The sequence below is a fragment of the Rhinopithecus roxellana genome, chromosome 7 (assembly GCF_007565055.1).
Source record: "Rhinopithecus roxellana isolate Shanxi Qingling chromosome 7, ASM756505v1, whole genome shotgun sequence".
Classification (NCBI taxonomy): Eukaryota; Metazoa; Chordata; class Mammalia; order Primates; family Cercopithecidae; genus Rhinopithecus; species Rhinopithecus roxellana.
The window spans coordinates 102,425,746-102,569,924 of record NC_044555.1 but is presented as its reverse complement, the minus strand read 5'-3'; the positions used below and the strand labels follow the sequence as shown (position 1 = coordinate 102,569,924).

The following is a 144,179-nucleotide window of genomic DNA, read 5'->3' as shown; positions in this document are numbered from 1 at the left end:
TGCTGTATCCAGAGCAAGTCATTGGCAATGTTCAAAACAGCACACTAAGTAGCATAATTCCATGTAATGAATTCAACTACAGTCATAATGTCTAGAGAGTTGGGACTATGGGAACAAAAACTGAATCTGATGGGTAATAATTCACTGTAAGCTTCCTGCTCCTGTTAGTCTTTTTCACTTGCCATACAAGACTGTTGTGTTGAAATGTTGTATCTTTTACTACCTCTGCTGCCTTTAGGTATTAGTCAAGACAATTTCTCTTCTTCCAGGGATTCTATACTGTCTCTGTTGGACTGTACAGTAGGGGAAGAAAGCAATTAAAGTGTCTCACTACCACTTCTCTACATGTAGCTCTTTACAATTTAGAGAATCCCCACTTATGAGACAAAGAAGTACAAGAATATAGTTCATTAATTCCTACTATACATTCAGATGCAGAAACAACATCATAGTATATTGAATTGGTCTAAAGGGTCCCACCTAGAAGCTGATATTGCTTTTCTGGCCCCAATGCAAACCCTGCTTAAACCCTATTACCTGAATCTGGGCACATTTTCCTTCCACAGGTTCAGGTTGAATAGTGACTTCAGCACCCATATCCAGTAAAACCATTGAAGTTCGAGTTCTTCCTCTCCCCCAAATTCCCCAGAATATTCAGATGAGTGTCTATGGCCTTTTATCCCCCTTGGAATCAGTCACATTTCTGTTTTTATTTTTAAAACAGTTGAGATTGGGGTGCATGGGGAGGGCATGTAAGGAAAGAGAAGCTGTGTGTCATTCAACAAGGCTTTGCATTAACTTTTAGTTTTTATTGGCATGGCAGCAACTCATGACTCAACCAAATGAATTTCCAATGTTTTCAATTTGTCTAATGCTTTATATTGAGTAGCAAGTCCCTCATAACTGACACCATTTATTTTAGCCTCAAGAACAGCAGCCACAGACATAGCAACAGACACGTTACTTTCTGGTTTGGACTGTGAGGTTTACATCCTCTGGCTGACCTAGGCTTCACTTCAACAACAGCAAATTGCCTTAAAGTCAGCTTTAATCCAGGACATCTAGAGCACCATTGCCATAACATCTTCTAAGTTTGGGGCCAATTTCAATATTAGAGTGAAGAGAGTTTTCTAAAACAGCAGGACTGGTCACCAGAATTTATCTAGATTTATCTGGATCAATTTTTCATTCTCCAGTGGATCACCTTCATCAGCATCATGAACCAAATCCAGGCCAATAAGAACCTGACTACTAGTAAATACCTCATCTATGGTTTTCCATGGGAGTTTAGTTGTCTCAAGGAAATCTCTCAGAGAGTACCTAAACGTTCTTATAAGCAAACAGGTTATAAGGTTGAATTGATAGGCTGAAGGAGCGGTTGACCTGTAAGATGGCCCAGCTATTGCTTTTCTTCTTTAACAAGCTTTACATTCCCCACAAACCCAATCTCCTAAGTGAAGCAGTCAACATTTTAAAAAATCACCTGGTTTTGTAGCAGGACAAGCCGCAGACAAAAACCCCTCAGACACCGAGTTAAAGAAGGAAGGGCTTTATTCAGCTGGGAGCTTCGGCAAGACTCACATCTCCAATAACCAAGCTCCTCAAGTAAGCAATTCCTGTCCCTTTTAAGGGCTCACAACTCTAAGGGGGTCCACGTGAGAGGGTCGTGATCGACTGAGCAAGCAGGGGGTAAGTGACTGGGGCTGCATGCACCGGTAATTAGAATGGAACAGAACAGGACAGGGATTTTCACAGTGCTTTTCTATATAATATCTTTAATCCATAGCTAACATAATCAATTAGGTTGGGGTCAATCTTTAACTACCAGGCCCAGGGTGTGGCGCCGGGCTGTCTGCTTGTGGATTTCATTTCTGCCTTTTGGTTTTTACTTCTTCTTTCTTTGGAGGCAGAAACTGGGCATAAGACAATATGGGGGTGGTCTCCTCCCTTAGTTTAGTTTGTACCCACAGTGGTTTTCTAACTGTTGTCTAAAAAGGGCGAGAACTTATGCCTATCCAGGTTGCATTTTAGTGCTGATGGTTATAGAGGAGTGGGCCTTAGGGTAACCACCAGATTAATGAAGACATCTCTTTTGCCTAGGAGAGTTAGTAACAACCAGACCACTATTCACGCACAGGTCTTTAAACTCACTTTCCAATTATCAGCCTATAATCACCTCCCCAATGTCTCACTAACAGGAAATAAAGTAAAGAACCATTTATTGCATGATTGACTATACAATTTGGTCAACCAGTTGCTACTGATTCACATAGATTTGCCCCCAAATCCCATTTATTAGCCTATAAGGCCCTCATTCTTCCTCTTATAGAAAATCTTGTCTCTATCAGCATCATTGCCAACTCATCACCACCTCATCATCAAAACTATTAAGAACTGTGAATAACTATGAAACTTAGTTTGCCACAGTTTTATAGATGCTGGTAAACTATGTAGTACTCCTAGGGTAGAGACAAAGGACTGTTTATTACTAAGGCAATAGCAGTAGTCAGAGTATCAGCATTTCATGTTGGTTTTTCAAGCCTCTGTTCCTACAGGGTAACAGGAAGAGGGAAAAATGACACTTTCACACTCACTGGGTCGCATTAAAAGGAAAAAAATCTAAGCTTAGGGAACACAAAATTTTTATGCCTGTGTTTTGCTTCAGAGGGAATCACTATTTCTGTATTCTAAGGCTATAAGCAAATTGGCCTTTCTTCCTTTGGAAGATACCTTCCCTATCTTGCAAGGTTGTTTCCTATACAAATATTAAAGGAGTTATTAAGAAATTATTTTAGGCAGATAGAGAGGATAAGGGATCATTGGTAAGGTGTTCTTTTTTTTTCCTTTTAAACCAGCTCCAGAAGCATTTCTTGTCTAGCAGAAAAACTGCTTGATGGGCCAGGCCCGCAAGCTTTGATATGCAAATACAGGACATTAGAAACTGAGTCCATCCAATATGGCGATTCCCACCTTCTTCTTCTTGTCACCACTTGTGCCTAGCATCACAGCCACCCCAGATATCCCCACATATGTAGAAAGAACATCATGGCACCCTGCATTGGCATATTAAAAGGCTAGGGTGGGAGGGACAGTTTTTTCACGGGCTACGTGAATGACTACCTAGTCAAACCAATCCCCTGGGCCCTATGTAAATCAGACACCGCCTCCTCCAGCCTCCTAATATAACCGTTTTCTGCCACACTCTGGCTTTCCTCTCTCTGCTTGGAGCCCCCCTCCCTCTGTCTCTGTACAGGGAGCCTCTTTCTTCTTTCTTGCCTATTAAACTCTCCACTCCTTAAAAGCACTCCACGTGTATCCGTGTCATTTTATTTAAATCAGCGTGAGACAAAGGACCCTGGTGTTCCTCCAGCCATCTGAGCCCTATAATAAAAATCCTTGAAAAGATAGTCCAGAACATAGGGCAATCAGTGTTTTGTTTGTAAGACATGCAGGAACAAGAAAAACTCATGGAGAACTGTCTCCCAACATGATATTTTCAGGGTCAAACAATAAAATGTAGATTATAAATGCTATACATGTTGTAGTTGCTTGATATATAACATCTAAATCTTAGATAAATTTGCATCTACAAATGTTTCAAATGGGTATGAGAGAAAGAGGAGTTCTTTTGAATCTGCAGAAAATCCATTCTATTTCTGATAGTTAAAATGTTTTCTTAAAAGAAAAATAGGCAAATTGAACAATTTAGTGTGGTTTTTGCAAAACGTATTTCTAAGAGGTCTGTGTTATAGAATAGGTTATAATATTGCAAATAATAAAATAAAACAACTTTTTGGTGCCTGTTTCTTGGGACAGGGAGTTGAATGACGAAGCTGTTGACACCTAAGGACAATTCCTCTTATCTTATTGAACAGGTGATAAACAAGGATAAAATACTTGTGATGTACATGCATGCATTTGGTGTAAATAAAGGTTTATATCGGCCGGGCGCGGTGGCTCAAGCCTGTAATCCCAGCACTTTGGGAGGCCGAGACGGGCGGATCACGAGGTCAGGAGATCGAGACCATCCTGGCTAACATGGTGAAACCCCGTCTCTACTAAAAAATACAAAAAAACTAGCCGGGCGAGGTGGCGGGCGCCTATAGTCCCAGCTACTCGGGAGGCTGAGGCAGGAGAATGGCGTGAACCCGGGAGGCGGAGCTTGCAGTGAGCTGAGATCCGGCCACTGCACTCCAGCCTGGGTGACAGAGCGAGACTCCGTCTCAAAAAAAAAAAAAAAAAAAAAAAGTTTATATCAATCCTTTCCCTGCTACTCTAAAGTCACTAAACCTAGGTAATGAGGCTGATTACTTAGGGAAAGGAAAAATGGCATCACAGATCATAAAGTAGAAAAAAGTAACATATGTCCCAAATAAATTTTCATCTGACAGGAAGAGGAAATAGAAAGCTCTTCCACTGCTGCAAATTACTTAAAAGTTAACCTAACATCCCAGTAGCAATGAGCATGCCTAGTGCCTAGATCATGGTTTCCAAAACCATTCTCCAACGAAAGGAATGAAGGCTCCTTGGATAAAGGGCTGATTCTATGATTGAGGCAGGAAATATACAAAATGAGCCTGAAGCATCTCAGAGTGTCAAAAAGTAACAAAGCGCTAAAAAAAAATCCCACAATGATGGGGGTATCTCAAGGAGATATAAAGGCCAACTGAAAGAGTTCCCCATAACCAAAGCTGGAGCAATTTAAGCAACAGAATAAAAAGTATTATTGGATTATAACTCTAAGTATAAAGTAAGTAGGTGTTCATACTGCCATAAATAAATGGATGAATAAATAAATAGTCTCCATGCAGAAGAATGCAAATATTTTATGTAGATACTCTCAAGGAGGTGAAGCATAGCTCCCAATTGTCTAAATATGGGCTGTGCATAGTGACTTCCTTCCAAACAGTAGAGTATGAAAAGGGGGTAAAACAGTATTCCTTTATAGTGAAGAAACTTGACACATACTACCTCAACCTGGTGATCAAGGTTGACATCAACAGAATAAGTCATGTTGATAGTATGTACCTTTAATATAATGTAATGAAAATGGTATTTACCACTGTGACCTTCTCCCCAAAACATGTAACCCCAATCTAATCATGAGAAAGACATTGGACACGTCCCACTTGAAAGACATTCTAAAAAATCCCTTACCAGTACTCCATTAAGCTGTCAACTTCATAAAGAACAGGGAAAATTTGAGAAATATCACAGACAAGAGAAGCCCAACATTTAGACTTGACAACTCAATGTATTGTGGTATCTTGAATGAGGTCCTGGAACAGAAAAACAATATTAGATAAAAACTATGAAAATATGAATAAAGTAAAGGATTTTATTTCATAATAATGTATCAATATTGGTTCATTAATTGTGACAAATATAACATACTAATGTAAGATGTTAAAATAGGGAAAACTGGGTGCAGAGTATACAGGAACTCTGTGCTAGCTTTGCAATTTTTCTGAAAATATAAAACTTTTAAAATAAAAAGCTTATATTTTATAATAACACACTTCATAGTCTTGGCTAACAGCGCTCCCTCTGCCTGAAATGTCCTTCCTATTATATTTGTCTATTAAAAATTCTACTTATCTTTCAGGGTCTCTCCATGAAGCTTTCTTTGACCTACACAGTCAGACATTCAGACATTTTCATTTCCCTCTTCTCAGCCTCCAAAGCACTTTGCTTGTACCTTTCACATGCTAGTCATTATATTCTGCCTTCTACTATAGTTATTTATGTGAATCTCTTAGCTTGCCTATTGGCTTGTAAGTTTCTGGACAGAAGGGAGTGGATCTTTAATTCTGCAAACATTTATTTAAATTTCAGTACATTCCAGGCACTCTGTTAGGGTCTGAAGGCTACAAAGGTGAGTGGGATTCCCCCTCCTCTTAAGGAACTCACGATCTGAAGGGGGAGGCAGAATGCATACTATTATAATATAAATCACACTCTGATAAGTGCTGTAGGGAACTAAGGTATTATGTGCCTTTCATGTACTGGGCACTTTACATGCTTTCCTTTCTTTAATCCTCACAACAACCTGCATGATAAGCATTACAATTCTGTTTTGTAAATGAGGAAGTTAAGACTATGAAAGGCCAAATAACTTGCAGAATATCAGGGATTCAAACCCAGATGTACTGATGTCCAAAGCCTATACTCTTTTCATTTTACCATTATTTAACACAATGCCTGGTATCTAGGTGTTCAATAAGTATCTGTTGAAAAATGACTAGAGCACTGTTGGTATTCACTAGCCTCAAATTATATATATGAAATATACACATTATATGGAATAATTTAAAGAGATACAAACAAGAAGTTTACATTTTAGTCCCCACTTGTTAATTCTCCACTGTAATTCTCAACTGATCCTTCACTACCCAATCTGGCCTTTTAATTATTGATAACTTACCTTGCAGTCTTCTAGGCTCCTTCATGTAAATAACTCTGAATTGCTGAACAGCTGTGATCCTTTACATCATTAAATAATGGTTTTCCACAGCTCTTCCCTTCAACAAAGCTCTGAAGGCTTGGTGAAGTCAACTGAAGAGTTATAAGCAACAGTTAAGCATCCTTTCCTTTATTTTACTCACTGGACACTCATCCAACAAGCATTTATTTAACACCTCAAGTGTGGCATATACTCTACTAAGAGCCATCAGGAAAACAAAATTTGATTAATGGCGTGCTTATCAAGCTGTTATTTTGGCTAGTTTTATTTTTTTATTTTTTTTATTATACTTTAAGTTCTAGGGTACATGTGCACAATGTGCAGGTTTGTTACATATGTATACATGTGCCATGTTGGTGTGCTGCACCCGTTAACTCGTCATTTACATTAGGTATATTTCCTAAGGCTATCCCCCCTCCCCCCACCCCACGACAGGCCCCGGTGTGTGATGTTCCCCATCCTGTGTCCAAGTGTTCTCATTGTTCAGTTCCCACCTATGAGTGAGAACATGTGGTATTTGGTTTTCTGTCCTTGTGATAGTTTGCTCAGAATGATGGCTTCTAGCTTCATCCATGTCCCTGTCCCTACAAAGGACATGAACTCATCCTTTTTTATGACTACATAGTATTCCATGGTGTATATGTGCCACATTTTCTTAATCAGTCTATCATTGATGGACATTTGGATTGGTTCCAAGTCTTTGCTATTGTGAATAGTGCTGCAATAAACATATGTGTGCATGTGTCTTTATAGCATCATGATTTATAATTCTTTGGGTATATGCCCAGTAATGGGATGGCTGGATCAAATGGTATTTCTAGTTTTAGATCCTTGAGGAATCGCCACACTGTCTTCCACAATGGTTGAACTAGTTTACAGTTCCACCAATAGTGTAAAAGCCTTCCTATTTCTCCACATCCTCTCCAGCACCTGTTGTTTCCTGACTTTTTAATGATTGCCATTCTAACTGGTGTGAGATGGTATCTCATTGTGGTTTTGATATACATTTCTCTGATGACCAGTGATGATGAGCATTTTTTCATGTGTCTGTTGGCTGCATAAATGTATTCTTTTGAAAAGTGTCTGTTCATATCCTTTGCGCACTTTTTGATGGAGTTGTTTGTTTTTTTTCTTGTAAATTTGTTTAAGTTATTTGTAGATTCTGGATATTAACCCTTTGTCAGATGGGTAGATTGTAAAAATTTTCTCCCATTCTGTAGGTTGCCTGTTGACTCTGATGGTAGTTTCTTTTGCTGTGCAGAAGCTCTTTAGTTTAATTAGATCCCATTTGTCTATTTTGGCTTTTGTTGCCATTGCTTTCGGTGTTTTAGTCAAGAAGTCCTTGCCCATGCCTATGACCTGAATGGTATTGCTTAGGTTTTCTTCTAAGGTTTTTATGGTTTTAGGTCTAACATTTAAGTCTTTAATCCATCTTGAATTAAGTTTTGTGTAAGGAAGGGATCCAGTTTCAGCTTTCTACTTACGGCTAGCCAATTTTCCCAGCACCATTTGTTAAATAGGGAATCCTTTCCCCATTTCTTGTTTCTCTCAGGTTTGTCAAAGATCAGATGTCTGTAGATGTGTGGTATTATTTCTGAGGACTCTGTTCTGTTCCATTGGTCTATATCTCTGTTTTGGTACCAGTACCATGCTGTTTTGGTTACTGTAGCCTTGTATAGTTTGAAGTCAGGTAGCGTGATGCCTCCAGCTTTGTTCTTTTGACTTAGGATTGTCTTGGCAATGCAGGGTCTTTTTTGGTTCCATATGAACTTTAAAGTAGTTTTTTCCAATTCTGTGAAGAAACTCATTGGTAGCTTGATGGAAATGGCACTGAATCTATAAATTACCATGGGCAGTATGGCCATTTTCACAATATTGGTTCTTCCTATCCATGAGCATGGAATTTTCTTCCATTTGTTTGTGTCCTCTTTTACTTCGTTGAGCAGTGGTTCTCTTTGAAAAGGTCCTTCACATCCCTTGTAAGTTGGATTCCTAAGTATTTTATTCTCTTTGAAGCAACTGTGAATGGCAGTTCATTCATGATTTGGCTCTCTGTTTGTCTATTGTTGGTGTATAGGAATGCTTGTGATTTTTGCACATTGATTTTGTATCCTGAGACTTTGCTGAAGTTGCTTATCAGCTTAAGGAGATTTTGGGCTGAGACAATGGGGTTTTCTAAATATACAATCATGTCATCTGCAAACAGGGACAATTTGACTTCCTCTCTTCCTATTGGAATACCCTATATTGCTTTCTCTTGCTTTATTGCCCTAGCCAGAACTTCCAACACTATGTTGAATAGGAGTGGTGAGAGAGGGCATCTTTGTCTTGTGCCAGTTTTCAAAGGGAATGCTTCCAGCTTTTGCCCATTCAGTATGACATTGGCTGTGGGTTTGTCATAAATAGCTCTTATTATTTTTAGATACGTCCCATCAATACCTAGTTTATTGAGAGTTTTTAGCATGAAGGGCTGTTGAATTTTGTCTAAGACCTTTTCTGCATCTATTGAGATAATCATGTGGTTTTTGTCTTTGATTCTGTTTATGTGATGGATTACATTTAATGATTTGCGTATGTTGAACCAGCCTTGCATCCCAGGGATGAAGCCAACTTGATCGTGGTGGATAAGCTTTTCGATATGCTGCTGGATTCGATTTGCCAGTATTTTATTGAGGATTTTTGCATCGATATTCATCAGGGATATTGATCTAAAATTCTCTTTTTTGTTGTGTCTCTGGCAGGCTTTGGTATCAGGATGATGTTGGCCTCATAAAATGAATTAGGGAGGATTCCCTCTTTTTATATTGATTGGAATAGTTTCAGAAGGAATGGTACCAGCTCCTCTTTGTACCTCTGGTAGAATTCGGCTGTGAATCCGTCTGGCCCTGGACTTTTTTTGGTTGGTAGGCTATTAATTACTGCCTCAAATTCAGAACCTGTTATAGGTCTATTCAGGGATTCCACTTCTTGCTGGTTTAGTCTTGGGAGGGTGTATGTGTCCAGGAATTTATCCATTTCTTCTAGATTTTCTAGTTGATTTGTGTAGAAGTGTGTATAGTATTCTCTGATGATAGTTTGTATTTCTGCGGAATTGGTGGTGATATCACCTTTATCACTTTTTATTGTGTCTATTTGATTCTTCTCTCTTTTCTTCTTTATTAGTCTTGCTAGCGGTCTATCAATTTTGTTGATCTTTTCAAAAAACCAGCTCCTGGATTCACTGATGTTTTGAAGGGTTTTTTGTGTCTCTATCTCCTTCAGTTCTGCTCTGATCTTAGTTATTTCTTGCCTCTGCTAGCTTTTGAATATGTTTGCTCTTGCTTCTCTAGTTCTTTTAATTGTGGTGTTAGGGCATCAATTTTATATCTTTCCTGCTTTCTCTTGTGGGCATTAAGTGCTATAAATTTCCCTCTATACACTGCTTTATATTTGTCCCAGAGATTCTGGTGTTGTGTCTTTGTTCTCATCAGTTTCAGAGAACATGCTAGTTTTCTTCAGACCTCAAAACCCTGCAGTAACAACTTCATTAGTCATCAGGGAAATGCACATTAAATCTACGACTAGCTAGCACTGCACACTCAATAAAATGCCTAAAATCAAAAACTGACAAAACCATGTGTTGGCAAGGAAGTGGAAAAACTGGAACTCTCATACACTGCACAAGGGAGTGAAAATTTGAACAACCACTTTGGAGAACTGTTTGGCAGTATCTATTAAAGCTAAGAATACACATATCCAGTGACCCAGCAATTCCATTCCTGAGTATATACCTAAAAGAAATGAGTGTATTTGTGCACCAGAAGACATGTACAAGAAAGTTTGTAGTCATACTGTTCATGGTAGCCCAAAAATTGAAACAATTCAGCAATAGAATGGATAAATAAATAGTAGTATATTCATGCAATAGAATGGCAATAAGAATAACTAACTGTCATTCAGGGAACAATGCAAATCTCACAAAAATAACAGTAAGAGAAAGAAATCAAACACAGAAGAGTACATGGTATTTTATTCCATTCACACAAAGTCCAAAAACAGCCAAAACCAATCACTGGTGTTAGAAATGAGGATTGTGCTGTCTATGGCCATACCACTCTGAACACACCCTGTCTCATCTGATCTCGGAAGCTAAGCAGCGTCAGACCTGGTTAGTACTTGGATGGGAGAGATGAGGATTGTGGCAACTATTAGATGAAGTAGTTAAGGAGAATGGGCACACTGGGGAGCTTCTAGGGTGCTGGTAATGTTCTTTTTCTTGATTTGGTGTGGATTACACAGGTGTGTTCACTTTGTAAAAATGCAATTTGTATGTATGTTATACTTCAATAAAAAATAAAGCTTACAAACAGAACTCTGCATCATATTCCATTCTTTTAGTAGTGTCTCCTAAGCTTACCTGATTATAAGAATTGCTTGGGGCCCTTGTTTAAAAATGTTAATTTCCAGTCCTGATCCCAGACCTGCTGAATCGGAATCTATGGGCATGGGAGAGTGCAGAGAATCATCATTTAAAAAACAATCTTCTGAGTGTATTCTTGGTACGAGGCAAGTTTTATAAACCTTGCTCTATAACGTTCAAGAATGCTTTGACTTACTGAAACTTTCATATTTGCTTCCCAGTGCTGAGTTCTGATTTCTAACTTTCCAGTGCTTTGTAGGCATAAACTATCTAGAAGGTCCTTTAGAGAGTCTTAATTTCAATCTTCTTCTTTTAGAGTAGGAACAGAGACCCATGTTAATTTTTAACTTACCCAAGATTATAATAAAAATGTCAAAAAGACAAGAGGTGTGGCAAGAAGGCTGATTATGGTTTTGTATTCAAAGTAATAAAAGATCCAATTTATGAAGAATGCACGTGCCCCTGAAAAAATCTATGGCAGAGAAAGTAATGTCTTCCTCCAATATGTAAAGAAAGATCAGGGACTGGGGAGAGATTTTCAAATGTCTTGGGAAAGAGAAGTAATCAGAATGACCTATGAAACCAAGTGGTTAATATTAGTATGATAAAGGATTGGAAACACTGTTTGAGATAAATTCATACCATCAATCCAGTTTACACTAAACCAAAAACTTAAAGATGCCCATAAAATCGATAGGATTTATGTGAAAGAAATAACAAAAGTCTTGCAAAGTGCACTGAAAGGTGTCATCATTTCCAACCATGCTGTGTCAAGAATGTAAATTAAATTCTTAAAAGACTGGGAACTTAGAAGAGGTTTATGTAAGCTGAGCAAATTCCTGCTCTTAGAAGAATTAGAAATAAGAGGAATGATTGATGGCATATAAGCCCTGTTTATGTCTCAACATGTCAGAGCAGGATGTGTGTGTGGGGGGGGGGGGGGTATTTAATGGACGTTGGGTAGTGGTTATGTAAGGAGTATTCTTAGGGAAAAAATAAAGCAAAAGACTCTGAAGAGAAAATAAATCTAGTCTTCTGTAGAGCCAAATAATGAGAGACACTGTACAGCTACCGGTAAATAAGGAAAGAATGAATAAGGCCCGAATAACATATTATACATATTATCTACAGCTCTCCTAGAGCTGCGGTTTTCAAACTTTAATGGGTATCAGCACCATCAAGGCCCTTAGGAGTTTGTGAAAAATAAAGATTTTTGTGCCCATCTCCCAGGGATCCTGATTTAGCAGGTCAATGTAGAGCACCAGAACCTGTATTTTAACAAAAACACTTCCCCGCCCCCCCACCCCCACATACGTATATCATGCCAAGAAGTTTCTGTTGCACACTGAAGTTCTCAAACTATTAATATTAAACCATGCTATAGCCTGTGGAGGATGGTGAAACTATGGCTAGAGAGAAATTTCCAATTGTCCCTGTATCCACTTCCTCCACATTCAAAGTGCTGGGAAGGAGCTAAACATCTAAGTCGTGTGGCTGAACCTAGGTCATGTGCCTGTAGTTGGGAGAAGGGAGTAGGAATGTTTGGCTCCTCTTGGTCTCTGTAGTGACAGGCAGGGCCTTTTCTTCCATCACAATGTATGCAATGGGCTGGGTATGGTGGCTCATGCTTGTAATCCCAGCACTTTGGGAGGCCAAGGCAGGCAGATCACCTGAGGCTGGGAGTTCAAGACCAGCCTGACCAACATGGAGAAACCCTGTCTCTATTAAAAATACAAAATTAGCCAGGCGTGGTGGCACATACCTGTAATCCCAGCTACTCGGAAGGCCGAGTGAGGCAGGAGAATTGCTTGAACCCAGGAGGTGGAGGTTGCAGTGAACCAAGATCATGCCATTGTACTTCAGCCTGGGCAACAAGAGCAAAACTCTGTCTCAAAAAAAGAAAAAATGCAATGGACAAGTCCTCCAAATTGGAAAGGGGCTCACATACTATGCAACCATTTTAAAAAGGCAGATATTTAACACAAGACAACACTGTGAAAACTTGATCAAGTTGTTGAAGAGAAGAAGAGTCCCTAGGCTAGGTGGCCATTTTGAGAACAGTAAATATTAGTATTTTGGGATAGGTGGACCAATAATCGAAAAAATTGATTAGCTCAGTTTAGCTTGACTGGAATACTTGTACAGTGAAGAAGCAAGGGGAGATAAAAAATAGACAGAAGCCAGATCCTAGAGGGCCTTGGATGAATACTTCGGGAAGAATAAACTGGTCAGAGTGTATCAGATTGCTTGGATCTGGATGCAGGGATACCACCGGAGTTGAAAAAAAAAGGAAACAAATCCATACAGTGTATTGAAGCCACAGTCCTAGAGTCAGAAGGTCCTTGGGCATGTTACTTAAACTCTGTTAGCCTCATATTTGCAAATCTGTAAGACAGGGTTAATAGTAATATCTACCTCATAACGTTGTGGTGAGAATTAACTGAGGTAATGGATGTGAAGGCTAATGAGTGTATTATTCAGAGTGGTAGCAAAAAAACAGATAGCACATTCATATGAGACAATTTAGGAAAATTTAATAAAAGGACTATTATGAAATACATGGGTAGGGTGTAGGAAAATCACGAGGGATAGTAGAGGACCCCAGATGAATAATGGTGAGGTTATTACTACTGCTAGTCCTGTAGGAGGGAGGAGAGGACGTGGGCAAAGTTAGTATGAGAGGTGGAGATATTGAAAGAGTCATCTACTAAGTATCGTGAATTTAGCCATCCCACAGAGACCCTGCAGGGAGTGAGCTGAGTGACTAAACACCCTGACCTCATTTGCCTTCCTTTCACAGATCTCCTGCCAGGACTTCTCAAAGATGGAACCCGACAGAAAGCCAGGTTATAAGAAAGACCCCCCAAAAGCCAGAGAAGGGGGTCTGAGCCAGAGTCACAGCTGCTTTAACCCACATCCATTCACCTAAAAATCACCCACACTGAACCATATTTCCTTAGTGTCATAAAACTATTTTTTTTGCCATTGATCCTGACACACTGCAAGGGACTAACATCTCATTCCCTTTTTAAACAATAACTGTATGTGAATAACTGTATTCACATACCATAAAATTCACTCTTTAAAAGTGTATAATTCAGTTGCTTTTAGTATGTTCGCTGAGTCTAATTTCAGAATATTTTTGCACCTCTCCTGGGGAAAAATAAATATCCATTAGGGTCACTCCAATTTCTTCTTGCAGCCCCTGGCAACCACTAATCTAGTTTTTGTCTCCGTATAATTACCTATTTTGAACATTTCACATAAATAGAACTATTTTGTGACTGGCTTCTTTTACTTAGCTTAATGTTTTCAAAGTTGATCCATGTTGTAGCATGTATCAGTATTTCATTCTTTTTCTGGCTGAATAATACCTGTTGTATGGATATACAGTAGACTTCCCTTGTCTGGAGGGGATATGTTTCAAGCCTCCCAGTGGATGCCTGAAACCTAGATGGTACCGAAATCAATTGCCATCAGTCAGAACATGTTTCTATTGATGTCTTCCACCCACAAATTTAATGAATTTTCCACCTTAACTAAGCACTTAACAGGCATTGTGGCCATAACTTTTGCAGTTTGAGGTGTGACAGCAAAACTAGCATAAATTTCTTTTTCCTTCTTCACAATTTCACAGATAGAAGATTCATTCCTACCATAGATTTTAGCAATCTCAGCATACAATCTTTTTTCTTTCTGTATTAAGACAAGAACTTTTACCTTTTGAGTCAAAAGAGGCACTTGATGGCTTCTCTTTAGCATATCTGAATCAGCATTACTACTCTTGCATTTTGGAGCCATTATTAAGTAAAATAAGGATGACTTGAACATAAGCTCTATGATGCCTGAGATGACTAAGTGACTAGCAGTCAGGTAACATATAGTGTGGAGACGCTAGAGAAAGGAATGATTCATGTCCCAGGCAGGACAGAGTGGGATGATGCCAGATTTCATCACACTCAGAATGGTATGCAATTTAAAACATATGAATTGCTTATTTCTAGAATTTTCCATTTAATATTTTCAGACTGAAGTTTACCACAGATAACTGCAGCCACAGAAAGCAAGAGCACAGAGAAGGGGGCACTGCTTACCACATTTTGTTTATCCATTCACCAATTGATAGACATGTTGTTTTCATCTTTTGGCTATTAACAAATGCTGCTATTTATCTCCATGTACAACTCTTGCGTGTACATGTTTTCATTTCTCTTGGCTGTATATCAAGGAATGGAATTGCCGGGTCACATTTTGAGAAATTGCCAAACTGTTTTCCAAAACAGTTGCTCCATTTACAATCTCATCAGCAGTTATGAAGGTTCTCATTTCTTCACATCAGTGTCAGCACTTGTTATTGTCTGTATCTTAGCCATCCTAAGTAGCCATCCTTAACCATGAGGAGTGAAGTGGTATCTCATTATTGTTTGATTTACATTTCTCTGTTGACAAATGATGTTGAACATCTTTTTATATGCTTATTAACTTTTGTATACTTTGGAGAAATGTCTATTCAGATATTTTAACCATTTTTAATTGGGTCAGTCTTCTTTTTATTGAACTGTTACAAGAGTTCTTTATATATTTTGTATACAAGTCCTTTATGAGATCGATGATTCACAAACGTTTTCTCCTATTCTGGAGGCTGTCTCTTTTCTTGATGATGTACCTTGAAACACAAAAGTCTTATATTTTGATGTCTCATTTTTCTATTTTTTTCTTTTGTTGCTTGTGCTTTTGTGTTATGTCTAAAAAACTATTTCTTAATCCAAGGTCACAAACGTTTACTCCTATGGTTTTATTTTCCTAAGGGTTTTAAAGTTTTAGCTCTTACATTTAGGCCTATGACTCATTTGAGTTAATTTTCATTATGTGGTGTGAGAAAGAGATTCCTCAACTAGTGGCTGCAAGTCAGCTTACCCTGTCTCTCAGCTTCAGGACTTTTCTTCCTGGTAGCCAGCCAGCTTTTTTTCCTGGTAGATTCCTATTGCACACAATGGGCTTTTTCTCACTACTAACACTAAATCTCTTTTTCATAACTTACTTTGTCAAAATATGACTCAACTAAAACCTGATGACCTTGGGTTTTCGTTTTGTTTTTTCAGAGGAATGAAAGAAAAATCCCTGAAGCCGATTGGGGCTGCAGTACATCCTTCCAACTTGGAGGAGAAACGGTAATAAAACAGCTTACTGCTGCCACCTGCCGTCAAGCATGGTTCAGACAACAACTGTGGCCCCAGAAGTTAGTTGCCAGACTTAGCAAACTTAATTACTTTGGGAATAGGGTAAGCAGTAGGAGTGAGTAAAAGGTGCTGGTTAGGAACTATGTTGAATTGGCTAGCACCAGCCCAAGTAAAGTAGGCAATAGTGCCTTACCTCCAAAGAATTATCACAGCAAGGGAACACTGGTCCAGTAAGAAGAGATCTTGAGGTGTTTTTGTTTTTGTTTTCTTTTTTCAATATAATCCAGAAGTCTATATTTTTTAAATGTGAACTTTCCCAATTTTTAATTGACAATATAAATATATGTAAGGGTCATCAGACCAAGCAAAGCAAGTCTCTAGGATAACACTCTGCAACATCTCTTTCTTCTGAAACAGTCCCAAGGACTGTTTTAATAAATATGGGAGTCAAAATTAAAAGCTACTTGCTCTGATGAAGTTCAAGTGACATTAGTGTTGGCCCAGCATCTTCAGGCTGTCTAACTTATTTTGCAACTGAAGACCCGGGCTTCCTTTGGGGTAGAGACCAAGTATTCTGCACCTTTGTATCCCCATCAGTGAGTGTATTTCCCAGGGGGAGCAGATGCTCAGTCAACACAACATAGATGAACAGGTTTGTGCTTTGGCCCTGCCACAGTACAGCTATATGACCTTGGCTGAATCAGTTAGCTTCTCTGAGTGCCCATTTCATCATCTGTAAAATGTGAGTTATGAGGCTCTTTTTTGGTGAAAGTGGTCTTTTTTCGAAGGTGACTGGATAATGGAATGTTTACATTCTCCAAGAAGAGATTATTGAGCATACACTGGGTTAACGGCAACCAATAGGTCTTCAGATTTCAAGAAACCAAATGCCATGCTAAAAAGAACCCTTATGAAAATCAGCCTCACAATAATTTGACACGGACTGAAAGTTGAAGTGCTTCAACTTGAACATAAATTAGGGTAAATTGGATGATTAAGGTTAAGTCCACAACTTTGCCTTCATTCACTATTCAAAACCCTCTGCCTAATTAATTTTATAAAATGTGAGCGTTTTAGTCTTTAAAATGCCATAAATTGTGGCAATTATGAAGGGCAAGTGTCAAGATGGAAAGATGAGTGAGTTGCAAACCAGATGCAATGTCCCCCAAAATTACCTGATCATAATGCACTCATGTTGCTGTGGGGACTTGTTAAAATACAAATTCCCAGACACCATGCCTCAAGATTATGATTTAGTAGGTCAGAGTGGATAGAATTTGTTTTATCCGTATTTCACAAGGCCTCCAGTGATTCATATGATCAGGCAAATTTGGAGAACTCTGAAGAGGACTTGATTTCTCATCTTGAGTCTAGACTAGTAACATAAATTTGTAGAAGTTCTCTGAGTTTCCTTGTCTGTGATAAAATGAGAATCTGAATAACCAAATTTAGCTTTGATTATCAGGTTTTAAGGATCCTTTAAGATCTAAAAATCTATATGCTGGCCGGGTGTGGTGGTTCACGCCTGTAATCCCAGCACTTTGGGAGGCCGAGGTGGGCAGATCACAAGGTCAGGCGATTGAGACCATCCTGGCCAACATTGTGAAACCCCGTCTCTACTAAAAACACAAAAATTAGCCGGGTGTGGTGGCGCGCACCTGTAGTCACAGCTACTCCGGAGGCTGAGGCAGGCAAATCGCTTGAACCTGGGAGGCAGAGGTTGCAGTGAGCCGAGATCACGCCACTGCACTCCAGTTTGAAGACAGAGCAAGACTCTGTCTCAAAAAAGAAAGAAAGAAAGAAAGAAAGATATACTGTGTTCATAAATCATATATCAGAAAAAAGACTAGCATACTCATTCCCTCATCCCTTTTATTCCTACAGTTTCAGAAGCCTCACATCTCTAAAAAAGGAAAAACCATTTTGACCAGTCTCATATTATTGAAGGCTTCTATTTAGACTTTTAATGTTTTTTTAGAAAGATTATAAATTCAGAAAGTCTAGTCCTAATTCCCGACATAAACTGACAATATTAAAGAAAATGAAATTTATTAGACAACTTTAAACTTGTGTCTTATTACTAAACCATAGACAGTAAAGAATGTTACTGGTTACATTTTACATCTTTTATTTCATAAATATATTATATTACATTATGTGGAACTTTTGGTGGTGATAGAAGTGTCAGTATGTTAAGTATAAACATTTTAAACATCTCACAATGTTTAGACCCTGTATTGACATGTCTTTATTATTTTCTTTTAATATACCACGAACCTAGAAAATGACAGTGATGGGCTAGGTGTCTTCGGAACTCCAAGAGTCTCTGTCCCTAATTAGACACTGGAAACTTTCTTCCTTTTATCCAAAGCGAATTGTTTCACTCATGCTCTTCTAGAACCCTTATCCAAGATTTATTGCAGTGTCTCCTTCTTTAGGATCTCACCTGTATAACTTTTTCTTCTTGATCTTGTCAAACAATCTTCTTTCTCTTTCAGTCCCCTAACTGGGATTTTCCCAAGGATTCAGTTATAGCCAGTGCTCACAAACTCAGGTTCTCACAGGGGCTAGGCAATAGACACAAATGACTCAGCATCAGCTGGTGGTTTCTAATCATATGTCCCACTATCATTTAAAGTGTACAAAGAAACTCAGCAACTTCTTTTGAAGCAGTTCTCCCTCCACTCCTGCTTTGTAAATTTTTTTGTCAATGGCATAATAATTTTCCTAATTCATCAATCTAGGATGACTGAAGTGTCCTGACAGAATAGTCAGAAAAAGGTTGTGCTTGTGACATCAGCATGATAGTGATACTACCACAGATCTAGTCAGGATTCAAGATGAGGCAGGAAATGACCATCACAGTAATGGGCAATATCAGCTCTGCATAAGTCATGGCAGCAGAACAAGACCAGGTAGGATTTAGGTACATTATATAATACTAAAAAGGTGCCCCAAAGCCACTCTCAAGCAGGTCTGTTCATAGCACCAAGAAAAGCTCTAAGGAAATAGTTGCTTCAAGTAAGTTACCCAGTTACATTTCAATTAGGGCAGTTCAGTACTGGTGACTGGCCTAAATCCCAGAGAAGGACCATTCAGTGAGTGATTCTTAACCTTTTCTGGTCATGAACCCCTTTGAGAATCTGATGAAAGCTGTAGAAATTTTCCCTAGAAAAAATGCAGAGATTAACATATTCATAAATTATTATTTAGAATTTTAGAGGTTTTATGAGCCACTTGTTCCCATTTGTAGACCCTAGGCCAAAAACCTCTGCCACAGGCCTTAAAAGACCTTGGCTAAATAGAGCAATGCTGAATCTTCTTAGGAGTGGGGAGGGTCAAGGAAGGAATACTCTTTGCTTAGATAACTGAGCTTACCATCTGAAGTTCCTATGTCTTCCATGTTCTCTCTCTTGATAGATTCTGTTAATCTGGACTGCCAAAATATATTAAAGGAAGCCCTCATGCCTGGTATTTTTAAGTTTTCTGTATCACAAATATTATTAATTGACCATAAATCTTATGATTTATGTATGAACACTCAATTCTACTTCATTTGGTCTATATGTCTATTGTTATGTCAGTACCATGCTATCTTGATTACTGTAGCTTTGTAGTAAGCCTTGAAATCAAGAAGTGTGAGTCCTACAATTTTGTTTTTCTTTCTTAAGAGTGTTTTACAGGTGCTGGAGAGGATGTGGAGAAATAGGAACACTTTTACACTGTTGGTGGGACTGTAAACTAGTTCAACCATTGTGGAAGACACTGTGGCCATTCCTCAACGATCTAGAACTAGAAATACCATTTGGCCCAACAATCTCATTACTGGGTATATACTGAAAGGATTATAAATCATTCTACTATAAAGACATGTACACACGTATGTTTATTGTGGCACTATTCAAGATAGCAAAGACTTGGAACCAACCCAAATGTCCATCAATGATAAACTAGATAAAGAAAATGTGGCACATATACACCATGGAATACTATGCAGCCATAAAAAAGGATGTGTTCCTGTCCTTTCCAAGGACATGGATGAAGCTGGAAACCATCATTCTCAGCAAACTATCACAAGGACAGAAGACCAAACACCACATGTTCTCACTCATAGGTGGGAATTGAACAATAAGAACACTTGAACACAGGATGGGGAACATCACACACCGGGGACTGTTGTGGGGTCGGGGGAGAGGGGAGGGATGGCATTAGGAGATATGCCTAATGTAAATGACGAGTTAATGGGTGCAGCACACCAACATGGCACACGTGTACATATGTAACAAACCTGCACGTTGTGCACATGTACCCTAGAACTTAGAGTATAACAATTTAAAAAAAAAAACCAACAACAGACATTATTCCAGTACATGAAAAAAAAAAAAAAAGAATGTTTTAACTAATTTGGTCCCTTATATTTCCACATAAATTTTAGCATCAGCTTGTCGATTTCTGTAAAAAAAAAAAAAAAAAAAAAAAAAAGGCAGATGTAATTTTCATAGGGAATGTGTACAATCCATAGCTTAGTTGGGGGAGTATTATCATCTTAGCAATATTAAATCTCCCAATCCATAAACATGGGGTGTCTTTCCATTTATTTAGGTATTCTCTAATTTCTTTCAGTGATGTGTTGTTGCTTTCTGTGTACACATCCTGAACTTCTGTTAAATTTATTTCTAAGTGTTTCATTCCTTTTGATGCTGTTATAAATGGAATTGTTTTCTTAATTTTCCTTTTGGATTGTTCATTGCTAGTCTATGCAAACACAATTTATTTTTATATATTGGCTTTTATTCTGAAACCTTTCTGAACACACTTACTATCTTTAATCGTTTTTAAAATAAATTTTGTTGCTTATATTTGAGGTATAAAACATGATGTTATGGGATATGTATAGATAGAAAAACACTTACTATAGTGAAGCAAATTAACATACCTATTATCTCACATAGTTACTCTTATGTGTGTGTGACAAGAGCAGCTAAAATCTATTTATTAAAAATCTCTAATACAATTTTACTAAATATAGTCTTTATGGTGTAATTCACTCTCTAGAGTTGTTCATCCTACATGTCTGCTACTTTGTATCCTTTGAATTATATCTCCCCACCCCTGGTAACCACTGTTTTATTCTCTCTATATATATATTTGACCTTTTTAAAAAAAGATTTCACATATAAGTGAGGTCATGCAATATCTTTCTTTCTATATCTGGCTTCTTTCACTTAGCATAATGTACTCCAGTACCATCCATATTGTGGCAAATGGCAGAGTCTCCTTTTTATAGCTGAATAGTACTCCATTGTGTGTAGGTACCACATTTTCTTTATTCATTTATCTATTGACGGACACTTAGGTTGTTTCCATATCTTGGCTATTACAAATGATGCTACAATGAACAAGAGAGTGCAGATATCTTTCTAATGTGGTGATTTCATCTCCCTTGAGTTTATACCTAGGAGTAGGATTGCTAGGTCATATGGTAGTTCTGTTTTTAATTTTTTAGGACTCTCCATACTGATTCTCATAATGGTTGCACCAACCTATATTCTCACCAACAGTACACAAGGGTTCTCCTTTCTTCACACTCTCACCAAGATTTGTTATTGCTTGTCTTTTTTATTATAGCCATCCTAGTGAGTATGAGGTGATATCTCATAGTGGTTTGGATTTGCAGTTCCCTGATGATTAGTGAGGTTGAGCAATTTTTCGTATTTGATGGCCATTTTTATGTTTTCTTATGAGAAATGTCTATTCTTCTCTGGAGAAATGTCTGTTCAGGTTCTTTGCAAGCTTTAGTAGTTTTTTAGTAGATTCCTTAGGATTTTTTTGTATTTACAAACATGTAATCTGTAAATAAAAATACTTTTACTTCTTCCTTTCCAATCTGAATGCCTTTTACTTCATTTTCTTTCCTAATGGCCCTGGCTACAACCTCCAATACAAAGTTAAATTGGAGATGAGGGTGAGCATCCTTGTCTTGTTCCTGACCTCAGATGAAAAGCATCTTGTCTTTTATCCTTAAGTGTGATGCTAACTGGCTAACTGTGGGTTTTTCATATATGTCCTTTATAAGATTGAGGAATTTTTTTTATTCTTCTAGTTTGTTGATTTTTTAATCAAGGAAAGGGTGTTGGATTTTGTCAGCTACTTTTCCTGTGTCTATTGAAATGATTAATGCCATCTGTAGACATCTCACTCCTCAGATTTTCCTTCTATGTTTTTATGTCAATTTCTTGTTTTCTCCCATTGTTATCATTACCACAGGCAACTGCAGTGTTAAACAATTGCTACTGGTTGTTTTAGACAAATGCTCTGAGGAAAAGAGTATTCTGCTGTGAGCAAACTCTGAGTCAGGTGAATTACAGAGAAACTCTGTGAGTGGGGGTTTCCAGGAAACTGCCAGACCGGTCAAATAATGACAGTTCTCTGGGAATGAGGCTTTGGAAGTGTTCCAGTCCCGTTCCGACCCCTCCAGTGACTGTAAGACTGCTGGTTTTCAGTGTGATTGTGAGTTGTTGGTTTTCAAGGTTACCATAGAAGTGAGGAGAGAGGATGGGAATAGGATGAATTAAAATGCCAGAAAGCTCCTTGGTCTTACTGAGATTCAGATGATTTTTTTAATAAATGCGCTGTGAATTGATGCAAGTCCTTGATCAATTTCTAAGTGAGGCTGATGTTGACCACTGGCTGAGATTATAGCTATCATTTTTTAAAATCTGCATTGCTTGTTCTAGTGTGCTAGTTCTTCTATCTTGTGGTAGCAGTTGGGAGTAAAAGAGAGAAGGGGACAGTGGGTGCACCTGAAGTGTATTTTAAACTGTTGGCATCATCACCGGTACTAATACCATATAATGCACAAGTTCAAAGTAATGTCATATTTCCCGGTATTTGCTGTCTGATACCTTGCAAATGACCAAGAAGGCATTGAGCTCATAACTCAGAATGCTAAAGACAGATAATCTCGAAAGAGGGATGTATTTGAAGGCCACTGGTTATATCTTCCAAACCCTGAAGCTTTTCATTATTTTTGAAGACTGAGTTTTTCCATGAACTTACTCATCCTCAGTAATTTCGGTGCCAACAGTTGTCCTCCCATAATCAGTGATATTATGTTAAATTTTGCTTTTATTTCAAAAAATACTTCTGTGACATTTCTGCTCATGTTGGCCCTAGAAAAACTTCAAACAAATGTATCAAAAGTGTATAGACAACGTAGAATACTAACAAAAAGATCTTGACATACACTTTTCCTACAAACTGGAATAATTATGCAGTAAGAGGTATTTCAAAAGATGAAGTATATTATTACTTTATTTTACCTTTGACTGAAATTTATCAGAAAAATAACTATTTCTACTTGATCTTCATTTGGTCATGTATTGGCATGATTTTGGGGAGAGAGGGTCACGATATTTTTCAAAAATAGCTTTCGAAACTTTAAAGCATTATGCAAATTGTAAAATTCCCTTATGGAAGAAGTACAGAACTCTTTAATGAAGATGGCATCTTTCTACCCTGTCTAGAATTAAAACACAATGACTAATTAATGTAAGAAATTTATATTTGTACTGCTTTTCATTTTCCAAGGTACTTAGTGGACTTTGTCTCAGTTGGCTGGTCCCAGTAACATAATAATGATGTCAGGGTAGGTAATATTAGTCTCATCTTATAAATGAAGAAATTGTGGCCAAGAAGTCAAGTGATTTAGCAGAGTTCTCATATATCCTATATGGCAAAGTTAGCCAGCACCAATACCCAGGCATGCTGACAACTAGATCCATGCATTTTCCATGAGGTCAATTGCCTCTTCCAAGTAGCAATAGAAACAAATTTCACCCATATTCTATCCTAGCCCCCTTAATAAATTTAATTAACAGTAACTATGAATCCCTCAGCATCCCTTCCAGTCTGTGGCTTAGTGTACTGTACGTTTGCTGTTAATCTACAGTATAGAATTTATACATAGTATTTCCTACTCTAGGAACTGAATGCTTAAGTGTTTGGGTTATTGCACTGACAGAAGATTGAATGTATTTTCTTTGATAGGGAAGTAAAACTTTATTTTTTTCAGCAAGTGTTAAATTTTACAGTGAATTACAGGTCAATGAAAACATCTCCCACCTAAACAGAGCTGCTTCTCCTCTAAAGCATCCTTATGGTTTTCCAAGACAGCACTGCCCCAGCTTCCTCGTTGTAATAACTGATGTTATTTGATGTTGTTGATGTCTGATACACATTATGGCATTTAGATTTCTATCCACTAGCTTGTAAACTCAAGAGCTCAGGTGCCATGCTTGTTTTTGCTCACCATCATACCCCTAGATTCTAGAGCAGAGTCAGCCACAGAATAGGCACTCAAATTTGTTGATTAGATGGATGAATTAATTAATTAAATGATGGGGAAAAAAAACAAACATGCTCAACTGGGTGCAGTGGCTTACACCTGTAATCCCAGCACTTTGGGAGGCCGAGGCGGGTGGATCACCTGACCTCAGGAGTTCGAGACCAGCCTGGCTAACATGGTGAAATCCCGTCTCTACTAAAAATACAAAAATCAGCCAGGCATGGTGGTGCACGCCTGTAATTCCAGCTACTTGGGAGGCTGAGGCAGGAGAATCGCTTGAACCCAGGAGGCGGAGGTTGCAGTGAGCCGAGATAGCACCATTGCACTCCAGCCTGGGCAACAGAGCAAAACACCGTCTCAAAAAAAAAAAAAAAAAAAAAAAAAAAATATATATATATATATATATATATATATATACTCACTAAATTTGTAAATGAAACCAAACTGGGATAGAAGGCTGGCATCTTAAAATACATAATAATAATTTTATATGACCGTGACAAATGGGAGAAATGACCAGAAATGAAACAAAACAAGTATTGACAAGGCAAGACAAGTAACTTGTCAGAAATGATTGTTAATATTATATGTGTGGTAGAAACATATTGTATTGACCTCATGCTTAGGCACCATATTTCCAGAGGAAGAGTGACAAAATTGTGGGTGTTTGGTGGGGAAGAGAAAAATGAACTATCTAAAAACCAGGTCCACGTGAAGACTGGTTAGTGTCTTCTCACAGATGCTTAACCTAGGGAAAAGAAAACTTAGAGGGCGTATGAGAGCGGCCCAGATATTTGGAGGTCTGTTATGTTGAAGAGGGATTGCACTGGTTAGTAGATGGTGTGCAGATTGCCACCATCCCACTCCTACCCCCACAGCAGATATCACAACATTTTTCCCATTGTAATCTAGGCAGTACATATCAATTGATCTAAATTGGCAAATTAGGTGGAGCTGTCAAAGATAATTAAGCAACAAACTTTATACTGTATATAAAATTTAGGAAAACCATTTTTATTTCCAAGGCAATAGGAAGATGAAATTTTATCTTAACTACAACTTTAGTATCTAGATAAACTGACATTTTATAGGCTTCGAAGACAATGCTTTCTTTAATAAAACTCGCACAGGCTTACTTTGGATGTTTTACATTAGCCAACACAATTTTTAAAACATTAATTTTCACACAAAACATCATATTATGACTTAAATATTCGTCTGAACAATGTTTTGCAGCATTTGGAAAAACTATAAAACAATAGATCTGTAACGTTCTCAAAAGGAAAAGAAAGTAAAATACTGAATGTTTCATCCCTAAAAATTATTATCTTTTAAAAGAAAAATGTATTTCTATGGACTCATGGCAACAAAAAAAGGAGGAAAAAAAGAGAAATTGTTAGTGTCTTAGTGAACAATGACTTCTTGCACAATGCACTAAGCTTTGTATTTTCTTTGATTTTTTTCTATTTAACCTGCATTCTTGCTGACAAGCAACCTACTTTTAGAAGCTACTCACCATCCTCAAAGAAGAAACTTGTATTTCTGACTTTATTTTTCCTTAAGAGAGACTTCTACAAAACCTCTCTGCCATCTCTGAGTTCAGAACTAGTACCAAAATGAATGGGAGTTAGAGGTTGCAGATTTCATCACTTTATAAGGAAGAACTTCTTAACAAAGCAAGCTGTCTAAATAATGGAATGGGCTACTCGTGAGGTCATTTTTCAAACAGAAGCTAAGCCCACAAGTAAAGGAGTTGTAGAAGGGATTCCTGCAATCCATGAGAAGCTAGAAAAAAATCCATGGTTCCTAAATGCTTGAATATGGGCCAGCTTATTAGAACCCCCTAAAAATTTTGTTAAAAATATAGATTCCTGCCGGGCGCGGTGGCTCAAGCCTGTAATCCCAGCACTTTGGGAGGCCGAGACGGGCGGATCACGAGGTCAGGAGATCGAGACCATCCTGGCTAACACGGTGAAACCCCGTCTCTACTAAAAACTACAAAAAACTAGCCGGGCGACGTGGCGGCGCCTGTAGTCCCAGCTACCCCGGAGGCTGAGACAGGAGAATGGCGTGAACCTGGGAGGCGGAGCTTGCAGTGAGCTGAGATCCGGCCACAGCACTCCAGCCTGGGTGACAGAGCGAGACTCCGTCTCAAAAAAAAAAAAAAAAATATATATATATATATATATATATATATATAGATTCCTGGGCCCCACTGCAGATATTTCAAGAGCAGGGATCTGGAATCTGCACTTTTGGTAAATCCTCTATGTGATTTTGACGTGCAGCTATGTTTGGGAATCACTGGATTAGATGATCTCTAATATCCCTGCAAAACCAAGAATCTATATAGTGAATTGTGAAGATACCAGATTGTGGCAGGTTTTCTATTAAAGGGGGACTTCAAACGATGGGAAAACTGGTGAACTGCCAAAATATTAGCCTTAGTTTTGCAAGTTTCAAAAGCTTAAAGAAGACTGATACATGTTAATCAAGCTCATGGTGGTCATGTGCCCAATTTATCCACATGTACAATGGGGAATCATCTTTTACAGAGACTTGGATTCTCATGTCCACTCTCTAGATAACCCATTCCAGAATCAATGCACCAAAGTAACAATAGTCAGAGGAGATCTTGCAAGCATAGGCTGAAGCAAATAGAATCAAATCATCCGTTTTCATATTTCTTTTATTATGAACATTTCAAATATATGCAAAAATAAAGAGTATACTATAATCGTGTATACACCCATCACACAGTTTCAACACCTGTCCAGCCTCACTTTATCTAAACCTCTACCACCGACCACTAGTCACCAGACTATTTTAACCAAATCCAAGATATCACATCACTTAAGCCACAAGCATTTCAATATGTATCTCTGAAAAATAAGAATTTTTTCTAAAGCATAACCACAATACCTTTATCACAACTGAACGAAAATGAACAATTACTTAATATCATAAAATATACAGCCAGTGTTCAAATTTTCCTGACTATCTTTTTTCTAAGCTTGTTTGATCCATACATAAATAAGGATTAGAACTCTCGAGGAAAGGAAATAACATTCAATTGGTTAATATGTCTCTTAGTTTGTTGCTAGAGTTGTTGTTGTTGTTGTTGTTGTTGTTTTAATGATTTATAGAGTTTAATGGAGAGGCAATGTTCAGGCTAGCTTTAAAAGAGAACCCTAAGGAATTATTTAGGTTTATTTTAATCTATAGATTTGTCTATAGGCTCCACTTCCAGATCTCTTATTTTCCCCCTTACAGTTCTTTTAGTATAACTTTATTGAGATAGAATTCACATACTGTGCCACTGATCCTTTTAAATGTATAATTAAATGGGTTTTGGTATGCTTACAAAGTTGTGCAACCATCACAGCAATCAATTTTAGAACATTTTCATTACCTCAGAAAGAAACTCCTTACTCTTTAGCTATCAGTCCCCCAACATCCCCGTCTAACCTGTCTTCTAGTCCTAAGTAATCACTAATCTATTTCTCTTTCTATACATTTGCCAGTTTTGTACATTTCATATACATGGAATCATATAAGATGCAGTCTTTTATGACTGGCTTCTTTCACTTAGCATAATGTTTTGAAGATACATACGTGTTATAGTCCGTATCAGTACTTCATCTCTTTTTAAAGTTGAATAATATTTCATTGTATGGATATATTACACTTTATTTAGACATTCATCAGTTGATGTACATTTGGGATTTTTCCAACTTTTGGCCATTGTGAATGATGTTGCAATAAACTATCATGTAGAAGTGTTTGTGTAGATGTTTGTTTTTACTTCTCTTGGGTATATAACTGGAAGTGGAATTACTAGATCTTATGGTATCTCTATGCTTAACTTTTTAAGACACTGTCAGACTGTTTTCCAAAGTGGCTGCAGCGATTTTACAGTCCATCAGCAGTGTATGAATGTTATGCTCCTCATTTCTTCCACATCCTCATCAACACTTGATATTATCTAACTTTTTATAGCCATCCTAATAAGTGTGATGTGGCATCTCATTGTGGTTTTGATTTGCATTTCCCTTATAATTAGTGATGCTGAGCATCTTTTTATGTGCTTGTTGATCACTTGTACATCTGTGGGGAAAAGTCTTTTCAGATCCTTTGCTCATTTTTAAATTGGGTTATCTTTTTATCTTTGAGTTGTAAGATTTTTAAAAATATGTTCTAGGTAACTTCCTTATCACATATATTATTTGTAAATATTTTCCCTTATTCTGTGAGTTGTCTTTTTACATTTCTGATAGTGTCCTTTGAAGCACAAACGTTTTGCATTTTCATGAAGTCCTATTTTTTTATTTTTTCTTTTGTTGCCCTTGCTTTTGGTGTCATATCTAAGAACTCATTGCCTAACTCAAGACCAGACTTACTACTGCTTTCTTCTAACAATTTTATAGTATAATCCATTTTTAGTTAATTTCGTATATGCTGTGAAGTGAGGGTCCAACTTCATTCTTCTGCATGTGGCTATCCTGTTATTCCAGCACACTTTGTTGAAAAAAGTCTATTCTTTCCCCATTAAATGGCCTTGGCAGCTTTATTGAAAATCAATTGACCACAGACACATGTGTTCATTTATGGATTCTCAATTCTATTCTACTAATCTACACGTTAGCGTTATGCCAGTACCACACTATTTTGGTAACTGTAGCTTTGTAGTAAGTTTTGAAATTGAAAAGCCGGAGTCCTAAAACTTTGTTCTCTTGCAGGATTGTGTTGGCTATTCTGGGTTCCTTGAGTTTCCATAAGAATATTAGGATCAGCTTGTAAATTTCTACAAAGAAGCCAGCTGGAGTTCTGATAGGAATTGTGTTGAATCTGTAGATCAATTTGAAGAGTATTTCTACCTTATAAACATTGTCTTTCAACCCACAAACATGTGATGTCTTTCCATTTATTTAGATCTTTTTTAATTTCTTTCAACAAAGTTTTGTGTTTTTAAGAGTGTTACTTTTGCACTTATTTTTATTCTGCACTTCTTTTTTAAAATTTACTTCTGAATATTTCATTCTCTTTGATGTCATTGTAAATGCATTCTTTTGAACTTTCATTTTTGGATTATCTCTTAAAATGTATTTGTTGAAGAAACCATGTTGTTTTTCTGCAGAGTTTCTCCCCCTCAACACACAGACACACACACACACACCTGCACTCTAAACCTAAGTCTGGATGTTGTTGCTTACATCACTACAATGTTAACATATTTTTCCTTGTATTTTTCTAAAAATTCATAGTTATATCTAGGAGCTTGACAGGATTCAAATTGCATTTTTTGACAAAAAGTACTTTCTACGTGCTGCTGTTTTTCCATCAACAGGTTTATGATATATGGTTAATACTCTTTTTGTAATGTTAGAAGACATTAATTATTATTACCTAGATCCAATAATTCATTAAAGGTTGTAATTTTATCATTCCTTCGTAATTTATTAGCTGAGAATCTTTTTTATTTTATTTTATTTTATTTTATTTTATTATTTTTTTTTTTTTTGAGACGGAGTCTCGCTCTGTCGCCCAGGCTGGAGTGCAGTGGCCGGATCTCAGCTCACTGCAAGCTCCGCCTCCCGGGTTCACGCCATTCTCCTGGCTCAGCCTCCCGAGTAGCTGGGACTACAGGCGCCCGCCAGGTCGCCCGGCTAGTTTTTTGTATTTTTAGTAGAGACGGGATTTCACCGTGTTAGCCAGGAGGGTCTCGATCTCCTGACCTCGTGATCCGCCCGTCTCGGCCTCCCAAAGTGCTGGGATTACAGGCTTGAGCCACCGCGCCCAGCCGAGAATCTTTTTAAAACACTTTCCTCGCCAACTCCTTCATTACACCAAGGAAGAATTTGTATTAAAAAAAGCAGGTTAAATGTTCGAGTCATTCTCTTTATTTACCAGTTTTAAAATAATGAGCGGCCGGGCGCGGTGGCTCACGCCTGTAATCCCAGCACTTTGGGAGGCCGAGACGGGCGGATCACGAGGTCAGGAGATCGAGACCCTCCTGGCTAACACGGTGAAATCCCGTCTCTACTAAAAATACAAAAAACTAGCCGGGCGACCTGGCGGGCGCCTGTAGTCCCAGCTACTCGGAGGCTGAGGCGGGAGAATGGCAGGAACCCGGGAGGCGGAGCTTGCAGTGAGCCGAGATGGCGCCACTGCACTCCAGCCTGGGCGACACAGCGAGACTCCGCTCTCAAAAAAAAAAAATAATAATAATGAGCTAGCTTTCTAGGTTTGGCCAAATTGAGCAATTATGTTTTTAAGTGTTTTTATGAATTTGTGTATTTAAACATATTTGTTATATTTCAATTCATTATAGTTATTATCTTTACTGATGCTCAAATTGCCCCATGTTTGACTGATGACAGCCTCTTCAAGTCCTTTTGACTCAACTCTAATAGCGTTTTTAGCTTCCTTGCTATCTGGTGTGACAAGAGATTTTATGTTCATCTTGGACATTTCTTGCCACATATCTGAAGTCAGCCATTTATTTAAGTAATCCTGGGTCCTTTTATTAGGAAATAGCATTTAGAACCATTCTATGGGCACTACAGGTGAATTTGGACACTGAGATGTTCATTGTTTCTAAGTATTTTTAGTGGACAGAGCTTAAAAATGTTTTTTAAATGACAAAACTGAGTTCATTCTGATGCCTTCCATAATTGGATAATCTTAAGAGGTCTTTCCTTCAGGCTATGAAAAATCTGGCAAAGTATTCCTATTCCATAAGATTATCCCTGTGTCAAATGATTTTTTAAAAAAATATTGTATCACCAGAAACTGTGACTTGCTCTTGGACAATGATAGGTAAATAGTTGACAAATTCTTGCTGTCTAATTTCCTTTTTACATACCTATGGCTGCCATAATTTCTGAATAAAACATTAGATGATCTCATGAGTATTGTTGTAAAAATGAGGACAATAGGACAAAGTATTTGAAATCAGGACTATCTGGAAAATATAACCTGTATAGTTGCCACATAAATATTCTAGGCCAAAGATGACAAATACGTTGGCCTATGAACATGTTCAATATTAATGATTAGGACAGCAGTTGCTAAATTGGGTCCTGAGCTGTTCTAGTCCTGCTAATAAATGTTCCATAAACAAAAGAAACTCATGTTCACAAAAGTTTTGGAAATGTAGGATTGAAAAACAACACAACAGATTTCTTTACTTCAGGACTCCAAGAGACATTAATGTTTTAATATGCAACGTGACTCTTCTGGAAGGGAAATAGTATGCAGTGTTTATACACTTATTTGAATGCTTCATGGAACCCTTTTGTACATAACAAGTTGTGAATGCTGGACCAGGCTGTTATTTTAAATTAATCACATTACAATTATGTACTCCTGAAGCTCAGGTCAATCTATTTCAAACTGATCAGGATAAGACTTTGGGAGATCTTGTTCATTGAATGTTGAAGAGTGTGTGTGTGTGTGTGTGTGTGTGTGTGTGTGTGTGTGTGTGACTCTGAAGGTAACTCTATCTCTGGTATCCAAACGCAATCTTGGTTTGGCCTTCTGTCTACTGACTACACTATAATTCTGTTTTGTGTGTGTGTGTATAACTGTGTTATAAAAATAGAATTCTTTGTTATGTGTGGAGGACACTATTTGACAGATCTCAATGATTGACCATTGGGAATATCTGAGAGCCACAAAACCATCCACAGCTGTTACTTTGAATCTTTGTGCTGTCCATTTTGGGCTGATCCCTCACAACTAGTGTTAGTCATGTTGCTTCCATTCTAGGCAGACAATAGTAGTTGCTTTTTAAGTGGCCTCTAGAGACTCTTTTAATATAGGATTTATGTGTAGGAATCTTTGGTCTAACAAAGGATTTTTCTCACCCTTAGGTGTTCCAACATTCACTAAACGTGTGGTGCTTTCAGCGGTTGTGAGATCCTGACTATAGAACGAGGTAGCTTGGAATCTAAAAGATCCTTAAAACTTGTCAGTAGGTTTGGGGGTTTCTCAGAGATGATTAAACTTTTGGAAAATGGCATCTATGAGAAAATGAAAAAGTAGTCTAGATTGTTACACCTAAAGACGAGTTACTCTAATATGAAGGACTGTTATTTAAAGCATTTCACAAAACTATTTATTGAGGTGCGAAAAGAAAACATTGGAACATCAATATATTTATTTTTCTCATTATTTTAAATTTTCTGTACTGGAGTATTTTAATGTTTATTCATTAAAATGTATGTTTAAAGTAATGTGTAATGTATACATGTATGGTAGTACATGTATATAATCTATAAATCCATATACATGTATTGGGGCCCATGCTCAATAGTTTTTTAATAGACTAAAATGTATGCGGTTGATTTAGAGAATTGTGTGAATCTCTTCATCAGAAGAGTGTTTTAGAATGTATGTGTAGGAAACGGGGTTGGTTTAAATAGGAGCACGCGAGATTCAGTTACATCCATTTATTTTATTTAAATACAACAATTATTAGTGACACAGCATTCATTCATATTCAGCAAATATTTTCTGAGCATGTCCTATGCAGCAAGCATTGCCCTAGGCTCTGTGCATACGGTGGTGAACATAAACGTTGTCCTTGACCTCATACCAAACTTCCCTATCATACTAAACTTCCCTACCACTATAGTTTAGTAGGGAAGACAGCCATCAACCAAATAATCATACACTTAAATGTACCACCAAAAATGGGTAAGTGTTATGAAGGAAAAACACAGCAAGTTACAGGAGGCTACAAGAGTATAAACTGGGGCATCATCTCTATTCTGGGATTATCAAGAAAGGTTATCCTGAGAAGTTACATTTAAGCTGGGGCCTGCGGAGATTGATCGCACGATTGCCTTGTCAAGAGATAGAGGAAAAGTGGCCTAGATGGAAGTAGCGGGTATGTGTGAGGGCCTGCAGGGGCCATGAGATGAGTGAGGGCCTGTGCCACAAGGACACAGGGTTTCAGACAATAGGGAAGCTTCAGAGATGGATCTGCCTGACAGAGAGGTGGAGTGCAGGCTAAATGACCTCAGAAGCTTTGTCCTTCTTCAATTCCAGGGGGAAAAAATCACAAACTAGTTGGAGGTACCAGAGGGCTACAGAAAACAACAAGAAGAGACTAGCTGGTCAGCTAGGCACAATTAAAACATCGAATTCTGCCCCAGCAGCAACTCCGGGAACTTCAAGTAATGCCCCCTGTGTGGCCCTCTAGAACCGTACCTGGTAAGAGTAAAGGGCAATGTGTCCTCTATGTCTGCAATACAGATGTAGACATTTTTTTTAATGGCCTGAGAATTTCATCAGCAGTAGCCAGCTGGAGGGCCTAGCAATGTGTTGTGATCATGTGTTTTCCTGAGTTATTTGAAACAACAGGGTGTATGTACTATCCTCTTGGCAAAATTAAAGGATTTTGAGCTAGGATAAATGAGGTAGATCAGAGGGTAATTGCAGGAAGTGGGGCAGTGGCTAGCTAGCCCTGCTTGAGGGCTTACGCCCCAGGCTGCAGAGGAGCTAAGTGGGAGAGCAATATTTGACGGTCTGTTGCCGCTGTGCCTAGTAATCGGCTAGGGGAGGAGAAGGAGGACAAGGGAGACCAGGGTTGAACGATGAGCATGAAAGAAGAGTGGGCGAGCCAGGGAGCGCTTGCTACATGGAGGGCGGGAGGCGGCTACACTGGGTCCCCAGCGCCAAGAAAGGGGCACGAGGAGGCGGCGCGGGCCCCGCCCCCTCCCCTGGCGAGCGCGGGCGCGGGCGCGAGACGCTGCGCGGCGGCAGCAGCGGGCGCGAGCTGCAGCTGTCAGGCCACCGAGGTCCAAGCCGCACTTGCTGCCCCATTGAGAACGAGGAGGCAGCAGGAGCAGTGACGGTGACACTAAGAAGCCGGACTCCCGGCACGCAGAACTGACCTACCTGGCACCCGCGGCCCTCTACTGTTTCCTTCCCATTGTGTTGGGTAAGGTGCCTGTGCGTGGGCAGGAACAGGGGCTAGGGGCTGGAGGACCCGGAAGGCCGGGAGGTGGGGGGCCTGTGAGAAGAGGGAGAAAGGAAAGCGTAGTTGATCCCGAGGACCACTCATAGCTTGGGAAAAGGGACTGAGCCGCTCCCGAGGTCGGAGTTGGGGGCAGGTGACAGTGCAGGGAGGCGTTGCTGAGTAATCCCGAGCTGCTGCCAGAGCCGGGCAGAGAGGCGCAGGGCTCCGTGGGGAGCGGGTGTGGCTCAGTGCGCATGCGCCACAGCCGACTCGCTCTAAGAGCTGGGGGTGAGGTGAGAGGACCTGGGTCGGAGGTAGTTGGGACTATGTGTGACATCTCACTTTCTAGGTCCGTCATGCTAACAGTGCCCCTGTCGTAGAGATGACAGCATTCTCGTCTCCTAAGGAAGCTTCTTTTCCTTGTGTTCAGCTCGCTTGATGTCATCCAAACCTTATCTACCTATTTGTCCCTGGGCAGTCTACTGGGGAAGAAGTGGCCTGGGGACGATGCTAAATTGCTATCTAGTGTGCCTTTGGGCTTATAGCCCTAGAGCTGTCGTTGTGAGGAGTGAAAGGTTAGACATGAGATTCCACATTGGACCCTTTGAGTTGCATATAGAATATAAATGTGGGCTTGAATGTAGGAATAGCGTTTCAGTGGCATGACAGCTGTGGCATTTGGAGTCGGCATGGATGTAGCTGATAACTTGTTAGCTCTGCAAAATGAATCCAGTGCGTCAGAGGGCTTCCCCGTTATGAAGCACCTACCACCACCACCAACGCCAAGTATTGGGTTGTATTGGAAACACACTCAAACATTCGATCATTTCTCATCCGTGTTGAATTTTACGTAAAGATAGCCGCGCCCAATTCTTCAGTGCAGTATTTCCAATTATTGTGCCAGCATTCAACAGTGAGTTGAGTAATCCTTACCAGTGTGTCGCCACAAGATGGGCTTTCCCCACAGGTCCAACCATGGCTCCTCCCCTGTACAGACTTCCAACAGTGCCACTCTCATCCAGTGCCTAGCCCTCCCCAGTTGCTATTCCCCTACCGAGCCCTGCAGTACACATGCCTTTCAAGACTTGCCTCCGAGCAATCTGCACTACTGATTTTGAGCATCATTCCACTCCATGGCAACTGAACTGATGCCAATTTGCTTTTCTGCCTGTCTTCTCTCCCTTATCATTCTAAAATGTACTATTTTCAAAGGTTCAACTTCTTTTCCTTCATTGTACTGCCTCCTCCCCCACCTCCACCCCCACCTCTAAGCATTCCCAACTAAATACAATAATTTAAATAAGGCTTTGTGGATGCAGGCACTGCAGATTCAGAAGGTTTCAAGTGTGTTAAAGAACAAAGAGCTGGGGAGTATTGGTTACAGAAATTCCTAATTCACCTTTCTGTCCAAGACTGAGACCCTGATGGGAAAAAAAAAAAAAAAAAAAAAAAAAAAAAAAAAAGTCAATAAACTATCCTTAGAGCATGCTCATTAATGTGTTTGTGGGAGTAGGAAAGGGCAATTGCATCTCTCTAATATTTGACTCAGTTAGAGCCAGATCTTTCTCTGAATGGGATCAAAATCAGAATAAGCGTTTTGGTCCAAATGCTTGCCCGATAGAGGACCCAGAAGGGATGCATAAGGCATTTGACTTTCCTATTTACATATTTAGTGTTATCAAAGAATTCATTTGCCTGCTTAATGCTACCTTGTTTAAAGGTTTGGATTAAATCTGGCATATTCTGGGGGAGGAAAAAATGATTTCATTTGCTTTTATACTATGCTAGTTCTTTTTAATATAAGTATGTACTAAAGGACATCACATTCGTTTTCAAACAATGATGAATGATTGTGGAGATGCCAGCGCCCACCTACAACATCAAGTGGAGATCATTATTCTGCTCTTGTTTTTGGTAGGAATGGGGAAATGTATATACTTATTTTTAAAATGTAAGAGTAAGGGGAGGAAAACTCGAGCATTTCCCTTGACTTTCAACAGGTGGAATTCCCATTACGTCCCATCCAGAAAATGATCGAGTCAAGTTCATAATTTCTGCTCTTTAGTCACCTTATAAATAATAGTATTTGGACATCTTACAGAACTATGGATCTATTTGTACCTTGGTATCAATTCATAGGCATTAATTCTGGGCACCTACCTAATCAGTTAATTGGTAAACAAATATTTATTATCTCTGTGGAGGATCCTGGTGCTGCACACTGAAGGGGCTTCAAAGATGTACACAAACAGTGAGCTTACTATCCAGGAATTTAAAATTGATCATGTAAGAAAGACAGGAACAAAATTTGTTAACAAAATAAGGCAGTATAATGATATTATTTCAACTGTAAACAATGAGATCCTGAGCTTGCATGTTAATTTGTAAACTCCCTGAGGCCAAGACCTTGCCTTAAATATTTATTAATTCCCAATGGTATCTACGCCCAGTGGATGTTTGAGTGATGAAGCTTTGCAAAGTAGATTGGGTGGGGAGAAACCAGAAGCAGGGAGAGAACTTTCACAATAGATTAGATGTGAGAAGGTGTGGGCCAAAATGAGGATGGTAGCACAGGACTAGAAAAATGATACTTCAAGGGAAAATCAGCAGGATTGAATGAAGGCAAGGAGACAAATCTAAACTGTATTCATTTTTCCTTCTAGCAAATAAATGGGAATTGGAGACAGTAGAGGAGAGTGGAGGGTTTCCTTAGTAAGGACACAACACACAATAGGCACTATAGTGTTTTCTCAAATATCAGTAGCAAGATTGGACCAGAAGACCCTGAAGGTCCTTTCAATGCTGAGACTCTGTGCCATATGCAGATGTTCAAGCTTGTTGAGAAACAAGGCATTCTCAAATATGGAAGAAAGCGAAAAGGAAGAATTCTTATACTTTCACTAGCAGGCCCTTTCTGAGAAGGGTTAATACAGAGCCATAAGGCCCGCACCAGTACGTGAAAGGAGGTGGAGGAGCCAGAGGAATAAAAATCTCAAACCAAATTTTTCAAAACATGCTTACAAATTTTTGCAAACTTCATAACTTTTCATTCTTCCCCAAATCCTGTTAAGTAGGGCAGGTATTATCTGCTCTATTTTTATGTAAGAAGATACTGAAACAGAAAGATTAAATGACCCGCCCAAGTTCATAAAATAAATGAATGGTGTAACAGTGAGGAAGATCCTGGTGTCCTGATTGCTGCCAGCTAGCTCAGTACTCTTGACACTGAACCACATTGCTTTTCCTCTTTTTTCCTTGGCATAGAGCCTATAGGCCCAGAAGTTATGTGTGTACATAACCAAATAGGGAATGCACAAGCAACTGCAGCATTATCTCAGACAGTTATTAATACATCATCATTATTCCTGGAGCTGAGCATTTGGTTTCCATATTCACTCAGTCCTTGACCTGTCTATTGAGTTTATCTGCAACTGAGAGAATAGGGTCAGTGAGTCTTTTAATGATGTGAACACCTGTTTGCTAGGAACTTAAGGAAGCTCATGTGGCATGGATGCTTAATACTAGCCATCAGAATCATGCCCAAGTTTGTACTTCTGTTACTTTTTAAAATGAGAGTTCAAGTGTTCTGCTCTGTAAAATTATCCTACAGACCGGTATAAAAAAATAAAAAGTGTGCTAACACTTGTTTCATCTTCATTTAAAGAAATGTTTGTTACTTGAGCTAATTCCAAAGACAGCAATTTGGGAGCAGGAAAAAGAGAACAACAATCAGGAATTGTAGGAAACTTGAGAATTCTGTAGAGTGTATATAAACCAAGAAGGAGTATAAAGCCTATCCATGGCCGGGCGCGGTGGCTCAAGCCTGTAATCCCAGCACTTTGGGAGGCCGAGGCGGGCGGATCACGAGGTCAGGAGATCGAGACCATCCTGGCTAACATGGTGAAACCCGTCTCTACTAAAAAAATACAAAAACTAGCCGGGCGAGGTGGCGGGCGCCTGTAGTCCCAGCTACTCGGGAGGCTGAGGCAGGAGAATGGCGTAAACCCGGGAGGCGGAGCTTGCAGTGAGCTGAGATCCGGTCACTGCACTCCAGCCTGGGCGGCAGAGCGAGACTCCGTCTCAAAAAAAAAAAAAAAAAAAAAAAAGCCTATCCATTTAGGAGATATTATTTAAATTCATAATTACTGATTTAGATATCTAGTGAATCCTTATTATAAGTTTTATCTGTATTTAGAAAATAACATGAGATTATTAAGCAGAAGTTTTTTTTTTTAAAGCTTCGTTCTTCCTCATTAAGAAATAACACTACACAGATCTAGGCACTGTTTTTCTTCTTAGACCAATACTCTTGATGCTGCTTAAATAAGACTCTTGCCATAATTAGTTATAATATTAAATGAATGTATATTTAAATTCAGTAACACTAGCTAAATATTAAAACTGGTTTTTAAGACAGAACCTACCGGGTGCAGCGGCTCACGCCTGTGATCCCAGCACTTTGGGAACATGAGACTGGCAGATCGTTTGAGCCCAGGAGTTTGAGAACAACCTGGGCAACATGGTGAAACTCCATCTCTACAAAAAATACAAAACTTACCCAGGCATGGTGGTGCGCACCTGTAGTCCCAGCTACTCAGAAGGCTGAGGTGGGAAGGTTACTTGAGCCCAGGAGGTCAAGGCTGCAGTGAGCCATGATTGCACCACTGCACTCCAGCCTGGGCAACAGAATGAGACCCTGTCTCAAATTTTAAAAAATAATAAATATAAGAGAAATGACCTAAACTAATTAATAAAATAATTAGCCAAAATAATATACTTTATTGTAAACAGGAAGCCCACAAACACAACTTTTTTCTGCTCTCTAATTATGTGGAATCAATTGCAGAGACAACCTTGAGACAGACTGGTGAGTGCACTAACAACTTTCTTGGAGATGGGAATGTTGGTAGGTATAAAGGGAAGAAGTTTCATCTCTGACTTAGGATTTAAACATACCTTAGATTGCTCTGTACTTTCCTTTTCCTGAATGTCATCTATTGTGAATATCGTATACTTTCTTTAGTTTGCTTTTACTTTGAATAGAGAATTCAATTGACAGACAATATAAAAAGTTAAAAAATTATATAAATTACAAATTAGGACAAGTTAAAGTTCTTGGAATAAAATTATTTTGCTTATGTTAAGCCTAGGTAGTATTTTGAACTTTTATTTTTGAAAAGCACCCTCTATAGGTTACCTCAGGTTGCTGTGGGTTCTTTTTTTTCTGACTTGAATATATTTTTATATATAGACTTAACATTATTTTATTATAGATTTTTTAAAATAATGTTTTCTATTCTGTTTTATAGCACCCTAAAAAGAAAGAATAAAACAGCAACAGGAAAAAAAGGAAAATATTTAAATTGTGACAAAAACCCACTGGGTAGGTATTTCAAGGGGGCACACTGTGGATTTGGGATATTTTAATATTTGATCTCTTAAAAACGAATATTAGAAAAATATATAGCTAGTACACAGGCATTCCAAAATCATTTTAAGGGAAACTAAATTTTGTAAAATTATATTCAAATATGTGTGCTTCCAGAAACTGTTTTGCATGCACTCCTTTGATTAGTGGTTCGTTTTCATCCCTTTGGGTCTATTGTATTAATATCATCCAATTAACTTCATCACTGTTGAGTTCCCACAATAGGCCTAGTGTGAAAGTACCTAACAGAATATAGGAAAAGGTAGTATTCATTCAGTAAGCATTTGATCTTTTTATTTTAAGATACATTCTAGGTATTCCATATGTAGACATGTTGTGGAGGTAACAAGTAGGTTACTGTATAAACATTAGCACTTTAAATTTTACAGTATGTTTTCAAGTGTTGCTATTATAGAATTAAAACCTAAATCCAAAAACTAATAAGCTATTCAAGATTTCCTTCCTTCATGACAGCTGTTATATTAATATCAGTCAATTGTCATCAACTTAAATGCCATTGTTCCATGAAGAAAAAAATTACTTGAGAGGGTGTTCCTATCAATGCAAGTATAATGGGGTAAATGCCTGAAGAAATGTAACCTTGTTCTCTCTTTCAAATTCTGGGGTCCAGTCTAATTCTGGCCCAGACCTCTACCAACAGAATCAAGAATCCAGTTTATGTAGCTTTCTCTTCTCAGTAATTCTTGTATCCATCAGGAGCAGACTTCAAACCCCAAGTCAATTTCATCCTATTTGCCTATTGTTTGGAACTGTCCAAACCAGAAGCTAAAGTTGTCACACATTTGAGTGGCATTCTTGTTCTAGGCTTCCTCTCCTAGAACAGGGTCAGAACTGAACCAAATTACAGGACCATCTGCTAGTCCATTTACCCATGGCACTCAGCCATTTTCCTGGCACGACAAAAGACCTCAGAAAAACAAGACCTATTTTTCCCCTTATGCAAAGTTAGTTTTATTTCTTCTGCTGTACTACATCAATTAATGAGCATAAATCAAGAGAAGTTGAATGAGAAGGCCTCATAATTCAGAGAAATTTGCTATGAAGTTAATTTCAGTTTCAGGTTTAACTGTTTTCCCTCCTACTTTTCCTTTTATTTTCAGGTTCTCTTGGTTACAAACTCCTTCCCTTCTGGTGCTGCAAAAATGAGTGGGAAATCCCTGCTCTTAAAGGTCATTCTCTTGGGTGATGGTGGAGTTGGGAAAAGTTCGCTTATGAACCGTTATGTAACCAACAAATTTGACTCCCAGGCTTTTCACACCATAGGGGTAGAGTTCTTAAATCGAGATCTGGAGGTAGATGGACGCTTTGTAACCCTCCAGATCTGGGACACTGCAGGGCAGGAACGTTTCAAGAGCCTTAGGACACCCTTCTACAGGGGAGCAGACTGCTGCCTCTTGACCTTCAGCGTGGATGATCGGCAGAGCTTCGAGAATCTTGGTAACTGGCAAAAAGAATTTATTTACTATGCAGATGTGAAGGACCCTGAGCATTTCCCCTTTGTAGTTCTGGGTAACAAGGTAGACAAAGAGGATAGGCAAGTGACTACTGAGGAGGCGCAAGCCTGGTGCATGGAGAATGGGGATTACCCTTATTTAGAAACTAGTGCCAAAGATGATACTAATGTGACAGTGGCCTTTGAAGAAGCTGTCAGGCAGGTGTTGGCTGTAGAGGAACAGCTGGAGCATTGCATGTTGGGTCACACCATTGACTTGAACAGTGGCTCCAAAGCAGGGTCTTCATGCTGTTAAAGATAGGGAGCCTTTTAAAAATATGCCCCAAATTGGTCAGTCAGTAGTGTAAGAATAACTGTGCCCCTCTAAGAGTGCACACACACACACACACACAAGAGGGTAAGAGACAAGGTTCTGATTGTGAAACAGAGCCTTTCAAATTGAAGTGTAGATCTATAAAAAAAAAGAAAAGAAAAAAAAAAAGCTCTATCAAGCCAAGTGTATTTTGTGTAATTTCTGCTATTTCCCCTTCATGTCTGTCTCAGGACATATCAGAAAGTTTTAGTCCTGAGACAGTTAAATATTTTTTAAATCACAATTTAGACCTAGAACCCAGCTGCATGAAGGAGTTAAAGAGCTACAACTATTTCTTAAAGTGTTCCATTAATCAACTAACAAATGTCACTATCAGACTCTTGCCAAGCAGTTTCTGACATTTCTGCCAAAGGGGAAAAAATCAGACTTTGAGCTGTATTACAGTAAAAATAATAATGCAAATAAGGATTCCTAGGCTTGAATTATAAAGAAGTTGTAATGATTAGGAGTGCAAAAGTATAATGATATACACTGACTTGTTTAAATCCTTATGTATGGTTTGCTCCCATCTGAGCTTTTCAAAAAATACCATCTCAGTAAGAGATACTCTAATGACCCTGGCAATTGATTATACTTCTTGTGTTTGAAGTCATAGGATACTAGTGAATGGATTATGCTTAAATATGCCAACCACCTTTGCAAATAAATGGTTGGTCTGCTTTTCCTTCCTAAGTCTACTTTTGCTGCATAGAGATGTTGCTTCTCTGACAACCTCTTACCAATTTAGCAATGCTGCTTAGTATATGAAATTGGATGCAGTGCTCTCTGCTCATAATTTAGATGGTCCTTCGATCCAACATGCTGGGCTCATGGAGAAGGCTTCAGAAAAGATTGGGGGATAATGAACTTTTCTCACAGGGCTCCTTAACTCAAATATTTGTTGTAGAAGAAGGAACTGGTTTCTTATATGTTGCACTATATGTTCAACTAGCCTAATTAGGACATTGAAAGTGACAGAAGAGCAGATTTTAACCCAGTGTTAGAATGAATTTCCCATAATCAGAGTTGTCCAACAGTGGAATGGACTGCCTTAATAATGAGCTCCCTGCCTCTGAAAATATTCACTGGATGACCATCTGTTAGAATACCATAAAAAGATTTTCTGTACTGGCTACATGTTCAGTATAAAGTCCTTTCTGGCTCTAAGTTCTATGAATCTATAAATTACATCAGTGCCATGCTGTGGTTAGATTTATCTGATGATAACAGCTAAGACTATGGAGAGGGACTTTTAAAATTCTCAAACCATTCTGTGATCAATCTTTAACAGCAACTACATAGCTCTTCCTTTTGCTTTTGCACTGTGGCCGAAAAAATTCTTGAGCTCTGAGTAATCTTTATGTGCACTGATAAAAAACATCTTAAAGCTCCCATATTAAATATAAAAATGGTTTGACAATTTTTGATTACCATGACTGCCAGTTATATACTGTATTATGAATATGCAGTGTGGTTCTTGTTGGTTGATCTGTGTATCCTGCATAGATTTTAATCTGTACTTTAAAACATCTATGATAAAAATAGTGACAGACAAAAATTACCCCAAAAAGAGACCTAGGCCAGGAAGGGGGTGGGAGCTTTCATAGGAATACAGCCTAGAACTCTCCATTGTAGCCACATATGGAATCAGCCTTACTTACATGTAGGACCTTTGTGCTTTAAGAGCTCTGGGACATATTGGCAAAATAGAAAAAAAGAGGACAGTATTTCAACCCAGTCATACTCAATATTTCCAATGAAGATATAATCCTTACCCCATTGTTCAATTAACTTTGATGCCAGAAGTCAAAGCCAGAACTGGGACCCCACAGCTCTTAAGTACTGGTCCCTATCCTGCCTATGCCTATAGCCAGCCACACTGGTTTCCAAGTTCTATGATCATTTTGCTACAATCATGTTAGGGTGAAAATCTGTATGTCAGAACTGTTAAATGCTAATTATTTTCAAGTGCATGAGACCTGGGGCCTTCTCTTTCTACTTGCACTCTGCTTATACTAGTTTCTATTTGTAGATCTCAGGTCTTCATCATAAGGACCTCCATCAACTCACAAAAGTACTTGTCTCTATTAGAGTGGCATGTGGTCATTTGAGTTAAAAAAAAATTACATGGGTATCAGATTCATAGGCATCCTGTCCATCTAAGACAAGTGTTAATCTTATTGGTCCATCAACTGGAGCCCCTTTCCTCTTAGCCATACCATTATTTTCTGCCAAATTACCATTCAATATCTTAGTGAAAGCACTCAACATTAAGTGACATAAACAGTGGCATTTGGGTAAGCAACACTCAGTGGGGTGCTGACATATAGTTTGGGTAAGATTAAAAAACACCAAAGGCTGAAATCTGTGAGTACCAAGAACTGTGCATATAGGTTTAGAAATTGACTGTGTACCCTAGAATGTGCAGTGTAATATTTTCAATAGGTGTTTTTTTAAGAACACTAGATTTTTGGAATAATATATTTCTAATTAGGACTATACTGTTTTTCAATGGTCTGTTAAAACATCATACAGAATATTTATTTAGTTTATTGTCATGTATTGGCTAACTTTTAGGGGCCTCAGATTCCATATGTCTTCAGTGGATTGATGAATATCAGGTTAATTTGTGCCTGCCCCAGCCATCTCTACTTTATTCTGAGGTATTCCACAATCCTCTTGTTGCAGGTGCTGCTAAAAAAGAATCTCAAAATTGTGTATCAAATATTTTCTTTCGACTGTAAAAAATCATCTGTGTTAAAGTGAATAAAAAGTGCATTTTGAATAACCAACACACAATGTTTGTGTTTCTTCCCTCCCTTTGTCTTTTTGAGCAATGAGTGGGTGTGATGGACAGTACTTATTAATCAAGTCACTCTTTCAGGCTGCACTGGATGTGGCCTCTGGATCATGTTTCATGTGGTACTCCAAGCAGCCACTACCTAGTGATCAGATACTGCTATACTGATTGTGAATCAAACTCTAAAGATTGGGGCAAGGAGGTCCTTTTTATTTTATACCACTTTCTTTCTATTTATTTAGTTATTAGAGACAGGGTCTCTCCATTGCTCAGGCTGGAGTTCAGTGACGCAATCATGGCTCATAGCATCCTCAAACTCATGGGCTCAACCACTTTCTAATGCATGATGTATATTGGGACTGGAAATTGAATCTTAACTTTCCACTTTATTTCTTTATTATAATTTAAAACCATTACTTAATGGATACAATGTACACTATTCTGCTGATGGGTACACTAAAAACCCAGATTTCAATCTGCAATATATCCATGTAACAAAACTGCACTTGTGCCCCCTAAATTTATACAAATAAAAGGAAAAAAATTAAACAAAGTTGCATAAAAAAATAAAATAAATGTTAAACCATCGCAAAATATAAACAGAGTAGGTATATTCCCTTTATTTTCCTGACTGGTGAATTGTCCAGACCTTAGGAAAACATGAAAATATAGGTGAAACAAGTAAGAAAAGCAAAGAATAATTTTGTTAAATATTCTGTTCTCTTGCCTCTCACATATTGGATTTTAAAGATATATTAGCACCCAATGACTTGAATATACATAATGGCAGTTTTTAAATTGGACACAAGTCTTTCCACAGCATATATAGTTTCATTACATTGGTTCCATCTGCCACAGATTTCACTCTCTTCTCCTCTCTGTCTACTTTTGCCTGTTGCAACTTTGGGCAGTCGAAATTGGGGGTGGGAAATTTGTTGGGAAACAGATTTTTTTCCCCACATGTACCATTTCCATCTCTGAGGATTATAATTTAACACATTATCAGACCATGCTTCAAATGCAGCACCCCAAATCATTTTGACTAGTCTATAATGATGCAACTTTTAGAATATAGAAAGTCATAGATTTATAAGCCACTTAATAAGGATTTGTTCATTCGTAACTGATTTTTTTTTTTTTTTTTTTTTTTTTTTTTTTTTTTTGAGATGGGATCTCTCTCTGTCACCCAGGCTGGAGTGCAGTGGCCTGATCTCAGGTCACTGCAACCTCGGCCTCCCGGGCTCAAGCAAGTCTCATGCCTCAGTCTCCCTAATAGCTGGGATTACAGGCGCCCACCACCACACCTGGCTAATTTTTGTATTTGTTGTAGAGACAGGGTTTCACCATGTTGGCCAGGCTGGTCTCAAACTCCTGGCCTCAAGTGATCCACCCACCTGGCCCTCCAAAGTGCTGGGATGACAGGTGTGAGCCAATGTGCCAGGGCCAATAACTGATATTTTAAAAACAGAATACTAACTTCCTGTCTTTGCTGTTTCTCTGCCTGATTCATAACCCAGTGGGAAATCTCCTCATGATGTCTTAAGAAACAGTATGGTCTCATTTTTTGGAAATGGTTTGGCGATAGTCCTTCCAGAAAGAGGAAGGTGTGGAATACATAATTTGTCTTCCATCTTGTAACTATATTTTTAAAACACACTGGAAAATTGAGGTATCAATTTGAGTAATTTCAAGCTGGGAGGTGGGATGGACATCTCTCCTTTCATTTGAATTACCCAAAGTAGATCTTGCAGCAGTTTTTTTCCTCAGTGATCTAGATAATCATTTCACTTTTTTTCTGTCCTTGCTGTGGAAATGTAAAGTTTACTACAGTGCAATGTTTTTCTTACACTTGATTTTAGGGCAGATAAACTGTAATATACTGTCTTAGTCCATTTGGGCTGCCTTAACAAAATACCATAAGCTTGGTAGGCAATAAACTACAGAAATTTATTTCTCAGCTCTGGAGGCTAGGAAGTCCAAAATCAAGGTATCCTCAGATTCAGAATCTGGTGAGGTCCTGATTTCTGGTTCACAGATGGCACCTTCTAGCTGTGTGGAAGGGGGAAGGGGTTTCTCTTGGGCCTCTTTTATAAGGACACTAATCCCATTCATGAGGGATTCACCCTTGTGACCTAATCACCTTCCAAAGACCCCATCTCCTTATAATGCCATAACATTGGAGGTTAGGATTTCAACCTATGAATTTTGGGGGGGGGGGCACACAAACATTCAGATCATAGCATACACCTTTTGATAAAACTATAATGTGCATGATTTGGGATATTCACTAATGTTTTATTTTTCCAAACTGGTCACTTTAATTTCCTCAAGTTTCCATCACCAAAAGAACTCTCATTCTTTACTACTTTCTCTTTAAGAGAAGGAAGGGATAATGACAAAAGCTATGCATGTTTACGGAATAAAAGAAAAATTATTAAATGCCCTCTTACTGATATGCTTGCAAAAACTGGTGAGCAAGGATCTCTTATTCTGCTAGTGATAGTAGTGGTAATAATGTGTGAAAGGGTTTTTTTTAAAGGGGACAAGAAGTTACTTAATATTTTCCCAGTGAAAACAAGCATCTTCACAGCTCAAGATGTGGTGTCGTCACCTGTAGCCATATAGGAACTGCTGCAGTGATCTTTGTGTCTTCATAAATCTCTTTGCCTTCTCCAAGGAAACACAGAATGATGATTCAGTTATATATAAAAGCCTTTTAAAACAGTGGGTTTTGTGTGTACAAGCATGTGTATTTTTAAGTAATCTGCCAGTTCCTTTCGTGCTCTATGAACTATGGGTAAATGTGTAATGGGTCTCACTATAGCGCTCCTGAATTTTAATCAGAGCTGCCAAGCTGTGCCGCCTCTAGTTAATTGATTGATAAAAAGAATTGGGAAATGCTGCCTTAATGAAAGAAATAGTTCTTAGTTCAACATTAGATATATTGATTAGAGTAAAAATACAAATCATGCCTTCCTGTGGTGCATTCATGAGGAAGCAAGAAACAGGCTTATATCATCTCTTTTCTCTTACATTGTTCCTGGCTGCCTTAGAAACGATATATCCAAGGGTGTGTCCTGTAATTTGCTGTTTGCATGATATTGTATTGAAGGGTTTACCGCAATTACCCATATTGCTAAACATTTAATAAAGCATTAATTGCTAGACATTTAGGTTGTTTTACAGCTGCCTTCTTTTCATAAAATAAAGCAGCAGTGAAGTTCTTTAATATCAATCTTAATTCTCACCTCTGTTTATTTCCTACTAGTAAAATTTCTAGGTCAAAGAGTATGAATTTTTTATTAATTTTAATATATACTGGCAAATTGGCCTCTAGAAACTTATCCCAAATGACATCAACACCAGTAGAATAAGAGGAAGACTATCTTTCCAACACCCAAATGTATGGACTATTATCTTCCTTTTTAACTCCATATGTGCAGTTCAATGGGTGAAAACATGATCTCATGTTGTCATTTACATTTATTTAATTCTTTGAGAGTAATTGTTTATATATTTATTGCCCATTTTTATTTTTCCTTGAGTGAATGGACCTTATGGGGATTGGGGAACATTCATTTTTGTTTCTTATTGATTCCAAGGAAATATTTTTTTATATTGTGGGTATTAACCTTTGATCTTATCCACATTGCCGGTTTTCTGCAATGCCCTCCCATAGCTCTTGCCTTTTAATTTTGTTTATGCTATTTTAAAAATACACTGCCATATTATAGAAAAGGTTATGTTCTGGGCCGGGCGCGGTGGCACAAGCGTGCAATCCCAGCACTTTGGGAGGCCGAGGCGGGCGGATCACAAGGTCAGGAGATCAAGACCATCCTGGCTAACACGGTGAAACCCCGTCTCTACTAAAAAATACAAAAAAAAAAAAAAAAAAAACTAGCCGGGCGAGGTGGCGGGCGCCTGTAGTCCCAGCTACTCGGGAGGCTGAGGCAGGAGAATGGCGTGAACCCGGGAGGCGGAGCTTGCAGTGAGCTGAGATCCGGCCACTGCACTCCAGCCTGAGCGACAGAGCGAGACTCCGCCTCAAAAAAAAAAAAAAAAGAAAAGGTTATGTTATGATTAATTAGAAAACTATGGTGGTTTGGGGAAAGAGAAGTGCTTATTTGATTTGTCCTTTGTTTCTGATTATACTTGAGACTGCTTTTGTTTAGAAAGGTTATGAATCTAAGCTTCGGTCACCATGATACAAGAATTGCTAAAAATAAAAAATACAAAATATTCATTCATCCAGGTGCTTTAATTGCATGATGTCGAATGACTGGTTTGAATTGAGTTCATTGCTGTAATAAACAGGTTATTCCGAAGCCTTGTGTTAAGTATAAATGCAGAGATAAAAACAGTTCCACTTTCAACCACAAGGGGGCAATAAAGACCGGTTAGTGTTCTGCCGCAGACTCTATATATAAAATTATATATATACTTTATAAATATAAACTTTATTATTTATTTATTTATAGTATATATTTATATATCTTTAGTACATATTATATATTTATATATGTACTATATATGTATTATATATTTATATATATATATATACTTTAAGTTCTGGGTTACATGTGCAGAACATGCAGTTTTGTAACATAGGTATACACGTGCCACAGTGATTTGCTGCACCCATCATCCCATCACCTACATTAGGTATTTCTCCTAATGTTATCCCTCCCCTAGCCCCCCACCCCCCACAGGCCCCGGTGTGTGATGTTCCCCTCCCAGTGTCCATGTGTTCTTATGGTTGAACTCCCACTTATGAGTGAGAACATGCAGAGTTTGGTTTTCTGATCTTGTGATAGTTTGCTGAGAATGATAGTTTCCAGCTTCATCCATGTCCTGCCAGAGGACACGAACTCATCCCTTTTTATGGCTGCATAGTATTCCATGGTGTATATGTGCCACGTCTTCTTAATCCAGTCTATCATTGATGGACATTTGGGTTGTTTCCAAGTCTTTTCTATTGTGAATAGTGCCACAATAAACATACGTGTACATGTGTCTTTATAGTGTAATGATTTATAATCCTTTGGGTATATGTCCAATAATAGAATTGCTGGGTCAAAAGGTATTTCTAGTTCTAAATCCTTGAGGAATTGCCACACTGTCTTCCAAAATGGTTGAACTAATTTACACTCCCACCAACAGTGTAAAAGCATTCCTATTTTTCTACAATCTTTCCAGCATCTGTTGTTTCCCAACTTTTTAGTGATCACCATTCTAACTGGCTTGAGAAGGTATCTCATTGTGGTTTTGATTTGCATTTCTCTAATGACCAGTGATGATGAGCCTCTTTTATATGTATGTTGGCTGAATAAATGTCTTCTTTTGAGAAGTGTCTGTTCATATCCTTTGCCCATTTTTTGATGGGGTTGTTGGCTTTTTCTTGTAAATTTGCTTAAGTTCTTTGTAGATTCTGGATATTAGCCCTTTGTCAGATGAGTAGATTGCAAAAATTTTCTCCCATTCTGTAAGTTGCCTGTTCACTCTGATGATAGTTTCTTTTGCTGTGCAGAAGCTCTTTAGTTTAATTAGATCCCATTTGTCAGTTTTGGCTTTTGTTGTCATTGCTTTTGGTGTTTTAGACTTGAAGTCTTTGCCCATTGCCTATGTCCTCAATGGTATTGCTCAGGTTTTCTTCTGGGTTGTTTATGGTCCTAGGTCTTACGTTTAAGTCTTTAATCCATCTTGAATTAATTTTTGTATAAGGTGTAAGAAAGGGGTACAGTTTCAGCTTTCTACTTACGGCTAGCCAGTTTTCCCAGTACCATTTATTAAATAGGGAATCCTTCCCCCATTTCTTGTTTTTGTCAGGTTTGTCAGAGATCAGATGGTTATAGATGTGTGGTGTTATTTCTGAGGCCTCTGTTCTGTTCCATTGGTCTCTATATCCGTTTTGGTACCAGTACCATGCTGTTTTGGTTATTGTAGCCTTGTAATAAAGTTTGAAGTCAGGTAGCGTGATGCCTCCAGCTTTGTTCTTCTTGTCCAGGATTGTCTTGGCTATGCGAGCTCTTTTTTGGTTCCATATGAAGTATAAAGTAATTTTTTCCAACTCTGAAGAAAGTTACTGATAGCTTGATGGGGATAGCATCGAATCTATAAATTACTTTGGGCGGTAAGGCCATTTTCACGATATCGATTCTTCCTATCCATGTGCATGGAATGTTTTTCCATTTGTTTGTGTCCTGTCTTATTTCCTTGAGCAGTGGTTTGTAGTTCCCCTTGAAGAGGTCCTTCACATCCTGTGTAAGTTGTATTCCTAGGTATTTTATTCTCTTTGTAGCAATGGTGACTGGGAGTTCACTCATGATTTGGCTCTCTGTTTGTCTGTTACTGGTGTATAGGAATGCTTGTGATTTTTGCACATTGATTTTGTATCCTTAGACTTTGCTGAAGTTGCTTATCAGCTTAAGGAGATTTTGGGCTGAGACAATGGGGTTTTCTAAATATACAATCATGTCATCTGCAAACAGAGACAATTTGACTTCCTCTCTTCCTATTTGAATACGCTATATTGCTTTCTCTTGCCTGATTGCCCTGGCCAGAACTTCTAATACTATGTCGAATAAGAGTGTTGAAAGAGGGCATCCTTGTCTTCTACTGGTTTTCCAAGGGAATGCTTCCAGTTTTTGCCCATTCAGTATGATATTGGCTGTGGGTTTGTCATAAATAGCTCTTACTATTTTGAGATACCTTCCACTGATATTGAGAGTTTTTAGCGTGAAAGACTGTTGAATTTTGTCAAAGGCCTTTTCAGCATCTATTGAGATAATCATGTGGTTTTTGTCATTGGTTCTCTTTATGTGATAGATTACATTTATTGATTTGTATATGTTAAACCAGCCTTGCATCCCAGGGACGAAGCTGACCTGATTGCTGAGGATAAGCTTTTTGATGTGCTGCTGGATTCGGTTTGCTAGTATTTTATTGAGGATTTTTGCATCGATGTTCATCAGGGATATTGGCCTAAAATTCTCTTTTTTTGTTGTGTCTCTGCCAGGATTTGGTATCAGGATGATGCTGGCCTCATAAAGTGAGTTAGGGAGGATCCCCTCTTTTTCTATTGTTTGGAATAGTTTCAAAAGGAATAGTGCCTGCTCCCCTTTGTACCTCTGGTAGAATTTGGCTGTGAATCCATCTGGTCCTGGACTTTTTTTGTTTTGTTTTGGTTGGTAAGCTATTAATTATTGTCTCAATTTCAGAACCTGTTGTTGGTCTATTCAGGGATTCAACTTCTTCCTGGTTTAGTCATGGGAGGGTGTATGTGTCCAGGAATTTATCCATTTCTTCTAGTTTTTTCTGGTTAATTTGGGTAGAGGTGTTTGTAGTATTCTCTGATGGTGGTTTGTATTTCTGTGGGATTGGTTGTGATATCCCTTTATCATTTTTTATTGCGTCTATTTGATTCTTCTCTCTTTTCTTCTTTTTTAGTCTTGCTAGCATTCTATCTATTTTGTTGATCTTTTAAAAAAAAAACAGCTCCTGGATTCACTGATTTTTTGAAGGGTTTTTTGTGTCTCTATCTCCTTCAGTTCTGATCTGATCTTAGTTATTTCTTGTCTTCTTTTAGCTTTTGAATTTGTTTGCTCTTGCTTTTCTAGTTCTTTTAATTGTGATGTTAGGGTGTTGATTTTATATCTCTCCTGCTTTCTCTTGTGGGCATCTAGTGCTGTAAATTTCCCTCTACACACTGCTTTAAATGTGTCCCAGAGATTCTGGTATGTTGTGTCTTTGTTCTCATTGGTTTCAAAGAACATCTTTATCTCTGCCTTCATTTTGTTATGTACCCAATAGTCATTCAGGAGCAGGTTTTTCAGTTTCCATGTAGTTGTGCGGTTTTGAGTGAGATTCTTAATCCTGAGTTCTAATTTGATTGCATTGTGGTCTGAGAGACAGTTTGTTGTGATTTCTGTTCTTTTACATTTGCTGAGGAGTATTTTACTTCCAATTATGTGGTCAATTTTAGAATAAGTGTGATGTGGTGCTGAGAAGAATGTATATTCTGTTGCTTTGGGGTGGAGAGTTCTGTAGATGTCTATCAGGTTCACTTGGTCCAGAGTTGAGTTAGAGTCCTGAATATCCTTGTTAATTTTCTGTCTCATTGATCTGTCTAATATTGACAGTAGGGTGTTAAAGTCTCCCATTATTATTGTGTGGGAGTCTAAGTCTCTTTGTAGGTCTCTTAGAACTTGCTTTATGAATCTGGGTGCTCCTGTATTGGGTGCATATATATTTAGGATAGTTAGCTCTTCTTGTTGCATTGATCCCTTTACCATTATGTAATGGCCTTCTTTGTCTCTTTTGATCTTTGTTGGTTTAAAGTCTGTTTTATCAGAGACCAGGATTGTAACCCCTGCTTTTTTTCTTACTTACTTTCTATTTGCATGGTAGATCTTCCTCCATCCCTTTATTTTGAGCCTATGTGTGCCTTTGCACATGAGATGGGTCTCCTGAATACAGCACACTGATGGGTCTTGACTCTTTATCCAATTTGCCAGTCTTTGTCTTTTAATTGGGGCATTTAGCCCATTTACATTTAAGGTTAATATTGTTATGTGTGAATAAAGCAGAGGTTGCAGTGAGCCCAGATCACGCCACTCTACTGCAGCCTGGCAACAGAGAAAGAGTCCATCTCAAAAACAAACAAACAAACAAACAAAAACAAAAATAAAAAAACAGTTCTTGTGATATCATTGGTGACAGATTGCAGTATTTAACAGATGCTATATTAACTCTTTTTCTTAGATACTAGTTCTTCTAGTGTATTTAGTGTCTCACATATACTGATGCGTGTTTTCTTCTTTTTAATATCCACTCAATTTTAATTATGTTACCTTTTATTATTTTACATTGTATTTCAAAAAATGCTGTTACAGTTGCCTTAACTGCTCTATATGATCTGGAATAAAAGAACACTTAGAATTAGAAAAAAACAAAAAAACAGTTTTTTTAGAAGAATTCTAGAAAAGGAAGGTTGAGTCCAGTTTAGGGGTGAGGTGCAGATAATATGGTGATATGTGTGCCATTTTAGGTCAAATGTTGGAACAGACTCTAAGGTGCTTTGATCCAATCCCATCTTTTTATAGATAATAAAACTGACACTGGACTTGCTGGCTCAAGCCTGTAATCCCAGCACTTTGGGAGGCCAAGGCAGGCAGATCACGAGATGAGGAGATCAAGACCATCCTGGCCATAATGGTGAAACCCCGTCTCTACTAAAAATACAAAAATTAGCCAGAGGTGGTGGCATGTGCCTGTAATCCCAGCTACTTAGGAGGCTGAAAGCACAAGAAACACTTGAACCCGGGAGGTGTATCACACCACTGCACTTCAGCCTGGGTGATAGAGCGATACTCTGTCTCAAAAAAAACCTAAGGAACCGAGAAGCTGAGCAAATTGCTACAGGCAATCTGGGGCTACGGTTTTAACACTGTAGTTTGGAGGACACAGAGAGATAGGGATGGGGAAGTAATGAAACCTGAGATGCAAAAAAAGGAAAGGTTTGGTTTAAAGCAAAGCAGGGTTTAGGCATCACACAGTGGAAGGAGCAGAAGCAAACAGTAGCAAGCAGCTTTGGCCTGGAAGAAATTTTCCTAGAGTCTGTCGTATCCTTATTGTTCCTCCCAAAAGGAAGTAACCTTAGGAACTACTGAGAAGTTATGCCTCCGCAATAGTCTCTGACTTACTGAATAAACAAGAGCTACAGAAAATTGTTGTTAAAATCAAAGTTGTTGGTTTTTGTTAGTGACCCAAGTCTGATTAAAATTACCTAAATGATACAATCTAAGTGTCCCTACTAAATAGAACAAAGAAAGAGATACTTGACAGGGAGGATCACCAAGATCCTGCTACTCAGTCCCACACTCTCCTTGTTTCTTTCATGTAGAGATAAAATAAGAAAAATAGCTATCGGCAATCAACTGTGGAAATTGCTGTTTAATTGACAACTATGCAGCAGTTTTTGGTTGCCATTGACTGAATGTATCTCCCAAATTAATATGTTAAAGCCTTAATCTCCCATGTGATGGTATTTGGTGGTGGAGTCTTTAGGAGGTTATTAGAGTTAGCTATTAGTTCATGAGAGTGGAGACTTCATAATGGGATTAGTGCCCTTATAAGAAGAGAAAGAGGGTATGGTGGCACATACCTGTGGTTCCAGCTACTTCAAAGGCTGAAGCAAGAGGATTGCTTGAGCCTAGGAGGTCCAGGTTGCAATGAGTCATGTTCATGACACTGCACTCCAGCCCGGGTGACAGAGAGAAACTCCTTGCCCCCACTTTCCATAAAACAGAGAGAGAGAAAGAGAGAGAGAGAGAGGAGTCCTCTCTCTCTCTCTCTCTTTCTGCTTTGAGGATACAAGAAAAAGGTAACTGTCTGCAAATCAGGAAGGGGGCCCCACCAGACACTGAATCTGCCAGGACCTTGATCTTGAAGATTCTTTCCCAGTCTTCAGAACTATGAGAAATACATTTCCATTGTTAAGCCATCCAGTCTATGGTATTTTTATAGCAACCTAAGAAGACTAAGTCATTAGCTTTTGTTATTAGCTGTATTTCAGCCAAATGAGTCTTCTAATCTGTAGTGTTATTCTTTAGATTATGATGGCATGGTTCTTTGTCCTAAGGGAATTTTTTCATATATACTAAATTGAGTTGGAGAGCTATTGTGTCTCTGCATGATACATTTTTTAATTTTTTTTCTAGAATATTTCTTTAGTTACAGTAATAAATGCATGTTTATTTGACATTCTGGTGGAGATTTTAACTGGCATTTCCACATGTCACTATTATAATAAAAATTAATGTTTATAACAGGGACCCCTAGACATCGCAAGAGCCCCAATTAATTTCTAGATCATCAAAGAAAAAATAAGGGTTATTATTATTAGTTCTATTTTATGGTACGGAGAACAAGCATTTCATGCATGTCGCGTAGTGACATGATAATTAACCACAACATTCTATTTCCTTGGAATGGAGAGATTGTTTTCTTCCCCTCTTCACTTTTACTTCCTCATAGAATCCTATGATTTCACTAGTAGGTTGTTTTGTCCAAATTCCACCCAATGCTTGAGTATTTTCACCCAATGCTTGAGTATTTTCATCAAATGCCTGTCACAGAGGGCATGTGACAGAAAACTTACCATTTTTTGAAGCAGATCATTATATCTTGCAAAAATGGCACATGATCCCTTATATTGAGTAAATTCTGACTTCTTATGACTTCTACTGCTTGGTCCTAGGGCCACTCAAAACAAGGATTCCACATGACACAGGACTTCCAATAACTGAAGACAGCTCTTTCCCTTCTGGACATGATTTTTATGAATTGAAATATGCCCAGGTTCTTCAGTGAAATATGACATATTTAAGTCTCTCATTATTGCAGCAATTAAATAAATATCTGTTCAGTGTCTTCCCAGCATCAGGTACTGTTTGAGGTATGAAGGTGAAGAGAGTAAATGGGAAGTGGCAGAAGCATGATTGATACGATGTTAAGAAATGGGGATCTATTGTGAAAGGAACAAGGAATAAAAGAAGGTGTTCTAAGCAAAGGAGTAGGAAGCTTAGGTTTGGGTTAGAGAATGATTACTCTAATGTTGTGGAGGATAGGGGTGGTGGGAGTGGGTATGAGAAGCCTAGAGAAAGGTGACTAGCGAGACGGCCAGAACAATAGACAGGAAAAGCTGAAGAGCCACGCAGGTTATGCCATGGCATTTAGACTTTATCCTGCCAATACCTTCAAAGAAGCATTCACAGAACAGCAGACCACTTGTAGCAGATCCACCTGGGGGCTTTGTTAAAATGCAGATTCCTGGACCCCACCATGACCTGCTTAAAGTCTCTAAGGGTAGCACAGCCCAGGCATCCACATCTTATCAAGTTTTTCTGGTGACTCTGATGTAAAGCCCAGATGGCAGTAGTCCGAGAGTTTGTTAAGGCAATAGAAGCCAACAGGCATCCAGACCTCAGAGAGCCACACTCTGCTAAGACAAAAGAGTTTGGAAATGCCCTGGCTGGGAAGCAGGAACTCACTTCATCCCTCCACCTGCACCAATCTCCCCTTCACTATTTGCCTAGCTGGTGCCTTCTTTTTCTTGGTGTCCAGACTTAAACATCACCCCCTTGGAGTTCTTTCCTGGCCCCTTACCCAGTCTTACAGGTGTTCACAACATCCCGGGGTTTAAAAAATTCTATTGTGTCTCACTTTCCGTGTGTGTGATTCTTCAGCAATGATCCTTCTTATTAGCCACTAAGCGCCACGAAGTTGAGGCCTGGGCCTGCTGTGCACCCTACAGCACCTAGTACAGTGCCAGGCGTAGGGTAGATGCCAGCTAAAGATTTTTTAATTAAGCCAGGTGCAGTGGCACATACTTGCAGTCCCAGCTACTTGGGAGGTCGAGGTGGGAGGATCATTTGATCCCAGGAGTACGACACCTGCCTGGGCAACAAAGAGAGACCCTGCCTCTGAGGGGAAAAAAAAAAAAAATAGAAAGAATGCATGAAAGAATGCATGGGAGGCACTGGTGCCTGCCCCAGCTTGAACCACCATGCTGCATGGCAGTGGCTCCATGGGGGCTCATCTTAGCTGCTCTGGTGGTAAGGTTTCTTGCAGCATCATTGTCTTAGTCAGCTCAGGTAGCAATAAAAAATACCACAGCCTAGGTGGTTAAAAACAACAGAAATTAAGCCAAGCATGGTCGGTCATGCCTGTAATCCCAGCACTTTGGGAGGCCAAGGCGGGCAGATCACCTGAGGTCAGAAGTTCAAGACCAGCCTGACCAACATGGAGAAACCCCGTCTCTACTAAAAATATGAAATTAGCGAGGTGTGGTGGCGCATGCCTGTAATTCCAGCTACTTGGGAGGCTGACGCAGAAGAATTGTTTGAACCCAGGAGGCGGAGGTTGCGGTGAGCTGAGATTGAGCCATTGCACTCCAGCCTGGGCAACGAGAGCAAAACTCCATAAAAAACAACAACAACAACAAAAAAAAAAACCCCAGAAATTTATCTCCTACAGTTCTGGAGGTGGGAAATCCCAGACTAGGGTGGTCAGGCTCTCCAGAGGGCCCTCTTACTAGCTTGCACATGGGCGCCATCTTATTGTTTCCTCACATAACAGAGAAAGAGAGAGACAGAGAGAGAAAATCACGCTCTGGTCTCTCCCTTTTCTTATAAGGACACCAATGTCATCATGAGGACACCACCCCCACGACCTCATCTAAACCTAATTACCTCAAAAAAGGATCCTTCTCCAAATACCATCCTATTAGGGGTTAGAGCTTCAACATATGAATTTCACTAGCATTCATTCCATAACAACCATTAATAGGCTTAAAAGGTGACAAAGAAAGGGCCTGGGCCCCTTCTTCATGGGTCCTAGTCTCTAGGCAGAATATGAAGTCAATCCCAACATGTACAGCAAACAGGAAAGCCAAGCTAGCCAGGTCTTGGGAAAGAGGCCACAGGCAAATGTGCATTTCCAGTCAGTTAGCTGGATCCCCAAAGCCCAGGGGGAAGGGGGCCCTGTTTCTTACTGACCCTCTTGCCCTGGCCCCAGTTCATCTGGCCTCTGGCTCCCCAGCCTTCCTGCCTCCCTGAGAGTGGGCCCTCAGAGTTTCTCTTACAGCTGTTGTGTACAGAATCATGAGAAGGTGGCTTCTGAAGCTCAGGAGCATTGGGCTCCAAGGCAGTGTTTTCAAGGGTGCAGAGAAAACGAGGGGTGGGCCATATACCTTTGCATGGCATCACGTGAGATGTGTATCGATCTAAACATATTCTGAAGGGATGGCTCAGGCTACCTACAAACAGCCTCTTTTGGGAGACGATATGGCCAGAATGTCACGTTCCTTCCAGAAAGACAGACCTGACAGTTTACAGCTCAACAAACCAAGTTCCGGAGAACGAGGGTGTTGAGAGACCAATAGCTGACATTTATTGGGTGTTTATTAAGGCCATGTGCTGAGTGTTTTATATGCATTTTCAACAATCATTTGAGGTAGGTACTATTGTTGTCCCCATTTTACAGATGAGGAGACTAAGGCTTTGTCAAGTTAAATGGTTTTTCGGAGTTACATATCTTGAAAGAAGCAGAGGCCAGCAGCCTGGCAACAGAGCCCATGATCTTTATGGCAGCAGCATGTCTGTTACCTTCTGTGTACTAGCAAACAAAGACTGAAAGAGAAGGCAAGCAATATCCCTGGGGTCACATAGCCAGTTAATACCGGAGCTAGAACTAGAAATGCGGTCTTCTCTCCCCGACTCTGGCTCTCCTCCTGACATGACCTCAGTCACTCAAGGTACAATAGGGATAACTCATCCCATTTTACCCAGCCACTAGAGTCCCAGTGACCTAGACAGAAAGCTGAGGTCTCCTCCATCCCATGACTGGATTTTCTATGACTGCTCAGTGCTCAGAAGATTCCAGGACTGAGGATCAATGGTGGAAATAGATCTCTGGGTTTGACCACAACTGTAGAGAAAGATGACAGCCCAGATGAGCACCATGGTCACCCCGCAGCCATGAGTCTCTAGAGGTGCCATTCAGCTTCCCAAGTCCCTGGGTTTTGGGGACGCCCTGTCACAACCCCTTTGGGGGAGCCTCCCACCCCTGCCACTGCATCTCTTCCTCCCCTTGGCTTCTCTCTGTCTAGTTGTGAGGGCTGGACTGAGTAGGTCACTCCCAACCAGGGCTTTTAATGAGAAGTTTTGCCATACCAAGGCAACAAAGATGAATAATTCAGTGAAGAAGCCCAGGGAATGTTATTCTTTCAGAGAAGAGTCCCTTGACAGTGGGAGAGGCAGGGAAGGTCTGCTTCTTATTATGGGAGCAGTGGGGGCTGGGGTGACAGCAGTAGAGAGAGGTGAAGAGGAGGAAAGTCCCACAGGAATCACTGACCATGCTTGCTTTCAGTAAAAAGTTTTAAACAGAAAAGTGATTGGAGATCAGAATTGCCTTTTTAAAGAGTACTGTGACTGCAGTGAGGAGATAGATCAGACTTGGGGCTAGAAGGGGGCAGGAGGAGCAGAGACTGGGCTGTTTCAGTCATTCAGGTTTCAGTTATAATAAGAGGAAAAAGGTAGGACTGACAGAACTAGGTATGTATCATGAAGGAAGAGTCTAGAATGATTCTTTGGTTTCTGAGCACTTTTGAGCAAACTCTCATTTGTTCATTTCTCTCTTAAAATATGTCATTTTGGGAGTGTTTGGAACATCAAAGAGTAAAATGCAACCATGAGCTGCTTTTCCCACCAGCATGGAATCTAGTGACAGCCTATGTCCTGGCATGTAGAAGATAGGGCAGGCTTTGGGACACAAGGACCACCCCCTATCTGCCCCATCTTTTAATTTTTCCTTCCTCAGGAACTTATTTGCTAAGGCCCACATAACTATATTACCAAATAGTCAATGTTTTTCCATCTTAGCCTTGAGACTAACATGAAGACATCTGGTTAAATCTCTTCCTAAGGTCTGAGTACATTCTTTTATCACTTTGGATAAACAGGTTGAACAACCTTCAAAAATCTATGCCATATATGCACCTAACAATAGAGCCCCAAAATACATAATGCAAAAAGCTGATAGAATGGAAGGGAGAAATAAACAATTCAACAATAATAATAGTTAAAGACTTCAATATCTTACTTGAAATAATGAGTAGAAAAACTAGGCAACTAAACAACAAAGAAAGGACTTGAATAACACTATATACCTACCAGACCTAACAGGCATCTACAGAAAACTCTACCCCCAAACAGCAGTATACATATTCTTCTCCAGTGCAGAATGAACATTCTCCAGGATAGATTATATGTTAAGCCATAACAAAAGTCTCAATAAACTTTAAAAGACTTACATTATCTAAAGAATATTCTCTGATCATGGTAGGAAATTAGAAATCAACAACTGAAGGCAATTTGGGAAATTCACAAATTCACAAATATGTGGAAATTAACACCCACCTAAATAACCAACAGATAAAAGGATAAATCACATGAAAAATTAGAAAATACCTTGAGATGAATAAAAATGAAATTACAACCTGACTAAACTACGGGATACAGGAAAAGCAGTGCTTAGAGGAAATTTATACTATATCTGTACACACCTATATTTAAAAGGAAGAAAGATCTCAAATCAATAACCAACTTTTCATCTTAAAACTAGGAAAAGAAGAGTAAACTAAATCCAAAGCAAGCAGAAGGAAGTAAATAACAAAGATTAGAGGTGGGTGCAGTGAGTCACACTTGTAATCCCAGCTACTTGGGAGGCTAAGGTGAGAAAATCACTTGAGTCCAGGAGTTCAAGGTTTCGGTGAGCTCTGGTTGCACCACTGTACTCTAGCCTGGGTGACAGAGTGAGATCCTGTTTCTCAAAAGCAATCAAACAAAAAGATTAGAGGTAAACAAATGAAATAGAGAATAGAAAAACAATAGAGAAAATCAACAAAATCAAAAGTTGGTTATTTGAAAAGATCAACAAAATTTAGCTAGACCTACCAAGAAAAGAGACAGGAGTTGACTTACAAAAATCAGGAATAAAGTATCACCTTACAGAATTTTTTTAATTATAAAGAAAACTATTTTTAAAAAAAATTTCATAAACAAATTAAATAATTTAGATGAAATAAACATATTTCTAGAAAGGCACACACTGCCAAGCCTGACTGAAGAAGAAACAGAAAATTTTAGAGATTAAATTAGTAATGAAAAAACCTCCCACAAAGTCCAGGACCAGACAGCTTAACTGGTGAATTCCACCAGGCTTTTAAAAAAAGGATTAACACCAGTTCTTCACAAATTCTTCCAAAAATAGAGGGAACATTTCACAACTCATTCTATGAGACCAGTACTCTCCTGATACCAAAGCCAGGTAAAAGAGAAAACGAGAAAAGAAAAATACAGACCAACAAGTTTTACAAATATAGATGCAAACATTCTCAATAAAGTAGTAGAAAACTGAGTCAGGCAACATATAAAAAGGATCATACACCATGACCAACTAGGACTTATCCCAGAAATGCAAGGCTGGTTCACATATGAAAGTCAGTCAATAGAATACACCGTATTATTAGAATAAAGGGAAAAAAATGTATAATCATCTTAATAGATGACAAAATTGAACACCCTTTCTTGATAAAAGAAAACACTCAACAGACTAGGAATACAGGGAATTTCCTTAACCTCATAACGGGCACTTACGAAAAATCTACAGTTAACATTCTACTTAACGGGGAAAGACTGCAAGCTTTCCTTCTATGATGAAGAAAAAAGACAAGATGTCCACTCTCTCCACTTTTATTTAACCTTGTAATGGAAGTTCTAACCAGGTCAATTAGGCAGCAGCAATAAACAAGAGGCCTCCAAACTGGAAAGGAAGATGTAACATAATCTCTATTCACAGATGATGTGATTTTATATGTTAAAAAATTGTAAAGAAACCCCAAAAGTCTATTAGAGCTAATAAATGAGTTCAGCAGCACTGAGGGACACAAGATCAACACACAAAAATCAGTCAGATTTCTATATATTAGCAAGAAACAATCCAAAAAGAAAATTAAAATATAATTTCATTTATAATAGCATCAAAAATACTTAGAAAACAAATTAACAAAAAAGTGCAAGAGTTGTACAGAAAATGACAAAACTTCATTGAAATAAGTTAAATAAGACCTAAATAAATGGAAAGGTGTCCTGTTTTCATGAATTGAAAGGCTCAATATTGTTAAGGTGGCAATATTCCCCAAGTTGATCTATAGAATCAATATAATCTCTGGCAAAATCAAGCTGTTTTGTTTTGTCCTGTTCTGTTTGCAAAAACTGACAAGCTGATGCTGAAATTGATGTTGAAATTGATATGGAAGTGCAAAGAACTCAGAATAGCTAATACAAACTCAGAAAAGAATAAAGTTGGAGGACTCACATTTGTCAATTTCAAAACTTACTACAAAACTACAATAATCAAGACAGTGTAGTAATGACATAATAATACACATATAGATCAATGGGATAGAATTGAGAACCCAGAAATAAACCCTTACATTACAATCTATTTTCAAAAAGACTGCCAGGATAATTTAATGGGGGAAAGAGTAGTCTTTTCAACAAATGTGCTGGGATGCCTGAATATCCACATGGAAAAGAATGAAATCGAACTCCTGCCTCACAGTATAAACAAAAATTAACTCAAAATGAATTATAGATGTAAAGATAAGTGTTAAAACTATAAAACTCTTAGAAGATAACATAGGTGAAAATCTGTGTGACCTTAGATTAGGCAATGATTTCTTAGATATGATAGCAAAAACAAGAGCAACAAAAGAAAAAATAGATAAATTTGACTTCATCTAAGTTAAATATTTTTTTGCTTCAAAGCCACCATCAAGAAAGTTAAGACAACACACAGAATGAGAGAAAATATTTGAAAATCATGTATCTGATAAGGAGCTGGTAGCTAAAATATGTAAAGTAGGCCAAATGCAGTGGCTCACGCCTGTAATCCCAGCACTTTGGGAGTCTGAGGTGGGCGGATCACGAGATGAGGAGATCGAGACCATCCTGGCCAACATGGTAAAACCCTGTCTCTACTAAAAATACAAAAATTAGCTGGGCGTGGTGGCACATGCCTGTAATCCCAGCTACTCGGGAGGCTGAGGCAGGAGAATTACCTGAACCAGGGAGTCGGAGGTTGCAGTGAGCTGAGATCTCGCCACTGCACTCCAGCCTGGGCGACAGAGCGAGACTCAGTCTCAAAAATAAATAAGTAAATAAAAATATGTAAAGTACTCATAACACAATAATAGACAAATAATTTTAAAATTGGCAAAATATCTCACACACATTTCTCTAAAGATATACAAATGGACTATAAGTACATGAAAAGATGTTTAACATCATTAGTCATCAGGGAAATGCAAAACAAAACCATAATGAGATTTCACTTCATACCCAGTAGGATGGCTATAATTAAAAAGCCAGGTAATAACAAGTGTTGACAAGAATGTGGAGAAATTACAACCTTCATACATTGTTGTTGGAAATGTGGAATGTTGCAGCCACTATGGAAAACGGTCTGACAGTTCCTCAAAAAGGTAAACATAAAATTATCATATGACTCAGCAATTCTACTCCTAGGCATAAATCCATTAGAATTGAAAACATATGGCCGGGCGCGGTGGCTCAAGCCTGTAATCCCAGCACTTTGGGAGGCCGAGACGGGCGGATCACGAGGTCAGGAGATCGAGACCATCCTGGCTAACATGGTGAAACCCCGTCTCTACTAAAAATACAAAAAACTAGCCGGGCGAGGTGGCGGGCGCCTGTAGTCCCAGCTACTCGGGAGGCTGAGGCAGGAGAATGGCGTGAACCCGGGAAGCAGAGCTTGCAGTGAGCCGAGATTGCGCCACTGCACTCCAGTCTGGGCGACAGAGCGAGACTCCGCCTAAAAAAAAAAAAAAAAGAAAACATATGTTCACACAAAAACTTGTACAGGAGTGTTTGTTGCAGCACCATTATAATAGCAAAGAAATGGGTAAACCACAAATGCTCATTAACTGAAGAATAGATAAACAAAATGTGGCATACCCATACAATCGAATATATATTATTCAGCAATTGAAATATATATTATTTGACAATAAAATGGAACAAAGTACTGATACATGCTACAACATGAATGAACCTCCAAAATATTATGTTAAGGGAGGGAAGCCAGTCACAAAAGACCACATGGTATATAATGCTATTTATATGAACCGCCCAGAATAGACAAATCCACAGAGACAGAAGGTGGATTAGCGATTGCCTAGTGTTGGGGATGTGGGGGTGAAAGAATAGGGAATCATTGCTAATGGGTATAGATCTTCATTTGGGGGTGATGAAAATGTTCTAAGATTGGTTGTGGTCATAGTTGCACAACTCTGTGAGCATACTATTCATAAAACTCATTGGACTGCACACTTTAAATTGGTCAATTGTGTATGAATTATACAATCATAAAGTTGTAAAAAAGTAACCTAGCATACACTGATAGCCTGTGATATGAGTTTATTTTCACATGTAACTGCAAAGAAAAGCAGAGGCAAAGAATAACCTAGTCATTTCCCAGTAAAGCAAAGGCTACGTCAAGGTTCATTCTTACGTAGCCACTTCCTAAACTGTAGTTCTGCTTACCCTTAAGATGTATCAGAAACTCTATGTATCCAAATAGAAAAATTATCAGTGCCCTCAAGAGCAAAGGATGCCATTCCAGGGCAATCATTTGTTTGTTGAATTTGGACCTCAGGTGGCTGAGAATTGAGTTGATCATATTTCTGAGTTCTTAGGATATTTTCATTATCATTTCAGGCAAGGTCCCTCTCTCTCTCTTCACCCCCATTTCTCTCTCTCTCTCTCTCTGTCTCTCTTTGTCTCTCTCTCTCTCTCTTCTTCTATGATCCCTACCCTATCTTCTTCTCCCACCTCAGGCACCCACTTTGATCTATTTAATATTGTCCTTAACCATGCTGATATCTTTGTAAGTTATCTGCTGGTGTTTATGTATTATGTACTTTTTAGCTGTTAATTTCTTGATAAAATTTGTTCTGTATTTAGTGGTTACATAATTTGCACAGTGGCATTGACTCCCCTCATGGTAGAGACTAGGTGTTCCAAGTTCTGATTAGCCTGTTCTGGCCCTCAGTGTTCTGTTCTCATTAATCTCATTTTGTCCTTGACATGCCCCTCTCCCAGGACAAACAGGACAGTTTGTTATATAAAATGTTTTCTTTCATTTTAAAGACTTCCTCCCCTGTGATAGGATGTTTCCCTGTGCTGGGAGAACCATAGAGCAGTAGTTAAGTAAAGAGACTCTGAAATGTGACTACCTAAGTTTAAAACATAGTTCTACCACTTACCAGCCTGTAACTTTGGGTAACGCACTTAATCTATCCGTGCCTCAGTTTCTTCATCTTTAAAATTAGAATGATGATAATAATAGTGCTCACCTCTGGATTGTTATGAGGCTTTTATGAGTTAATATCTGCAAAGTACAAACAACAGTGCTGGTATATAATCAAAGTCATATTGCTTGCCGTTGTTGGATTCCCAGGTTGTCAGTTCCAGGATCTTCTGGTGAAACAATAATTTATTCACACTCAGTAAGGTGGGCAGAGTGCAGATGCTAGGCCCAATGACAAACAAACCTAGAGAACATCAGGCAGTGGTCTTTAGGAGGCCTGTCACCACTTGGCAGGAACAGCATACCTGGGAAGGTGGCGGGACCAAATGATAGGAGCCTAGGAGCCACACTCCTGGGAGGGGACTGAAGCAATAAGTGTAAAGTGATTTGAAGTGGGGACAACCCTACTATAAATGGTAAACAAGGTGGGTACTCAGACTAGGAGAATGGGGTGCTGGAACACTGTGGAGAGGGAGTCATGAGTGTCCACAGTAACAGAAAACCCAGTCCTGGAGACATCATTGTACCCCACTGTAAGCCCAGGAAGACAGAAGGGGAGAGAATGAGGCAGAGCTTACAATGGATCTATGCTTGTTGGTAACCCTGTTTTAAAGAAATAATCACCAAATACTTCAGAATTGAAAACTATCACTTATTCTATTTTAGTTTATCTCATTCTCTTTTCCTAAAGGTGTATGGTATATGCATTTAAAATTGAATTGCATTAAAATCTTATTTGTATCATTTTCCTAATACTCTTTGAAACAATTGGAGTTGTCCCAGCATGTTGAAAACAGCCCTGGAAATGAGCTACCCTAGGCTTTTACTGTGGGGAAAAAAGATAGTGAACGATATCAAAAGACTTTCTTACCTGTGAAAGTAAAAGCTTTTGACATGGAGCCATTTAAAGTCAAATTTATACCTATTTCTCCAAGTTTTTGCCAGACAAGATCTCTCACGCAGATATATTAAAATGAGTAAAGAGCTTAGAGTTCTTATTAGGGCTGGAGTACACAAATATGATCAAGAGAAGATGTTAATTCACCATACTTGAATCCATCTGTTAACTTACTGACAAAACCACATCTAAGTCCAGTGTTTTAAGGTTTTCTGAATTCTAGAGTTTGAAATGAGGGTGAGGGAAGAAGAGACCTAAAACTGTTTTCTTTCTTTCTTCTTCTTTCAATTCTGACCACCTTTCACACTTCCACAGAAATGAGAGGGGAAAGAGAAAAATAACCCAACAAACTAAGAGGTGGTTTTGGAACTTTTACTTGGTTTCAACAACTCAGCAAGATTAAATTACTAAAGCAATGAATGTGTTCTGCCCCGCCACCCCGCCAAAAAAGTCCAAAACACAACATCAGGAATCATAATGACAGTCTGCTCTTACTTCAACACTCAAATAAAGCACAACTAGTTTGATACTAGACTGAAGAGAAATAGGTCCCCTGTAGCCTTCTGGATAATTATAGTATAATGAATGACACCCACAAAAACATGACCATAGTAGGCATAGCCACTGTTGCATAGGATGGCTTTTTAAAAATAGTCCTTAACATAGATCACTGACATCACAAAACAGAGCAATTTAGTAAAAATAATTCCAAGATGGCCACTGTGAAGCAATTCAAGTAATAGTTGCTACCTATTGGTCTGGCATAAATCAGGAAGATGTTTTAGACTCTAAAGTAGAGCAATCCCCAAGCTTTGTCCTCTGTCCTCTTGGGGGTAGAGTAGAAAATGGAGGTGTTGCCTCATAGGTGGGAATTGAACAATGAGATCACTTGGACACAGGAAGGAGAACATCACACACCGGGGCCTATTGTGGGGAGGTGGGAGCAGGGAGGGATAGCATTAGGAGATATACCTAATGTAAATGACGAGTTAATGGGTGCAGCACACCAACATGGCACATGTATACATATGTAACAAACCTGCACGTTGTGCACATGTACCCTAGAACTTAAAGTATAATAAAAAAAAAAAAGAAAGAAAATGGAGGTGTTGCTGCAAGGAGTCCCCCCTCTGGCATCCATCTGAACACTAAGGATTGTCAGTAAAATGAACGAATGATACGTCTTCATCTGTGTGGACATCAACAGAATACAAACTCATTTTAAAATGTTACCCAATATTGATCATTACTGAAGCTGAGTAATGGTTACATGAGGCTCCTTGCATTTAAGGAACCTCTTTACTTTTGCGTATGTTTGAAATTTTCTGTAAGAAAAAGTCTTAAAATAGTGTTATTGAATTGATCGTATATTTTAAATGTTTTCTCAACCAATGGTAATACCTCCCTCCACCTGTTATAGTAGAGGCCTGAAAAACTTATCACCTTAGAAAGAGATTTCCATCTTCAAAATGTTTTGGAGAAACTGCTACACAGTATGACCTCTAATGTGAGATGTGTGTGCACTCTGTGGTGATTGCAACATGATCCATTTGAACTAGTATTTGTATTAATTTTTAATCTTAAAATAAGAAAAATTTTATTAATACCTAATATCAATAAATATTAACAAGATTGACTCTGGTGTTCTCACTCTGCAGATTTGTCAGGGAAATATGCCTTTTTAACAATCAGTGAGAAAGTAAGTGCCTTTCTTTTTTTTCTTTAGACAGAGTCTCGCTCTTTCGCCCAGGCTGGAGTGCAGTGGCACGATCTCGGCTCACTACAAGCTCCGCCTTCTGGGTTCAGGCCATTCTCCTGCCTCAGTCTTCCGAGTAGCTGGGACTACAGGCGCCCGACACCGCGCCCAGCTAATTTTTTGTATTTTTAGTAGAGACGGGGTTTCACCGTGTTAGCCAGGATGGTCTCGATCTCCTGACCTCGTGATCCACCCGCCTCGGCCTCCCAAAGTGCTGGGATTACAGGCGTGAGCCACCGCGCCTGGCCAAGTAAGTGCCTTTCAAAGGAAATGTGCCATACAGAGAGAATTTGAAAACAGATATATGTATATAAATTTGAGCAGATTTGCTGTGTGTAATTATATAACATATATTAAAATATATATTAAACATATGCTTTAAGTATTGCCATTATATTCATGTACTGCTGTTCTAATATACACATATAAGGCATGAAAAACAGAACATTTAAAAGTATAAGATTATATATATATATATATATATATTTAAAGTAACAGGATATGTTTAACTTGCCTGAAACATCCTACTCCGATAGCTTGAACTCATTTGTAAAAATACTTTAGTTTGGGCCAGGCTCGGTGGCTCACGCTTGTAATCCCAGCACTCTGGGAGGCTGAGGCGGGCGAATCACGAGATCGGGGGTTCGAGACCAGCCTGGCCAACATGGTGAAACCCCATCTCTACCAAAAATACAAAAATTAGCCGGGTGTGGTGGTGCATGCCTGTAATCCTAGCTACTCAGGAGGCTGAGGCAGGAGAATTGCTTGAACCCGGGAGGCGGAGGTTGCAGTGAGCCGAGATCACACCACTACACTCCAGCCTGGGTGACAGAGCAAGACTCCGTCTCAAAAGAAAAGAAAAAAATGTACTTTGCAAGGACCACTGAATGATGGCAGGGAAAGCGAAAATTTAATAGTCAAATTTCAACAAAAATCTTTGCATAACTGCAAAGTGAGGCTGAAAAATTAACATAATTTATTGAGCACTGCCACTGTCATACTACATCCATTTACATCTATGAATCTTTGTAAGTTATTATTTTCGGCTATAACATCCATTCAAGCCAAGGGTCAGTTTAAACTGAACTCAGTATTCTAAAATGTTAAACCATGATTTCAAAATTAATGAGGCATATTCAGTCACATTGTTTCTCACTAAAATATTAATATTATCATGTTTCAAATAAGATATAAATTGTGTATGTATATACTATCAAATAAAATATATTTTAAAATATTACTTCATATTTATCTTATATTTTTAAAAGTTTTCATGCTTTATAATGTGTATATTAGAACAGCAGTACATGAATATAATGTCAATACTTAAAGCATATGTTTAATATATATTTTAATACATTTTATATAATTACACACTGGAAATCTGCTCAAATTTTAATATGTATACAAATCGTCCTGGGATCTTGTTAAAGTGCAGTTTCTGATTCAGTGGGTGTAGATCAGGCTGAGATTCTGCATTTCTGACTAGCTGCCAGGCGATCCTGGTGCTCCTTGTTCTAAGACCACACTTAGAGCAGCAAGGTCATGGAGGGGGGGGTGTGTGGGCTCCATTGTGTTTTACTGATAGGATTGCACAATAAAAAATATTTGGAGATGCCTGGGGAATGAATGGAGTACACTTCCTTCAGGTTATCCCCCCTTAACCACTGTTTCTCTCAGGGGAGTTTTTGGCAGGTACTATGAACAAATGTGAACCTGAAATAGGCAATACTTCAAAATGGATCCTGAGTGGCTAACTGGGCCTAAATTTTAAATAGAGCCAAGTGGCCATCTGCCAACTAAAGGTCAGAGGTCTCAAGTTCCTCCAAAACCCACACGACTGTTCAACTTTGGGACTTCCAGAGCTCACCTGAACCAACCAATCAGAGGCCATCTGCCTTGACCAATTATGGCTTAACTGCCTCAATCAATCAGGGCTCAGTTGCCTTGACCAGTCAGGGCTCAGCTCTATCAACCAATCAGAACCAGGTGAGTTTGAATACTTCATTTGCATAAACTTTTGCTATAAAAAGAACTCTACCTTTGCTCTCTGGAACACACCTTCGTTTTACACCTAAGGTTGTGTGTCTCTGGTGTCCAAACTGTTCTCTGGAATAAAGTCTCTTTCCTTGGAGCTAAGACCAGTGACTCATGCCTGTAATTCCAACCCTTTGGGAGGCCGAGGTTGGCCAGGAATTCAAGACCAGCCTGGGCAACATGGCAAAACCATGTCTCTACAAAAAAAGTTTTTTAATTAGCCCTGAGCCTGGTGGCAGTCACTTGTGGTCCCAGCTACTGTGGAGGCTGAGGTGGGAGGATCACTTGAGCCCAGGAGGTCAAGGCTGTAGTAGCTGAGATGGTGCCACTGCACTACAGCCTGGGCAACAGAGTGAGACCCTGTTTCTTTTTTTTTTTTTTTTTTGAGATGGAGTCTCGCTCTGTCACCCAGGCTGGAGTGCAGTGGCCGGATCTCAGCTCACTGCAAGCTCCGCCTTTCGGGTTCACGCCATTCTCCTGCCTCAGCCTCCCGAGTAGCTGGGACTACAGGCGCCGCCACCTCACCCGGCTAGTTTTTTTTTTTGTATTTTTAGTAGAGACGGGGTTTCACCGTGTTAGCCAGGATGGTCTCGATCTCCTGACCTCGTGATCCGCCCGTCTCGGCCTCCCAAAGTGCTGGGATTACAGGCTTGAGCCACCGCGCCCGGCCGAGACCCTGTTTCTTTTTTTTTTTTTTTTTTGAGACGGAGTCTCGCTCTGTCGCCCGGGCTGGAGTGCAGTGGCCGGATCTCAGCTCACTGCAAGCTCCGCCTCCGGGTTTACGCCATTCTCCTGCCTCAGCCTCCCGAGTAGCTGGGACTACAGGCGCCCGCCACCTCGCCCGGCTAGTTTTTTGTATTTTTTAGTAGAGACGGGGTTTCACAGTGTTAGCCAGGATGGTCTCGATCTCCTGACCTCTTGATCCGCCCGTCTCGGCCTCCCAAATTGCTGGGATTACAGGCTTGAGCCACCGCGCCCGGCCCGACCCTGTTTCAAAAAAAAAAGGAAAAAAAAAGTCTCTTTCCTCCAAATTCCTTTTTATTTTTAATAATTTTGTTTTATTTTTTATTCAAGACAGGGTCTCGCTCTGTTGCCCAGGATGGAGTGTAGTGGTGCAATCACAGCTCACTGCAGCCACAGCCTCTGGGGCTATAGCTATACTCCCACCTCAACCTCCAGAGTAGTTGGGACTACAGGCACTAGGTACCATGCTGGAGTAATTTTTTATTTTTTTTCATAGAGGCGGGGTCTCGCTTTGTGGCCCCTTTTCAGAGAACTTTTTTTTTTTTTTTTTTTTTTTGAGACGGAGTCTTGCTCTGCCACCCAGGCTGGAGTGCAGTGGCCGGATCTCAGCTCACTGCAAGCTCCGCCTCCCGGGTTTACGCCATTCTCCTGCCTCAGCCTCCCGAGTAGCTGGGACTACAGGCGCCCGCCTCGTCGCCCGGCTAGTTTTTTGTATTTTTAAGTAGAGACAGGGTTTCACCGTATTAGCCAGGATGGTCTCGATCTCCTGACCTCGTGATCCGCCCGTCTCGGCCTCCCAAAGTGCTGGGATTACAGGCTTGAGCCACCGCGCCCGGCCTCAGAGAACTTTTGTTCACAATACTGAGCTACAATGATAGTGGTTCTGCTCCCTGACAAATAGCTGAATGCAGCTAGTCCCTGCAGCTTTGCCAGTCAGCTGAACTAGGATAGGATTAACATGCTCATGTATAAACTGAGTGACCAACAAGGCCACATGCTCCAGCATGGAACTGAAGGATAATAGTTGCTTCTGCCTCATAAGACTGATGTGAGGATGAAATGAGATAAGATGTGTAACGTACTTTGCAGATACAGTGCTTGATAAAGTGCAACTATTATTGTTGGAGGTAAGGCTGCCTACAGTCCGGACCAAGATTCTCTTCAGGCAATTATTATTATTATTGTTATTATTATTATTATTACTGAGACAGGGTCTCCCTCTGTTGCCCAGACTGGAGTGCAGTGGCACAATCTCAGCACACTGCAACCTCTGCCTCCCAGGCTCAAGCATTCTTGTTCCTCAGCCTCCTGAGTAGCTGGAATTATAGGTTTGAACCACCATGCCTGGCTAATTTTTGTATGTTTAGTTTTGCGACATTGGCCATGGCAAAACTAAACTCCTGACCTCAAGCTCAAGTGATATGCCCTCTTTGGCCTCCCAAAGTGCTGGGATTACAAGCATGAGCCACCACGCCCTGCCCAGACAATTATTTTGAATCTTCTTTAACACCAAGAAAAATAGGGCATAAAGCATGACTTAAAATTTTTTAACTTGGAAATATTTTAAAGTAGTTGTAACCCGCTAAGCTATTAAAGACAAACAAACAACAACACATGTATAGAAATTCCATAAGCACCCATATATTACCTGGCTTTGAGAAATGTAATTTACCTTTGTCCTTTCAGATAAGCCAGCTGCAGAATATATCATGAGGTACCTGCTTTATGGAATTACTCACACTATTCACCAACAAGAAGGTGGGAACATCTACTGAAAATGACAAATTTGGGCCGGGCGCGGTGGCTCAAGCCTGTAATCCCAGCACTTTGGGAGGCCGAGACGGGCAGATCACGAGGTCAGGAGATCGAGACCATCCTGGCTAACACGGTGAAACCTCGTCTCTACTAAAAGAATACAAAAAACTAGCCGGGCGAGGTGGCGGGCGCCTGTAGTCCCAGCTACTCAGGAGGCTGAGGCAGGAGAATGGCGTAAACCCGGGAGGCGGAGCTTGCAGTGAGCTGAGATCTGGCCACTGCACTCCAGCCTGGGCGGCAGAGCAAGACTCCGTCTCACAAAAAAAAAAAAAAAAAAAAAAAAAAAAAAAGAAAATGACAAATTTTTTTTAGGAAAGCTGATATGTATACTTTCTTCCTAGCAGTAATTAGCTGAGCCATTTGTTTGCTAAGACCACTCTGAGCTTCTGATAATAATATCATTTGCATATACGATAATTTTTATGTTTCTGTTCACTTTTATTTGATAATGTGGGCTGATTTCATATTTTAAGTCAAATGAGATTTCACCAAATTTCTATCTGGTACATGCTGGGGACATGGAAGGAAGCTTTGATTGCAAGAGCCACATTTCCCTGTTGTTTTTTAAAGTTGGTCTACATGCGAATTCATGATCAACTAGAATTAAAACCATCTATTAAATTAAAACGCTTTCAAATATCAGTTGGCTTGTTTGGTTTTAATATTGCAACCCTCAGAATCAGCTTTGTATTTTGCCCCTTTGATGCTTGAAAGGTAGGGTTTCACATAATATATAGATCCATGAAGCTAGTTCCTTTGGAACCTAGAGCTGAGTCACTTTCCACATTGGGGAACAAAACAGTCCAAGCCTATTTAATGTTTTCCAATCTTAAATACCATTGCATTTATCTAAATACAGACTTGCATGTCTATATCTTTTTTTTTTTTTATGACTTTTTGTTTCTCATGGGACTGTGCAAGTTTCTCCCTGATTCTATGTTTTCCACTGTTTCTGTGGAAGGATGTTAGCCTCATTCTTCACCATGCTCCCTGTCTCCCTTCCTACCCCTTTCTATCTTTAGTTGAATTCCGTGAGGGCTGAGACTGTATCTCTTTTATTAACTGCTATACCACAAACACTTAGCATAACACTTGACACAGATAATTTATCAAATAAGTATTTTTTGAGAGTTTGAGTAAAATGTTAAGACTGGATTTCCTTGGACTGATCCATGATCAGTAAAACACTCATGACCTTATCTGATATTTTCCTGTAGAATAAAGTCAGTCAATTCAGGGAGTCCCAGAACAGGAGCACATAGACACCAAACTTTGTGGGACAACAAATATAATGAAGAGCATGTTTGCTTCTTTCAAACAAGTGAGTGAACAAGGAAAATCTTTCCCAATGTATAAATATTGACTTGAAGTCCTTACCTGCTTATTGATGTAGGAATAGCCAAGTATTGATTTTGTAAATATAATTATGAGTATTTCTTTTGTTACTTAATATTCATGAAGTTAACTGTTAATGTCAAAATAGACACACTGCTCATGCCTGTAATCCTAACACTTTGGGAGGCCAAGACGGGCAGATCACGAGGTCAGGGGATCGAGACCATCCTGGCTAACACGGTGAAACCCCATCTCTACTAAAAATACAAAAAATTAGCCAGGTGCGGTGGCGGGTGCCTGTAGTCCCAGCTACATGGGAGGCTGAGGCAGGAGAATGGCGTGAACCCGGGAGGCAGAGCTTGCAGTGAGCCGAGATCGTGCCACTGCACTCCAGCTTGGGCCACAGAGGGAGACTCCGTCTCAATTAAAAAAAAAGAAAAAAGAAAAAAAAAATAGACACACTACCTGTGTTCACAATTAAGGAAATCCAAACAGAGAAAGACTTTTTATCTTTTTTGTTGTCGTTGTATAAATTTAGGGGGTAAAAGTGCAGTTTTGATATGTTGTATCTTACATTACCCTTCCTTGGCTTCTCAGATTTAGCCTGGATAGAGACAAAAGGCCAGGCTGAATAGCCTGTGTTTATGTAAATCTTGATTCATGTGCCCTCTGACTCCCCAAATGATTGAGTGGGTGGAAGTACGCACATGTATTGTGCCAGTGTGTGCATAAATGCTGTCACATGTAAGGCAAGAAGCAGGGTGACATAGAAAGAGCAAGTCACAAGTTGTCAGGACTCTAAATTGAAGTTTTGTTTGTATCAGTGCCCTAAAAACCCAGAGCCATGTGAAGTCAAGGCCCTTAACACCCACCTCTCCCACATACTGAGGGGAGAATTCAGTTGCCCACTGCAGTCAGCCAGTCAGACTGCACACTCCTTGCCTCCACTCCAGTTTACCCTGGGAGACCTCTCTGCTACGGTTGAATCTGAGAGAGATCCTTGAGTGTAAAATCTAGTCTTGATCACCTTTCTACCCACACCGCCCCCAAACTTGAACTTCCTGGTTCAAGTTTGTACTTAGTAGTTTCTCAATGAATGTTCACAGAACGAATTAAGGAATGAACGAATGTTGCTCTGGACAAAGCTGCACCTTCCACATCCTGCATAACTACACTCAGTGCTGACCCTGAAGATAGGAAAAGCAATACAACTGGTGCTGTAAGAAAATGTTTCTTGTTTATACTGCTGCATCTTGATCTTTGGCTGATCTAAGCACAAAGAGAGCTCTTTCAGTTAGAAAAAAGGAGGTTTATAGTGTGTGGGAGAGCTAAGAACAATGGACTCAATTGATAGACTGGAGATGCTCTCAGCTTCTGAGAGCCTAGAAACTCCATCTATAGATTCATCCCAGAGGGCAGAGCCAAATAAGGGCAGATGGAAAACAGCTTTCTTGGGAACTGGCTTTCAGTTCCTCTGAGGCAAAAATACAATCACTCTGTAGCACCCTGAATCAATTCTCCAAAATATGGTGCTGTGTCCTTGTTTGCCAGTGTCTTAAAATAAGTCCCTGTCATATTTTTATTCTTTATGTCTTAAAGTCATTCAACCAGACTTGCTTGCAGAATATTAATTGTGGTTAAGCAGAAATCAGGAAATTAAATTGAAACTGCTTTTGAACGGAGCTCCTTAACTGATGACTCATTTGTTATCCCTCCAGCTAAAGATTCCTTTCTCTCCAATCTTTTGTCAGCTGCAACTATGGGGCAATGAATCTGCAGCTGATTTTAAGTCAGCTTTCTTTAAGCTGGTCATCAGAGTGCTATCCAAGGGTGCCAAATTCTAACCTAGGGTTGTGAAAGGGCTTTAATGCTATGTCCCCAGTGAGCTAGTAGGCTGGCCATCCAGGGTGGTAGGTGTCACTAATTTTAGTACTGCCCTGCCACAGCCTGTTTACATTCACATTGCCTTTTCCATACCTGCTCTGTCCTTTAAGTACTAAACCTTCCATCCAGTACTATTCAAATAAAACTAAATATTAGTCACGTATGAATTACTAAGGGATAATTACTGGAACATCCAAACAATTTAAAGAGAAGGTAACAATAACTTACATCTAAATGCACCGGGAACTGGGGCACCACTATGGTATTGACAAAGTAACCATGGTTGACTCTGAACACTCCAAAATCCAACTTCGAAGAGAAAAGAAACCTTTAAGTAGGCAATAAACTGGTTTCAACATCTGTGTTTTAACACAAGCTCAGACATGTACTTATTGAATTTTTTGGGCAAATTACTTTGCCTTTATTTCTTAGTGTCTTCAACTATAAAAATAGAAGTAATCTATTCATCTACTATTTATTTCAGAGAAATGTTATGAGAATGACTTGGATGACCTGAAAAATGAATGAGCTTCTTGAACAAGGTACGATTATTAAGTTTCTATTGTGAAGTCAAATAGAACAATTCACTCAAAGGACACGATGTTTGATTGAGAACATTCTTAATTTTATTTTCTTTAATTTTATAAAATACACTTTGTAAGATAAGTTTCTAAAAGTTTATCCTTTATGTGTGTTAAAATTGCAATTCTATATCAGAAATGAAGGAAACACTTTCAGTTGATTAACTCTGTGTGTGTATATATGTGTATGTATGCATGTGAGGTTTTCAGGGAAGGGTTGGTTATTTGTTATGTTATTAAATCAAAACAAAACGCAAGGTACGGATTACTTCACTGTCCTTTATCTTGATTGGTTTCTTACAAAACATTTTCCCTCTCCTCCCTCTATGCAGCCTGGAAGCTTATCTTGTATACTGGTTTGAAAACAAGTATCAAGTGTCTTTTTGTAAAGATCTTACATCTCCTTAAATATTTCTGAAACCACTTTGGGGGAAAAGAACAACACAACTCTTTACAACAAAAGAGCTGTAGTACAAATCTTTCCTTCAATTAAAACCAATCAGACTTTTTTTTTTAACCCAAAGTTAACAAAAACAGGAAAAGACTGAAATCTGGGAGCTATTCAAGTTTCAAACTCTTTCTGCCTGTAATTTTTCCTGGAAGCTTACCAACTGAATAGCTGATGACTGGTGCATTCTGTTATGTGATCTATATCAGGAGAAAATAACCTTTATGTTAAACCTAACTCTTAACACACCAAGATAACATTGCTAAGTAAAATCATTTTCCATTAGCTAGAAAGAAAGATTAGATTACTCAAATTGAGATTCAAATTCACCAAATCTGTTTCTGCAAACGCAGAATACTTGTAGAAAATCCCAATAGATTCATTTAACTAGCCAATTTTTAGTATGATTTGTGATGCTTAATGTCCAATTTTCCTATTTCAAAAAAGAGTCATAATCAAATAATTATTCTCCAGACACTTCTGATGCAACCCCAAATAAGTAATAAACAAACTGGAATACACGAAATGTGCATCATTCTAAAACAAATCAAGATCTTCAAATCCCCTACGATGACTGAATGGATAATACCCCATGAAAAGAGCACCATTGTGAAGATACGACAGAGGCCAGAGTACACAACTAATTAAAGAAAAAAAGACATGCTATCCAAAGAGTTATCTATCCTGTGTCTACCAGAGGGCCATCTCAGGTTACACCGTTAGCCACCAGCAACTACTGCTCCTTAGGCCAGTCTGTTTTCATGTAAGCTAGTTTCCTTCTATTCTCAGCTCCTTGGAAACCACAGGGTTGTCATGGTAGCTGTTATCAAGGAGAAGGGAGTGAGAAGATGCTGACAACACCCTGTTTCTCTTCCCTAACGAGGTGTAAGGCCAGATGCCCCCTTCGTCTACACAGATTCTATGCTCCCTTATGCTGTAAGTAAGGATGGCTGAGTTAGGGCTTCAGTAGTCCATCACCATCGGGGTCAGTGCTCTCTTTCTGTGGGTGAAAGATCCTTGCTTTGACCCCCTTCTCCCAGCTGCAATAGGCAGATTTGGGCAAACACTTTTATTGTTTTTCTGACATTCTTTTTTCTTCTGTCTTCAGTGGTAATAGGGAGACCAGAGTGAATTCTGTTTTGTACACCAAAGAGAATATATTTGGCCCCTATAGATGGCAAGGGGACCAAAGACATTCCTTCTCTGTACCTGAGCATCTTTCCTTCCACTTTGTTTCCATCAGTGGAAGTACTCTTTGAGAAGAAATTACTTTCTGATCCTCAGGAGATGCTTGAAAATTCAATTAGAGCCTCCATTCCTTTGTGACTTGCAGTTGGGGAGTCATCTTCTTAGGCATTTCCCATTTCTAGCAGGAACCAGCTGTGAAGCAAAATGACTAAAAGAGGTACATAAGAGGGGAGAGTCCAAAGAGAGACCTTAATCACTGCAAGACTCTCCTTTCTTGTTACACTCATCAAGTAAGAAGAGGGCCAGCCGGTGGCAAAGGCAAAGAGTTAAGATGGGAGACGCAGCATTGTAGGCTGTGTGGTTAGAGCCTCGCTATTAGAGAAAGGGGGATTTCTATGGGGGATCAGAACTTGGTGCCTCGGCCCATGAGTTTAAGGACAGCAAAGTTGTAAGTGGCAGCAATCATGAAGGTGAGCTGTAGGGAACAGAAAAGAGAATGTGAATGAGAGTAGAAAAGAAAGAATGCCCTCCTCAGATCCCTTTGGGAATGAGGAAGGGTAGAAATAAAATCATAACTGAATAAGGGAAAAACTCCTGCTCTGCAAAAAAACAGTACATCCCAGGCTTGGCTTTCTCCATATACACTTGACTGGAAGTCCGAAGTCTCCGAGGCATCACGGGTCTCACGGCCCAGGCCCAGAGAATCAAATCATAAAGATTTATTCCACACTTCTGTTTGATCTAGCACTGAGTTTTCCTCAGGGAAGTGAACAATATTTGGGCTTTGCCACATCTGTATGTCCGAGTGACTTAGAGTCATAGAGTGCTTGCTGTAGACACACAGCCACATCATGCAGTACCACCCTCCCCTGGTTAATGAATCAATTTATTTTACAAGATGAGAAATTACTTGACTCTGTATAGAAACCTTAGCAGTAGGGGCCAGGAGTTCTGCGAACTCATCTTGTCTGATCACTGCTTATAAAACGACTTCAGATAAATCACTTCACCCTTCAGTGCCTTACATTTTTAATCTGCACAATGAGCACACTACATTCACAGGGCACTGTAACACTATCAGCAAGACCTGGGACATAGCATTGTATTATAGTCAAAACAATTCTAATAATGTTAGGAGGTCCTCCCAGTAGTTCCACATGAGTAACTAAATCCATTGGAGAGTATCTAAGGTGGATTCATATTGATAGTATATAGAATTCCAGGCTATAGCAAGTCATGTTTCATGATGTTTCAGTGTTTTGTCATTGATCTGATCAAAATGTATTGAGAATTAACCGTAATTTATGACTGCAAAGTACTTGGCAACAAACATTACATGTTCTATAAATACTAAATATTATCATTGTGTCTATGAATCTCTTACCCCCTCTTTCCTCATACCACTTTTCTTGTTCCTATCTAATCTGTGATGTTTTTCTGCCTTGCCAATGCAAGTAGAAGTAAGGAGCCTCTACCCTTTGCTATTTTCCCAGAAGCTTCCCTCCAGCATTTCAAGGATGGAAACAGTCTACCTTCTTGCCTTTCAAAATAGCTGTACCCACACTATCTCAGTCCTATTTACTTGCCAAGATCATTCAAAGTCAACTCACCAGGGAAATCAGTGTAGCTGCAGCCCCCACAAATGCAGCAATAAACAGGTGGAAGGTCATTTGGAACTGCAGGAAAATGAAAGAGGAAGAACCGTTTCTTGCAACAGCAATAATAAGCCTCAGTGTAAATCATGAATACAGCTTTCTGAATGTGTTGATATCTTTCTTGTGTGCTAATTCTACATCTTTAACTAAGTTTTCACTTCCCTAAATGTGGGCCTCCCAGTCTTCAGTGTACACCATAGCACCTTGCCCATAACACCCAGAACACAGAATACTCATGAAATAGCATAGTACTCCAAAATAATGAACTGGTTCCCTACAGTTGTGCCCAGGGGTCCAAAATTTAAAGTCAATATTTTGCTTGCAAAGAAATAATTTACTGCCTTTCTCCCAGGATTCACTTTTATTCCCCTTGCCTCATTTATATATAATATCTGTTCTCAATACAGTGCTTTCCTTTTCAAATGTACTTATTTTACCTCTCATTTGAGATAAAGAAGTCCCAAACTGAAAATGTTTTTATAAAACCTATGAATGCCTGTGTGCACAGCCCATTTTCTTGATACAGTTTTTAACTAAAGGAATGAAAATTTTCATGTGGGGAATTTTGCCATTAGGCTCTATCTTTACCTAAAGCTACAAACTTCTCTTTTAAGAGGGGAAGGGTTGGAAAGGAAGTCTTTCTATGCAGCTCTAGGGAAAACAGGTGTTTTACCTTCTACGCTCATTGGCTCAGGCATACTTAGCCAATATGTTGTAGAAGGCAATCGGCTAATTCAAAATCCAGCAAAGAGAAACTTTTAGTCCTTAAAAATGAAGACCATGGGTGTAATTTGTATGGTATTAGCTACTCCCTTGTAAAATAACCCAAATAACCCACTCACCTCAGCTGTTTTGCAGATGGACAGAAGGTTGGAGCCACAAACCTTGCCAGGGAAAGCATTCCATGGGAGAACACCTAAGTAAGACACAAACATCAACCAGGGTAAGCTTTATGGAGTTACGGGGCCACATGGAGACTTTCCCCCAGAGCCCTTCTTCCATCTCTAATTATCCTGGCTGTAAATTTGGATTCTACCAACAATCAGGATCCTCTTTTCTACAGGTTTACAAAAAAGAGAAGGTGGTATTGAACAGTGGTGAAACCTTGTGTTTGTTATTGAAATGTGCTGCTTTGGGTTTTGGAACAGCAGTCAACTAGAGTAGGTCTATGTGAACAGCCAAGAAAACTCCCACCACTTCCAAGTTCCCTTCCCAGGGAAGAAACCTCTCTGGTTTCAGTAGGAAGGATTAATAAACTAAGACCCAATCATTCATCATCTTATATTTTTCTCATAATCACCACCCTCTTTACCCTAAGAAAATAACCAAATACATAGTGCTTCCATAGTGGGTAGGAGAGCCAAAGCACCCGTGCCCTTACTCACCATACATTCTGGCATCAGCACAGAGACTGCCTATACTGGCAGAGGTCTTGCTGGGGAAGGCAATAGACTGGCAGGTGGTCCAGGTGTTGAAGTAAATGTACACAGGCACAGCAGAGCAGGCAAACACCAGGAGCCACACAACGGTCAGGGCATAGGTGATGCCCACAAACTAAAATGATTGACATGGGGTGGTTAGAAATCAGAATCAGCCTGCAGATGTAGAAACACAAACTGGGAGATCCTGGAGTGGCGTGTGCCAGACATTAAAACCAGGTTCCAGGGCTCTCCCTCAAATGAAATTAGTGAGCAGGGCACCTTTGCCAAGGGTCATTGGCAGTATCTACTAGAGAACTGGCCCCAGCATGATGGAGGGTGGGGGGAACAGGTAGGGGAGGAGTGAGGAGGATCCCTGGGTTAGAGAGGCTTCAGAGGATGTTTTTGGGCAGATAAGGTGTAAAGAAATCAAAACAGATCTTGAAAGAAAGTCGTGCCGTTTTGTGCCTTAGGCTGAGCTTAGAAAATGTTCCTTGCCACAGGAACATTTTTGTTCCCTAGTCATTGAACAAAGCCAATAGGAGATTAAAATTTCAGATACAAAACCTTTCTAAGCTAACTGCTGGCCACAAAAAGACATTGCTAGAACCCACACATGTTCAGCCCCCAAAGGATCCTTAACTCCAGAGACTGAAAACAAATGTGCCCCTCACTCAAAGCATGGATAACCCTCAGGCAATGATAAAACATTCAACATGCAAACCTACTCCAATGCCCTCTGGGACCTCCAACAGCGCAGGATCCCAGAATATTGTAAATTTCACCTTGGAGTCAATTATTTAATTTTTATTATCGATCCTCCCTCTCAGATCAGGTGCCCAAGTCTCAATCACATTTTAGATTCTTGTCCAGTTAGATCTTCTCATGTGGTCCCTGCTAGGAAGGGAGTAAAGGGATACCAACAGATGGCTTAGAAATGGTCTGATTGTACAAAGCATCCCACAAAACTCATGCTTTCCGTTTTGAGAAGAAATTTGCTTAGGGAACCTTTGAAAGGTGAGGCTAAGCCAGCTGGGCACCACGTTCTTCCTGACCTTCTCGTTCGGCTGCAGCCATCGCTTCCTCACTCAAATGCCAGGCCCCTAGAGAGGACCCAGCCTTGGGTGGGGACGAGGCCACAGACTCGTGCCCAATTTCCCCCACCCCTTGTTATTGCCACAAAATCCTGAGGATGATCACCTTGTCGGGATGTCCTAGCCATTTTCCCAAACAATGACACACCCGCTCCAAAGAATGAGCTTGATGTTGGCCTCTGGAACCCCTCCCCTTCTGGCCCCCTGTTACCGTTGCGCTCAGGCCCTTGCCGCAGATGGTGGTCTTGTAGTCGCCAAAGATCTGCCTGACTGCGCCGGTGGTGTAGAAGCCCTCAGCCAGCAGGAGGGCCCCATAAAGGAAGAAGAAAGAGGCAGTTCCATAGATGACATACTGGAAGGCATGGATCCTGCATTAACAGGTAGACAAACGAGACCAGGGAATCTTATTAATTGAAGACCTGGTTCCTTTCCCCACATAAGTGAGGTATACACCAGAGCGAGCACCTTAACAAGGCTAGGGATTCTCTAGAGGACTCACCAGGTTCCTCCTGCATGCTTTCACCTTATCTTTGTTGAAATAAGTGAAGACAGGGTGTACGTGACCAGAAACATATGCTCCTCCTGCCACACCTTGCTTACCCTGGGACCTGGAGAACCAGGGACCTACTCTCCCTGCCCGACCCTTCAGGCATGCTACCTCACAGGAGTGGGGAGCTAGACAAGAAGAAAGGTGGATGAAGGAACAGGGGCCTAACTTGTTCTAGGAATAGGGGAGGCTTAGTGCCTCCCTTGGCTTCTCCATACCTACTACGCTGGAGGCTCCAACTTGGGCAATATTAACTACATCTAGCAGAAGTCAGAATACGTGTAAGAAAACAAGGGGCAGGGGTGGGAGGGGCTGACAGGCAGGCAGGCAGACCTCTCCTTTCTGAATTGGCTTCGAATGTGGAGCAGGAGAGATCTGCACAGAGGGAAGACTCAGGAATCCGCTCTGGCTCCACCCCAGTCCCCTGCTAGTTACTAAGATACTGAAGAGTTCTCTATCTCCAGGATGGAAAGAGGGGAAAAAAAAGATGGGTCTGTGTGGGAGGGCAGGTACTTACACATTGATGAGATATTCATAGTCCTGGTAGTTTTTGGAGAAATAGGTCTCAATTAGCTTTTCTGTGCCAGTGAGGGCTTCATGTCCACAGCCACAGAATAGTGCCACCCCAAAGAAACACAATCCAGTGGCCACCAGGGAAGCAAAGGGGGCCCCTACCAGACATCTTGCACAGCACTCTAACAAGCCTGGGGAAGAAAAAGGGGAAACAGTCAGGCATATCCAGTAGGTAGCTCATGCCACTCAAACCTCTCTGCCAGGCCAGCCAGGCCCAGTGCTCAGAGGCTCAGAGATAGTGGGCACCCCAGAGTCAAAAAGCAGGAGTGGCTAGAGATTTTGGCTTTCAGCATGTGAGATTGACCCAGAATCCTTACTTTGTTTCATCCTTGAAAATAAATCTTTGGCCGGGAGCCGTGGCTCATGCCTATAATCCCAGCACTTTGGGAGGCTGAGCCAGGTGGATCACATGAGGTCAGGAGTTCGAGACCAGCCTGGCCAACATGGCAAAACCCCATCTCTACTAAAAATACAAAAATTAGCTGGGCATGGGACATGCCTGTAATCCCAGCTACTCAGGATTCTGAGACAGGAGAATCTGTTAAACCCAGGAGGCGGAGGTTGCCGTGAGCCAAGATTGCGCCATTGCACTCCACCCTGGGCAACAAGAGTGAGACTCTGTCTCAAGGAAAAAAAGAAAGAAAGAAAGAAAATAAATCCTTACCTTTTATTGTCACAATTTAAAAAATATTTAATAAATAATAATAATTCAGCAATTCAAATAGCAAGCCAGAGAGATTATGAAATCAGTCCCTTCTTTCTTATTGTTCTGGTCTGTTTGTTTGCTTACTTATTTTAGTCATTCATCAACTATTTATGGAATACTCACTATATGCCCAGCATTATGCTGGGTGTTATATGGGATAAGAAGAGAGAAAAGACACAGACTCTGGCATATGGAAGTCTTCAATTTCCTGAGGAAGAATTAGCTAGGTAGACCTAATATTTTCAACTAACAATTCAGGCAGCCAAGTAAGTGGTAAGAGAGGGTAAATGCATTTGGAGTTCCAGGAAGGGATGAGTGCAGGCCAGAGATGCTGGTATTGTCAGACAGGATTTTAGCATGAAGAGCATTCCAGGTGGAGGAAACTTTGGAAATTGCATGCTCCTGGATATTTTTGAGCATCGTGTGTATTTGTTGCAAGGAATGCTTGATTCTTCTTAGTTTACATATGGGAGGAGTAGTCCAAACAGGAGGGAGCTAGCGCAGGACAAGAAATGAAAATAGGAAGATTGATATTACTTGCAATAATAAAAATGCAGGCTTAATGATTTTAGACACTTTGCATGGTGGTGTTGTCCTCCTATAATGCAGCTTGGCTAATGTCCTCACGCTCAGTTATAGACTGAGATTCTGTCAAAACAGCTACAAACAGACTTTATACAAAGTCAGTAAAGCATGAAACATCTTTCTGGCACTAGAAGAACATACCAGTGCCTGGGAACACATGTGTCTTAAAGTGCTAAGAGTCCCTGAGATCCCCAGACCTGGTATCCCAGGCCCTACGCCAGTGTTGCTGAGAAACAGGAAAGGCACACAAGAAGTCACAGGCTCTGAAAGCAGCTGTGTTCCAAGTACTAGTCCCATGCTCTAAGATGTCATATGGAGTGAACCTTAGCAAATGCCAAGTAGATGACTGACTAGATGAGGAAAACAATGGCTTCCTCTGGCCTCTTCGCCAGATCCCTAAAATGTAGAAGAAATGAGAATGTTAAGCTCTTCAGAAAAAATTTCTTAATTCATATGTATGTATATATATAAATATATGTGTATATATATATATACACACCCACTGATGTTATATTTCTATAAACACAGTATACACATGCACACACACAAATACTCAGCAAATGTACTGGGAAGCTGCTATTTTTGAATAAGCAGGTTGTGACAGCTTGTACAATAAAAATAAATGGTATTAATTACTTAGGCTTGGATTTTTGTATTCAAGCATTTTTCTAAGCCACACTCACTTTTCTGTGGGGTACCAGGGAAAGGGTACTCCTTTGCCTGATTCTGTTAACATTAGTTACAGTTTGTTTTTAGCCCAGAGAGCTTGAACACCTGGTGATTTGCATGGCTGAATTGCATCAATGTGAACAGATTTGGAAAGACCAAATTATCTCTGTCATGGGAAAATTGAGGTAGAGGCATTTGCCTCTGTTCTCAGAGACACAAAAGGAGTGAGTCCTATTACCCACCATCTCCTGAAATGACAGCCCTTTCCTGGCCTTCAAAGAGGTTCTTCTTCAAAGATACTTGTGTGTCACACCAAAGATGAGGCTCAGAAGCCCAAGCCAAACAAAGTAAGCAGCTAACATTTGAAACAGAACTTCCTTTTCCAAGAATTAAAGCATTGCTGCCAGGAAACTTGGCCTCTATGAGAAGCAATCTGTAGCTGTGCTGCTGTGAGTGGAGGCTGAGTTTACTCAGCATGAACTTTGCAAACATGCTTGGGAAGAGTGTCTTTTCAGAACTGGCCCATGGATGTGCCTGTGTGTGTGCACATGCACGTGCATGCATGTGTACAAATCTGCACATACACACATGTGTACCATAGAGAAAAACGCAACAACTGAAATCGATTGTTGTTCTCAGAAAACATTCCAGAAATTGATCTTCCTTTTTCTCAACAGGTTAAGATACTAGATTCAGCCTATAAGTCAAGAAAAGGAGCTTGGAAGTAAACAGTACTGCCATTTTCCTTCTCTGCCTGTCCAACTCCTCCCCACCCCCAAACTCTTAGACTCTTCTAGTAAAGAAAGTCTCTGAAGCCTGGGAATAGGGGGAGAGGAAGGTCAGTGACCCCACTGTTCCCTTTCTCCCCAGCACAGGGTCAGGGCTTGGACAGAGCCCTCCATAGCTCCCCCGGACAAAGAAGCCTTGTTCTTTCCTGAGATCTCAGGAGCCTGATTGGTATTCCACAGGGGCCTGCAGGCCGGGGGGTGGGGAGGGGGTCAGACCCAGGGAACAATGGCAGGACTGTTTGTTTAGCCGAGGGTAAGAAGAGCCATCCACCCTAGCAAGTGACCATCTTGGGCCTATTCACTCACCCCAGCATTTTCATCCGGGAAGGGCTAAGTTGTTGTGCAGGTATGGTCAGGGATGGAGGAACTTGAACTCTTGCTAGCCAAAAGAGAACTCCACTTTAAGTTTTAGCTGATGCCACCTCCAGGGTTGCAAAGATGAGGTTGCAAAGAGATATATCCTCTTGAGTGTATCTGATCCCTCAATCGTCATCCAAATGACCTGAGAGTGTCATGGATTGTGTTCTTACTAGATGATAAATGGCTAAGCCTTAGGAGCAATTCTGAGTCACCAGATCATAGCCTTTCTTTTTACATCCATTTTTCCTCTATTTTCTTAGAGCTTTAAAAACTTAGCATTCCCTTTTTCTGCTCCACTACAGCTCAAAGCAAGGGACAAGAAGGAAGTAGGCTTTAATGAGTTTCTAATGTAGTCTGAAATAAATGACTTTAGATAAATCTATCACTATTAAGCTATAAACAATTCAGTAATATCAGCATAAGCATCAGATGTTCATCTCTTCACAACCTAGATAAGTGCTTTGGGGGCATTTAAGTTCAGCAGAAGTGAAGAATCTCAGTCAGTCCGTCCAAGCAAGAATCAGATTTTAGATTCTAACTGAGAAAAACTCAGAGCCTGCAAGAAATTATTTTTTCATCTAAGTAGTTAACAATCAAAGCATTCTGAGAAAAGATCCATTGGGCTCCCTTTGATTTTTCACAGTCCAAGAAATGTCCTTGGGTATGTGTGAACAATAGCCTAAAGCCAAAGGCTCTCCATTTCAGAACCCCTCCTGGTTGAAAGGGTGTGAGTTTGATTCAAGAAGGCTGGAAGGGATTCTAGAGGAGAAGTTCCTTGGCTCTCTCAAGAGACATTCTCACATTTCCAGTCTAAGTACAGACTGCGAGATGGGAGAGTTGGCATAAAAGAACCATATAGTAATAACATTTCTCAATGCAACTCAATTGGATTAAACGGCCTAACTTTGATGAGAGGTCATAGAGAAAAATAATGACCCCCTCCAGTGTTTTCCTTTCATTTCTGTTTATGTGAATTCAGTACAAGAATTAAGCACACTAGCAGTGACATAGATGCTAGGAGAAACAGAAGGGAATTAAAAGGCCAGTCCCTTTCTTTAGAAAACTTGAAATCCTGTTGGGGCGAGCAAACTGTGAATCTGTGAATCAAAATCCAAAGCCACCTATAAGCAAGTGTTAAAATGGATATAACGAAGTCGTGTGGGCAAAATGTAAGCAAAGGGAACAGATCATATCATGGTCGGCTACATTTGTATACAAACTCCCAAAACAAGTCTAATCAATCTGTGATAGTTGACACTCCAACTTTAAGCCCTTCTCATCAGTGCTCTTCACAGGGGTCTGACAGATCAACAGAACCAATGTGACTTACACAGATCCAGGTTCATCAAGGGACTGTGTTGATCCTGATGCTGTCTCTTTAAGCAGGCGCCAAGAGCTCCCAACCCTCCCTCCCTCCTTTCCCATGCCCTGGGCCCGCCTCAAGGACCAGCTCCATGATGGAAATTCAATGTGAATCTGGGAACTCATCAAAGGAAGGAGAGGAAGGGCTTTCATAGAAAGGAATGGTAGAAAGAGACCAATTGTACCCTGTACAATTCCCAGCCTGTCCCTTGAATCCAGCTGACAAAGGGAGAGATAGAAGAACCATATACAATAGAGCTAAACAACAGGCAGGCTCATTGAGTGAGAAACTGGCCCCATCTCCCTAGGTCTCGAATCTGCACTACAGTCTTACCCTCCTCCCAGAACCCACCCCTTAACCTCACCCCATGAACAGAGGCCTCCTTGATCAGGGCCTACAGCAGTTGACAAGGCTGAAATGCTAGAGCAGCCGTGACTGGTACTAGGGATGGATGGGGATCAGTGGGTGGGTTCTAGGAGTAAAACAACAATTATCAAGAGGTGCCAGAGACAAACAAAGACTTTTGCTTCTGGCCTTGTCCTGGTCAGACAATGCCCTGCCTATAATCTTGTCTTTCCTACATATCCCTTGTGATATCAGCACTTATATACCACATTCAAGTGCTGGAAAACTGTCCCGAAACCTCTGGGGCCTGGGAATCCAAGCCTGATGGATAGTCAAATCATGTGGACAAGGTTAACTAAAAAGGAATCTCAGCCTCCTCTTTGGACACAGTTTTAGTACTACCAAGGCAACAGCATCTGGACCATCTTCTTTCCTATACTCCCCACTCCTCTTCAGACACACACACACACACACACACACACACACACACACACACAGAATGAATGATGTACACATTCCAATTTATGTGCAAGCATTGGGAAGCTGTGGTAGGACTTTGATTGTTAAAACTTATCCTTGGCACATTGTCTCCACCTTGCCCACAAATGGGAAGATGAAAGGGAAGTAACTGGTAGTAGAGACAATAGTAGCCATACCTTGTTCCTCAGGTCAGTCTCCCTCCATTTCCTCCTCTCTCCTTAGTTGCAGTGTGAAGCTGATTTGGGGAACCTTATTCTCTTCCTTGGGACTCTCTTCTAGAGCCCTGCCTGGCAGACAGCTCAGAGGCCAGTGCAGAGCTGAGAGATAGCCCTCAGGGCCATTTTGCAGTAGCCAAGAGGTATTAATCAATCAGTACTTGCTGAGCTTTTGATGTAAGTTTGGCACTGAGTAGGCTCTGAAAGCAAAAAAGGAAGGAAAGGCTGCTCCATTCACCTACCATGGCTGCTGTTACCCTTCCTGATCATGTGACTGTCCTCACTTGGTCTTCTTTAGACCTGAAGTGCTGTGGGCAGGGAAGGCATTTCTACTATTGCTTTTCTACTGTTGCTTTTTTTCAGGACAAAGACCTGTACCCAGGGGATGGCTTTCAAAACTTCAGGATGAGAGACAAAAGCAACAGGGGAAAGTGATGTTACTGGCTGGAGTTCTACCTTAATGGGTTTGGAGACTGTATTTCCCCTCCTACCCACCTCCCAGGGTTGAGGTTGTTATTACTCAGATCGCTCTGAGAGAGCAGTTCTAGTTGTCAGCCTGTTAAGTAAACTTGTAGCTTTCCTAGCTCAGAGCTAAGCCTAAGGCCCCGGAAAGCAGGGTAGACCTTTCAATCTGCCTGGCTCTCCAAGAACTCCTCTGGCTCTGCACGGCCAAAGGGAGAAGTGAGATGGGGAAGGCTGCACTTGATTATTTTAGTCAGTGTCTCCAGGAAGACTAGGTGAACATGCCGGTTGGGATCTGGTTTATTTTTGGCTCCTGGCATTCTTGGGGCATTCTTGCCATTTTGGTGGGATTCAGTTAGTCTTCGAGCATTTTATAAAACTGGACCCCCACTCTGCTGCCACACTTTTTGCCTGGGCTACAACCACTTACTCCAAGCCAGCCAAAACTACACTGCTAGGCAAACAGCCACTTTTGGATGGAGGCATCACAGTCTGGTTACCAGGGTAACAGCCACTGTTCTCAGACGACAACAGGCTTGCAGACAATGTTTTGCTGTTCAATAATGGCATTGTGTTTCTGAGCAGAGAATAATCAGCCACTGCTCTTTGGCTTCTTTCTGGTTCCATCGTTATCCCAAAGACTCACTTGAAACATTCCCCTTCCAAATCAAGGCAAAAATTCATGAGTTATCATTTTCCCCATAAACTTTTTGTGCAGACACTACTGAATTAGTGTTCCTCCTTGCTTCCAATCCTAAGGGATTCTATATGGTTGAAGTAGTAAGTTCCCTGTTTCTGGAGGTTATTAAGCAGAGGCTGTATGAACATTTAACTGGTTGTTGTAAAAATGAATCCCGCGGCCGGGCGCGGTGGCTCAAGCCTGTAATCCCAGCGCTTTGGGAGGCCAAGACGGGCGGATCACGAGGTCAGAAGATCGAGACCATCCTGGCTAACATGGTGAAACCCCGTCTCTACTAAAAAATACAAAAAACTAGCCGGGTGAGGTGGCGGGCGCCTGTAGTCCCAGCTACTCGGGAGGCTGAGGCAGGAGAATGGCGTAAACCCGGGAGGCGGAGCTTGCAGTGAGCTGAGATCCGGTCACTGCACTCCAGCCCGGGCGACAGAGCGAGACTCCGTCTCAAAAAAAAAAAAAAAATGAATCCCGCATTGAAGGTTGGCTCAGACAACTTCTAAAGTTCCTTCCAATCCTAGATTCCATGATATAATGTATTTACTGCAGTTGTTGAACAGCAGTGCACTCCACATCAGAAGTAGTGGCAGTCCGGTACCTTGTTAGAGATGATCTATAATTCAAAGTACTTTAGATACTCTGTTATTGAATAAATGAAAACTCAGTGGCTGCTCCATCATATGTACCTGGCCCAAGTATCATCCACCCTTAGGACTAGGGACCCAATGTGCATCCTCAATGGTGCCCTTATCTGCGGCAATCTTCCTCTGGAGGAAACTATCCAGCCTCCATAAAAGGCAACTGTCCCTGTGGTCACCTTATTTGTTCCTGTCTTTCCTCAGGGATTTCATCCCCTGAGGAAGTAATATTCAACATCCTTCTTTACTCCCTCTGTTTTTAATGCACAACCTATCCAATCAGCTGGGCTGACATTAGATAGGATTCCTGATGTTACCCAGGGCAGGAATTGAGTTCCTCCAACATTCACCTCTCATTTGGCCACACTTAATTGGTCATATGATTCTGACCCAAGCACGCAAAGAAAACCCAACCACCCTGGAAAGAGGAAGAGTCAGCCTGTATACACATTATTGTCTAATAGTAGTTATTATCATGATTTACAGTTGTTACAGATCTTGCCCATTTTCAAAGGACTTCCACATTATTGTTACTTGATTCTCACAACCCTGAAAGTAGACAAAGTAGTTATTGCTATCCCTATTTTCCAGATGAGGAAGTGGTGATTCAGTGACATGACCAAGGTCACATAGTTCATAAGTAGCAGATCTGGGATTTGAATCTGATTTTTCTGACTCCCTGTCCGGTGCTCTCCCTCCTGTTTCACTTGAACACATGCTTCCAATTGTTCTTTCTGTGTTTCATGATGAAACAACCTAAAGGCTGAACCAGCTCAATATAATTGCAAATTGATCTCTGTGGATGTTGTCTACTGGGTGCTACATTTGATAGGGAATACATGGGACAACTGAGTCTCATTTCATTTAGTATGTGTTTAAGCTGCTATCTTTGTTTTGCCAAATGTGAGCAATGTCTACAAGGCTCTGTGGAGTCCAATAGGGACAAAGACCCTTGTGCTCTGCACACATTACTTTGAGTAGAAACCACCACCAGAGCCTCATAGCTTCTGTCTTTGTTCATGGAACCTAGAAAAGCCTTCAATACTCAGTCAAATTAGCAAGAACTCTAATGTCCCAGCAGCCTCCTTGTCACAGCAGAGAGCCCTCAGGAAAACTATGTCTGTGATATCTGCTGGAAATGGTCACCCCTATATGTGCACACACACGCACATATGCACGCGCACACGCGCGTGCACACGCACACACACACACACTCCTACCCATATCTGTTTCCCATGGTCAAGCCATTGAGGACTTTACTTTCATTTCCTGAGCCTGAGAATGGCCTCCTCAGCCATAGCCAAGCCTGAGTCCAGCTTGCCCGATCCCCAGCTTCCTATTGATGCCAAACATGGTTCAACGTTTGCATCAAGCAAGCAGTTATTTTGTACATCTGAGGGCTAGACAGTGCTCAGTGGTCTCCAGCAGAACCAGGAGGGCAAGTTGACCCGACCGTTACCAGGGCCTTGGAACCAACGGAAAAGAGAAGATAGAGGGAAGTGAGGGGGTAGGAGGACACATGACCACATCCATCCTGCTGGGCACTCTCTCCAGAGATCTGTGGGACTCTCCACGTGCTGCTGGAATTCTTTGGTAATAAAGCATCATGCTCAGTACAGCAGAGAAGGAGTTAATCTAACTGAATGTTAAGGAATTTAAAAAGAAAACAAGTGCCAAAACACGACTCATTTAAACCATTGGAACCCCCGAACCCTAAAGTTGGAAATTCTCTTGTGAATTCCTGTGTCCGCTTGAATCTTCAAAGCTAAGGTTTTTGAAACTTACCCATGTCTTTGGGACTCTGACTCCAATTGTAGCCGGCTGGCTAGTCTGCTTTGTGGCTGACTTTGTTCAGCTGGAAGAAGGATCCTGGTCTCTCCAGCCTCCTTCTTCGGTCTTTTACTTTTTCTCTCTGAGTATCTTTGTCCTCTCCTCCTGCAATGAAAAGGGCTTTCTGATTGACAGCCAACCCCCTTAAAGGGACAGGCCTGCTTTCCTCCTCCTCTCCTCCTCCCCTTCTCCTCCCCTTTTCCCCACCTCCTCAGGGATACTCCCTTCTCTGAGGGCTCCATCTTCTCTTTCTGCCTTTCACTGCCAATTGTTTCATTTTCTTTGTTTTTCCTTTTTTCCCTAAGGCTTGCCTGGAATTTCACTTTGCTACAGAGACATCTGGAAATGTGGATTGAGGGTGGAAATAAAATGAAGATGTGCTGGAAACTTCCAACTGATCCTTGGTTCTAATTGGTGTGGGATATGCAGCACAAGCATGAGAAGCCATGAAGTGAGAGCCCCAACAGGGGCTTAGAGTCAAAAACTTAGATGTTAGCTCCCAAAGTCCTTCCAAATCTGCCCCAGCTCCCCACATCACTCCTAGCTGCCCTTGGCCCTCTCCACTTTTCCCCTCCCGATTCCTTGGAAAATAAGCATTCCTCACCCCCCCCACCCGCCCCGCCCAGCTCTACGAACACAATAGAGAAGAAAAAATTGTCTTTTAAGAAAATTTCCTCCAAATCCTTCTCAGTTTCAACTGCATGAAGACAAAATGCAGGCTGTCAATTCGATGAACAGATTATGATTAGGCTGGGGGAGGCTAGGATTGTAATAACTTTATAGCTATGATAATAAAGACTCAGAAGTAGGCAAGACCTATGCAAGTTCGCAGACTAGGTTAAAGAAAAGGCCAGTGTTGAAGATGTGGGTGATTTCCAAGGAGGATAATTGACTTTGAGACAAGTCAAGAACACGATCTGGGAATCAGGTAGTCAGTATTCCATCCTGAAAATGAAATGTCTTCATCAGAGAGCTTAAGCCAGGCAGGCGAGAGGCAGGGAATGGGTTAGAGTGAAGCAGCAGGTGGCAGTGAGGGTGGAGAGGAGAAATGAAATACAGTCCTTGTCACAGAGAAAGAATTGGTAAGACAAAAATGGCTAAGCAGCAAAAACAGGGAAATACTATATAAAACCTGCCTTAGCAATAAGTTATTTCTAAAGACTGAAGGTATTTAAATGCCCAGTGCTAGATGGGATCAGCCTAGGAAGGTTTTCTAGAACAGGTGAATCTTAAGCAGTGTCTGTCTGGGCTACATGTCAGTCCTGTCTCCCTTCACAGCTCCCTTGACCTAGAGGCCAGTGTCCTCCCACGGATGGCCTTCAAAACAACTGGCTGGCATATAATAAGAGGGGCACCTGTTGGAAGACTCCGGAGAAGGAAGGTATGGTCTCCTGGAACTTTTCCTGTGGTTTTGCCTTGGGAGAGGAGAGAACAGGAGGGAGATGCTGAGCAGAAACTAGTACCTTCCTGTGGGGGGAAGAGAGGCAAGATTGTGTCTTACAGTTTTCTCTTTGGGCTATGACGTTGGACATGTTACTGGCTTGGGCTCTGCTGTTAGGAAATGGGCAAGTCTTCGGCAGATGCCCCTGTGGGCCCACTGGGGGCCAAATCCTGCACAGTTTGAGGCTTGCTTAGAGTCCTAGAACTCTAGATTCTTTGCTCTTATATCAACCCCAAGGAAAAAGGATCTCTGGAAATGCTGCCCCTTGCAAAACGGTATAGTAGTAGCTTTCCAGAGCAGACCAGACTAAGGCCATGTGACTGACGGAAAAGAGTCCTAGGGCCCCTTGCCCTCCCCAGCCCTGCTCACCAGCCACAGACTATGCCTGCTTTGGAAGCTCAACTGTGGGATTGTGCCGGCAATAAACTTCTGGAAGGTCACTGTCGGAATGGCCCTGGAGGAGGGGGAGGAACAAGGGCAAGAAATTGCCAAATGTGTCTCCTCAGCTCATCAGATGGCAGGAGTGAGCCCAAACTTTGGAAGTTCAGATTTAGAGAATGAGACAAATGATCCTTCACAGCTCGAATAGATGAGACAGCTCTGTACACATCTAGATGGGACATCACTCAGACTGAACCCTCTCACAGAGCTTCCCCTGAGTTCTCAGCAGCAGCTCTGGGGATTCCCCCAACACACATTTCTCTTCTCCTTTCCTCCATCTCCATTGCCTTAACATTCATTCTATCGTCTCCCCAAGTCTCAATCTCTTTTTATCTCTGTTATTACCTGTCTCTGTCTCTGTTTCTCTCTGTGTATCTGTCTCTCTGTTTCCTTCTTTTTCTCTCTCTCCACATACCCTGTCTTCACCTTGTTCTTATGCTTGTTCTTGTGCCCAGGGCCAGAAAAGGGACCCAGCCAGGTGACTGTGTCTCACTCATCCCAGTGCCTTAAGGTTCCCAACTCCCTAGAATCTAGTGTATTCTCATTGCTCTGTACACCCCGACACTCTGCCTCAGTACCTCATCAGCCGACCTTTCCTGAGGGCTCCCTACAGACCTCATAAGGTATCTTCCCAGGTCCTCCAGAGGCCATTTTTATCTACATACCCCCACCTATTTCTGTGATTCTGTTTCCATTGGTTCTGCTGGGTGCCCTTGGGAAATATTCTCCAGAGTCCAGTTGGGCTCCTGGCACTGCCAAGGGATTCCTCAAGAGGGCACTGCCAGCCTTCTTGGTGGCAGCCTGCTGCCTGTACTGGGTGCCTGCGGGAACAATGCAGGATTGTATGAAACTCGTAAACAGTTTGTTTCATGCAATTCTGATGGTACCTCAGAGAATCTGGTCCCCCTTGATCATAGCTTGGTTTGATTGTGCAGCTTTCTTGCAAATAACTCGAAAACACTTGGATATTACCTCCACTCTCTGCTCTATGATCCCATGGTATCAGATTATTGAAGGCCACAGAACAAGTGGGTTCTCCTTGCTCCATTGTGTAGACTGAACTCTGAAACTCAGAGAAGTCTGGTGAATTTCTCCCAGGAAAAACTAGATAAGGGCTCAAGTGCCCAATCTAGTGGCCCACTTCTCCCTGAGCACAGAGAAGAGCATAAAGGGGAAGAGAGAAGGCACAGTACCAGTGAGAGCCTGGGGTCATCTGCTATCATTTGGGCTTCTAGAGCTGAGGCTTTGCTTCTCATTCCCAGGATAATGTCTTCCCAGACCAAATTTTGGAAGGCAAGTGGCTGCATCTTACAGCTTTCCTAGCCCTGGCATAGAAGACTGGCTGGTTGGCAGGCAGGCAGTATATTATGTCCTATGTACTTGTGGCTAGAACTTTCCACACCCAACTTCATGCCGATTGGCTAGACTATGCCTTTCTGGCCAAGAGAACCGAGGGCTGAGGGCCAGAGATGTCACATACTTTGAGCTGGCAGACAGGGGTAGAGAGTGGAGGGTGATCTTCTGCCTTTCCTGAAGGTTCAAGGAACAGTGTGAGGATGGATAGGGGCAGGTCATGAGGGGTATTTGTGAGGGGGAGATGCCTGTGGCTTGGGATGGAGTAAAGAGTAGCCTGGAAGCCAAAATAATCACATGAAAAATCTCAGCTAAAGAATGCCTGAGGAGCACCACATAGCTACTAGCAATGTGAAGAAACAAGCTGTCCACAGAACCCACCTCCACCACCATAAAAACTTGGCCAACTTTTGCAGGGTTGCCCCTACAGAGAGGATGCTTGTTTGATGATTTCTGAGCAAAGTAGAAATAAAACCACTATTATTTCTGGGGAACCAGCGTTATTTGTTCAACTTGACTGATGGGATACCGAAACAACTTTCCCAATGGCACCTAGGAAGCAAAGACCAGAGCTATCTCTAGAGAATGCCTGTCTCCAGACTCTTATTGCTTGGAAGTTGCTTGGGAGACTGTTCTGCTGTGAAAGAATGTGAATAGAGAGCCTTTGCCCTGAGCAACAACAGCCGGGGGTCAGGGGGAGGATGGACAAGCTTCAGGCTGCTGTAGCCCAAGTTTTCAACCTTCTACACTTCTCAGGTTAAGTAGGAGGCCCCTGTTTGAAACCCAGGGCAGAGGCAAACTTCCTGCAGTTTGTGAGATCAGTGGGATTCCAAATTAGTCAGCAAAAGTCAGTGGAGATTAGAGGATATTAAGGACTTTTTGTTCTATTTCTTGGGTGTGATAATAACAAGGTGATTATGCTTTTAAAAGGTCATTATCCACTAGATATGAATACAGAAATATTTATAGGTAAAATGTTATGATACCTGGGGTTTTCTCACTGCAGAAAATTTTAGTGTAACAAGGTTAGATGAAATAACATTGGCCAAATACTGCTAATTATTAGGAGATGGGTACATGGAGGTTTATTTTGTGCATAATTGAACAGAAAAGAGAAGCCATCAGAATTATGCTTCAGGCTGATCCACAAGGAAAAAAAAAGGGTGGGCACAGTGGCTCACACCTATGATCCCAGCACTTTGGGAGGCCAAGGCTGGTGGATTGCTTGAGTCCAGGAGTTTGAGACCAGCCTGGGAAATACAGTCAGACCCTATCTCTACAAAAAAAATTAAAAATTTGAGCTGAGCATGGTGGCACATGCCTGTGTCCCCAGCTACTTGGGACGCTGAAGTGGGAGGACGGCTTGAGCTCAGGAGGTTGAGGTTGCAGTGAGCCATGATCCTGCCACTGCATTTCAGCCTGGGCTACAGAGGGAGGCTCTGAAAAAAAAAAAGAAAGAAAGAAAGAAAGAGAGAGAGAGAGACAAGGTGGGAGGGAGGGAGGGAGGGAGGGAAGCAAAAATATATATATTTCCAAGAGAAATCTCTGATGTTTCTGTAAGGATGCCTATAGCCTGCTAAGAGTGACAGCCTCTAGGGAAGGGAATTGGGGGTGTGGAGTGAGAGGGAGACTTTTCACTCCATGCCCTTTAGTATGGTTGGAATTTGTAATTTTATGCATTTCTGACTTATTCTATTGAAAATCTCATTTGAAAAGTCCTTCAGGGTGGGTTGAGTGCCAGAAGTCCGCAGGCCCCTCAGGGTCTACTCATAATCCACTGACCTCAGGTGGATCATGAGAGTGACGCAGTCGCCATGGCAGGTTAGCTAGCCTCCACTGTCCTCACGCAAACATCCACTCTGCCTACCCCCTTCTGCCTGTGTCTCTGAAACACTGATCTATTGTGAAATATAGGCTGCCCCTAGCCTGAGGAGAAGACTCCTAGGAACCTCTCTGGAGGCACAGCTGGATGGGGAAGAATAGTTGCTGCTCCCTGTGGGAGGGCAAGACATGAACCCTTGAAAGCCAGAGAGGTCCTCAGCCCAAGAGGCAGCCTCCCAGGAGAACAAGCCCCCTCTTTGCCCATCTACTGACCCCACAAAGACTGAGAACTACATCTGTCTCTGAAGGTCCCAGCTCTGGCAGCTGCCCAGGCCTCCTTCTTTCAAAGTCACTGCCTAGAGACATGATTCCACCCCCTCCAACATCATCATCATCATGATCATCATCACCATCATATGCTGTCCCTTTCAGTGAAACCAGGCCAAGCTCTTCATCTCTGGTTGCTTGACTGGTTGAAAGGTGTCACTCTGGGCTGTGGGTGACACTTCAAACAAAAGCTGGACTCCTATGGAGCAGATTGTCTAACATTGAGGTTGGAGTACCTTCCTTGGGAAACTGCCAGCAGCCAAGATGGAGAAGAAGGGGAACCTCGGTGCTCCCTGATGAGAGCTGCACATTCCCAGGTAAGCACAGATTATGTTGCTGGAGCTTACAGCAAATACCCCACACAGAGACCTGCCCTGCCCCTGCCTCTTAGCTGAGGCTCGCCATCCCCGCTTCCTCCTCCCCCCTCTTGGTCAAGCCCAGGAGGAGGCCTGGGCAGCTGCTCTCCCCACCACCATGCGCCCAAGTGACAGCCTATATCCTGGCACACGGAGGGAAGAGACTTGCTGCCTCCTCCTGCCTCTAAGTAGGATGGAGCAGGCTCTTTGGACCTTGGGGAGCCCCCATCCTCCAAATATTCCTTCCTGAGGAACTCTGTTGCTATGGGTTTTCTCTGTGATAGCCAGGAGTTCATGTCAGGCACTGGGACCTGGAGCTGAGGCTGTCTGCAGGCTCTGCTGAGCTGTCGCCTAACTCCAGCCCCCACAGTAGGGAGGGGTTAATGCATCCTGCATCCTGGCGTGCCCTTCCCTAGGCTGTGCACACCCTGGCACTCAGAGAAAAATGGTTTCTTTTTTTAAGCACAATTAGTTCAAAACCATAAAGTCTAAGAAATGATTCCCCCTAAGGACCCTCCAAAGAGGGTTTTACATGCTCCTTAGGTTATCCTTGAAAATCCTTCAAAATTTATAAAGCACTGCAATTATTTCCACAGGCTGAATCCAGCAGTTCTTGGAAGGGTTCCAAAGGGTATAGTGGCAGCAGCTCCCTGTAGCCTCTTCTCCTTCTTCACAGCAGAAACCTTCAAAAGAAAATCCAACCCTCACTGGATGTCCTCTCCACCCTGACTCTACTGCTGCTGCCTGTCCATAGAGGGTCCACTCAGTTCTTTGCCCAAGAGACCCCTTCCAAGGAACTGGCTTTAGAGAGAGCCACTAAACCTAAGCTACAAGCCTGAAGAGCCAATAGAGCTCTCCATTATGGGGGGCAGGAGCTGTTCAGCTGTCCTCAAATGTCCTCAAAAGGGGCGACATGGAGGTGGCTAGTGGATACCGCAGTGAAGCTGGCTGTCCCAGTGAGAGCTGAGTTTGGAGAGAATGGTTATTCCTGGGCTTCCTGGAAGTAACTATCCTCTTCCACTGATAGCTTATAACTGAGCAAGAGGGAAGTTGTTAGAATTGCAGCATGAAGAATTTTAGCTAGACATCAAGTGAGCCATCCAGATTATCAGGGCTCTCTATAAGCAGTGGAATACAGTAGTTAATAACATAGACTCTAAAGTCAGGCACAACTGGGCTTGATATCAGCTCCACCAAATACCAGCTCCGTGACTTTGTGTAATGATTTAACTTCTCTGAGTCTTCATTTTTTCATCTCTAAAAAAGGAATAATAGCCGGGCGCAGTGGCTCACGCTTGTAATCCCAGCACTTTGGGATGCTGAGGCAGATGGGTCACCTAAGGTTGGGAGTTCGAGAATGGCCTGACCAACATGGAGAAACCCCGTCTCTACTAAAAATACAAAATTAGCCAGGCATGGTGGCGTATGCCTGTAATCCCAGCTACTTGGGAGGCTGAGGTGAGAGAATCGCTTGAACCTAGGAGGCGGAGGTTGCGGTGAGCCAAGATTGCGCCATTGCACTCCAGCCTGGGCAACAAGAACGAAACTCCGTCCCAAAAAAAAAAGAAGAAGGAATAATAATAGTGGTGACTTCACAGGTTATTAAAAAGATTACACAAGGCTGAATGTGGTGGCTCACACCTGTAATCCCAGCACTTTGGGAGGCTGAGGTAGGAGGATCACTTGAGGTCAAGAGTTCAAGATCAGCCTAGTCAACATGGCAAAACCCTGTCTCTACTAAAACTATAAAAATTAGCAAGGTCGGGCGGGCGTGGTGGCTCACGCCTGTAATCCCAGCACTTTGGGAGGCCGAGGCGGGCAGATCAGAAGGTCAGGAGATCGAGACCATCATAGCTAACACGGTGAAACCTTGTCTCTACTAAAAATACAAAAAATTAGCCGGTAGTGGTGGCAGGCGCCTGTAGTCCCAGCCACCCGGGAGGCGGAGCTTGCAGTGAGCCAAGATCACACCACTGCGCTCCAGCCTGGGCGACAGAGCGAGATACCGTCTCAATAAAAAAAAAAAAAAAAAGAAAAAATTAGCCAGGCATGGTGGCACACGCCTGTAATTCCAGCTACTCGGGAGGTTGAGGCACAAGAATCGCTTGAACCCAGAAGGCAGAGGTTGCAGTGAGTCGAGATGGTGCCACTGCGCTCCAGCCTGGATGACACAGCGACTCTATCTCAAAAAAAAAAAAAAAAAGATTACACAAGATACTGAACATAAAATTCTTACCATAGTGCCTATGCTCAAGTATAATAATAATAATAATAATAATAATAATAATCACCAAATGGGGTGACAGAGTATCTCTGCAAATGTTTGATAAGCATTTAAAAAATAGAGGCTGAACTTTAATGATCAATAGAACCAACACCTTTCAGATCCAGGATTTCTATACTTCCCCTGAACCTGCCTATCTTTAAAATGGAGCCAAGGATATGTGCTTGGAAGAAATGTTGAGACTCTTTGAGACACACCTAGCAATTTCTCTGTGTATTTGTTGTCTTCCAACATCTCCAGCACCTCTGGGTATGTCCATCACTAGGGTGACCAATCACCAATCATCCCGGTTTGCCAGGAACAAAGAGATCCCAAGATGTGGGACTTTCAGTGCTAAAAATGGGTACGGCCTGAGAAAACTAGAACAAGTTGGTCAGCCTACACCAGCACTGGAACACTGCCTTAAGCATTGTGCTTGAAGCAGTTGCCTCAAGGGCTGCCAACAACAAAAGCAGGTGTTAGGTTCCCCTTGCTGAAACCACTAAATGGGAAATCCCAAAAGCCGCCCATTCCTCTGCTCTTTGAAACATCATGCCCAGGCAAGTAGGGTTGTCAGATAAAATACATGATGCTCAACTCAATTAAATTTGACTTTCAGATAAACAATGAATAATCGTTTAACTATATCTGAAATACTGGATGGGTCATATTTATACTGAGAAATTGCTCATTGTTTGTCTGAAAGTCTAATTTAACTGAGTGCCTTGTATTTTTATTAGTGAATCCAGCAGCCCTACAGGCAAGGGCAGTCTGCAGTGGCAAGACAAGCTGGCTTTTGGGGTGTGAGCCAAGAGAATGGCTAGGGAAATCTCACACAGGAAATCATGTTCCCTATGGACACACCTTCTTCTCTGCATCTCAGCCCTCAATCTCTTCATCTTTTGGGCCTGCCCTGGGCACCCCAGTCATGCTTTGTTCTGGGGAGGATCATTTGGGGCAAGGCAAGATGAGATGGGTCCTGAAGCAGGCTACATAATCCATAATGGTTAGGAGTTTAGGCTTTGTAGCTAGCCAAATTGGGTTCATATCCCCCCTCAGCCTGGGACATAGCACAGTAAATAGCAATTCCCTGTTAATACTTAGAGGCTGCCAGGCACAGTGGCTCACACCTGTAATCCCAACACTTTGGGAAGCCTAAGGGAGGAGGATCACTTGAGGCCAGGAGTTCAAGACCAACCTGGGCAACATAGTGAAACCCCCGTCTCTACAAAAAATTTAAAGATTAGCTGAGTGTCGTGGTGTGTGCCTGTAGTCCCAGCTACTCAGAAGCTGATATGGGAGGATCACTTGAGCCCGAGTGGTCGAGGTTGCAGTGAGCCCTCATTCCACCACTGCACTCCAGCCTGGGCAAAAAAGTGAGACTCTCTCTCAAAAAACTCTCAAAAAAAAAAAAAAAATTACTTAGTTGCTGACCTTTGTCTTTTCTTTTCTCTTATCCTGCATCTAGCACTTTGCCAGACATCGCGGGAAATATAGAGAAATGGGATGGTTTCCGGATGCAACCCTTGTTCTGAGAGAGCTTACAGCCTCCTCTGGAAGGAATACTACAGACATTAACAAAATGAAGATTCAAACACAACTAACATTGAGCACCTACTCTGTGCTTATCCTGACCTAAGTGCACAAGCAAGCCAAATGTCAGCAGAGTGTCATCCTGTCCATTCCAGTTCAAATATAATTGGTTCAAGCTCCATCTTACCCCTTACCAGGGAAGTCCAGTGTCTTCCTCAAGATTTCTGAGAATTCTGAGAGGGCTCAGAATTCCATGTGGTTCTGAATTTAGGCTCCTAAGGAACTTCTGATTTCGGTTCATCTTTTATGGCCACTACCGTCCGATTTCTTTTTCTTTGCCTTCTTTCTTTCTTTTTTTTTTTTTTTCTTTTTTTGAGTCGAAGTCTCTCTCTGTCACCCAGGCTGGAGTACAGTGGTGCAATCTCGACTCACTGCAGCCTCCACCTCCCGGGTTCAGTTCAAGTGATTCTTGTGCCTCTGCCTCCCGAACAGCTGGGACCATGGGCGCGCCCATCACTCCCGGCTAACTTTTGTATTTTTAGTAGAAGACGGGATTTCACCATGTTGGCCAGGCTGGTCTTGAACTCCTTATTTCAAGTGATCCGTCCTCCTCAGCCTCCCAAAGTGCCGGGATTATAGGCTTGAGCCACCGCGCCCGGCCTTATTGCCTGATTTCTATTAAAAAACAAAAACAAAACAAACAAACAAACAAAAAACAGGCTGGACGTGGTGGCTCACCCCTGTAATCTCAGCACTTCAGGAGGCCAAGACAGGAGGATCTCTTGAGTCTAGGAGTTCGAGATCATCCTGGGCAACACAGTGAGGCTCTCGTCTCTACAAAAAATGAAAAATTAGCTGGGCATAGTGACATGCACCTCTGGTCCCAGCTACTTGGGAGGCTAAGGCAGGAGGATTGCTTGAGCCCAGGAGTTTAAGGTTACAGTGAGCTATGTTCGCACTCCAGCCCGGGGAACAGAGTAAGATGCTCATCTCTAAAATAGATAAATAAGTTTTTAAAAGACCTTAGACCTAAGTTAACTGTAAATAATCTTTGGATGTCTGGACACTTTGAAAAAGAAAAAAAAAAACGGCTACATAGGTTTATGGTTTTTTTTTAATGACTATCAACTAACAAAATATACAAAAGCCTCTGGATAATATTTTGTATATATTTTGCCTCCTAAAGCTGTAAAATTATATTAACTCATTGTGGAGGAAAAAAAGCCAAATAATTTTTACTTTTCTGTTCTCTAGTTTTCTCTTGTGTCTGAAAAAAAGTTGGTTATTTTAATTAAAAATAATAATAAAAATGGTTATAGTATGTATAACAACTACAGAGAAATATAAATATGTATGTAAGATAATGACTATTATTTTTATTCACCTTATTAAGAAAGTTGTTATAGTTTATTCACATGATTAGTATGATGTATATTATTTTATTTAACATACCAATAAGGTAATTCTGTTTAAAGCTAGTTAAAAGCTTTAGATGATAACCCCTTTTTATATTTATATATCTACATATGCATAAATGCATACATAAAGGTATATTAATAAATTTTTTACTACAAATTGTTATATTAATAATGTGCCAAAGGAGTAAAATTAGAATTTGAGACTTTTTTATGTGAAATTGTTACCAAACCGAAATTAAGTCCACCTGCCCCGTGCAGTAAGTCCAAACACTGACACTGGGATTGCATGGAAAGAGAGGCCTTTATTACAGGGCGCCAAGCAAGGAGAATTGGGAAGCTAACGCTTAAGACCAGAACTCCAGGATAGCTTACAGGTAAGGATTTTTATTTTTATTTTTATTTTTATTTATTTTTTATTTATTTATTTTTTTTTTTTTGAGACAGAGTCTCGCTCTGCCGCCCAGGCTGGAGTGCTGTGGCCAGATCTCAGCTCACTGCAAGCTCCGCCTCCCGGGTTCACGCCATTCTCCTGCCTCAGCCTCCCGAGTAGCTGGGACTACAGGCGCCCGCCACCTCGCCCGGCTAATTGTTTTGTATTTTTTAGTAGAGACAGGGTTTCACCGTGTTAGCCAGGATGGTCTCAATCTCCTGACCTCGTGATCCGCCCGTCTCGGCCTCCCAAAGTGCTGGGATTACAGGCTTGAGCCACCGCGCCCGGCCAGGATTTTTAAAGGCGGGGTGGCAGAGGTTACAGGCAAAGTCATAAATCAATACATAAAGGCTACATATTGGTCTGACCTTAAACACAAGACACCTAGAAGCAGGGGCCCACAGATGGATTCAAAGATTTTCTGATTTGCAATTGGTCAAGGAGATGAAGCCTTGTCTAAAAATGTGGTGTCAGCCAGCCTGGGCAACATAGTGAGACTACCTCTACAAAAAAAATTTTTTTTTTTTTTTTTTTTTTTTTTTGAGACGGAGTCTCGCTCTGTTGCCCGGGCTGGAGTGCAGTGGCCGGATCTCAGCTCACTGCAAGCTCCACCTCCCGGGTTTTACGCCATTCTCTCAGCCTCCCGAGTAGCTGGGACTACAGGCGCCCGCCACCTCACCCGGCTAGATTTTTGTATTTTTTAGTACAGACGGGGTTTCACCGTGTTAGCCAGGATGGTCTCGACCTCCCGACCTCGTGATCCGCCCGTCTCGGCCTCCCAAAGTGCTGGGATTACAGGCTTGAGCCACCGCGCCCGGCCAAAAAAATTTTTTTAAATTAGCTGGGCATGGTGGTGCATGCCTGTCATCTAAGCCACTCGGGAGGCTGAGGTGGGAGGATCACTTGAGTCTTGGAGGTCGAGGCTACAGTGAGCCATGATCGTGCCACAGCACTCCAGCCTGGGCCACAGAGTGAAACCTTGTTTTAAAAAAATGGGGGTCGGGGGAATCAGCAGAAAAGAATATTAGCTCTGGCTTTTTAGTGTGACCTCCTCCAGTCCCCTCAGGAAGAAATGTAAAACAAAGAACAACAGCAGAATTCAGTTCTCAGTTCTTATCTATCTGAGGTCTGCGTGTCAGTGGATCCGTTTGGTGGGGGTCCAAGTTTCTGAAAAACAACTCAGGGACATATGTTAAGATGTTATCTTTAGTTTCTATAGGGGAATCAAACATTCTGTGATTCCAACTTCCTTGGCTATTGTTTTAAGCTACTATTGGCCGGGCGCGGTGGCTCAAGCTTGTAATCTCAGCACTTTGGGAGGCTGAGACGGGCGGATCACAAGGTCAGGAGATCAAGACCATCCTGGCTAACACAGTGAAACCCCGTATCTACTAAAAATACAAAAAACTAGCCGGGCGAGGTGGCGGGCGCCTGTAGTCCCAGCTACTCTGGAGGCTGAGGCAGGAGAATGGGGTAAACCCGGAAGGCGGAGCTTGCAGTGAGCTGAGATCCGGCTACTGCACTCCAGCTTGGGCGACAGAGCGAGACTCCGTCTCAAAAAAAAAAAAAAAAAAAAAAAGCTACTATTATATTACCTTCCTGTTTATTAAGTTGCTTATTTACTAGCTAAGTGCCTGGAATTTCCCTCACAGGAACCCAAGACTTTTGTTTATTTCTATGCTTGGGGGTCTGCAGGCCCCTAAGAGGGATCCCTGCTCCATCTCAGAATGACTAAATTATTTTATGCCCAGACTAGTAGAGGTTTCTTTTTGTCACCAAATTATTGTTAACTCTCAGAGCTTTGCAAAATATTCTAAAGACATTTAAATATTTGCAAAATATTCTAAATTTAAAAATTTATTTTTAAACAAAAAGCTAATTTTCCAATAGGCATTGCTTACTGCTTAGTGATTTTACAATGTTGAATACAAATATTTCCCACTTTAGATGTTTATGACTTATACCTTGTCCTTTCTAACAACTATTAATTTTGCCTTTCTTAAATGCAGAATAATACAACTATTAAGATGTCTTTTATGCCTAAACTATATTTGGGTTTCCTAAAATAGCCATGAGATGACACAAAAATTTGCCCTTTCACCCTGTTAAAGAAAGGGCAATAAGAATAATTAGGCTTCTGTAAATTTTTCCAACTTTTAATTAAGTCAAACTCTTATGAAAACTTTGTCTACCAAACTTAGTATAAAATAACCTGACAAATTAAAAATAGAATTTATCGTCTGGAGATAAGTAAAAGATGGAAATATAAATGTCTTTCAATGATTAAATACTTTTCAAGTTAAAAAAACATAATCATATTTAATCACAATAACTGATATAATACCTGTCTACCAAAAGATTTTTTTCCAAGATTTCAGATTCACAAGCCCCTTTTCCTTGTTTTGTTCATAAAGTTTCTGGGTAGGTGCTAAGGGTACTAACTTACTCTCATGAGAATTGTCAGAGGTATATTGCTTATTTCAGGCTTTCATTAGATCCATTAGCTCAGGCATAGCTATTTTGTCTAAAAGCTGTAACAGTAATAGCAAAACATGTAAAAACTTTAGCTTAGTTCTAGAGCTCCACTAAATGTAATGGTTACCCATGCTGTGCAAACTTCTATTGACAAAAACTGCTCAACACTTTTTAGCACATTGCCTAACCTCCTAGGAAATATTATTGTTTTCCCCTTCACACTGTCTGTGGTTGTGACACTCTAAACTCAGTCATGCTTCTCCATTGACTTGAAGAAGAAACAATCTACATTGCTTATTTCTGTTAGAGAATTCCCCATACCCTACACAGACCTTCAGAGGCACCAGCCTGCTTTGCAAGAACTGTTTACTAAAAAAATCTGTCAACTTTGAGGAATACAAAATGGGCTTACTCCTCTTGTCATAAATGCTAATAACACTTTTGCTCCCAATATAGTCTGCATTCTACTAGGGTACTACTTCATATGTGGACATCAGGCGTCAATGTCATACCCTAACTTAGGCTGCAGGTTTAGCATAGTTTTTAGACTTTCAGATATTTAAAATGACCACTCCTTCAGAGGATCATGTTTCTCTAAAAATAATTTTTCAAATTATCCCAAAATTGCCCAATTACCTCCAAAATGAGGCACACAAAGGCTGCTTTGGAGAACACCTAGATTGCCTCTTCATGCACATTATGCAAGCAGTGATTCCCACATTAGAAATAATACAACTAGGCCAGGCACGGTGGCTCAAGCCTATAATCCCAGCACTTTGGGAGGCCGAGGCGGGCGGATCACGAGGTCAGGAGATTGAGACCATCCTGGCTAACACAGTGAAACTCCGTCTCTACTGAAAATACAAAAAAAAAAAAAAATAGCCGGGCATGGTGGTGGGTGCCTGCCGCCCCAGCTACTCGGGAGGCTGAGGCAGAAGAATGTTGTGAACCCTGGAGGCGAGCTTGCAGTGAGCTGAGATACCGCCACTGCACTCCAGCCTGGGCGACAGAGCGAGACTCCGTCTCAAAAAATAAATAAATAAAATAAAAAATACAACTAGCAAAAATGGTTCAAAATGTGTTTCTTATCCTAGCAAAAGTCCTAAATAACATAACTTTTAATCCCAAAGCCCAGTAAAATAATCTAAATTTAGTAGCTAGGATTGTTATGGACAACCACATTACCCTTGATTTCCTCTTAACTAGTCAAGGGGAATTTTATGCTATAGCAAATACTTCTTGCTGCACCTATATACTGTGAGATAAGTAGAACAGCTGAAAAATAAAGCCATTTGTTTCCTGGACTAATAATCATTTTGTTTTTGATAATTGTTAGTAGTATAGTCGGCTCACGTGTCCTGCCAAAGTTTCAACTGCCACTGCACGAACATTGTCTTATTAGAGTAGGCAACAACTCATCCTGCAACATAATGAGCAGAACAGACTTATTCTAGTCCTACTACAAATTACATCCTCTTTTTTTTTTTTTTCCCAAGACAGGGTCTCACTCTGTCACTTAGGCTGGAGTGCAGTGGCATGATCTCAGCTCACTGCAACCTCTGCCTACCGGGCCCATGTGATCCTCCCACCCCAGCCTCCCAAGTGGCTGAGACTACAGGAAAAAGCCACCACGCTTGGCTAATTTTTTGTATTTTTGTAGAGATGAGTTTTCGTCATGTTGCCCAGGCTGGTCTCAAATTCCTGAGCTCAAGCAATCTGCCCGCCTCGGCCTTCCAAAATGCTAGGATTACAGGCGTGAGTCACTGGGCAAGGCCCAGATTACATTCTCTAAACAACCTCCTGATCAGCAAAACCTTGGCAATGGTGAAAACCTGTATATCGTTGATTAATTATCTGCAGCTTGACTTTGTAAGGGAGGCACTAAGAAAGAAACAAGTAGCCCCTCCCTGTCAGCTAAGACCTGGCCTGGCCCTATCAGTTGGGACTTGCTGTTCTACTGCTAAACAATTTCACAGAATGTCAATATCAGACAAGGCCACTCTGTGGCCATGATGGATCAAGACATAACATCACTGTGTAATCAGATCTGAACACAGATAAAACATAAACAGTGTTTAAACCATAAGCGTGATCAAACTTCTGGGTAATACGAATGGCTGCTTCTTCTTTAATTACATCTTTATCTTTCCTCTGATCGTCCCTTCTTATAGATAACACTTATTGAAATACCCAATTATAGAACTACCCTGCTTCCTGACAGCATCCAATCAAGAGTAAAGCCCCACTTCCTTAGACCCTCCCCAAAATCACTTAAATCCAAATCCTATAAGTCATTCCTAATGCTGTCTTACTGAGGTTCCCCCTGATTCCTCATAGTGTGCACTCTCCCTTACTGCAATGAGTAATACATCTATTATCTCACTTTTATCCCACAAAAAAGAAATGATCGTCACCCCCATTTTACAGATAATAAAAGTGAGGCTCAGAATTTAACATTCCCAAGACTGATCAGCTAGTCAGCTGAGAACCCACACAAGAACTAGGACTTGCTTTTTGCAGTGTGCCACACTGCCCTTAAAAGAGTGCTTAAAGGGGAACTCTATTACGTTCCTGGCTATTCCTCTAAAGAAAATTTCATTTTCCAACAGTCTGCATCTTACTATTAGTTGACATATTGGCATATCATCCCCTCCATGATTATCCTTGGCCACTTTGCTCTCATTTGCCTGGCACACTATAGTTGCTCATTTAACTGTGTGTGTGTGTGTGTGTGTGTGTGTGTGTGTGTGTGTGTGCGTGCGTGTGTGTCTGGGGCTGTGCCTGGTTACTAGAATCACCCTAACCATATCTGCACAGAACAAAAACAAGCAGAATCTCTTACTTCAGGTCCCTTCCAGGCTGGTCCTAACAGAGCTGAGAACTTGGCAGGCTATGGTGAGGCTGCTGCTAGCTCAGCCCAGGGGTTTCGAGGGAGTGTGAAGAAAGGGGCCCAAGCTGCCTCTGCAGGGCTTCTGACTGTCTAGTGCTGACAGTGGAAAATGGCCATCAGTCACCCAGCAAGGATGAAGTGGATTCTTACTGCCACCAGCCTCCTGCCCACCATGTGCTAGACACAAGAGGAGCAGGAAGGGGTTCAGATGGGGTATAACATATGGCTTCTACTCTGGGGACCTTACCTCAGCCTCTCCTACTGAGACTGTCTCCCTCCTTCTCTTGTTTCCTTCTCATGTGGGACCAAGTGTTGAGATGCTAAAAGAAATACTCTTGGGGGCAGAGGGTAGATATGCTGGCTGATGCGGGCATGAAGCACAGGCATGAGAGACTTTAGATGAAAATGTAAGCATTCAGGTCCGGGGCAGTAGCTCACTCCTGTAATCCCAGCACTTTGGGAGGCCGAGGCGTGTGGATCACGAGCTCAGGAGTTTGAGACCATCCTGGACAACACGGTGAAACCCCGTCTCTCCTAAAAATACAAAAATTAGCCGGGCGTGATGGCGGGCGCCTGTAATCCCAGCTACTCAGGAAGCTGAGGCAGAGAATTGCTTGAACCCGAGAGGCAGAGGTTGCAGTGAGCCAAGATCGTGCCACTGCACTCCAGCCTGTGTGACAGAGCAAGACTCCGTCTCAAAAAAAAAAAAAAAAAAAAAAAAAGTGTAAGCATTCATTGACCTAGGGATGTCAGCTCTAGGATAAAGACCATACAAGAAAGCCTCCAGGGCTGGGGAGGCGAGAGAAAGGGAAGGAGGAGAGGAACAAAGTAGGGAAGGAGGAGAGCAACAAAGTTTTAGGCATTTTATGCAGCAGGGGCTTAGGGACAGCTATCTGAAATGTGTCTTAGGGGAACAAGGGAGTATGCCTGGAGGCTGCATTTGTTTAAGGCTACCTTATTTGAATTATGCATTCATTTGGGGTGGCTTGCTGAGCAGTTGGTAGCTTGCATCAGTAAAAGTAGAGCCAAAGCTGCTCTCAGTCCCTGCCTTAAGGTATTGTGAAAGGAAAATAAATCTCAGGACCCCAAAGTCACTAAGCCCGGGAAAAGTCACGCTGGGACCTACATCAGGCAAACCTGCCTCCCATTTTATTCCTAAATAAGATAAAAAACCTACATACCTCCCTCATAATTTGTCACAAGGAAATTTCTTGTGGGATTCAAGATCTTTACTCTAAAACAGCTCTGTTTAATTTCACCCTGGCAATGTAAACTGATAGCTTATCTTCACAGGTACCAGAAAAAACACAGACAGAGCTCAAAGTTACCGATCCGCTCACCTGATTGCTTCCTCTGCCCTACTGTTTATGTAAAAATATAGATTCACTAAGCCAGACTAAGGCATAAGTGACTATTCCTCTATCCACCTCTCACATGTAAATTGTATATTCAGTGAAAGACTAATCAGAGACTCAAAAGAATGCAACCATTTGTCTCTTATCTACCTATGACCTAGAAGCCCCCTTCTTTGAGCTTGAGTAACCCGACCTTTCTGGACTGAACCAATGTACATCTTACATATATTGATTGATATCTCATGTCTCCCTAAAACGTAGTATAAAACCAAGCTGTGCCCCAACCACCTTGAAAACATGTTGTCAGAACTCCTCAGGCTGTGTCACAGGCACGAACTTAACCTTGGCAAAATAAACTTTCTAAATTTTTTTTTTTTTTTAAACTTTCTAAATTTATTGAGACCTTTCTCAGATACTTTTGGTTCACAGTGTCATGAGAGTAACTCCTTCCCTGGGCCAGGCAGGAAACAGAGGAAGCTAGTGAGATGGGACCAAGGAGGAGGGTCTGAAGTTTTGAGAAGGGGCTGGCAGGGTCCAAACTGTGTCAGATTCAGTGCCTTTTTCCTGAGAACCAGCTGGGTCAGTGACTGCTATGGGCTGTCCAAGATTGTACTCAGGACCTTCCCTCAAGGGCACTGTGGCTGGTAGGGGTAGAGATGTGTGCTGGACAGAGCCCACATGTAGGAGCTATAAGCACAAGACATCCTCTCCCCACAAGGCCCTAGCCTAATGTCAGGCCTCTGAGCCCAAACCTGCACAAATACATCCAGATGGTCTGAAGCAAGTGAAGAAACACAAAAGAAGTGAAAATGGCCACTTCCTGCCTTAACTGGTGACATTACCTTGTGAAATTCCTTCTCCAGGTTCATCCTGGCTCAAAAGCTCCCCCACTAAGCACCTGGTGATCCCCACCCCCGCCAGCCAGAGAACAATCCCCTTTGACTGTAATTTTCCTTTACCTACCCAAATCCTATAAAACGGCCCCACCCCTATCTCCCTTCTCTGACTGTTTTCGAACTCAGCCCGCCTGCACCCAGGTGATTAAAAAGCTTTATTGCTCACACAAAGCCTGTTTGGTGGTCTCTTCACACGGACGTGTGTGAAATTTGGTGCCGTGACTCGGATCAGGGGACCTCCCTTGGGAGATCAATCCCCTGTCCTCCTGCTCTTTGCTCTGTGAGAAAGATCCACCTACGACCTCTGGTCCTCAAACCAACCAGCCCAAGGAACATCTCACCAATTTTAAATGGGGTAAGCGGTCTCTCTTTACTCTCTTCTCTAACCTCTCTCACTATCCCTCAACCTCTTTCTCCTTTCAATCTTGGCACCGCACTTCAATCTCTCCCTTCTCTCAATTTCAGTTCCTTTCCTTTTCTGGTAGAGACAGAGGAGACGCATTTTATCCGTGAACCAAAAACTCCGGTGCCAGTCACGGACTCGGGAAGACAGTCTTCCCTTGGTGTTTAATCACTGCAGGGACACCTGCTTGATTATTCACTCACATTTCAGAGGTGTCTGATCACCACAGGGACGCCTGCCTTGATCCTTCACCCTTAGTGGCAAGCACCACTTTTTGAGGGGCAAACACCCCACCCCTTCTCTCCGTGTCTCTACACTCTCTTTTCTCTGGACTTGCCTCCTTCACTATAGGCAACCTTCCACCCTCCATTCCTCCTTCTTCTCCCTTAGCCTATGTTCTCAAGAACTTAAAACCTCTTCAACTCACACCTGACCTAAAACCTAAATGCCTTATTTTCTTCTGCGATGCTGCTTAACCGTAATACAAACACGACAAAGGTTCCAAATAGCCAGAAAACGGCACTTTCGATTTTTCCATCCTACAAGATCTAGATAATTCTTGTCTTAAAGTGGGCAAATGGTCTGAGGTGCCTGACATCCAGGCATTCTTTTACACATTGGTCCCTCCCTAGTCTCTGTACCCAATGCAACTCATCCCAAATCTTCCTTCTTTCCCTCCCGCCTGTCCCCGCAGTCCCAACCCCAAGTGTTGCTGAGTCTTTCCAATCTTCCTTTTTTACTGATCCATATGACCTCTCCCCTCCTCCCCAGGCTGCTCCTTGTGAGGCCACGCCAGGTCTCATTTCTTCCTCAGTCTCCGCTCCCCAACCCTGTAATCTTTTGATCACCTCCCCTCCTCACACCCAGTCCAGCTTACAGTTTCGTTCTGCGACTAGCCCTCCCCCACCTGCCCAGCAATTTCGTCTTAGAAAAGTGGCTGGAACTAAAATGCTCCTTTTTCTTTATCCAACCTCTCCCAAATAACTTAGCATTTAGGCTCTTTTTCATCAAATATAAAAACCCAGCCCAGTTCATGGCTCGTTTGGCAGCAACCCTGAGATGCTTTACAGCCCTAGACCCTAAAAGGTCAAAAGGCCATCTTACTCTCAATATGCATTTTATTACCCAATCCACTCCCGACATTAAATAAAACTCCAAAAATTAAATTCCAGCCCTCAAACCCCACAACAGGACTTAATTAACCTCGCCTTCAAGATGTACAATAATAGAGTAGAGGCAACCAAGCAGCAATATATTTCTGAGTTGCAATTCCTTGCCTCCACTGTGGGAGATACCCCAGCCGCCTCTCCAGCACACGAGAACTTCCAAACGCCTAAACCGCAGTGGTTAGGCGTTCCTCCAGGACCGCCTACCCCAGGAACTTGCTTCAAGTGCGGGAAATCTGGCCACTGGGCCAAGGAATGCCTGCAGCCCAGGATTCCTCCTAAGCTGTGCCCCATCTGTGTGGGACCCCACTGGAAATCGGACTGTCCAACTTGCCTGGCAGCCACTCCCAGAGCCCCTGGAACTCTGGCCCAGGGCTCTCTGACTCCTTCCCAGATCTTCTCAGCTTAGCGGCTGAAGACTGATGCTGCCCAATTGCCTCGGAAGCCTCCTGGACCATCACAGACGCTTTGAGTAACTCTTACAGTGGAGGGTAAGTCCGTCCCCTTCTTAATCAATATAGAGGCTACCCACTCCACATTACCTTCTTTCCAAGGGCCTGTTTCCTTTGCCTCCATAACTGTTGTGGGTATTGACGGCCAGGCTTCTAAACCTCTTAAAACTCCCCAACTCTGGCGCCAACTTGGACAATATTCTTTTATGCACTCCTTTTTAGTTATCCCCACCTGCCCAGTTCCCTTATTAGGTTGAGACATTTTAGCTAAATTATCTGCTTCCCTGACTATTCCTAGGCTACAGCCACACCTCATTGTCACCCCTTTCTCCAGTTCAAAGCCTCCTTCACATCCTCCCCTTGTATCTCCCCACCTTAATCCATAAGTATAGGACACCTCTACTCCTCCATCCTTGGTGACCGATAATGCACCCCTTATCATCCCATTAAAACCTAATCACCCTTACCACACTCAACACCAGTATCCCATCCCACAGCAGGCTTTAAAAGGAGTAAAACCTGTTATCACTCATCTGTTACAGCATGGCCTTTTAAAGCCTAGAAACTCTCTTTACAATTCCCCCATTTTACCTGTCCAAAAACCAGACAAGTCTTACAGGTTAGTTCAGGATCTGCACCTTATCAACCAAATTGTCTTGCCTATCCACCCCATGGTGCCAAACCCATATACTCTCCTATCCTCAATGCCTCCCTCCACAACCCCTTCATTATTCTGTTCTGGATCTCAAACATGCTTTCTTTACTATTGCTTTGCACCCTTTATCCCAGCCTCTCTTCGCTTTCACTTGGACTGACCCTGACACCCATCAGGCTCTGCAAATTACCTTGGCTGTACTGCCACAAAGCTTCACAGACAGCCCCCATTACTTCAGTCAAGCCCAAATTTCTTCATCTGTTACCTATCTCGACATAATTCTTCATAAAAACACAGGTGCTCTCCCTGCCAATTGTGTCTGACTAATCTCTCAAACCCCAACCCCTTCTATAAAACAATTCCTTTCCTTCCTGGGCATGGTTGGATACTTTTGCCTTTGGATACCTGGTTTTGCCATCCTAACAAAACCATTATATAAACTCACAAAAGAAAACCTAGCTGACCCCATAGATCCTAAATCCTTTTCCCACTCCTCTTTCCATTCCTTGAAGACAGCTTTAGAGACTGCTCTCGCACTAGCTCTCCCTGACTCATCCCAACCCTTTTTTTAATTACACACAGCCAAAGAGCAGGGCTGTGTGGTCAAAATTCTTACACAAGGACTGGGACCATGCCCTGTGGCCTTTTTATCCAAACAACTGGAGCTTACTGTTTTAGCCTAGCCCTCGTGTCTGCGTGCAGCAGCTGCCTCTGCTTTAATACTTTTAGAGGCCTCCAAAATCACGAACTGTACTCAACTCACTTGCTACAGTTCTCATAACTTCCAAAATCTATTTTTTTTCCTCACACCAGATGCATATACTTTCTGCCCCCCTCCACTACCTCTCAGCAAGTTGAACTCATTGCCCTAACTAGAGCCCTCACTCTTAGAAAAGGACTATGTGTCAATATTTATAATGACTCTAAATATGCCTTCCATATCCTGCACCACCATGCTGTTATAAGGGCAGAAAGAGGTTTCCTCACTATGCAAGGCTCCTCCCTCATTAATTCCTCTTTAATAAAAACTCTTCTCAAGCCGCTTTACTTCCAAAGGAAGCTGGAGTCATTCACTGCAAGGGCCGGCAAAAGGTGTCAGATCCCATCACTCAGGGCAACACTTATGCTGATAAGGTAGCTAAAAAAGCAGCTAGCCTTCCAACTTCTGTCCCTCAAGGCTAGTTTTTCTCCTTCTCATTAGTCACTCCCACCTACTCCCTCACTAAAACTTCCACCTATCAATCTCTTCCCACACAAGGCAAATGGTTCTTAGACCAAGGAAAATAACTCCTTCCAGCCTCACCAGCCCATTCTATTCTGTCATCATTTCATAGCCTCTTCCATGTAGGTTACAAGCCGCTAACCCACCTCTTAGAACCTCTCATTTCCTTTCCATCGTGGAAATCTATCCTTAAGGAAATCACTTCTCAATGCTTCATCTGCTATTCTACTACTCCTCAGGGATCGTTCAGGCCCCCTCCCTAACCTACATATCAAGCTCGGGAATTTGCCCCTGCCTAGGACTGGCAAATTGACTTTACTCACATGCCTCGAGTCAGGAAACTAAAATACCTCTTGGTCTGGGTAGACACTTTCAGAGGCCTTTCCCACAGGGTCTGAGAAGGCCACTGTGGTCATTTCTTCCCTTCTTTAAGACATAATTCCTGGCCGGGCACGGTGGCTCAAGCCTGTAATCCCAGCACTTTGGAAGGCCGAGGCGGGCGGATCATGAGGTCAGGAGATCGAGACCATCCTGGCAAACACGGTGAAACCCCGTCTCTACTAAAAACTACAAAAAAAAAAACTAGCCGGGTGAGGTGGCGGGCGCCTATAGTCCCAGCTACTCGGGAGGCTGAGGCAGGAGAATGGCGTAAACCCGGGAGGTGGAGCTTGCAGTGAGCTGAGATCCGGCCACTGCACTCCAGCCTGGGCGACAGAGCGAAACTCCATCTCAAAAAAAAAAAAAAAAAAAAAGACATAATTCCTTGGTTTGGCCTTCCCACCTCTGTACAGTCCAATGATGGACCAGCCTTTACTAGTCAAATCACCCAAGCAGTTTCTCGGGCTCTTGGTATTCAGTGAAACCCTCATACCTCTTTACCTCTTACCGTCCTCAATCTTCAGAAAAGGTAGAAGAGACTAAGGGTCTTTTAAAAACACACCTCACCAAGCTCAGTCACCAACTTAAAAAGGACTAGACAATACTTTTACCACTTTCCCTTCTCAAAATTCCGGCCTGTCCTCAGAATGCTACAGGGTACAGCCCATTTGAGCTCCTGTATGGATGTTCCTTTTTATTAGGCCCCAGTCTCATTCCAGACATCAGACCAACTTGGACTGTGCCCCAAAAACTCGTCATCCCTACTATCTTCTGTCTAGTCATACTCCTATTCACCATTCTCAACTACTCATAAATGCCCTGCTCTTGTTTACACTGCTGGTTTACACTGTTTCTCCAAGCCATCACAGCTGATACCTCCTAGTGCTATCCCAAACCGCCACTCTTAACTCCCTCTTAGAGTAAATAAATAATCTTTGCTGGCAGAGCTATGCTGAACCTCCTTGGGCAGTCCCTAATTGAATGTCCTGGGTCCTCCCAATTCTTAGTCCATGAATACCTGTTTTTCTCCTTCTCTTATTCGGACCTTGTGTCTTCCATTTAGTTTTTCCATTCATACAAAACTGCATCCAGGCCATCACCAATCATTCTATACAACAAGTGTTTCTTCTAACAACCCCATAATATCACCCCTTATCACAAAATCTTTCTTCAGCTTAATCTCTCCCACTACAGGTTCCCATGCTGCCCTAATCCTGCTCGAAGCAGCCCTGAGAAACATCGCCCATTATCTCTTCATACCACCCCCCAAAAGTTTTCACTGCCCCAACACTTCAACGCTATTTTATTTTATTTTTCTAATTCATATAAGAAGACGGGAATGTCAGGCCTCTGAGCCCAAGCCTGCACAAATACATCCAGATGGTCTGAAGCAAGTGAAGAATCACAAAGGAAGTGAAAATGGCCAGTTCCTGTCTTAACTGGTGACATTACCTTGTGAAATTCCTTCTCCTGGCTCATCCTGGCTCAAAAACTCTTCCACTAAGCACCTTGTGACCCCCACCCCTGCCCGCCAGAGAACAACCCCCTTTGACTGTAATTTTCCACTACCTACCCAAATCCTATAAAACAGCCCCACCCCTATCTCCCTTCTCTGACTCTCTTTTTGGACTCAGCCCGCCTGCACCCAGGTGATTAAAAAGCTTTATTGCTCACACAAAGCCTGTTTGGTGGTCTCGTCACACAGACACAGGTGAAACCTAGTATGGTGCCTTGTTCATGGCTGACTTTTATTAAATAATCAGAGAACATCCTCCCATCTCTATTCATATACACAGGAGGACAGTAGAATCATTGGTGTTCTTGAGATTTGATCCTTCAAGTTTTCATCCAGGAATTAGAATAGAGGGCTGTCTTGGTCCATCTGTACATCCATCCTGTTGTTCATCCCACAACCACCATAGCCACCAGCACAGTTTCTGCTCCTCCTCTTAGAAAGCCCCAATTCCAACAAAGATACAATGCCTCTTTCCCTTTCCCCAGCAGCCCTGATGATACAGTCTCTATTTTTAAAGAGAACCTCCCTCAACTTCTTCTCCAAATAGGAGCTAATGAATAGGAAAGAAAGTATTGCCAGGCCTAGTGGTTCACATCTGTAATCCCAGCACTTTGAGAGGTCAGGGTGGGTGGATTGCTTGAGCTCACAACTTCAAGACCAGCCTGTGCAACATGGCAAAACCTTGTCTCTACAAAAAATACAAAAATTTGCCACGCATGATGGTGCATACCTGTAGTCCCAGCTACTCAGGAGGCTGAGGGGGAGGATGGCTTGAGCCCAGGAGGCAGAGGTTGCAGTGAGCTGAGATCATGCCACTGTACTCCAGTCAGCAGTAGACAGACCTTGTCTCAAAAAAAAAAAAGTATTAATTGACATCCAATTGAAACATTTTTAAAGCACTGACAAATGTTACTAGAGCCCCTCACTGGAAAGACAGTGGATTTTCCCAAAGCATGACCAGAGATTGTCAGCTCCAGTGGATGGTGAAAAGTCTAATGTTTAAAAAAAAAAAAAAAAAAAAAAAAATTCTGCAGACAAATATATTTGGGGAAGGCTGGGTTAACCAAAGTTTTTTGTTTTTGTTTTGTTTGTTTCTTTGTTTTAGTGTCTCTTTAGCCATGCATGGTGGTATGCACTCCTTGTCCTAGCTGCTTGAGAATCTGAGGCAGGATTGCTTAATCCCAGGAGTTTAAAACTGCCATGAGCTAGGAGTATGCCACTGCACTGTCACCTGGGCAATAGAGTGAGACACTGACTCTTAAAATTTTTTTTTTCGGCCAGGCACAGTGGCTCAATGCCTGTAATCCCAGCACTTTGGGAGGCCAAGGCAGGCAGATCATGAGATCAGGAGATCGAGACCATACTGGCTAACCCGGTGAAACCCTGTCTCTACTAAAAAATACAAAAAAAAAATTAGCCGGGCGTGGTGGCAGGCGCCTGTAATCCCAGCATTATGGCCTCTAAAAGACAGAGATGATAGAGTTTGCAGCTTGATGCCATTAATTAAGCACTTACTGTGTGCTAGGGTCTGTACTAAGTGCTTCACGTGCATTAATCCTCATCACATCCAGTGGATACTGATGTTATCTTCATTCTTTAATTCCGTCCCACATCCCAATAACCCAAGGTCTGGCTTGAGTTGGCAGGCTTCTTGTCTCTGTTACTAGATCCAGCTCCCTCCTGGCCAGTGTCTTCTTGGCAGCATTTTCCCTTACCTCACTCTCAGGAACTAGTCCATGCTCCATCCTCATCCTATCCCAGACAAATGCCAAAGTCCCAAGTGAAGCTATAAAGACCTGATACGGTTTGGCTCTGTGTCCCCGTCCAAATCTCGCCTTGAATTGTAATCTCCATAATCCCCATGTGTCAAAGGCAGGACCAGGTGGAGGTAATCAGATCATGTGGGCGGTTTCCCTCATTCAATTCTTGTAATGGTGAGTCTCATGAGATCTAATGGTTTTAGAATCATCTGGCATTTCCTCTGCTTGCACTCATTCTCTCTTCTGCCTCCCTGTGAAGTGATGCCTTCCACCATGATTGTATGTTTCCTGAGGCCTCCCTAGCCATGCAGAACTGTGAGTCAATTAAGCCTCTTTTCTTTATAAATTACCCAGTCTCAGGTATTTCCTTATAGTGGTGTGAGAATGGACTAATACACCACCCAAGGCATTCTTCTTGCCTGCTACCTAGATAGAGCCAATTTATCAAGACAGGGGAATTGCAATAGAGAAAGTTTAATACACGCAGAGCCAGCTAAACAGGAGACTGGAGTTTTATTATTAGTCCAATTAGCCTCCCTGAAAATTTGACGGGTAAGGTTTTTCAAGGATAGTTTGGTTCTGTGTGAACTCTGGCAGTTATCAACCTGCTTTTTTGTCCCACTACCTCCTCCCCTTTGAAAAACTGATAGCAGTAGGCCGGGCGCGGTGGCTCAAGCCTGTAATCCCAGCACTTTGGGAGGCCGAGACGGGCGGATCACGAGGTCAGCAGATCGAGACCTGGCTAACATGGTGAAACCCCGTCTCTACTAAAAAAATACAAAAAAAAAACTAGCCGGGCGAGGTGGCGGGCGCCTGTAGTCCCAGCTACTCCGGAGGCTGAGGCAGGAGAATGGCGTGAACCCGGGAGGCGGAGCTTGCGGTGAGCTGGCATCCGGCCACTGCACTCCAGCCCGGGCGACAGAGCAAGACTCCGTCTCAAAAAAAAAAAAAAAAAAAAAAAAAAAAAAAAAAAAAAAAAAAAAAAGAAAAACTGATAGCAGTAAACCTTATAGCCTAAAAAGGAAATAGGAATAGGAAGAATACAGATATGGATATTCAAGAGACAATCATAGCGCTGTGGAAAATGGTCCTCATGTGCTGATTCCACGTCTGGTTGGGACCACAGGAGTCACTGGTCCAGATGGAGTCATCCAGTCAGTTGTCAGAAATGTAAAAGTCTGAAAAGTCATCTTAAAAAGCCAATCTTAGGTTCCACAATAGTGATGTTATTTACAGGAGTAATTGGCAATGTTGCAAATCTTGTGACCTCTAGAACAATGGCTATTAATTATTTAACTACACCTATATCTTAGCAAAATTCAGGCCCCTTTCATAATCTTAAACTTGTGGCCTTGCGTTAGTTTTATAAAGGCAGTTTAGTTTTGGGAAGAGCTATTACCATTCGATCTATAAATTTCTACCAAAGTTACCTTGGCCCACACCCAGGAATGACCAAGGGCAGTTTGGAGATTAAAGGCAAGATGGAGTTGGTTAGGTAAGATCTCTTTCAAAGTGTCATAATTTTATCACTGTTAAAATTTTTGCAAAGGCAGTATCAAAGAGGTCCTCTCTACTGAGGACCTCTTTAGAAGCCTTTGTGGGATGAGTAATGTCCCTCTTCCAGACTCGAGCCCTCAGTTCCAACCTCCTCTGGAGTTCTCTGAACTGACCCCTGTGGCTGAGCTGGGCCAGGGATATGCTGCCTCCCTCCACTGCCAGTGTCCAGTTGAATGCCACCTTCAATGCACGGGGACCAAATGTGTATTCTTCAAGTGTGAGCCAACCTGGTGCCACTGAATCCTGCAAAAAGGCATGCCCAGGCCCTGGAAATGTTATAGTAGGTAGTCAGACATGAGCAGGGCAGGAGAGGGCTCCCCCAAAACTAGGAATGTCAGGCGACCATCAAGTGTGATGGTCAGGTGATTGTTAAACTGTCTCTCTAAAATAATAATTGGTTGCAGTTGGCACCAGGGAATGTCTCCCAATATATAGAAAAACCTGAAACTGGTTATCAGCAGCTTCCTGATAAGATCTCAGGAGTTGGGCTAGTGGGTTCAAGCATGTGCCCTAAGAGGCAAAATGGCAGAGTTTAACTGGTATATGGCCTTCCTCTAGGAACACTCAACTGGTAAGGGAAGAATGCCTCATGTGAGCATGCTTACAACTTCAGTAAACATACTGTGCATGCGGCCCCTCCCAAGTACTGGCAGGCCAGAGCACGTGTGGACAGCCCACCCTAAGGGAAGAATCAAGAAAGAAGAGATGCAACCCCCCAGAAGCATGCCAACATATAAAACTGCAAGTCAAAGGTCAAACCATGCACTTGAATCTCTCATGTCGCCTGCTTGGTCCTCTTACAAGTATACGTTGCATCCTTTTGTTCCTGCACTAAAACTTCTTCAGATACTTTCACTCCTGCTCTAAAACTTTTCTCAGTCTTTCCCTTTGCCTTATGCCCCTCCATTGAATTCTTTCTTCTGAGGAGTCAAGAATTGAGGTTGCTGCAGACCGGTATAGATTTGCCACTAACAGGAAGACCAGAAGTTGCAACAGCTGCAGGCAGAGGGTAGGGGTGAGGTGCTCAGTGCAAAGAGAATTCTGGTGGCGAGGGGATCCTTCACCTGTGGTGATGTGTGACCACTTTGGGCAGTGATCCAAAAAATTGAATTCACACATGCTCACTTCTTTCTGGAGCAAGCAGAACAAATGTTTCTTGCATCCTGCTCAGCTCCAGCCCTTCTCAAGCTCCACCCATTCCCCCACCACACCAAAAAAAAAAAAAAAAGATTACAAGTTCAGCTGTTTTTAATTTTTTGCTTCTCCAAAAGTTGGCCTGGAGCTCACAACTATTTTTACTCTTTTCTCTACACTGGAGTTTTCATAAATTTGAAACTCTCTTAATCCTTTAGGCCATGGGCTGATGAACCTTCTGAAGTAACCTCTTTGGCAAACTGCATAGGTGGGTGTCGGTGGGGAGCATGCTCTTGTTGAGGGCAAGAAGGGCCTTCCTCAGCCCTTGCAGGCCAAGACTGCCTCTCTGACCCTTGTCTGACATTTCCTGCTGTTCTTGGCTATACAATTCCTAAAATCCTTAGAATCTCCCAAGTGATGCCTTTTTGTATGCTAATGAGTTGACTGATGGCTGGCAGCAGGTAGGTAGCCTCAGGATGGGAGTTGGTCACCAGAAAGACCAAGGCAGGATTAGAGGATTGTGACATTCAGCCACACCCCCAGCCTCCTAGGAGGGAAAAGGGGCTGAAAGTTAAGTTGATCACTGATGGCCAATGATTTAATCAATCATGCCTACATAATGAAGCCTTCATAAAAACCCAGAAAGACAGGATTTGAAAAGCCTGTGGATAGCCAAACATGGAGTTTGAACATCTGCCCACGAGGAGGATGGCATATCCCAACTCCACAGAGACAGAAGCTCTTGTGCTCAGGACTTTAGATCTCACCCTACATATCTCTTCATCTGGCAGTTCACTTGTATCCTTTAAAATATCCTTTATTGAACCCGGGACGTGGAGGTTGCAGTGAGCCAGGATCGTGCCACTGCACTCCAGCCTGGGGCAACAAGAGCAAAACTCCATCGTAAAAATAAAAATAAAAATAAATAAATATTCTTTCCAACTGGTAAAATTAAGTAAGTGCTTCCCTGAGTTCTGTGAGCTGCTCTAGCAAACTGATCAAACCTGCTGAGGGGTTCATGAGTGTCAGGCCTCTGAGCCCCAGCCAAGCCATCGCATCCCCTGTGACTTGTACGGATACGCCCAGATGGCCTGAAGTAACTGAAGAATCACAAAAGAAGTGAAAATGCCCTGCCCCGCCTTAACTGATGACATTCCACCACAAAAGAAGTGAAAATGGCCAGTCCTTGCCTTGAGTGGTGACATTACCTTGTGAAAGTCCTTTTCCTGGCTCATCCTGGCTCAAAAATCTCCCCCACTGAGCACCCTATGACCCCCACTCCTGCCCGCCAGAGAACAACCCCCCTTTGACTGTAATTTTCCTTTACCTACCCAAATTCTATAAAACGGCCCCACCCTTATCTCCCTTCGCTGACTCTCTTTTCAGACTCAGCCCGCCTGCTCCCAGGTGATTAAAAAGCTTTATTGCTCACACAAAGCCTGTTTGGTGGTCTCTTCACACGGACGCACATGACAGTGGGAAACCCGATTTATAGCCAGTCAGTCAGAAGCAGAGGCAAAATAACCTGGGGCTGGTGATTGGCATTGGAAGTGGGAGACAGGCTTGGGGACTGAGCCCTCAACTTGCAGGATCTGATGCTGTCTCCTGGTAGGTAGCATCAAAATTGAATTGGAGGACATCCAGCTGGTGACTGCTGCAGAATTGATTGCTTGCTTGGTGTGTGAAAAATTGGGAAACGCACCACACAGTTGGTCACAGAAGTGTTCCATGTTGAAAGTTGTTGGGTAAGAGCATAAGAATAACAACTTATGTTTTTTTCTACTCAGGCATCTATCTCTTCCCCAAATCTAGCTCCTGTCCTCTGTGTGGAGAAGACTACTGGGCCTTAAGCTCCTGAAGGAATCACAGCATTGGAGCCAGCACAAGCAGCACTTCCTAGAAATCTCCAAGGCTTCAGAGCTGATCACACTTGGCTAGGGCTGAGCCCAAGTTCCATGGAGAGAAAACTTTACAAGGTGCCGTGGCACCTGCCTTAAAGAGGGCAGGCACCCTCATCAGGGCAGGCAACTAATAGGAGCCCCTGGCAGCTTGGGAGTTGGAAACATATCTTAGAAGACAGACTGAAACTAATAGCTATTAGTTTTTGAGTACTTGGTATATGTCCAGCCCTGTTCTAACTACTTTATAGATAATTATGCATTGAATCTATGAAACACTCTTATAAGGAAGGTACCGTTATCTCCATTTTATAGGCAGGGCAACTGAAGCACAGAGAGGTTACATTGGTGGTAGAATACGGAACAAAATTGTGAACCTAGACAATCTGTCATCAGATCCCAGGCTCTTAACCACTAGGCACACCACATGTACATGAGTCCCCTCTCCTGCTCTCCACTTCCAGATTTAGTACTTCACTCAGGACCTGGTTTCTGATGCCTGCAGACTTTTTAGTGTTTTGCTGCAGTCGGGCTCTGGGACAGTGTAGCCTTAGGGCACAGAGCAGGGAGTGAGCCCCTGCCAGGAATCTGTGGAGGGCCAGGAAAGGAAAGGAGGGAGGGCAGCAAAGGCAAATACCTGGAAGCAGCTAGTAAGAACAGATCAGTGAGAATCCTCTCCTCCCCCGCAATACAACTGCATCCCCCACCTCTCCCAAGTATACAGATATGCATGCACTCACATGCACATACATCTGTGCTCAATTATTCCAGCCAAAGGGCAGAGCAGGACTGCCAGAGAAGAGGTTGCTTGTTAGTGAAGGATTTTGGCAGATGTGCCCTCCAGCTGTTTTTGAAAGAAGCCAGAGCTTTGGGGACTGCATTACCTGCAGAACTCCTGGAGCTTAGAGAGTGCCTCCAGAGAGGGCAGATGCTGAGAAGACCCCGGGCTGCGCTGCAGGATAGGCTCATTCAAAACTCTGTGAGCCAAGCTTTGTGGATGGCCTCCTGGACTCTTCTTGATCAAGCCCTAAGACTCCATTCTGGAACCTTCCTAAGGCAGGCTTAATGGCAATTTTTCTCTGGCCCTGATTATTCTGCAGAAACCCCTCCATCTTCTCAGTCAGTGGGCTACCTGAAAATAGGACTCAGTCTTCATCAGTTCCTTAGGCTTTGACTCCTCTGCATAAAAACAGTCTTGGTGACCCCTCAGTTTTCCAAGAATAAGCTGGCTAAACATGAAAGTAAGGTCTACCCATAGTGCTTCTCTCCCAAAGGCTCACTGTGCTGTGTGGTTAGAACCTACCTCACATCATCAGACATCTCTGCAATTGGCACCTACTCTATTTTTATTCTTACTTTTACAGGCTCACATGTACTTATGCGACTCAGTTCACCAAAATGAATATGATACTGTCCTACATATCTCCTAGAAGTTTTGAGAATCTGGTGAGCTAAAGTCCTGTATGCCCTTGTGAAGTACACGAAGTGCTCTATGTGCTACAAGACACATCCGTCTCACCCACCAGCCTGTGAGCTTCTTGTCTATCTGAGTGTTCCCTTCCTAGTGCCCAACAGAGTACTTTGTACATAGTAGACTCCCAATAAAATGGCGCTTCATGAATTCAAGAAATGACTGGGAAGAACTGCAGCATTTTAGGATTGCAAATGCAATCCCATTTTAGGATTGCAAAAGCCTCTGTTACTGTGAGTTGCTTCACAGCCCACGCCTTGGACTAGGCCCTACCCGTAGTCCCCAAGAACAGCATCAGATGACACAAGTGAAGCCAACATCACAAATTTTTCTTTAGAAGGGTACACTGGGAGTAGGGCTATGCTGGGCTATGAGGAAATTGGGTTAAGGACCTGTCTCTCCCCTCATTAATAACAAGGAGGTGGGAATGAGAGCAATACCTGGGACTAACACTGTGATGGTAGAAAGTGAGGGGAGACAGAAGAAGGCCTGGGGACTTTTGGGCTCTGGCTTCTTGTTCATTCCAAACTGTTTCAGATCCATTTGATGTAAGCAGAGTGAAGGGAGAAGGCTGAGTGGGACCGTCTCCCTCTAGCAGCAAGCAGACAGCCTAAGACTCAGAGAGGGGAAATGATCACAGCCCCATAGACCTGCAGGAGCCCCTTCGAGGCCACCTCCTTCAGTTTACAGTTGAGGCCCAGAAACCTGAAGTAATTTTATCCAAGGTCAAGAAGCAGGGAAGGACACAGCCATGACTGGAACCCAGGCAGCCCAACTCATAGATCAGGCTTTGTTTGATTCCCTACCCTCCCACAAAGGGGAATGGTTTTTATTATTCCATGTGCCTTAACCAATTTGACCTTCACAGCAAGCCCAGGAGTCAGGCAAAGGGCCATCATTCCCATTTTATACCAGAGGAATCTGAGGCCCAAACAAATTTTTTCATTAATAGTACATATTGGGCCGGGTGCAGTGGCTCACGCCTGTAATCCCAGCACTTTGGGAGGCTGAGGTGGGCAGATCACCTGAGGTCAGGAATTTGAGACCAGCCTGACCAACATGGAGAAACCCCGTCTCTACTAAAAATACAAAATTAGCCGGGCGTGGTGGCGCATGCCTGTAATCCCAGCTACTCGGGAGGCTGAGGCAGGAGAATCGCTTGAACCCAGGAGGCGGAGATTGCAGTGAGCCAAGATTGCACCATTGCACACCAGCCTGGGCAACAAGAGCGAAACTCTGTCTCAAAAAAAAGAATAGTACATATTGGTGACAATGGCCAGGAACGTAAGCTAGTGCTCTTAACAGAGCAGCTGTTAAGGGCATTACAGCTGGTCAGCCACCTGCGTTTGAATCTCGACTCAACATTATTACTGTCTGTGAGACATTGAGGGAAGTTGCTTATCCTCTTTGGGGCTCAGTATTCTCAACTGTAAACTAGGGAACGATTAATATTACTAACATCACAGCCTGTTGTGAGCATGAAGTAAAGCAATATATGTAGAGTTCCTGACATGGTTGGAGGCACGTAGTGAGTGCTCCATAATACAGTAATTCTTCCTTTCTTTCTGCTCCCACCCCAACCTCAGTGCCTCTCTCTTCAGGAGTCCAGTAGAAGGAGGGGGAGGAGCAGTTTGTAATAGAGCTGAAGAAGCTTTGGGACACATAACCAACAGTATTCTCTTATCACCTGGCCCTAGCTCCTCCTGTCTCCCTCCCTCATCCCACCAAGGACATTGGACAAAAGAGTATCCAGAGCGGATTGGCACTCCATTTGTGTTCCTGAGCCGGCAGCATGCAAAACCTTTAAATACAAATTTAAATCAGCAAATCCCAATTGCCTGACATTGGAGGCAAAAAAGACAGATAGGCAACAGATGTGGAGGAAGGAGCCAGGAGGACCAAATACCCCACAGCTTGGGGTTGGGGGAGGAGGTTGAGATAAAGACGAAATGAAGGCGAGGAGACAAGTGTGCACAAATACGGATGCTTACCATGTGGCCGAATCCCTTTTCCCCTAAACAGACAGTCAAGCAACTTTGTGGCCTGGTAGGACCAGACCTCCTTGTTTCTTGGTATTGCTAAAACCGAGGTTAATGTCAGGTCCTGACGCTGGCCCAATGACAATCCTAGCCAGCAGGAGCTTGACTCAGAAGAAATGAAAAAAAAAAAAAAAAAGATAAGCAAGCGCTCCTTGCAGAAGTCTTTCCCTTTTATGACCCCATATATATTTGTCTGTTCCTTTCCCATCTATACCATTTTCCTAGTTTGTAGGAAACTGGCCTGCTTCTGTCTTGGGACCACCGCAAGGGAATGTTATTCCCCAGCTATAAAGTAGGTCAGAGCCAGACTAGAGACTTGCATTCCTGTGTAGTTGTCTCCATTGTCACCACTCAAGTATCAGGGATTGCTCTTCCTAAAAACCATGTCCTTGGGAGCAAGGCTTTGTCCATTGTTTTCTCTTCTCTTCTCTAGCAGAAGGTCTCTAAAGGCTACTATCCCAGAACTGGCCATCTTCAGGCTGAAGCTAGATTGGGCTAAAATGATCAGCCTTCAGTAGAAATCAAGGCTGAAACAGGTGAAAAGCAGGCTGTCTGGCATTTCCCTAGCAGGGACCCTTCAGCTTAGTGTCTGGGTATACTCAATCAAACACCATCCCTGCCTTTGTGTTCATAATCTGTGTCCCTATTCAAGAAAGGTAGTTTTCTTTCTTTCTCTCTCTCTTTCTTTCTTTCTTTTTTTTTTTTCTTTGAGACGGAGTTTTGCTCTTGTTGCCCAGGCTGGAGTGCAATGGCGCAATCTCGGCTCACCACAACCTCCGCCTCCCGGGTTCAAGCGATTCTCCTGCCTCAGCCTCCCGGCTAGCTGGAATCACAGACATGCACCATCATGCCCGGCTAATTTTGTATTTTTTAGTAGAGACGGGGTTTCTCCATATTGGTCAGGCTGGTCTCGAATTCCAGACCTCAGGTATCCACCCGCCTCAGCCTCCCAAAGTACCGGGATTACAAGCATGAGCCACCATGCCCGGCCTGGCAGTTTCCTTAAACCAGCTGTCGGGTGTCCTGGCCCTCAGTTTCCTGAGCTATGCTGTCCATTTCTCAGAGCAGCCTGGGGAATCTCTGGGCAAATATAGTGTTGCATCTGTCAGAAGAAGAAATAAAGCTTTTTAATGATCCTTGAGTGAATAGAGAGGGTAGTTTCATTAAATACAGGACTGCCAAGCTGGCAGCCTTACTGATTAGGCTCCTTGGGTCAAGTTCTCAGCACAAAGATGGTGGAATTGGGATTATGAGGAACAAAGGGAGCTCACATCCCAATGAGAAACATTCAGGATGTGGAGGCCCCTTGCTGGTCTCCAACCAGGTGCTTTTGTTTCACTTTTGGTGCCCTTCAGCAGAGGCACCTCTTCCAGGTGGACCAATTGACATCCAAGGACAGGTCTAAATGTTTAGGTGCCATGGACTCAGTGTGTTCCTTAAAATTCATATGTTGGAAACTAATCTCCAAAGTGACAGTGTTGGAATATGGGCCTTTTGGGAGGCTCCAACCACATGAATGGATTAATGTCACTATAAAAATGGCTTGTGAGAGTCGGTTCACTCTCAAGCCCTTCCGCCTTATCCATTTGAGGGCGCAGTGTTGGGGACCCAGCAAGGCCCCATCTTGGAACCAGAGACCAAATCTATTGGCGCCTTGATCCTGAACTTTCCAGCTTCTAGAACTGTGAGAAATAAATTTATGTTCTTTATAAATTACCTAGTCTTTGGTTTTCTGTTATAGCAGCACAAAACAGACTAAGACAACAGATGTTTGGCTTCTGGGCTCTTGGTATTCCCTGCTCACTACCACTTCCCTCTCAAGGAAGAAGAATGAAGCAGGAAAGTGGAAATTTGCATTTGCTGAGCAAGTATTGGTTGCCAGACATTGCTTTGGGCACTTTCCTATACCTTATCCCGTTTCTTTCTTTCTTTTTTTTTTCTTTCTTTCTTTCAGGGTAAGGGGTGTGCTTCAGGTGCAAAGAATTTCATTGACTGGAATACTGTTAGAGTCATATTATCATTATCAGTTTATGCATGACCCACTTTGTATCATTTTATTTCTATTTTTTATTTATTTATTTTTTCCCTCTATATCACCCTTCCCAATCTCATCTCCTTTCATGATGGATATGCACTGTTTTTTTTTTTTGAGACAGAATTTCACGCTTGTTGCCCAGGTTGCAGTGCAATGATGCAATCTTGGCTCACTGCAACCTCTGCCTCCCAGGTTCAAGCAATTCTCCTGTCTCAGCCTCCAGAGTAGCTGGGATTACAGCCATCCGCCACCATGCTCGGCCAATTTTTTGTATTTTTGGTGGAGATGGGGTTTCACCATATTGGCCAGTCTGGTCTTAAACTCCTGACCTCAGGTGATCCACCTGCCTCAGCCTCCCAAAGTACTGGGATTACAGGCGTGAGCCACCGCTTCCGGCCCAATATGTACTATTAATGATATGCACTCTTGTGTGTTTGATTTACATAAACGGTATTGTTCTGTACATCTTTTCTGCTTCTTTGTTTCGTGTAATATTACAATTACTGAGAGCTAATTCTGTTGATAACTGTGAAACGAATATGTCCATATTAACCACTATATAATATTCCATGATTTGCATATTTTGCATTTCATTTATACATTCTTCTGTTGATGGATATTTAGGTTGTTTTCAATTCCTCTGTATTACAATATTGCAACAAACATTTCATGCAAGCTACTTTGTGTACCTGTGAGAGTAGTTCTAGGGAGATATAGAAATGTTGGCCAGGCACGGTGGCTCACGCCTATAATCCCAGCACTTTGGGAGGCCAAGGCGGGCGGATCACCTGGAGGTCAGGAGTTCCAGACCAGCCTAACCAACATGGAGAAACCCCGTCTCTACCAAAAATACAAAATTAGCCGGACGTGGTGACACACGCCTGTAATCCCAGCTACTCGAGAGGCTGAGGCAGGAGAATCACTTGAACCCGGGAGGCGGAGGTTGCGGTGAGCCAAGATCGTACTATTACACTCCAGTCTGGGCAACAAGAGTGAAAATCCGTTTAAAAAAAAAAAAAAAAAAAGGCCGGGTGCGGTGGCTCAAGCCTGTAATCCCAGCACTTTGGGAGGCCGAGACGGGCGGATCACGAGGTCAGGAGATTGAGACCATCCTGGCTAACACGGTGAAACCCCGTCTCTACTAAAAAATACAAAAAACTAGCCGGGCGAGGTGGCGGGCGCCTGTAGTCCCAGCTACTCGGGAGACTGAGGCAGGAGAATGGAGTAAACCCGGGAGGTGGAGCTTGCAGTGAGCTGAGCTGAGATCTGGCCACTGCACTCCAGCCTGGGCGACAGAGCGAGACTCTGTCTCAAAAAAAAAAAAAAAAAAATTCTACCTTATAATTAGAGAAAGACAACTCAAAATGGCAGCAAGATGCTCTTTTCTCTATCAGGTTTCTTGTCTCTTTTTTACCCTAGATATTCTGGATTTTCATCAGTTTTGCTCATATACATCACAAATATTATTTTCTCCAAATTTGTCATTTCTATATTCAGTGTGCCCATTCTGCCCTCTGTAGAACAGAAACATTTGCTTTTAATGGACTCTAATCAGATCCATTCACTTTTCCCTTTACAGTTTGTGATCTCCATACCTTGTTTAAGAAAACCTTCTAGGCCGGGCGCGGTGGCTCAAGCCTGTAATCCCAGCACTTTGGGAGGCCGAGACGGGCGGATCACAAGGTCAGGAGATCGAGACCATCCTGGCTAACCAGGTGAAACCCCGTCTCTACTAAAAAATACAAAAAACTAGCTGGGCGAGGTGGTGGCGCCTGTAGTCCCAGCTACTCGGGAGGCTGAGGCAGGAGAATGGCGTAAACCCGGGAGGCGGACCTTGCAGTGAGCTGAGATCCGACCACTGCACTCCAGCCCGGGCAACAGAGCGAGACTCCGTCTCTTAAAAAAAAAAAAAAGAAAGAAAGAAAACCTTCTGCCGGGCGCGGTGGCTCACGCCTGTAATCCCAGCTCTCAGGGAGGCAGAGGCGGGAGGATAGCTTGAGCCCAGGAGTTCGAGACCTGCCTGGGTAATACAGCGAGACCCCGTTCTCCACAAAAAAAAAGAAAAAAAAAAAAAAAAGAAAAAAAAAAAAAAAAAGAAAAGAAAACCTTCTGGCCGGGTGCGGTGGCTCACACCTGCAATCTCAACAGTTTGGGAGGCCGAGGCAGGTGGATCACCTGAGGTCAGGAGTTTGAGACCAGCTTCGCCAACATGGCATAACCCCGTCTCTACTAAAAATACAAAAATTAGCTGGGCGTGGTAGTGGGCACCTGTAATCCCAGATACTCTGGAGACTGAGGCAGGAGAATCGCTTGAACCCGGGAGGCCAAGGTTGCAGTGAGGTGAGATCACACCACTGCACTCCAGCCTGGGCAAGAGTGAGACTCTGTTTCAAAGAAAAAAAGAAAAGAAAGAAAAAAAAACCTTCCTACCCCAGTGCTGCAAAGATATTCTCCTGCTTTTTTTGCTTTGTTTTGTTTTTTGTTTTTTTTAGACGGAGTCTCACTCTGTCACCCAGGCTGGAATGCAATGGCATAATTTCGGCTCACCGCAACCTCTGCCTCCCAGGTTCAAGCGATTATCCTGCCTCAGCCTCCTGAGTAGCTGGGATTACAGGCGCATGCCACCACAACCAACTAATTTTTGTATTTTTAGTAGAGACGGAGTTTCTCCATGTTGGTCAGGCTGGTCTCGAACTCCTGACCTCATGATCTGCCTGCCTCGGCCTCCCAAAGTGCTGGGATTACAGGTGTGAGCCACCGTGCCCAGCCTCTCCTATATTTTTATAGTTGTATAGTTTTGCCTTTCATGTTTAAGTGTGCAATACCTCTAGTGTTTATTATGTACATGGCATGACATAAGCATTTAATCTTATTTTTCTATGTAATAAGTCAATTTCCCCTATTTTATGCCTGTTATTCATAGCATGGACCTTTCCTGTGGCTCTTGCTTCATGAGCACTAAGTCAAGATCCGTTCACCAAGCTCCTATTGTATTCAGAGCCCTGAAGCAGGATTCTAGTGGGGTTTGTGATGCAGAACTTGCCTTCAGGAAATACGCCATCTAGCTGGGAAAATAAAACATGGACAAAAGAAAAGGTTTTGAGAGTATAACAAAGCAACACCTAAGTGAGGATAAATAGAAACGTTGGACACTGAGAATACAAGTTTGGAGGGTCAAAAAGGTAGCAGGGTACCCATTCCTAGGCTGGGATGGATAAAAGGATTGGACTAGAAGTACAGGGACACCATTGGATATTTTCACTCTGAGATGATCCTCGAATCAAGGTAGCTTTATGCAGTTGCCACAGAATGAAAGAGGAGATAGGAGACACTGAGACTTCACCATTGGCCATCATCTGGCCTTGCTGGTCCGCTCAGAGTTTCCTTCCCATGCCCTTCTCCTTTCTTATTGCTCCTCAGCCCCAGGGTACTAATTAATAAGGAAGCAAGGTCATTTTCTACTGCAGTTCAGGTACCCAGTCCAAAAAATCTCCCTGAATCAGCTGTCTCCATTCTCAGAACCATGGATTAAATTGAAGGGAACTAATTCAAAATAATAGTAATAACACAAAAACACTAATAACAACAGGAATAATTGTAACATAATAACCTCACACCCTTTCAGGAGCTCATGTCTTCTCTATGAATATGATCTACCTTGGTCACCAGTGGAAAGAGAGGAAGCTGACTGAAGGAGATTTTGTGGAGTGGGTGCCTGGACTCTGGTAGAAAGGGACCTTGGGGTGTGGCAGACACAGGACAAGAGTTCAGGACTTAGCTGCCTTTCTCAGCCTAAACTGGCTTTTAGTTTGCCTGTGACTTTCCTATTTGGCCAGAAAGGAAAAACTGTGGAGGTTTCAGAGAATTTCAGTGCCCCCTCCTCCCCAAGCAGGCCCCTTCTGCCTCAGGATGCTGTGCCATGTCACAAAGGTGGTACATCTTGCCTTCCAAACTTGGCCCTCCCAGGAGTCTACATTGCAAAGTACACACCGATTACCCTCAGCAGGGCAGCCTGGATTCAGTGTAGCCCACGTCAGGAGCTGATTCTGCTCCTAGTAATCTTCTGCTTTAGCGGTTTGAGACTCTGGAGGGGTAGGTGGGAGGGGAACAGGGGGGCAGGTGGGTGGAGGAAGAAAAGCAAACAAAACTCATCAAAACCAACAAACAAAAAAACTACAGCTCCCTGCTCATTAATCCTCTCAGCGCCTACTTCTTACCATGGCAACCAGTAAGCCTCCAGGCCTCCTCAGTCCTCACTCCAGTTGTTAGTAAAGAGAAGAGGCTGGCTGCTTTGCCTAGGATGATTTCAATACTGGGCAAATTAAACTGGTCCTAGGGAACTGTGGAAGTTGAAGGAGGAAAGAGGCAGAGAGAGGAAAGGGAATGCTGAAGTGAGGAATGGCAAGTTTCCATTAGGCAGCGTGTCTCAGGATCTCTCTTGGGAAGGTGGTGAGGGTCTCGAATGCCAACCTGTATTAACCCTCAATGGTCTTGATGAAGACCAGCCCTGCCCACTCTCTTCCCCATTCCCCTAAGGCAAGATGATGCAGTGTGTGGGGGTGTCAGTCAGCTCTTTGCAGCATAAAGTGATTTGCTCCCTCCTGAACCAAAGGCAAGAAGAGGAGACATAAAGTAAAAGTCAGCAGGGTACTCACTTTCACTTCACCCAGAAGGCAGCTGGTCATTGGTGAGAGTGTAACTCTCTAAAGAAATAGAAGGCACATTGCTCAGGAAAGGTTCTGGGCAACTTAGCTTCTCTGACCTCCAACTCTGCCTCACCAAGTCTCCCAAAGGCACCATTGCCACAGCCCTCATTTGGTTCCATCTGATCACAGGTCACTGAGCCCCATGGATGCCAAGGTGGGCAGTTTTTCAAGTTACATCAGAGGCTGTATAACTCCCACTGGCTTCTTTCCTAAGAAACTGAGGCTGGAGCCAGATTCCTTGATCCAAATAATGAGCTGGGATTTGACTATGACATCACTCCTGAAGCTAGTCCCCGGGCAATTCACGTTGGTCCGACAACACAGAGGTATGAATGAATTCTTAGATCCTTTCTTAAATTCCTGCAGAATGTTGGAAAGGAAGGACTCAGGTGAGGCCTCTTGGTGTTTTTGTCCTGTCCACAGCTAGTGAAGGGTTACTTTTTCATTTTGTTTCCTTACTTGGTTTGGTTTTTCCTATCGCAAAGGGAAATAGTACTACTTCCTCCTTAAAAACACTACCTTTCTTCCTCTGTATGTCCTCCTGTGCCTGATACTATCTGCACACTTTCCCATTCCTTTAATGAGTAGCTAAGTCCCAGAGTCTAAAAAAAAAGCATCTCTGCTTCAGCCTCAGCCTACAAGACCTTAATAGCTTAGGCATATTAATTTCTGAGCCAGAAAAGAGTCTTGCTTTCACTCACTGTCAAACGTTTATTGAAAGTCAGGTAATTTGGCCACCGCTGTATCTCTAGTACTCCTTGGCACATGGTAGGTATTCAGTAAAGATCTTTTGTATTTTTTTTTTTTGAGACAGGGTCTGACTGTGTCACTCAGACTAGAGTGTAGTGGTGCAATCATGGCTTACTGCAGCCTTGACCTTCTCGGTTCAAGTGATCCTCCCACCTCAGCCTCCCAAGTAGTTAGGTGGGACTACAGATGCTTACCCCCACACCTGGCTGATTTTTAAAATTTTTTTATACAGATGGGGTCTCATTATATTGCCCAGGATATAGTGAAGAAATTTTAAATGAATCTTACTATATGTATAATTTCAGAGTTTGTCGCTCACTTAAAATAACAGCAGCATCTAAAGCTTCCATTTATTGAACAGCTACTGTGTCAGAGCCTGTGCTGTGGACTACATATGGACATTCTAATTTAAAACTTAGGACATTTTTGAGGGACAGAAACTGTTATTAATTCTGTTCCACAGATGACAATCATGAAGCTCAAGGATGTTGATTAATTTTCCCACATGGTTGATAAATGGCAGAGCCTAGTACCAAACACAGATACCTTGGACTCCAAAGATTGCCTCTCTATGCCTCTGGTGATAGGAAAGGGCCTTTGAGACTAAGATCACTATTTGGCTTTCTGACATGCCAGTTAGCTTTGCACAGAAACAGTTCCATGGCTACATACTTTGTTCTCAACCCTAGCAAATCAGTTCATCCAAAGGGGCTCAGGTGAGAGTGTGCTAAGTAGTGAGAAGTTGCCAAGTACCCTTTCTACTTGTAAATATCCCTTACATAAGTACAAATTTTCCGTTTAAAAATTCTTTATTTCCTACAGTCTTCAGAGCAAGCATGAGAGTTTTGTTATAACTACTCAGTTTTCAAATAAGGACACTGAAGATCAGGGAAGTGTTATAAATTGTCTAAGGTCACACAGTCAAGAAATAGTAGAACAGGGGCTAAAATCCACTCTTTTGATTCTAGAACACCAGAGTATAAGCCGCTGGATCCTTTTGCCACATAAAGCATTAGAAACCTTGCTTTGTGTCAGATGCCAACTCCCACAAAAAGGTTGCTTCTTGCTGGTGGCCCATGCCTGTATTCCTGGCTACTCAGGAGGCTGAGGGAAGGATATCCTGAGCCCAGGAATTTGACATCAGCGGAACAACACAGAAAGATTCCATCTAAAAAAAGACTGCTGCATTTTATTCAGACTAGGGTGAACTAGAGCCCCAGTTCTATGTCCCAAATGGCTACTTGACAATTGAGAAGAAGGCTTGCATCTCACATGTTCTGTTGGAATTCGAAACACATCATCAGGAAAACGTTTTTATGTCTTCTAAAAGTTGCTGTCTAAGGATTAGCAGCCTCCCTGCCACCCCACAACAGGCATTGAATGAGGACTGGAAATGCACATCACTCCCCTCCATCTGTCCTCTTTCCCCTCTGAGTAGTCTTAATTATTTTGAAATTTCAATGAATTAAGAAAACAGGCTTCCACCTAGAGATGTCATCCACCTACAGATGACAACACCTCTCTTTGGAAGTAGGTATTGGTCATAAAGAGATCACTGCTGTATGGGGCAAAAGCCATCAGATTACTGGGGATTTTGCACCAGCCTAAGTAGGCTTAACTCCCAAATGGCAAAGAGACTTTGACAAGGATCCCTCAGAATTCTGTTAGTGATTCATGTGGGGCTTTCCTCCTCCTCACCTCTCTCTACTTCTGTCATCCCAGCCCCCACTCCTCCCATAATAAGAAGCAGTCCTTCCTTGCCTCTCCCACTGTCAAGGGATTCTTCTCTGAAAGAATAACATTCCCGGCCAGGCGCGGTGGCGCAAGCCTATAATCCCAGCACTTTAGGAGGATGAGACGAGTGGATCTCCTGACGTCAGGAGTTCGAGACCAGCCTGGCCCACATGGTGAAACCCTGTCTCTACTAAAAATACAAAAATTAGCAGGGCGTGTTGGTGGGTGCCTGTAATCCCAGCTACTCGGGAGGCTGAGGCAGGAGAATCACTTGAATCCGGGAGGTGGAGGTTGCAGTGAGCCGAGATCGTGCCACTGCACTCCAGCCTAGGTGACAGAGTAAGATTCCGTCTCAAAAAAAAAAAAAAAAAAAGGACTGGGCCTGGTGGCTCATGCCTGTAATCCCACCAGTTTGGGAGGCCGAGGAGGGCAGATCACCTGAGGTCAGCAGTTCGAGACCAGCCTGACCAACTCGGAGAAACCCTGTCTCTACCAAAAATACAAAATTAGCCAGGCATGGAGACTCATGTCTGTAATCCCAGCTACTCGGGCGGCTGAGGCAAGAGAATTGCTTGAACCTGGGAGCGGAGGCTGCGGTGAGCCAAGATAGAGCCATTTGCACTCCAGCCTGGGAAGCAAGAGTAAAACTCAGTCTAAAAAAAATAATAATAAAAAAAAAACATTCCCTGGGCTTCTTCACTGAATTTTTCATCTTTGCTGCCTTGGTATCAAAACTTCTCATTAAAAGCCCTGAGTGAGGCCAGGCGCGGTGGCTCATGCCTGTAATCCCAGCACTTTGGGAGCCCAAGGCAGGCGGATCACAAGGTCAGGAGTTCGAGACCAGCCTGGCCAATATGGTGAAACCCTGTCTCTACTAAAAATACAAAAATTGACCGAGTATGGTGGCAGGCGTCTATAGTCCCACCTACTCAAAAGGCTGAGGCAGGAGAATCACTTGAATCCGGGAGGCGGAGGTTGCAGTGAGTTCTGGCCACTGCACTCCAGCCTGGGCGACAGAGCAAAACTCTGTCAAAAAAAAAAAAAAAAATCCTCGGTGGGAGTGACCTACTTAGCGCAGCCCTCACAATTAGACAGAGAGAAGCCAAGGGGAGGAAGAGATGCAGTGGCAGGGGTGGGAGGCTCCCCCAGTGAGGTTGTGACAGGGAGTCCCCAAAACCCAGGGACTTGAGAGGCTGAATGGCACCTCTGGAGGCTCCTGGCTGTGGGGATGACCACGGTGCGCTGCTTACCTTTCATTCTTCATTCACTTGTACACATGAGAGGCAGCACACATGCTACTGCCCTGAAGACCATGGGTTCCGGGGCCAGTCTGCTGGGTTTACATCCCACATATCTTCCGAGATATGTGACCCTGAAAAACCATTTAAGCTAGCCATGGTGGCTCATGCCTGTAATTCCAACACTTTGGGAGGCAGAGGCAGGAGAATCACTTGAGCCCAGGAGTTCTAGAGCAGCCTGGGCAACATAGTGACACCCCAGCCCTAAAACAAAACAAAACAAAAAATTTAATTAGCTGGGTGTGGTGGCGAGTGCCTGTAGTCTCAGCTACTCGGGAGGCTGAGGTGGGAGGATCGCTTGAGCCAGGAAGGTCGAGACTGCAGTGAGCTGTGATCACACCACAGCACTCCAGCCTGGGCGACAGAATGAGACACTATCTCAAAAAAATAACAAAATAAAAGTAAGAGGAAGAGACTAGAGTGCACGCGCTCTCTCTCTTACAGAAAGAATGGGGGCTTGGAGTGGCAAAACAGGTTAATGGGAGAAAGAAGAGGAGGCCTGGCTAGCAAAGATGGTCTTGTTATGTAAATGAAACCTTACAGGTAGCAGCCCTCACAGAGAATAGGTGGTAAATGTTCCTTTCAGACCTTTAAAGTTGTCAGAATCTCAGTTAATCTTTCCTAGATCCCAAAAAGGAAAGGCCTTTGGAACCTCTGGCTGCAGTGATGCAGATTTTCTCTACAAATGCAAATCTCCCCTACAAAAGACAGCTTTGCAAGGCTACTTGAGTTTGCAGGCCCTCTGAGCAGTCATTTCAAAGTATGTCAAAAAATTATATTTTGGGCAAAACACTTTGATTTCCTTCACTAGAAAGAAGGCCCTCAGCAGAACCTGACCATCCTGGCACCCTGGTATTGGATTTCCAACCTCCAGAACTGTGAAAACTAAATTTCACTTGTTTTTTAGTCACCCAGTCAGTGGTATTTTTTTATGGCATCCCTAGCTGACTAAGACAATGATGCTGCAAGAAACTTTGCCACCAGAGCAGCTAAGATGAGCCCCCATGGAGCAACTGACACTCAGCATTGTTGTCCAAGCTGGGGCAGGCACCAGTGCCTCTTGTAATTATTCATTCATGCATTCATTTACAAATATTTAGCTGGCACCTACCCTGTGCCTGGCCCTAAGCTAGGTGCTGTAGGGTGCACAGCAATGAGAAAATCAGGCCCAGGCCTCACCCTTGTGGAGCTTAGAGGCTACTAAGGAGGAGCATCTCTGAAGAATCACACACACCAATGTGAGACACAATAGAGTTTTTTAAAAACCCAAGATGTTGTGAACACCAATAAGATTGGGTAAGGGGCCAGGAAAAAACTCCAAGGCAGCTGGGTGAGGTGGCTCACGCCTGTAATCCTAGCATTTTGGGAGTCTGAGGCGAGTGGATCACTTGAGGTCAGGAGTTCGAGACCAGCCTGGCCAAAATGGCAAAACCCCGTGTCTACTAAAAAAGTACAAAAATTAACTAGGCTTGGTGGCAGGCACCTGTAATCCCAGCTACTCAGGAGGCTGAGGCAGGAGAATCGCTTTAGCCCGGGAGGCAGAGGTTGCAGTGAGCCAAGGCACACCACTGCACTCCAGCCTGGGTGACAGAAGGAGACTCCATGACAAAAAAATAGGCCGGGCGCGGTGGCTCACGCCTGTAATCCCAGCTCTCAGGGAGGCAGAGGCAGGAGGATAGCTTGAGCCCAGGAGTTCGAGACCTGCCTGGGTAATATAGCGAGACCCCATTCTCCACAAAAAGGAAAAAAAAAAAAAGACACAAAATAAATAAATAAATACTCCAAGGAGGTGATGTTTAAGTCTGGACACTGAGAAAGAAAGAGAAGCCATCAAACAGCAAAGAGTGAAGGAGAGATTGGTGCAGGTGGAAGGGTGAAGTGAGTTCCTTTCCCCGGTCCAGGTCATTTCCAAACCATTTTGTCTTAGAGTGGTGAGGCTCTCTGAGGTCTGGATGCTTGTTGGCTTTCACTTGCCAAACTCTGACTGCTACCACGTGGGCTTTCCCAAAGCCTAGCCCACAGACTACACGTATCAGAGTCACCACGGAAACTTGATAAGATACAGATACCTAGGCTGCACTGGCCTGAGAGCATTTTAGTGAGCAGTCATGGTGGAGCCCAAAAATGGTGAGGCCCAAGCAGTAATGGTGAGACTCAAGAATGCATTTTAACAAGGACCCCAAGAGGTTGCTCGAACTTGGAGAATCTCTTTTTTTTTTTTTTTTTTTTTTTGAGGCAGAGTCTCGTTCTGTCACCCAGGCTGGAGTGCAGTGGTGCAATTTCGGCTCACTGCAACCTCTGGCCCACTGGGTTCAAGCAATTCTCCTGCCTCAGCCTCCCGAGTAGCTGGGACTACAGGCACACACCACCACGCCCAGCTAATTTTTGTATTTTTAGTAGGTACAGGGTTTCACCATGTTGGCCAGGCTGGTCTCAAACTCCTGACCTTAGGTGATCCACCTGCCTTGGCCTCTCAAAGTGCTGGGATTGCAGGCATGAGCCACCGCACCTGGCCGGGAATCTCTTGACATACTACCTAGTATGGGGAAAATGGGTTGGTGGCAAAAACTGAGCTGGTAAATCACTGCCTATTTTTACAAGCCTGGGTTTAATAGTGACTTTCTCTCAAAAGCTATCTCTGGTCTCTGCATGTCGTTTTTTCTAATAATCAGGCTCTGAAGAGTGTAGGCTCTCTTAAGCTTGAAATTTCTTTCTTTTTTTATTTTTTTTTGAGATGGAATTTCGCTCCTGTTGCCCAGGCTGGAATGCAATGGCGCAATCTCGGCTCACCGCAACCTCTGCCTCCCAGGTTCAAGCAATTCTCCTGCCTCAGCCTCCCAAGTAGCTGGGATTATAGCTATGCACCACCATGCAGAGCTAATTTTTTTTTTTCTTTTTTTGTATTTTTAGTAGAGACAGGGTTTCTCCATGTTGGTCAGGCTGGTCTCGAACTCCTGACCTCAGGTGATCCGCCCGCCTCGGCCTCCCAAAGTGCTGGGATTACAGGCGTGAGCCACCACGCCTGGCCAGCTTGGAATTTCTAAGTGGATTTTTTTCTTAAGGAGACCAACCCTCCTGGTTTGCCTGATACTCTCCCAGGTTTAGCATTGAAAATTCTGTGTCCCAGGAAATCCTCAGTCTTGATATTAATTGGTTCCCTAATATCTTTGGCAAATGAGGAAGACTGGTTAACCTAGTGTCCTAGAGAAGTACCTAGCTGGGTTCACCTAGAAAAGGGAGGAGTCACTAAAACTCTCCCCAGTCTTCCTATGGCCAAGGTGCTTCTATCTGCTAAACTTGCCTTCTCATCCATGTGACAAGAGGTGCACAGAAAAGTCTTCTCCCTCCAACTCCCCAGTGTGCATGCTTTCTCCTGTTTCTTTCTGGACAGTGTCATATCAAAAAGGAGACATGACAATAAGCCAGTAGGTCCTACAGCATAACCAATGCACTTGAGATGGAATCATCAAAGCTTTACCAAGGGCTAAGTCCTGGTCTTAGAAACTGGAGCAGAAAGAAACTATCAGCTAACATATTCACAGGGTAATAGAAAAGAAGACATATAGCATCGCCATGGCAACCATCTCCCAAAGGCCCCCAGCACCTACTCCATTCTACACAAGATTTCCCCAAATAGGGATATTTCTTACTTCCTTGTTTTCCTTTTCAATAAAGATGTTAATTTTATTTCCCCTCATTTATGCTTAATGTTCCAGTAACAATTTAGTTCCTTCTGAGCTTTCCTAGCCCCTCCCTGTCTCTCCCAAACCTTTTCTTCTCCTGTCTCCCATCCTTCCTTTCCCTTCGATCTCTGTTTTTTTCTCTGTCCCTACAATTCCTGTCCCTGCTTCCCTAGACAAATATTTCCAACCACCTCTCTTCTCCCAGAGCTAAGCCCTCTTCCAGGATGTTTTATCAGCTGTGGTTCTGATGGCCTAGTAAATGCTGGTCTTTGCACTGGATGAGTTCTCTATGGTGCTCTCTTGAAATCCCACACCTCTGTTCTGGTGTCCTGCCACACCACCACCATCCCATCTCCCTGAGCTAGGGGACACAGTTTAGTAAAACCATTTCAGCCCACAGAGCAGATGAAGGGAAAGAAAGGCTGCAGGGTGGAGAATAATAACAGTTGGGGTTTGTTGAATGCTGATCATGTGCCTGACCCTACTCTAGAGCTTTATATGTATTATCACATTTAATCTTCATGACAATTCTGATGGCATAGGTTTGATTGATTGATTGATTGAAAGAGACTCTCGCTCCATCACCCAGGCTGGAGTGCAGTGGCAAGATCTTAGCTCACTGCAACATCTGCCTCCCGGGTTCAAGCGATTCTCCTGCTTCAGCCTCCCATGTAGCTGGAACTACAGGTGCCTGCCGCCACACCCTGCTAATTTTTGTTTTTTTAGTAGAGATGGGGTTTCACCATGTTGGCTAGGCTGGTCTCGATCTCCCAGTCTCAAGTGATCCGCCTGCCTCGGCCTTGTAGGTATTATTTATGATTTCACTTCACACATAGGGAAACAGAGACTTAGACTGGTTATGACACTTGGAAAAGGTCATGGAGCTAGTAAGTGGTAGTGTCAGGATTTAAACCTACGCAGTCTCACAGCCAAGTCTGCCGCCTTTCATGACAAGGTTTCAAAGGAAGATCTTGTCCCCATTCATTGAATGAGAATGGGGTCCTGACAAACCCTTTCCTCAGCATTATTTGAAGGGTGTCCCTGGTCAATAAAACTGTCCTGTACACAAAAACCACATGTCCTTCTGCTTAGGTCCATGGGAGCAGTGAAGCAGAAAGGGAGTGGAGGAGCTCTCACCGTGAGCCTCTTCTCTCTTCAGTTAATTCACACATTCCCTCATTTGTTCATTAATGCAACACACACTTAGCAAGTATTTCCCATGAGTTAGGCTCTGCCCAGCCTATCCATAGGCAACTGTGTTGTGGAGAGACCGCTGAGTGTCAGGAACCCTGTCTATGAAGCCTGTCTCTCCACTTGCCATTTCTGAGCTTGTTTCTGGGGACAATGATGCTTACGAGTTGACCGAAATCATGGCTATAGAAGCACCTAACGTAATGCCTGATATACAGGGGTCAATTTTCTAGAGGCAAAATCACTTCTACACGGGAAAGTTGTACCAGAAACAAAGCAGGGTGGTGCTGAATTTTCTGAGGTGAGATGGGCCTGAGGGTGCTTGGCTCCTACCAACTCTCAGGGTTGGCTCTCTCAAAGCAGGGAAACCCAAGGCTGCCCATGGCATGACCCTACTTATCTCTTCGAGTGAGCAGCTTCCTGTTTCCAGATGGTTTACTTCTTGTGGTAGAAAAAGAGACCCAGCCCTCTGCAAAGCAAGCATTTGATTCCAAAACCAACTTTCTGTGCTGACAAAGTCTCTAGATACAGACAGACACTGCTGAGGCGACATTATTATTATTATTATTATTATTATTATTATATTGAGACAATGTATGCCCAGGGTTGCAAGGGAAGGTGGTTCCACAGAACAGAGATTAAATAAATTATTTGGGTAAGGGAGGAGAGTGCAAAGAATTTCTTTCTTTTTTTTTTTTTTTTTTTTGAGACGGAGTCTCGCTCTGTCGCCCAGGCTGGAGTGCAGTGGCCGGATCTCAGCTCACTGCAAGCTCCGCCTCCCGGGTTCACACCATTCTCCCGCCTCAGCCTCCTGAGTAGCCGGGACTACAGGCGCCCGCCACCTCGCCCGGCTAGTTTTTTGTATTTTTTAGTAGAGACGGGGTTGCACCGTGTTAGCCAGGATGGTCTCGATCTCCTGACCTTGTGATCCGCCCGTCTCAGCCTCCCAAAGTGCTGGGATTACAGGCTTGAGCCACTGCGCCCGGCCCCGAGTGCAAAGAATTTTAAGGAAATCTGGCCATTTCCATTTCTCTCTCTTGCTTTCTCCTCTCTTATCCTCTTTATCCTCTTTATTCTCTCAGCTCCGATTTTAGAAGGAGAATGAGTTACTGAGTAAATAGTGGAGGAAGTAGTTTGTGTGTGGATAATTTAGCTGACTTTTGGCGTAATATAAAAGGACTCCCTTGGCCCCAATGCTGAACATTTTCTGCAAATTAACAACCTGGGAAGGCCAGGTTGCCTGGGCCTGGGCCTGGGCCTGTAAGGGAGAGTTCATGGCTACAAGGTGCAGTGCATAGTGTGTAGGAGTGCACATGGGTGCCTTGTGGAGAGGGGCCAAGGGGAACTATCACAAAGCACAAAGCAGAGGACAGGTTTGAGCTTTTGGAGGAAAGCAATAATGTGATGGGGGCAGCTGGCCTGGAAGCCAAAGTTTCTGAGATCTTATCCAAATCCTGCGCCAAATCGCGGATCACCTTGAGCCTGTCATTTCACCCTTCTGTGGCCTTCAAAAAGAGGAGATTGAATTAGATCTTTAATATCTGGTTATTTCTAATGTTATATAACTGGTGGTTTTCCATAAGATGTTGGGGTGTATGGGGGATTCTAGCCCTTCTCGTTCCTTTGCGCCAGGCAAGAATCTCCACTTGAATTTCAGTCTTTTTC

The 144,179-nt window shown here is 42.1% G+C and overlaps 2 protein-coding genes and 1 non-coding gene across 4 annotated transcripts; 2 read left to right on the top strand and 1 right to left on the bottom strand.

Annotated features, from left to right (window-relative positions):
- Positions 1–34,140: 34,140 nt before the first annotated feature.
- Positions 34,141–92,850, top strand: LOC104654552. Its single transcript, XR_004058295.1, has 9 exons — positions 34,141–34,338; positions 39,666–39,739; positions 72,484–72,555; positions 73,830–73,933; positions 74,788–74,953; positions 75,054–75,166; positions 76,316–76,373; positions 77,650–77,796; positions 92,773–92,850. It is a non-coding gene; the product is annotated as an uncharacterized LOC104654552 (transcript).
- On the top strand, positions 40,931–44,409 carry RAB9B (RAB9B, member RAS oncogene family). The gene has a single exon (XM_030933604.1). It carries the CDS (start codon positions 40,948–40,950, stop codon positions 41,551–41,553), a length of 606 nt encoding a protein of 201 aa, XP_030789464.1. The 5' UTR covers positions 40,931–40,947; the 3' UTR covers positions 41,554–44,409.
- Positions 76,435–92,632, bottom strand: PLP1 (proteolipid protein 1). Of its 2 annotated transcripts, none has more exons than XM_030933603.1 (7): positions 92,423–92,632; positions 83,280–83,466; positions 82,322–82,583; positions 81,089–81,257; positions 80,546–80,619; positions 79,659–79,724; positions 76,435–78,523 (listed from the first exon to the last, which is right to left on the bottom strand). In XM_030933603.1, the coding sequence occupies exons 1-7, from the start codon at positions 92,424–92,426 to the stop codon at positions 78,452–78,454; spliced, it is 834 nt and encodes a 277-aa protein (XP_030789463.1). In that variant the 5' UTR covers positions 92,427–92,632; the 3' UTR covers positions 76,435–78,451. The 2 variants fall into 2 exon arrangements, with proteins under 2 accessions (XP_030789463.1, XP_010352068.1); XM_010353766.2 differs by having other exon boundaries at positions 82,427–82,583.
- Positions 92,851–144,179: the final 51,329 nt, after the last annotated feature.

Bases quoted from the DNA above. Each gene is read 5' to 3' on its own strand.
- PLP1 (XM_030933603.1), bottom strand. The intron at 80,620-81,088 runs GTGAGTAAGGGC...TGTCTTACTTAG, and splicing joins TGCTGATGCCAGAATGTATG to GTGTTCTCCCATGGAATGCT. The intron at 78,524-79,658 runs GTGAGTTGACTT...TGTTCCCTACAG, and splicing joins CAGCTACACTGATTTCCCTG to CTCACCTTCATGATTGCTGC.
- RAB9B (XM_030933604.1), top strand. From the start codon at position 40,948: ATGAGTGGGAAATCCCTGCTCTTAAAGGTCATTCTCTTGGGTGATGGT.